At 43.7% G+C, this 143,475-nt stretch overlaps 6 protein-coding genes across 13 annotated transcripts in view; 4 read left to right on the top strand and 2 right to left on the bottom strand.

The window, feature by feature from the left end:
- The window catches only part of vcpkmt (valosin containing protein lysine (K) methyltransferase), a 3,743-nt gene extending 2,800 nt beyond the window's left edge, over positions 1-943 (bottom strand). The window contains exon 1 of the mRNA XM_080480017.1: positions 685-943. Within this exon, the coding sequence (XP_080336143.1) occupies positions 685-941 (257 nt within the window). The 5' untranslated portion in view covers positions 942-943. The remainder of the gene's footprint in view (positions 1-684) is intronic.
- Positions 944-3,361: 2,418 nt separating this feature from the next.
- msh4 (mutS homolog 4) lies at positions 3,362-13,775 on the top strand (the record flags this gene model as incomplete). The annotated part of the gene is made up of 20 exons (XM_080479873.1): positions 3,362-3,647; positions 4,788-4,919; positions 4,998-5,161; positions 5,239-5,349; positions 6,236-6,351; positions 6,439-6,612; positions 6,696-6,868; positions 6,963-7,030; positions 7,767-7,841; positions 8,965-9,029; positions 9,106-9,275; positions 9,351-9,487; positions 9,563-9,666; positions 10,398-10,522; positions 12,204-12,428; positions 12,485-12,603; positions 12,673-12,801; positions 12,977-13,151; positions 13,221-13,309; positions 13,519-13,775. The coding sequence occupies 20 exons, from the start codon at positions 3,362-3,364 to the stop codon at positions 13,711-13,713; spliced, it is 2,832 nt and encodes a 943-aa protein (XP_080335999.1). The 3' UTR covers positions 13,714-13,775.
- Positions 13,776-15,381: 1,606 nt separating this feature from the next.
- Positions 15,382-41,002, top strand: ktn1 (kinectin 1). 6 transcript variants are annotated; one of them, XM_080479903.1, is made up of 36 exons: positions 15,382-15,831; positions 22,055-22,746; positions 24,703-24,861; positions 24,952-25,062; positions 25,360-25,490; positions 25,569-25,673; positions 26,337-26,477; positions 26,676-26,782; positions 26,960-27,104; positions 27,998-28,094; positions 28,185-28,369; positions 28,485-28,553; positions 28,638-28,675; positions 28,764-28,854; positions 29,007-29,075; positions 29,155-29,192; positions 29,279-29,369; positions 29,474-29,542; positions 29,625-29,662; positions 30,017-30,107; positions 30,208-30,320; positions 30,408-30,504; positions 30,695-30,735; positions 31,050-31,140; positions 31,790-31,876; positions 33,269-33,358; positions 33,440-33,526; positions 34,588-34,677; positions 34,760-34,852; positions 34,940-35,008; positions 35,123-35,206; positions 35,833-35,916; positions 37,276-37,359; positions 37,455-37,550; positions 39,690-39,800; positions 39,875-41,002. In XM_080479903.1, the coding sequence occupies exons 2-36, from the start codon at positions 22,056-22,058 to the stop codon at positions 39,902-39,904; spliced, it is 3,813 nt and encodes a 1,270-aa protein (XP_080336029.1). In that variant the 5' UTR covers positions 15,382-15,831; position 22,055; the 3' UTR covers positions 39,905-41,002. The 6 variants fall into 6 exon arrangements, with proteins under 6 accessions (XP_080336029.1, XP_080336030.1, XP_080336031.1 ...); XM_080479904.1 differs by having other exon boundaries at positions 30,698-30,735; XM_080479905.1 differs by lacking the exon at positions 35,833-35,916.
- Positions 41,003-45,834: 4,832 nt separating this feature from the next.
- Positions 45,835-63,957, top strand: peli2 (pellino E3 ubiquitin protein ligase family member 2). 2 transcript variants are annotated; one of them, XM_080480557.1, is made up of 6 exons: positions 45,835-46,141; positions 55,080-55,209; positions 58,846-58,962; positions 61,556-61,753; positions 61,965-62,153; positions 62,244-63,957. In XM_080480557.1, exons 1-6 carry the CDS (start codon positions 46,065-46,067, stop codon positions 62,820-62,822), a joined length of 1,290 nt encoding a protein of 429 aa, XP_080336683.1. In that variant the 5' UTR covers positions 45,835-46,064; the 3' UTR covers positions 62,823-63,957. The 2 variants fall into 2 exon arrangements, with proteins under 2 accessions (XP_080336683.1, XP_080336684.1); XM_080480558.1 differs by having other exon boundaries at positions 45,862-46,141; positions 58,861-58,962.
- A 10,204-nt stretch (positions 63,958-74,161) lies between these two features.
- On the top strand, positions 74,162-104,500 carry tmem260 (transmembrane protein 260). Its single transcript, XM_080479317.1, has 16 exons — positions 74,162-74,504; positions 79,030-79,061; positions 80,319-80,470; positions 92,505-92,682; positions 92,782-92,895; positions 93,785-93,964; positions 94,056-94,096; positions 95,789-95,875; positions 96,848-96,956; positions 98,405-98,577; positions 99,625-99,796; positions 100,582-100,721; positions 101,267-101,443; positions 102,630-102,683; positions 102,931-103,015; positions 103,132-104,500. Exons 1-16 carry the CDS (start codon positions 74,396-74,398, stop codon positions 103,378-103,380), a joined length of 2,052 nt encoding a protein of 683 aa, XP_080335443.1. The 5' UTR covers positions 74,162-74,395; the 3' UTR covers positions 103,381-104,500.
- Positions 104,501-129,075: 24,575 nt separating this feature from the next.
- Positions 129,076-134,393, bottom strand: otx2b (orthodenticle homeobox 2b). Of its 2 annotated transcripts, XM_080480662.1 has the most exons (4): positions 134,063-134,393; positions 131,952-132,164; positions 131,252-131,403; positions 129,076-130,625 (listed from the first exon to the last, which is right to left on the bottom strand). In XM_080480662.1, the coding sequence occupies exons 2-4, from the start codon at positions 132,046-132,048 to the stop codon at positions 130,002-130,004; spliced, it is 873 nt and encodes a 290-aa protein (XP_080336788.1). In that variant the 5' UTR covers positions 132,049-132,164; positions 134,063-134,393; the 3' UTR covers positions 129,076-130,001. The 2 variants fall into 2 exon arrangements, with proteins under 2 accessions (XP_080336788.1, XP_080336787.1); XM_080480661.1 differs by lacking the exon at positions 134,063-134,393 and having other exon boundaries at positions 131,952-132,227.
- Positions 134,394-143,475: the final 9,082 nt, after the last annotated feature.

A 143,475-nucleotide genomic window follows, 5' to 3' on the forward strand; every position in this document is an offset into this window, starting at 1 on the left:
GGTTGCTTGTCTCTCTCGAAATGTGGAAACACCCTGCAACCAGGACAGGGCTCTGCAATCTTTATGACCAAAAGAGCCATTTTCACAATTTTCTACATCTCTCTTTCTCTACTTTTAACCTTTTCTTATTTTTTCTTTTCCATTTTTCCTTTATGATTATTTTTTCTTTCCCTAAGAAAAAACTCTGCTTATTAGCCATTTTAATTTAACTATTTTTAATTATAATTATTTGAGTCATTTTAGCTATTTTCTCTTTTTTCTTTTGTGGGCAATTCCAGCCAATCGGGCTGTTTTACTTTCTTTACATGTTTTAGCCTCGATTACAGCATTTCTGAAGATGCAGTGTGAAATGCAAATATAATAAAAATGCAGGCAAAATGTTTATTTACACACGATTATTGGAAAATGGCAGGGAGCCACTACAGGAGGGCTGAAGGTTGCAGACGTCTGTTCTGAAACAAATCTACAACTCTGAAGAAAACCCCGCTATTTTCTTATTTGCTTTAAATAAATAAACAAACCATAAACTAAAAGTATAAGTAGGCTGGAAATCCTGTTTTTGTGTCGGTTCACTCCTGCTCCAACTGAGCAGCAATGATAATAACTGGGCCCAGAGACATTAAAGAATTGTCATTAGAAGCTTGTTGTTGTTTAAGAGTTGCTATAAACCAGATGATTTCTGACCCCAGCGTAGCCGCCATGATTCCAGCAGCTCCGGTTCCAGCTCCCAGCTCGAGCACAGAGCTCGCGCTCCACACGTTCACTCCTGCGGGAGGCTCGTAAAACTCTTTTGTCTCTAAATACTTGGACAGAACGATGGCAGCGTCCCAAACCACACAGCCGACGTCTCCTATGTAGCACTGCTTCAATTTCAGGACGCTCCCGTCGTTCTTCTCAATTTCTCTCACAAAGTATTTACTCTCGTCCTCATCGGCCGCCATGTTGGCACAAACAGGAAGCGGAAAAAGATAGTATGGCAGTTACTTCCGGGCTATTTTCTTTTTCAAAATGAAAGCATTGCTTCTTGATTTAGTTATATTAAAATAAATCTTTAAATATAATAGTTTACACAGTTTTTGTTCTTATCATTAGATACCTAGATTAGTCCAGCTGATTAGATTAGAAAGCTGAGATGAACAGTGGTTTATGATAAAAAAGCTTTGCTCATTTTTTAAACAGAGATTGTTTTTACATGGGTTTATATCTACTTTAACTAAACTAGGTAACCATACTGCAGCGCTGGCTGTGGGATGCCAGTGGCACTGTCTATGTTGTAAGTTCTGGTACAAAGTTTATTAATCCCCATGGGAAAATTCCTTTTTTTGGATTTACTCGTTTACCCATAACCATTTCCAGGATGCGGTGGGCAGCCACATTATGGCACTCCAGGGAGCTGGTGGGGGTCAAGGGTCATGCTCAGGGAGCCACAGTCGTGACCTGTCATCTGTGGGAACTGAATCAGCAAACATCCAGTTTCTCTAACCTCTCGGCCAGTGGTTCCCAACCTTTTTCTTTAAGGACCCACATTTTTTTTGACGTTTTCACGTAGCGTTCAATATCATAGGTTTAAATATAAAATTTTCAAGTATTTCAGTGAGTGTTTGATAGAGGCTTATGGTTCCCATAGGCTTTACCCTACACATATGGCTCTGGGCTGAAATTGGCCCATTGTAGAATGACCTTTCAAAGTATAAACATTACCAAGAACACGTCTTCTTAACTTAATAGGGGTAAACTGCTATTTATTCACTGAAGGTAGTAAATTCAAGTAGGAGACAAATCATTTACTGTGATTCTGTATTTGTAAGAAACATGCATGCTGAAGACTGCAGAAATAATTCCATCAACATTTATCCAAACATTGTTGCAGAGAGGATGTCAGATCTTTCGGCAGATTTGGACAGCAGAAAGAATATTATTGTAGCAAACAAATCCAAAAGAAAGAACATGCTGCAATTGAACCCTTTCAATAGTTCAGTTTGTATTACACCAGGAAGCAGTTCACAATGGCATCATGTTGACATTGTGCTTACTTTTCTTTGTGAGTTCACAATGGTTTTGGAAAGCGCTATTGAATTAAATTTAGAATGAAATAAAAGTACATAGAAACTTATTAAGATGTGGTTGTTATTATGCTAATATTTCACTGGTTCCCCTGAGATTAACCAGTGAAACCTGAAATTGAAACCCATAATCTTTACTCTCATCTTCTTCATAAAGAAGATGAATGTTAGAAAGTATAGAAGCTGATTTGCATCACACGCAAAACACACAAAAATTATGAATATGACTGGAAATCCTAAAGTTGACTCGCCATGATTTATGCTCCAGTATCCCAAATATGAAGATACCGTCTGATTTCTGATCCCCTGGTTACAACCTCACATCACCCAGCAACCCAGCCTGACCTTAGGCATGTTGATCTCATAACTATGACTCAGCTTCTCACAGACTTTCTCTTACAGGTTTGTGATATACATTTATGACTAAGGGCATGTTGGTTAGTCATTAGTTTACTCCTTTAAATATGGTATGTTGATAATGTCCCATCCACAAGATCACAAAATATTGCATTAGCTTTAGAAAACAAAAATAATTGCCATCTGTTGAAATTGGAATTTGTACATCGAGGGTGTAAAACACACTTTATTTCAGGGCCTATTTTCATCTGAGTGGGTCAGACCAGTAAAGTAGTTCCATAATCCTTTAAATTCAAACTTACCAAACAATTATGATGGAAAATGACAACAGCCTCAACATAACGACAATTTTAATGAAACCTCCTGCAAAATACAATGAAATGTCAGAAAAACATCTATAGCTGTTGTATTATGCATGTTTTTACAAACTCTCCCTGACCGCATGCCTGTGAGGCTATAGAGTGAGGTCAATAGCTTTCATGACAGCATCGCTGATATCTCAACTCAGGTCTCAGTGTTGTGTCTGCTACTTGAGAAATTTGTTTTTGAAAAATCTACATTTTCTTTAAAAATGTTAGCATTTGCTTGGTGGTTTAGCCGATTTGGAGCCTCTTGTGGGCCGGTTTTGGCCCACAGGCCTTATGTTTGACACACCTGATCTACAAGGATGAATAAACTGTTATATACATAATTTAAAAATGGAAAAAAGCTATAACTGTTAAAACATGTAAGATTGACAAGCTAAAACTGAACCGCAGTGCAACAATGATACTACATAGCTACGCTGTCACGTGCAGCTCATTGACAATGTTTATGATTGATATGCACGCGCAGCCGTTTAACCTCCTGTAGATGCGTTAAAAGCGTCAAATAAACGTGATTTTTTAAAGCTTTTTAAGTTAAATCTGTCAGGTTATTGTCAGTTTGTGTCGGAGTCGGTCATGTCGGTGCCTCTGCGGAGTTTGAAGCTGTTCTGCAGCAGCACGGAGGAAGTGACCGGCGGAGAGACCCCGCAGACCAGCCGGAGCTCCGGGGAGACACCGCAGGCCGCTCGGGCCTCCGGGGCCGGGCTGTCCCCTGAGAGGTGCGGGATGAACGAAAGCACCTCCTACGGTCCCGCTTCTGCCTCCTCCGGCTCATCCCATCACTGTCTGACCGAGGCCACGACCACCACCACCAGCCGGGGGACTTCACTGCCCAGAGCGGCCTCAGGTGACCCCCAGCACGGTTAGCTTCAAGCTAACAGCTTCATCCATTTCCTCCAGAGACTCTAAATAATGACAAAATGTTGAAACCGCTTTAGTTGGACTCTTTCTGAATTGACAATGTGTCACGAGTCCCCCTAATGAGACCCTGTACAGACATTTAGTCCTCAGATCATGAATCATCTGTCATATTTATGCAGAAGACACTCAATTCTATATATTCAGTTGGATTGGATATTCTTTATATTGCGCTAAATACAACACAGTCATTTCAAGCACCTTTATAGTGGAAAACCCTACAATCCACACGTGGAAAGGAAAAATTGTGTCAGTGGATGACCCCAGCCTCTTACAGTCTTACACCTCAACCCAGAGGAGAAAAGGTTAGAGGTCAGCTCTCATCTTCACTCAGGACAACAAAGCAAACCAGAAATCTAAATGTAATAACACAAAGTATATTAAGTGAAAATGTTAAAAATCCATTTATGTTCTACTGTGCTGAGGATTTGGGGGAAATATGTATAAAACTAATATAGATTCAATAATCAAACTACAGAAAAGAGCTATGAGACAAATAAATAATGCTGGTTGCATTGAGTCTACGAATCCATTATTCATACAGTCCCAGACTTTAACATTTCCAGACATTGTGTATTTAAAAAACAAATGTGAAACATTATATAGTTTCAGAATAAAACCCATCCTGTTTGTTGTATTCAGGAGTTTTTTTTAGTTGAGACAAGGCAAATATAATTTAAGAAGACTGTTTATGTTTGAGGTACATAAAGTGAGAACTGTGTTTCTGTTCTTCCAGTTAAACTCAGTGATGAACGTGAATGTGGTGGGTCGCTTTCAAACTTTCAGAAATGCTGCAAAATACAGAATAATTCAGGGTTACAGTTCAATTTGAGGATGAGAGAAAAGGAAAAATAAAATGTGTTTGACACTCCTGGCATAGAGTATTATTAAATCTGTAAACATTATGACATTTATTGTATTCACAAAAACAAGTTGTATTGTTTGTATACATATGTAAGAATAAGTTAAAGAATAAAAGTGGATAAAGGGATTAATGTTAATTCAGATTGTGGGTATATGGGTGTATCAGACTACAAATGTGATTAATTGTAATCTTTCCGTGATTTTTGTTGACACGCTGCAGATCCGTTTCCCAGCAGCCTCAGGGTTGGGAGAACGTCCTCTTTGCTTGCGTCGACTTCAGACAGCTCCACCGTCACCAGCCGCATCGGGACGCCCAAACTCAGGAGGACCCCCGGGTCTGCCGGAGCTGCAGGTATTCACTCTGCACAGAAACACATACCGTGTCGCCACACTGCAGGTCTTTCTCATCCAGCTTCCACTCGTCCTTCAGCAACGAGCTGCTCCTCTGCTTCCACCACCTCCGCTGCCTCTGTGATCGTGGCCGTGGTGGAGGGCCGCGGGTTGGCCCGGGGCGAGATCGGCATGGCGAGCGTCAACTTGAAATGTCCAGAGCTGGTTCTCTCTCAGTTTGCAGACACGGGGGCGTACGCCAAGGTAACAGCAATCACTCAGAAGAGACGGAGGAATTCTGGGGATTTATATCGCTGTCATTTTCCTCCACCATTCCAAAGGTCATACGCAAGATTCATATCCTGGTGCCGGTGGAAATACTGATGCCAGACACCGCCAGTGAGAAGGGCAAAGGGACGAAGCTGTTCAAGCTCATCACGGAGAACTTCCCGGTATGAGAAGCATGAAAAGAGTTTGAATCCTTTATGACAAATCCACACATTTAAACCAGGAAGTGCTTCATTCGTGGTCATTTCTTCTGCTCATTAACACTGTGGCCGGTGCTGCTCCGTCTGTCCTGACAGGTTCTGCTTTAGTTCACGGCTTAAGGGGAAGCGTATCTGACTACGATTTCAAAGAATGAGGCAAAACTTTTGTTGTGTTTTTTGTTGTCTGTTTGCACGACAACGGTGCGTGGAGCCACTGAAAATGCAGCTATCTCGCCTCGTTTCCGATGCGCTGAATGTGATGGACTGGGACGGGTTTACCACACTGCAAAAGTTGTGGATGGTACCGAAAGAACGGTACACGAGGGTTACGTTTTTTTTTTTGTCACTATAGAAATGTTCCGATAAGGAGGACTAAAATGCAGTCGTCTGCTTATTGGTCAGTAATTTACGTCAAACCCGCACTATTTGAATATCTCATCGGCCGTATGAATCCTCTGTTGTTGTTTACATACTCCGCTTTGGTCCCTTTGGTACGGAAAAAACACGTCAATAAGTTTGACATCTAAACACTTACTTACTTTACTCAACGACAGATAGTAAAGCTTATTTTCATGTGAAAATATTTGGCAGCTTTTGAGTGGCTTCATCCCAAACATCACAAAGTAAAAGCTATTCTACACCCGACTCTGTACGTAACAGTTACACAGAGGATCGGTCGCACTAATCAGAAACTTCTCAGTTGTGACAAAGAGCCTCTAAACTCTCTGCAGGCACAGGGAGAACATGCAACAACCACACGGAAAGACACCATAATAAAGCAAGTGTACTTCTATGTCGCCCCCGTGAACTCTTGTGTGTAATATCTGCATTTTATGACGCCATTTGCCAGACTGTAGCTTTCACCGCCATCCAAAGGAAGTACTTCAACGAGAAGAAGGGACTGGAGTACATTCAGCAGCTGTGCGCTCCAGAGTTCGGCACCGTCCTCATGGAAGTACAAGCTAAGTATGCGACAGGGGACGTAAGGAACAGAAAGATGTACTGCAGCACGATGCTTTTGTTTTCATTTCTCGGTTTTCATGATTTGTTTAGGTATTATTGCCTGGCAGCTGCAGCCGCTTTGCTGAAATACTTAGAGTTTCTCCAGAACTCCGTTTACGCTCCCAAGTCCCTGAAAGTCGTCTTCAGAGGCAGCGAGCAAACGGCCATGATCGACTCGGCTTCTGCTGCTAACTTGGAGCTGGTGGTCAACAACAGAGACCGCAGGTACGAGGCGAAGGCACAACGCCAAGGTCAACTCTTCAGGTGTGATCGAAGATGCGTTCAGCCTCCCCCTGTGTGCGCTCTAGGAGTGAGCACACTCTTCTCGGTGTGCTCAACCACACTAAAACCCCGGGCGGGGCCCGGAGGCTACGCTCCAACATCCTGGAGCCTCTGGTGGACGTGGACACCATCAACATACGACTGGACACCATCCAGGAGCTGCTGCAGGACGAGGAGCTCTTCTTTGGCTTGAAGAACGGTCCGGAAGCAGCTCTAAATATTTATCGCGTCTGTCGTTCCCGCCGAGCGTGGAAGCTTGGAGTCGTGTCTCACTGTTCCTGTTGCCTGTTCAGCCATAGGTCACTTCCTCGACATCGACCAGCTGCTGTCCGTTCTGGTCCAAATCCCAAAGCAGGAAACGGTGCGTTGCAGCGGCTTCAGTTCTCAGCACTGTACGAGTGAGCCAGTTCATCTGGGTGGGAGTACAGCACTGTATTCAAGTAGTAGTTTATGGTACTTATACTTTATTTCACTCACATTATACCATCGGGAAAAAAAATTTCATTCGGGTCAAAACTAAGATATAAAGATACAGGTGCATACAAAAAAGAAATAAATAAATATACTTATTTGAATTATAGTTGTATAAAAACCCTTTGAAGATTAACCAATCACAAACACTGAAAATACTGGAATTAAACAGTATTTTCATTCAGTTTTAGTCTCCTACAATCTTTCATCTTCCTCAGAAAAGTATGAATACCATAAAAATACTTATACCATAAAAATACTTGACCATATGTATCTTTTTACTTCCACCCCTGGTTTATATCAACTACACCCACATTTTATTGATAATCAAGCCTTTTGATTTGCATTTCATGATTCTAATCTTCACTGAGAAAATTCGTTCTTTATATCAAGTTAAATAGGAAAACCTTCCACTACAACAACCTAGAAGCAGATTTGTACGCACTCCCAACGATAAGAACTAAGAACTAATTGCAAAATCAATGTGGCTTCATTTTGGAACTAATATTTTGACTTGTCACCGTGGTTACACTGCACATTTCTTCAGTTCCTCTTTTCATGTGTAGTGTGTTTCAAAACGTTTTATTTTGTGTCTTTCTGTTCCTGATTGGTGTTTTTCTCTGCAGGTTCAAGTTGCTGAAGCAAAGATTGCACACGTCATCCAGCTGAAACACACTCTGGACCTGGTCCCACAGTTAAGGGTCCGTGTCACGCTGAGAAATCACTGCATTATCACTGAGTAACATTTTTAGGATGTTTTTTGTTGAGTCTTTGTTATTTCTTTTACTCATTATTAATTCCAGTTTATAGCAAGACAACTACTTTCTCACTTTTAAAAAATTTGGAGTCTGATCACAATTTGACTTGTGAATTCAATGCATATCTGGAGCCCAGAGTTCTGCAACCTTTATGACCAGAATGAAGAAAAGACATCTTTAAGAAATTGCTATACAAAGCAAAAATTTAGGTTGCCTTCATAAAGTGTCATGGGTACAATTTAGATATATTTTACTACGTTTTAGGCTCTTGCTGCCATTTTTAGAGATTTTTCCTCTTTGTTTGTGGATTTTCCCACCTTAGCTATTTTATATATCTTGGCTGTTTTAGCCGCTTTAGCTGTTTAACTATTTTAGCCGCCGTGCGTTTCCTCACGGTGAGAGCAGTTTTAGCTATACAAGCTTTTTTTTTTAAAAGAATTTACTTATTTTTTCCTCTTTCTTTTTTGTTTGTCCTTTCTTTTCTTTCTTCCTTTTTCTTTTTCTTTTTTATTCTTTTTTTCCCTTTTCTTCCTTTGTCCTTTCCGTCATTTCTCTTCTTCTTTTTCTTTTCTTCTTCTTTTTCCCCTTTAATTTCTCCATTTTAATTTTTTCGTTTTTCTTTGCCTGAAAAAGAAAAAATAATTCAATTTTAATCATTTTACTTCATTTCTACTTTATTTTTTCAAATGGTTATTATTTGAATAGTTTCGCCTATTATGTCCTCTTTCTTTTGTCAATCCCAGCTATTCCGACTGTTTTAGCTGTTTTACTGTATTTAGCCGTTTCTAGCCTCGATTAAAACATTTCTTAAAACTAGTGTGGTATTGAAATCAAATAATAATGTAAGCAAAATGTTTATTTACCAATAATTTTCTGAAATGTCGGGGAGCCACTACAGGAGGGCTTCAGAGAAGCAGGTTGATGTAGCCAATAAGTGTATTCTTTCCAGCTTCATCATTTGATTGTACATACAGCAGTACTTTTACCAGTACAAATCAAACATGAGTACAAACTGCGACTCGTTCCCCCTGTGAATGTACATAACAATGTGGCTTTGTTGGACCAGACGGCAGTGAAGAAGTGCAACACGGCTCTGCTCAAAGCGTACAGCAGCACACTGGAGGATAACAGGTACTGCGCTCTACACGCCGTTCGCGCACTGCTTCATACTGTGTGTGTCAGCTCACTGCATTTGCCTCCGCCTCAGGTTCGATATGATCCTGGAGCAGATCAAGACGGTCATCAATCCTGACATCACCTACCTGAAAGGGAGCCTGAACATGCGCTCCCAGAAGTGTTACGCCGTGCGCCCCAACATCAACGAGTTCCTCGACATTGCCAGGAGAGCGTACACTGAGATAGTGGATGACATTGCAGGTGTTTATGCCAGATGTGAAGCTTCTGTAATGTATTCATACCCTCAGGGACGCTGCATGTCACTGTGCTGCGCAGGGCTGGTGAACCAGATGGGGGAGAAATACGGCTTCCCGACGCGCACCAGCTTCAGCGCCGCTCGAGGTTTCTTCATTCAGATGAAGCTGGAAGAGGTGGTCCTGCCCGAGGGGAAACTCCCCGCAGAGTTCATCAAGGTAGCGCCCAGAAAATAAACTGTATGTGAAACGAAGCCGTCAGCAGTGAAGCAAAGTCAACCTCTGCCACCGCAGGTGACCAAGCACAAGAACAACTACAGCTTCACCACTGCAGACCTGATGAAGATGAACGGCCGCTGTGAAGAGGCCCTCAGGGAGATCTTCCACATGTCCTATGTGTGAGCAAACACAATCACATACTCACAAACACACACTGCCAGGCACGGGAAGAGTTTCAGATCATTTTCATTATTTGTGTCGTAGTAACTCCTCACACACACACAGAGAGAGAAAAGTGATCAAGCAAAAATCTAAATTCTGGTAGAATGTTTTTATTATTTTTTTTATTTTGCTTAAAACAACTTAAATAACAAATACACATTTCACTGTTACATTATCCGTCCATCTGCTTTGATTCAGACGATATCGCATACAAACACAAATTGAGTTAGTTACTAATAATACTAAGTCAGGAGCAAACAAAAAAAAGAACAAGAAAATATAAAGTAATATTGTTTTAAGTGTGTGGTGTGTGTGTGTGGGGGGGGATTTTTGTCTTCTCATCTCCTGATTGCATTTTAAAAATTCCTCGCTTTGAGTGGTTTTAATGACTTTATTCTCTTCTTTATGCTTCATGAGGAAGGATTGTAATTGTAGGCATCTAAAGAAATCTGTTTTGTGGAGATTAATTTTCTCTGTTTCATAAAGCATATTTGATGATTTTATTGTGATGACTGTTTTTCATCAATATGCTCCGGAACAATTTTAACTCCATGATATAATTTTCCACAGACAAGTGAGCGTACTGCGTGTCCTGTACAATCAACACTCACCTCCACTAGAGGGCACTGCCAGCCATTCTTTGTATTCACTTCCTTTCATCTGCATCGTCTGACCTGTGTCTATTCAGGGTGATATGTCAACTCCTCTCCACTGTCCATGAGCACATCCACTGCCTGTACAAGCTCTCGGATGCCGTGTCCATGCTGGACATGCTGCTGTCACTGGCCAACTCTTGCACCATCTCAGACTATGGTAAGCGTCCCTGTAGATCTGATCTAGTGTCAGTCAGACTCTGAAATGAAGTTTGAGGAGGTGTGATGGGATGTGAGGCGGGGGGTTGACCCGACCCCTGCCAGAAACAACCTGCCGGCCTCACTTCTTCTTCTCCTCCTCCTCCTCCTGTGTGTCGGTGGACTCGTGGGCAGCAGCAGCAGCCCAGCAGCCACGTGGGCGGTGAGCGTTCAGCTGTCTGAAAGTGTCTCTCTGCAGACACGTGCTGACTGCCTGCCCCCTTCCATGCCAGCCAGCTCGCACTCAGATTACCCTCCTTACATAAGTGTGCACTGGTGTGCTGCATTTACCGAGACAAATCTCCCCCAGCAGACGAGCTCACGGCCTGGAACCACACACACACCTCACAAAACACTTCCAGGACTCTTTAACACACCTTTCAACTGAACTGCACCAAACACAAAGTACGCATAATCTCTGAGTTACTAATCACTTTTTCTCTCTTTTTCCTTCTGCGTATCATTTTTTATTAGATACCGACCACGAAAGATGGAAACAATTACGCCAAATTTTGTGGTTTCAACTTTGAGAACAAAATGTTCATTTCCTATGTGGTATAAATACCACCTATCTACCCACCTACCTACCTACCTACCTACCTACCTACCTACCTACCTACCTACCCACCTACCCGCCTACCCACCCACCTACCCGCCTACCCACCTACCCACCCACCTACCCGCCTACCCGCCTACCCACCTACCCACCTACCCGCCTACCTACCTACCCGCCTACCTACCTACCTACCTACCCACCTACCCACCCACCCACCCACCCACCTACCTACCTACCTACCTACCTACCTACCTACCCACCTACCCACCTACCTACCTACCTACCTACCTACCTACCTACCTACCTACCTACCTACCTACCTATCTACCTACCCACCTACCTACCTACCTACCTACCTGTTCACGTGGTTATGATGTTATGGCTGTTTTATGTAGAGTGCACACAGTACTGATCACATAGTTACATGGAACAGTTTATTTATACTTAATTTCTATTGAAATATTTTTCAGAAAGAGCCCAATGACGGTGAAGCACGTGAACATCAAAGCAGACACTTACATTCAGATCAGCAGGGGGTCTACAGTCACATCAGGTTGCAACTAATAAGATAAATTAATACATAAATGAGCATTCATTCATTTAAATTACTGCCATATTTGTCAATATTGTTTCTAAATTATGTTGACGCTCCAGTGTCTGAAAATGTTGCATTTTGTTTATTTGTTTTTCTTGTCAACATTGCCGCCATATTGGAAACTGGCTCGTGCTTATTATGGAAACCAGCCGTTTAATTCAGAAAGCTAAAACATTTTGATTGACAAAACACTCAGTTCACACGATCACATTTTAATAAATAGCATACTGAGGGCTTTCATTTTGTGTATGGTGTTTATTTAAATATTACATACTGCAATATGAATTAGTCTAATTAGCCTAGAATACTATTGCTCAATGTTATTTGGATGAATAAATAAAAGCTGCTTCGTGTTTACCCTTTCATTTTATTCAGTTGTTATATTTACTTTTAATTTAAGTGATTAAATATAAAAATGTATTTCTACTACTTTCCATATTATTCGTGTGCTGTTAGTAATTTGTGTTTTTTTTTTTCCTTGTTTGGTCTCAGTCCGTCCAGAGTTCACGGACACGTTGGCCATCAAACAGGGCCGTCACCCCATCCTGGAGCGCATCGCAGGGCAGCAGCCCGTATCCAACAACAGCTACATTTCAGAGGGAAGCAACTTCGTCATCATCACAGGGCCCAACATGAGCGGCAAGTCCACCTACCTCAAACAGGTGGCGCTGTGTCAGATCATGGCTCAGATAGGTCGGCGGCAGACCGTCTCACACCGTGAATTAGAAACACTGCTCGACATGCTGATCATTGGCGTGATGCTTTTGTGGCAGGCTCCTACGTCCCCGCGGAGTACGCCTCGTTTCGAGTCGCTGACCAGATCTTCACCAGAATCGGCGTGGACGACGACTTTGAAACCAACTCCTCCACCTTCATGTTGGAAATGAAGGAGGTTTGTCGTCTTTCACCCAGGAACTGAGCTGGTCAGTCATGTGTGATTGGCTGCGTTTCTTTTCCGAAGGTTTCTTACATCATCCGCAATGCCAGCGACCGGTCCTTGATCATCATTGACGAGCTGGGGCGAGGCACCAGTGCCGAGGAGGGCATTGGTATCTGCCACTCAGTCTGCGAGTTCCTCCTCAGCCTGAAGGTAAACGGTGCGCCGCTATGCTCCTGCACCGCCGCTCCTCTCTCTGAGCTCAAAACCAGCTCATTCAGATTCCTGCGCACCAAACTGATCACTGAACCTCGCCGGTCGAGCGTGAAGCGTTTCAATACAGGCCTTTTCATTCTCAAGGCGTGTCGCGGTTCTCTGCCCTCCGCAGGCCTTCACTCTGTTCGCCACGCACTATCTGGAACTGTGCCAGCTGGAGGCCCTCTACCCCAACGTGGAGAACCAGCACATGGAGGTCCAGCACACCCGGAGCAGTGACACCGGGGCGGAGAACGTGGTGTACACATACCTGCTGAACCGAGGATGCTCTGAAGAGAGGCACTATGGTACAGATCTGATGAAATACCTGAAACCTGCCCTGCTGGATTTCGTCATGACTGTTGTTCCTCCTTTAGGTCTGAGAGCAGCAGAGATGACGGCGCTTCCATCCAGCATGATCCAAGAGGCAAAGGCAATCGCAGCTAAAGTTAGCCAGCAGCTTTTGGTATGCTCCCCTTAGATTCAAGTTTGACTTTTTGTTACGCTCCGTATCCTTTAGAGTGACGTTTATCAGCTGATTTTACAGCAAACCTTAAATTCCAAGAGACCAACACACGAGCCAACACTGTGCCGGGCCTGTTGAGTAAACAACCTTGGTTTCTGTCAGAACAATCCCCAATAAAGAGGCTATATATGGTGTGATTTATTCTTCAGGCCAAACATCACAGTGATCCAGAGTTCCAGAGGCAGAGAGCCGTGACCCGCTTGGCCAATCGGCTTCTTCAGACAGCCAGATACTCCCGACTGGATCCTGACAGTCTGCGTATGTATCTGAAGGGCCTGAAGAAGCAGTACGAGGCTGAGCTGCAAGCTGCGGGGCCACATGTGGCCGTTCATTCTGAGGAATGAACGATTCAGTGAACTTTGACACATGAAAGACTTGATCACATGTTTACGTTTCTCAAAACCAGTTGGAGCAACATGTTTTACATTCAAAAACAAGAGCACTGCACTTTGTGTTGTTCTGAGATGTTCTTGTAATTTCTATCATAATAAAAAAGAGCACTTGTTCATTCTCAGGCATGGCTGGATGTTGAATATCAAATTGCAATAAAAAGTGCAGGACAAGTTGTGAAAATATGAAATAAACAACTCCACATATACAGATTCAAAAAAATACAATTACTAAATATAAAGTACAGTCGTTACCAGTCATAATGTTTAGTTACAACTTCTTTTCTGAATAAGTTTTACTTTAAAAATACTTCTGTTGTGAACTCAGAATTTACTCTTGGTTGTTGTTTACAGGTTTATTATAATTATTTTACCAATCTGACCCCATTCAGATTATACTGGGTTTCATACTCACCGGCCAGTTTATTAGGTGACCCTATTCAACTACTGCATGACACAAATAACTAATCATCTAATCCCACGACAGCGACTCAAAGTATTTCTGAATGCAGATGCAGTGAAGGGTGTTATAGTGAGTATTTCAAAAACTGCTGATCTCCTGGGATCCTCACACATTTTTAATAGTTTGAAACAGAAACGATCCCCTGAGCAGCAGTGTTCTGGGACAAAACAAGGAAAAAAGATCAAATCATGTCGCTCTGGTTTCTTGGGTTCTCTGGACTCCAATGACCTCCACAATTACAGATCCCAGTCCAACAGAGCTCTTTTGGGACATAGTGGAATGCTAGATTCACATCATGGATGTTCAATCCAGAACTCTGCAAAGACAGTGTGGTGCCCTCACGTCTGTTTTTATCACATCTCAAGCCTTCTGAGTTTAGAAATGTCATAATTATTTCTATATGCAAATGTATTTGGAAAAGAAAAATCATTTTTACACACTCAGATAATTCCATTTTGGTTCAAGATTCATGTCTTGGATAAGGGTTATGTGAGTCCTAACAAATGGCAATCTCTCCGTCACCTCTTCTACTTTCTGTAGAACCACTAGCACTGTGATGTGAGGCTGGTATGACGAGAATCCAAAGACATGGTTTTGAGCATAAAATATCCCTTTATGCAGACGATATGATCTTATAAATATCTAAACCTATTAATCAGTCTACCAAAAACACTCAGTTTACTGGATGATCTTGGCAAAATATCAGGTTATAGAGTTAATCTATGGGAGAGTGAGATCATACCAGTGATCTGCATTTGTAATCATTCTCTCTTTAAGTAATGATACGTTTAATCATCTATCAAGATGGATCACACATCAAAGATGTCTTCAATTCTATGTATGTTTTTGTCAAACTTGCAAGTATTTATAAAGGCGCTACAAATAATGTAAAAGAAAAAAACAACAACTTGACAGTATTGTAGAAGTAAATGTACTTTTCAATACCTTATTCTTGCTGAAGTAATCTGAAGGCTTTTTTGGTTGAGATTCATTTCATTTAATTTCATTTCATTTTTCATTTATACATTTCTTGCCTTTAACAGTTCTTCTATGCTGATTGGTCAGTCCGTCCGTTTCTTCAATTCTGATTGGTTCACACGTGTGTCAATCATTGCGTAAAGTTGCAAGTCGTCATTGTCCCATGAGTATGAAATGAAACTGAAACATAAAAGTCATCGTGTGATACTAGGATAAACTTACTGTGTGCGTTATTTTACTTTTAGGTTTAAAATTAGAAACAAATATGAAAGGGGAAAAAAAGAACATTTCTGAGGAGCCTTGACTGCCTGTTGTCGGATATATGAACCAATGGCGTGTCGAAAGGGCGGGGTCCTGTCTCCTTGCGTTCTGTGCGATGACTTGTGTGTGTGTGTCGGCGTGCCACGACTCATAAAACGAGCGTTCCTTCGCTGCCTCGCTGTGACCCGCCCCCGCGGACCAGAAGCGGCAGACAGTCTGTGACGGACGGCGAAGCGAAAGCCGCGTAGCAGAGACCCAGCCAGGCAGGCAGGCAGGCAGGAGCGGCCCCGGCACGTCAGGAGTCCTCCGGAGTCACCGCATAGCAACGCCATTTCACCACAAGATAAAGGAGCGGCTAACTGAAGCTACAGGTACCCCGCCTCGGAGATATTGTGTTTATTAGCGGTGCGTGCGAGGAGCTGTTCCCGGTCTTAACGCAGCTTAGCTCCGCACGCAGGCCTGGGAACGGCCCTGGACTTTAAACCGGAGCTCGGAGCGGCAGAGCCGGTCGGAGATTTCAGGAGAGAGGGGGGTAGGAGGGGCTGGGACGGCAGCCGGACGAGGCCCTGCGAGGGGCGGATGTCCACGCCTCCACGGAGGCTGTGGAGGAGAAACAAGTGTGTTTCATGTTCGCTGGTTCTAACGTCCAACACTTCCTCTGTAATTGGATTGGTCGGCTAACGTGGGCTAGTTGTGTTAGCTCGCTCATTCATAGCTGCTCACCAACAGAGCCTTTTCCTCCTGCGTGTGTTATAAAGTCCTCTTACAACTTCTAGTGGTTCAGATCACTGATCATTCACGGGAAGTTGCACTGTCCACATGTGTGCCTCTTCTTTCGCTCTTTTGGCTATTAGTTTGCATGTCTGGGTGCAGTTGTCCCACACTGATCTTCTGCTTTCTGTCTGATTCAGTCTGTATTCAGCATCTGTCCTGATGTAAGAGGAGCTGCCATGACGTGTCTTTGCTCCAGACTCAGCCTGCTGGGACATTTAGTACTCAAACCTGTGAACTGCCCTCCTTTAATGGTGGGGGCTTGGACCATTGTGTGAGAGATCTATTTCTGTCACTTTTGCTGGAAACTCCAGATTTTTATCAACAATCAAGTTTGTGGTCCAACATCACGGTGATCTGTACAGCTTGTTGAACTTTAAACGTACTTTGTGAAGTTGTTTTATATTCTTATAGCCCACTATTATGGCATTGTTTGAGTTTTGTCTCTGGTTTATCTGTAGATAAGCTCTTATCGAGGGGTGTTTCAATCCTACATAATTGAGGTTTCTTTGTAATAGATTTTCGAGGAAGCACAGACATCCCAGAGGACCTTTTAGAGTTGTTAATGTGTACCTGCCGTGTACTTTGATGCGTTCTGTTGGTTTTATTAACGGTGTGCCGATAAGGCTGTGTTATGAGTTTGCTATCATCACATTGTTACGATCCAGATGTTGAGTAGACTTATTAAATTATGTAAACCAAAGGTTTGCACAGTGTGGGAGGACAAACTCCTCCACCCTTTAAATGTCTCATATTATGCAAGATTCACTTTATAATGGGTTTTCTAACAGTGATATGGGTCCTCAGTCTGTGTATGAGCCTCCAGAAGTGAAAAAAGTCTGTCATCTCCCTCACTTGCTTGCTCAACTTTATAGCGAACGTGTGCTGTACAATTGATTCAGAGATTTCCCTTCATGATGTCATGCGGGGGAAAAAAAACCCTGGCAGTGGAGCTCTGTCTGATGGATCTACTGAATAGACTCAGTATAATATGACACACCTTAATAGTTACTCTTACAGTTAGCAGCTAGCATTAGCTACTTGGTAGTAACTGTAGTATGATCAAACGAGGTAACTTATTCAGACGCACAATATTTTTAACTCGCTATCTTCAGGAGCCTCTCCTTCTGGGTCGTATTCTAGTTCAAACTGGTTGAACATCGGTGTTTATGCGAGCCATAGTAATAAATTATATGTAAATAGTAGTGCATGGTACCGGTGTTTTGGTTTAACTGGTTTCCTTGTTGAATGGTGACCGACTTCCTTTAGCATTCATCGTTGCTTCTAGTAGCAGGATATATATTAGACTCACAAAAGGTACAACACTTTGAAACTTCATTGTGAATGCTGTGAAATAGAGCTCATCTGGACAGCTACGCATTTCTGTCGGGTGTTTAACATCTGTTATTAGCTGCAGCAAGGGATGCTAAAGGGTCACCAGTTAACAGGGAAACCACCTAATCTGAAACACCGGAAAGCTTTTCTCCCCGAGACAGGCTTGGAGTCAGTGGACAGACACAGAACCAGCCTGTTCTCAGTAGAGGGACTTTTAGGCCCTGTTCACATGAGCGAAACCAAGCTTTTTTTCCTCCCCATCGTTTTCCAAGAAAGTGCATCTTTGCCTGTCCACACCTCAAACCCAAGCCAGCGTTTTAAAATTTCCCCAATCTGGAGCTTGTGTTAAAATAATAATCATAGTAATTTTTAAAAATCCTGTTTTCGGGCTGCTAAAACGCCGTGCTGCATAGATGATCGTCCAAAAACGATCCGTGTGGACGGGCCCTTAGACTGGCTGAAATTCAGGACCAATGCTGGATTTGAGGAAATACACTTTGAATACAATGTGGTTGGACCTATGACAAATGTACCTCTGTGAAATTGTTAAAAAAAATATATAAAATAGGACCTTTAATAAGATTGTATTACTCATCCATTTGTAATAAAGACAAAACCTGTTAACTTTTTCACTTGGTTTTTCACTAAAGTCTCATCCTGTAATTCATCATTCATTATTACAACTTTCGAAATTATAAAATAGAATAAAAAGATTTCTTTTCCTCAAAAGTTATGCGAATCGTAATTCTCCAGACCCACAGGACATTGACTTTGACAAACTAACGTTATGAGTAACCTCCGCCTGATCTCTAGTTACAGATGCTGTGCTCTCATCCAGAGCAGCTCTTAATTTTCTCAGATTCATAAATGTGCTTTCAACTGACCCGTGGGCAGCTTAGAGACTGTTACACTGTCTGTGAAGCTCCCTGGGTCTTCTAGTCATCAGGATCTGCTCCTGCCAACTCGAGTGGCCTGGCCAGCCAAGTGGTGAGATTCCGGGGAGCCAACAGCCCGAGAGGGCTTTGTCCTCCGGGCTCATTCTGATGCTGCGACAAGGCTCGGGCAGCTTCCACTCCGAGGCCTGGAACCCAAAGAATGAAAGCAAGCAGAGCTTCAAACTTTCTACACCAATTACTCCACCCATACTTTACATGCCAGGTTGTAATGTTGCTTGGAGAGTTACGTTACAGCTTAATCAGGTCTGACATGGGCGTTTCCTGGAGTCCACAATGAAGCTTTAAAACATTTCCTGATTGGGTCTACACTGAAAGTTCGCGGTTTGCTGTACATGCTGTACTAGGAGTGTCTCGGTGTTCCTTCTTCATTTTGCATTGTGGCTCAGCAAGGTATTATGAAACTGGAAGATCAAATTCAACAGTGACGTGTACATTTAGTGTTTCTACGCAGGTTTCATGAATGAATGACACTTGGTGTTCTCATTTGAGTCAAACAGGGATTGAAACTAAAGATTTCTCTTTGAATTCATACTTGCATCGTGACCCAGCTGTAACAATACATAAAAATGACTCCCTAAAGAATTGAAAATGACTGATTGAATGTAAGCAAACACGCTCGATGGACTATTAGAATCAGACAATCAGATGTATTTGAGTCGAAGCTCTTGAAAAAAAGTCTTACATAATAAAACGAGGGAAAAAAAATGTTTCACAAATGTTACATAAGAAGGAGCTTTCAGTTTGTACTCGGAGGAAAAATAATGTTTTCTCAAAGGAAAAAAAAGAAAAAAACACAACCTGGAATCTGACAAATCACACATTAAACAATGTGATAATCCTGGCGTGTTTTCTGCATGTTGTGGAAGAGCCAGCGAGAGGCAGGATTAAGCCTGTCAGTCCTCAGGAAGCCCAGCCGTGGAAAGTTATTCTTAAATGTATTATCATGGGTAATCTGCTTAATCCAAATTACTGAAGAGGTCTGCTCTGCGACTCTGACTCCTACACTGTGTCGCTGCCACAGTTCTTGGACATCAGATGGAATTGAGCAGCACTGCAGGTCACCTACTGCCGGAGCCACTCTGTGTTGTTGACATTGTCACTCTGGTAGTCACTCTGGTCTCATTTAATAGTATTCTTTAAATTGAGTTGGAGTACTGTTGCTGTGTGTTTTCACCGGAGTTGTGGTTACTGGTCCTGTCCAGTAGAGATCACCCTGCATGTGTACCCCTGAACTGAAATGAGTCGGACACCCCTGATTTGTCACATTTGCGGGTTTTAATATTAACACTTAAGTAATTGCAGCTCTGCCTCAGTCGCACCTTTTCTGCAAAGATCATCAAACACATCGATTGCGCTGACTGAACAGAAAACACCGTGACGAAGGAAAACTGCCGTCAGGTTTCTTTCAGCTCGACCTCAGTCCTCACTGCCTGGCTGTGAGGAGTCACTTCAACACATCGCTCTCAAGAATGTGTTTGTCAGACACAGGAGTGAAGAAATCTCGGCTCCTCTTGACTGTGTAAACCTGGAGTGGACGGAGGAGCTCCTCTCCCGTGGCTTTATACAGGCAGGGTTCAAGTTGGAGCCTCGGCCACTCTCTCATGTAGGTGTATTTTTGCCTCCTGCAAATCCATCCCGATACGAGTGTAGAATGCCAGCGCGTCGTCCTCGCGGGGGCTGAAGGAGAGAAGCAACCAAACGAGACAGCGAGAGGTCGCCTCCTCAGCCCGCTCGCCTCTCTCGTGTCCCTGACCTATTTTGTCCTCTTTAAGCCATGATCGAAGCGAACAGCTGCTTTTCGCTCCCGCCTGCATATTTCAGTGTAGCTCATGTCGCACATGTTTAAACGCCGTCTCTGAACCTGTGGACGAGGAGAGGGTGTGAAGCGGTGCATCGGGGGTGGTGCTGTCTAATTGGATCATATCACTCACACCCTTTAAGCACTATTGATGCACTGACACCCCCCGCCCCCGCCCCCTCACCCTCACACACACACACACACACACACTCTTACACACCTCGCTCCTAAGCTGGTTCACACGTCGCTGGCTGGCTCTTCTGCTTGGAAGTAGCGGCTGACCTGCAGATGATGAGGAGCTCTGAAGCTCCTTATTGCAGGATGGACGTCTTTTAATTTCACTTGTGGACACTAGATGCTGATTGAGTCATTTCTCAGTCTGAAAGAAGAGCTCACAGATATTTTCAAAGCAGAAGAAAAACACAGTTTGAAATTGAGCTGCGAAAGTTTTACATTTTCACTTGAAAATGTTGTTGGTAACAGGCTTTTAGTACACCTCTTCCTGAGGACCTCAGAGGTCTGGATGTTTTATATTCTACCAGTAAATTTGAGATGTATTTAGCCGCGAGACCATTCAGAGCTTTATAGACCAGAAGTCAGATCTTGAAGTCAATCCTTTCACTCAGGCAGCCAGTGCAGGGATTGAAGCTCAGCTGCAATGTGCCCCACCCTCTTTGTGCTGGTGAGGACTCTGGATGAGCTGCAGCAGTCTGACAGAGTTTATACTGAGACATGTAAACCCACCGTTGAAGTAATCCAACCTGCTGAAAATAAATGCATGAACAAGTTTCTCTCTTGTTTGCTCCGAAATCCTTTAATTTTCAGATAGTAGTAAGTTGATTTTTTTATTGTCTCAATAAAGTTGTTGAATTTTAGGTCTGATCCATAATTATCATTGAATGAATGGTTTATGTCTGGTCATATTTCAACACATAGAAAATACAAACACAGATTTCTGCCTGATTTAATGTCCTGAGTGACATGGAGTCAAGATGAGCACTGGACTTTAACCTTTCTTAAGGTTAAAAGCACATTTCTAATGTGTTTTTGTCGTATTATATTTGTATTTGTGATCTTTACCTGGCTGTTGTGACATTTTAATTTCCCTCCGGGATCAATAAAGTAAATATCTATTTCTTCTTTAGGGCCAAAAACAATTATCTCCATTTTGATTTCTGTTAAATTGTAAAAAGTTCAGACACGTCCACTCATTAATTTAATTTATGTGCTTACTCAGCGGGTATACGGGACTGTGGTCATTCACTGACACTGATATACAGAGTGTGTCATTTGCCTAATTATGAAAGGAGATGTTGTAATTCTCCATGGTCTGAGTCAGAGAGAGCATGTAGATGTTAAATCAAAGCGGTCAAAGGATGGAGCCTTGAGGAACCCCAGAGGTGATTTTCATAAGTACCTATTCAACACGGCATGTATTTAAACCGTTTTAATGCAGTTTCAAGAATCTGTCAAACAGTATGTTGTGGCCAACTTTATGAGGAACACATGAGGTAGAAACAAATGCTGATGATCTGAGTAAGCGGCTGTTATATCTACGAACATGTAGGGGAGAGGTTACTGTTTCCTCTTGAAAATATTTCCATGACATTCGCACGCAAGAAATTACTTGTGATTCATATTAGTTACGTGGCCTTAATTTAAATCGTAAAGACAAGGTCCATAGCACAACATCCTCAAGTAATCCCTGTGTTTCTGTTTCCTGCTCTTCTTCAGAATGGCGGTGGATATCTATGACTCTCAGTACCTGCTCATCCTGGCCCCTTCCCTGGTCATCGCCCTCATGTTCCTCTTCTTCTGGCTCTTCATGAAGGAAACCTCCTACGACGAGGTGCTGGCGAGGCAGAAGCGCGACCTCAAGCTTCCGCCATCCAAGCCAGACCCCCGAAAGAAGAATGAAAAGAAGAAGAGCAAGAAGAAGGAGAGCGCCAGTAGTGGAGGCGGCGGAGGTGGAGGAGAGTCGGAAGAAGAGCTACGGGATTTCGAGTTGGCTGACGGTGCGAACAGCTCCTCTCTGGAGGTGGAAGAAGAACCGGCACCGGTGGTGGTCCCAGATCCCGATCCACCAACAGTTGCTGCTTATGTGCCTATGTCGGTGACACCAGAAGCTCCGACTAGTCTGAGGGAGAGAAAGAAGAAGGAGAAGAAAGCCGCCAAAGCTGCAGCCGCCGCCGCTGCTGCCGCTGCTGCTGCCGCTGCTGCTGCGGCCGCCGCCACCGCTTCCTCCACCGAAGAACCCGAAATGAACGGCTCCAAACCAGTCAGCCGCAAGACAGAGGTACCTCTGACTGCCAGCAAACAGTCCAGTTCACAGCTGGAGGCCCCGGTCCAGGCTCAGGTCCAGGCTCAGACTCCTCCACAGACCTCTGGAAAGAAGAAGGACAAGAAGAAACAAAAAGCAGAATCTGGTTAGTTTTAAAAAATTCAACTCTTTTTCTTTAATTTTTTCACTAAAATGGGATCACTTCAGCAATAACTTATTTTCAAATAATACGTACAAGTTACAAAGTACAAAAATACTCACTGGACCTTAATTGATAGGATGATTTTTATTTGAATTTTTAAAGGTCCAAATTTTATAATGTAATCTGCACTGCTCACCTTTAAAATCATCATTTCATTGTAGTGGTAGTTTGTCTGAGAGGTCTGAAGTAAATTGAATCCAATACCTGCTGTGAACGAAACAAATGAATGACGTTAAAAAGTAACTGAGGCTCCATTTACAGGGCAAAAGATCATTTCGCTCTAAAAGCTGCTGCTGCGCATGCGCACCACGACTGTATTAAATAGTTCTTAAATAGTTCCAAATAGGCGGGTGTTCGCCCAGGGCGTAAAACAAGTCAGGTCAGCAACCGAGTTTAAAAACATATGACTCCACACACCCCAGTTATCCTCCCAGCAGCTACTGAACAGTTCACACACTCCAGATCGCTCAGCATTCAGAGAAATTCCATGGAGTTGATCAGAGAGGAGGATACTGCAGGGAGCGAATGCTGTCACGCTGTAGTACACATCAACACACATCACTACTAATCCACACGCTCAGTGACAAACTTCACCAATACAGGTGATTCTTGATATTCTTGAAGATTCAATTGGAGCCAAAAAAGATGTTCCAGGAATGTCAGGCCCATTTCAGAACTATCTTCAGATGCATTACGTCACATTAAGAATGTCAGGAATGCGGCAGGAATGATGGACAATGATATTGTTAACTGTCAGATGATACTGCGACAAGAAGAGTGGAGGATTTAGCGGAGGAGTGTTCTTCACCTCTGATCACTGACTTAAAGAAACAGAATCCAGAAACAGACTTTCTGATGCAACATACATCAGAGGAATTTCCTCATCCCATCACTTTTCTCACTGATTGGTGAGTGAATTCATTCGTTTTGGTTCATTTGGCATCTAACTGGTGTATTATAACAAAGATTACAACAATAGTAATAATAAGTTCCTTTACATAGCAGTTTTTATACTTCGAATACAACAGATTAAAAACAATAATTGGATGAAATGAGAACAGAAACAAATGCAGCACTGAAACAACAATTATAGAAATTAAAAAGTAACAAACTGTAAATCTCTCCCTGTATCTCCCGTCTCTCTTTGTGTGTAAATAATGAGATAGTTGGTTTTGCGAGTCTTTTTTTGGTTTTACACTTACTTTTTTCAAGAGTGCTTTTTTATGTGACCCTCAACACAAGTTTTGAAAATCTCAGGCTTCAATTATTACTGCAACCACCTTGACTACTATTACTACTATAATAATAATGATAATAATAACAATGATAATAGTAATAATGGTAACCGTAGCTAACATTCGCAATTAAAACAACTTTTACTGATGTCGTGCAAAAAACCCGCGACGGGTCCGGCCCTTGGTTTGGCATGCTGGTCTGATTTTGGCCCTGGGGGGTGGGCGGATAATTGAGGACCCCTGGTTTATAGGGTATTCTTCTCTGTGTGCATGTGTGTGTGTGGTTTCATTACAAAAACAAAGCACAGCACCTACTAGTGGCCCAACATGAAACCACCATTGTTCTCAGTGTTTCCGCCATTGTTTTCAAAATAATCCTGTGTAAATGCAAAACATTTCTGAAACGAATATGCAAAAATGATGCATTAATTTAAACGTCATGTAAATTAGGCCTAATACTCAAAGTCATTTCTGGGGGAAAATAGTTGTGCTTTTACTTGACTGCAGGTGCATCAAAACAAATTGAATATAAACCACACTTCCATGATTCAGTGATATTCTCTTAAGAACATTTTAAGTAACATCACAGTATTTAGCTACAAATCTTCTCTTCTATTTCCTCCTCTGCCTGAGAGTGACACACCTCTCCCCTTCTTGTTTCTAGTGGACGAGCAGCAGTCGGAGGTTAAAGCTGAACAGGCGCCGGCAGCAGTGAAGAAGGAAGCTCCCGCTGTGGCTGAAACCAAAGTTCTGGATGGTGCACCTCCAGTTACCACCGGCGGCAAAAAGAAGAACTCTGCCAAGAAGCAGAAGACTGAGCCTGGTATTGATGACGAACGCGGAAAATGTTTTTTGAAAAGTTTGTCACTCCAGCCTGCACTTCTGATAATCAGTTTTTTTGTCCTCCGCCTAGTTGATGAAGCGCACATTTTGGCCGATTCCTCTTCTGCAAACCACCAAGCAGCTCACAACGATGACGCGTCGTCCAAAGGCTCCAAGAAACAGAAGAATGAAACTGATCGAGGTGAGATAGACGGTAACAAGCAATCAAGTGATCTTATGACCGCTTGGCTTTCACATAATAAACGGCTTATCCTATCTATATTTACTCTATATATATATTTGCAAATTACAATCTTCTATGTATACATTTTGAATCCTTTTTCATGGCTGCCTTGTATTTTGTCGACCTCACTTGTTTTGTTGCTGCTTATTATCGTGTCGTCAATCATATGTGAATCACTCTGGATTACATTACCCTGTTTGCTCTAAGTTTTATTGATCGACTGATGGTTTCCTCTTCCTGTTTGTGGTTGAACAGAGAACACGGAGGTGAAGCTGAAGGAGCTTCTGGCCGGTCTGTCCAGTCTGGCTCTGTCGGAGGCCGAGGCCATCAGTGTGATCGCTCTCCTCCGGGAGAAGAGCCCTCACGCCATGGACGCCTGGCACAAAGTGAGACTTTACGACTGCGAGTGCTCATATCTGTTGTTCGAGCCCCTCAGAGCGCTTTCTGAATGTCTCGTGTCTCAGTCTGCAGCTCGACCCGACCCGGCGGCCCAGGAGCGAGAGAAGCTTCTCACAACTCTGCAGGAGGAGGCCTCCATCGCCAAAGACAAAGTCAAGCAGCTCAGCCAGGTCTACAGGCACATCTTCTCACTAATTTGAATTGAAAAGTATCGATTCAGCATCAACTTGTGCAGCAGCGTTCACACTTGTGGTGCAGTTCTCTGGTCAAAAGGTTTAGAAAAGTCCACACTCTGGGTTGGTTTGCAGTCACTTCGCTTCAGACAAATAACTGAGAAAACATTATTAGAAAAATATTTGCAGACATACACACTTGCTCATATATTTCCAGGAATGGGCATTCATACACCCATGCAAATATCCTCATTTCTACTGCTGTGTTCTGAGCTAGAACAGTTTTATATCAATCACATTGCTCCCTCCTATCAGGAAGAAATCGTCACACAAACACAGTTCATGTGAGATTGTCTTGATTATTTGGGGGGTTTATTTGGTTTTTATAACCAGCTTAAAAAAAATCTATATTCAATTCAAATATATTAAAGTGTCAGTCGCAGCAAAAATGTATGTGTTACACACTTACAATTCGTTGACACGTTATTCTGCCTTTTCATAATGGATCTGTCCTCTGGTTTAGTGCAGACCAGCTTGTGGAGCAGAGCAATCCAACCAGGCTTTCTTTTAACCAGAACCAACTCGACGTTTGGGAACACATCCCGAATGGTTGCAATAGTGAAAGCTTCACGTGCCATTTTCTTCCTTCTGTGTTTTTAGGAGCTCCAGGTTGAGAAGCAGAAAACGGGCCGAGTGGAGGCCGTGATGAGAGAGCAACGCTCGGCCATGGAGAAAGAGCTGGGGGGCATGCAGGTCAAAGCGCAGGGCAGCTACCAGGACCTTCAGACCATGCAGATAAAAGTAAAACATTTGTCTTGTCCAAACAGTCGGTGTGACTCTGAAGTTGTCGTCTAATACAATAAATCTATGATGGAGCTGCTGCTGTGGGGGAGAATGTGCAGCTATTTGAAATATGTGATGAAATGGAGGTTTTGGCATTTTTGCTCAAGGCTACACAGAGAGGGAAGATGAAACCTGAAAGGAATTGTTTGTGTGTAGTTTCAGCAGGTGAGGGAGCAGCTGGAGAGCCAGATCAACCGCCTGCAGCAGGAGAACGGCATCCTGAGGGACGCAGTCAGTTCAGCCACCAACCAGATGGAGAACAAGTCAGTGCTACACATCCGGAGTGACCCAGTTCATAACGGGAGCGCCATTATCTATTTAGCTTTACATTATCCTCCATTACATAATCTGAGCCAAGCAAATTGTTTCTCTCCAACAATATCCCATAGTAATGCCCCGTCAAGCGTTTTCTTTCTGTAACGTACGAGTGTGCCCTGCAGGAATTCAGCCGAGCTCAACAAGCTGCGTTCAGAGTACGCCGGTCTGATGAAAGAGCTGGCAGACAACAACGGCAAGCTGCAGCAGGAGGAGCACCAGAGGAAGTCGCTGGAGGTTAGCTACAAGCAGAACGTGTCCCAGCTGGAGGTACGCTAATCCAGATGCACCGCGTGTTTGTTTAGTTTCCCCCACACCAGACAGAAGGAAAAAAAAAAAGAAGAACAGAGTGGAGTGTGAAACCTGCGCAGCTTCAAATGCAGTCAGCGGGTGTGGCAACATCAGTGGGGAAATGGGAGGAGGTGGTAGTGGAAGTCCTGCTGAGGGTTGTGGGAAACAGAACCTGAGCTGGGGGACTTTTGTTGGCTTTGGAAGCAGGAATGTTTGAGCCTTTTGTATCGTGCATAAACAGCTCTTTTCCTGCTCGACACTCAGAGCAGCCTTTCCTGTGCTTTTCCACGAATATAGGATGGAAATTGAAGTTGATTCTTACGAGCCTCTGAGCAAAAGCAGTCAAAAGTCAAAGAGATAAAAAAAATATATATAGTTATTTCCATAAACAAGGACACTTGAACAAAATCAACGTGAACTGGACAAGACAGACGGGCGCGAACAGGGAGTTACTACCACAAACGAGACACGACAAAGTGAGATATGGGGGTCCTTTACAAGAAAAGGAAATTATGTTCAGAGTGACAGATCTTTCATTTGTTATAATAGAAGCTGTTTAGTCGGGTGAAGCCTACATGTGAACGTTTGTAACATTCTGACCTGAAGCATGACCCACGGCGGAAGAAATTAAGCGCTACTAAAAGGACAAAACTTTACAGAGACAAATTATTCAGACTGACCAAAGAGTTTTATATATGTACTACACCTGTCTATTTATCAGCTTTCACACAACGCAAGTCATTTCTGACAACAGAAATGCATTCGATTTTTTTTTTTCTAATCATTGATCCAGATCTTTCCAGCCTCTGGATTTTTTTTCTCTTTGACAAACATTCACACACTCATTGGTGCGTGTGCCTGTCCACCCGCAGGCTCAGCTCCAGGATGCTAAGAGACGCTGGGAAGACCTGCAGAACTATCTCCACACCGTCAACGCAGAGCGAGAGAATCTTCAAGGCGCCAAGCAAGGTGGCTGAGCATAACTTCCCAACAAAACGAATACCTCTTCAGGATACGTCCAGGAACTAGATGCGTGTGTGTATGTGTGTGTGATGGCAGAGCTGCACGGCCAGCTGCTGGCGGTGGAGACGGAGATGAACAACAAGAACAAGGAGATCCAGACTCTGCACGGCAGCCTGACCGAAGCCATGGTCTCCAAAGAGCGGCTGGAGCAGAGAGTGATGGAGCTCATGGAGATGTCCAAGCACAGCATGCCAGACGACTCCATGCAGGCCCGGGTGCAGGTGATGCAGCACAGCGTCTCTCACACTCACACACACACACACACACACAGGTGGTGCCACATTTATGTGGTTCAAACAAAGAATACTGATGGATCATCTCTTGACTTGGCTGTAGGATCTTGTGAACGAAAACAAAGGTCTTCAGGTGCAGAACGAGAGCCTGCAGGCTCAGATGTCCTCACAGGTAAATAGGCTGAGAATAAGCGCACGGTGCAGGTGGACATGGCTGTGCGTATGTAGGCTAATGAGTTTTCTGTTTCTCACTTAGGCCACACATGTCTCCCACATTGAAGAGCTCCAAAAGCTGTAAGGAAAGACTTCTCCTCTGACTTTACGATTGTGTTGAACAGAAGACCCGTCAGCTCATGTGCACCTCTTTTCTCTGCTCTCACAGTCTGGCTGAGAAGGAACTGCAGCGGAAGAGTCTGGAGGATTCTCTGAATGCCGAGCGGAGCAGTGGGGCCGGCAGGGAAACTAACATGCAGGTATAGTCGGAGGACTGCTTCATCATCATCATCATCATCGTCATCGTCATCGTCATCATCCGCAGCTCTTTATACCAACACGGCATCGGTCCATTAGTCTGTTGGAATGTGTTGCTGTGTGAAGAGGAATCTTCTTTTCTTTTCATCTGCAGGCCTTGCACAATGAGAACATGTCCCTGAAGGCAGAGATGCAGAATCTGCAAGCACAGATTTCTGATCAGGTCAGCTGTTTACCGTGACTCTTCCTCCCCCCAAGTGTCTCTGTGCATTTCCTCCTTGACGCCTCCTCTTTGTGTGCAGACTGCATCCCAGATGGTTTTCGATCAGTTTCAGAAGAGGTGGGTATTAAAAACAAAAAAATGTAATCCATCAAACTGTTCACAACCAGTGACTGAATTATCTGATTGAATGGTTTTCCACCCAGTGTCCGAGAGAAAGAGGAGAACATGAAAACTGTGGAGGGCCTGTTGGAGAAAGGGCTGATTGAGGTGGCAAATAAAGAAGAAGCGCTCAAGGTGAATGTTTGCTGAATCCCTCTCATCGGCATCCTTTAAGTGACTGTACATTTTGAATTTCTGCCTGATCTCTAATGGGGGAAAAAATCTTTTAACTGATGCAGACTGTGAGAGAAGAGAACGCGGCTTTGAAACAGGAGCTGGAGAACGTTAAGAGAAGAACAGCAGAACAGGTGAGAGCCAACATCAACAGTTGAAGGATTTTATAACAGGTTTTTCTCTTTTGTATAAATGTCTTAATCTCTCTCCTTAAAGGCGTCGTCAGAATCAATAGTGGAAGAACTGCAAAGCCGGTGAGATCAGTTTGTGTATTATTAAAAAGCATATTTCAGAATGAAATCTGTAACTCTACATAGTCAGTCCTGCCGGCTTTAAGCGAGAACTCGGATGTGTAGTGCCTGATGTAAGCTATAATTACATGTTAGGAAACGGAGGCTACTACTCGCTGTTCTGTAAGCACACCAGAGTTAATTCCTCCTGGCACTCCTGGACACTCCCGAGACACACCCCTCATAGTCATTCTTTCAACGCCCCTACTCGGCTCCACAGAATGCCGTCTATTGTTTGAATGCCCTTTTGTGGCAGCTAATAATAAACTGTAGACGTGTAATCTGTGTAATCAACCATCATTTCCCTCAACTTCCAAGGATCCAAGAGAAGGATGTGCAGCTGAAGTCGGTGGAGGAGAGTCTGTGGGCGTCACAGGACAGCGGCTCTGCCAAAGATGAGATGGTCAAGGTGCAGATATTTCCGTAGAGATAAAAGATTCACAGAATTTATCTGACGTGTGTTTGGACTCTTGTCTGAATCTGTTTTCTTTTTTAAAATTGTGTCACAGGCTCTGGAGCAGCAGTTGGCTTCCCTGCAGGCAGAAACGGAGCAGCTGAGACAGAAGGAGACGACAGAAGAGGCCGCCAGTTCTGGTCCTCAAGTCCAAGAACTCCAGACTCAGTAAGAGGACCCCACACACCACCGAGCAGTTTTCTAACACACCCTCTCAACTCAGGCTGATAATGTACATGTACTGTATGTCCACAGACTGACGGCGAAGGACCAGCAGATCCAGACGATGCAGGCTGAGCTCGAGGCGATTACCAAGGAGCTGAGTGAGAAGGTGGAGCAGCTAAAACAACAGGTGAGTGAGCGAGACTTCCTGCTCTGAATTGGACTGTTGTGTGCTGCTATAGAAAGACTCTTCAGTAAAAGCAGGAGAACAGATGTGAGGTCAGAGTTTTTGTTGTAATTTTTTCGAGTTGAGATATTTACTTCTCTCTCAACACTGATTATAATTGTCTTATTTTTGTTTCCCCCTCCTGCTAACATAGCAGTCCCACATAGGAGTGCCGAGCCCGGAGCTTCTTACAGCGTGAGTAATGTCGGAAACTATTACACCAATCAGTGAACAACACTGATTATCTGTTCATTAAGGCACAGGTTACTTTTTGGGCTTTAGATGAAGAAAATTAGTTTATAATTACTGTGGCTAAACGGCTGCGTCGGATAGTGAAGGTCTATCAGAAGAAGTGAACCGGAGTTCGGTCTGGTCTGTGACGGATCTGCTGCTCACAACTTGATGAATTCACAATATTCCTTCATAACGTCACGGCCGATTGCTGCATCTTCAAATTAGCACATTGATCAACCTTCCATCGTGCTGAATGCTTCCATGTTGTCGCCCAGGTTGACGGAGAAGGACGCCCAGCTGTCCGGCCTGCAGAGTGAGCTGGCTGAGCTGAGGGACGCTCTGGAGCTTCACAGGAAGAAGAACAACGTAGGTTTGATCCAGCAGAGACTCTGGCACCTTCAGTCCAAAGCAAAGAGACATCTCCTCCTCCTCCTGTGTGTGTGTGTGTGTGTGTGTGTGTGTGTGTGTCTCGCCTCCAAACACTCCCTGCTCGCCGAGCAGCACGCTGCGTACATCCATACACCGTGTCCACTTGTCTGCTGCCTTAGGTTCGCTTCTTTTCTTTTTGTTTTAAAACCCCCAGAAAGCAATCTTTTAGTGTTTTAGTGCAGGCTTTCTCTTCGACAGGACAGTACCCATCTGTTTTGATTTGGATTGCATAAAAGGGCTTCAAGCCGCGAGCCGTGACTGTTCTAGCAAGCTTGTTTGTGCTTGTGGGGGATTCAGAGCATTAGAAACGCCGTTTTTTTGACATTGCTATATTTTCTTAGTTGTTTTTCTATTGTTTGGACTGAAAATACTCAATTAACTATAGACCTTACATGTTTCTAAGACGGGGACACTCCAGGCTGTCTTTTTTTTTTTTTTTTTTTTTTATATATACGTATTCTCAGCATTTGGAGCATGGGTGGAAAGCAGGTATTTAGCTTGTTTTTGTTCCAACTTTGCCGTCACTGAATGCATTTTCCCCGAGGCTGCACTGAACGTAGTATCTCTCTGGAACTGACCAAAACAGGAGCTCCGGGAGAAAAACTGGAGTGCAATGGAAGCTCTGTCAGCCACCGAGTCCATGCTTCAAGGAAAACTCAGCAAAGCCGTCAAGGTTCGACCCCCCCCCCCTCACCTCAGTCTGCTTCACTATAGTTCCAATCTGATGCATCCTCCAAAAAGCTTTTTTTTTTTTTTTTTACTTTTTGCCATAATTGACCCAGCGAGATTTTTCTTTTTTTTCATCTTCATTCATAACTGCGCTGCATACTCATTTACCTCACTTTCGCTCCGCCTCTGTGTTTGACCTTTTTGAATTGGCTATGTGCTGAGCTCTGAAACTGTCCTACTCCCCTGGAGCATCAGACTTATTTGATTAATTTACCAATTACTGGGTTCTTCCGTGTTCATTTATGTATTTCTTCTTCCGGTGGCTCTGAGGCACAAAAGATTTCCCACAACCCCAAAGCTCCGGCTGACGCTTGGAAATGAGTGTGCAGTGACTTAGAAACTCGCTAGATGTCATTAGATTAAGACTCATGGCAATCATTTTTGCAGTTTCCTGTCTTTCTGTTATGTGGCATGGCATGTTACCCCCTCATTATGCTTTCATACTTTCAAGATCACCAGTTAATCAAAGAAAATCTGTTGAATTTTGAAGTGATCAAGGCTGTTATGAATCTGAAAGGAAAAGTGCTTTTGTGTTTCTCAATGCTCTGTGCTCACCTGAACCGACTCTGTTCCCCATCAGGACAAACAAGTGTCTCTCGATGTACATATTGGGCAGTTGCAGCAGGTCGGCTCACAGATACATGCTCTATTAGGTTACAGTGTGTATAAGTGTGTGTGTATCTGTGCCGTCTCCTCTCTCTCTACATTAGGTAAGGCGGGACATGCTGAACCATCAGCGCAGCAGCTGCTCCTCTGTCATTCGAGTACAGTAGGAAGCACCTTATCAGAGCTGAGCAGGGAGTTCCTTGGCAGCTGCTGTGTACTGTCAGTGCATGTTGGTTGGTTGTCTCAGAGCTACCTTCTGACAGCAAGTTCATGTGAGCGCCGGTTCGACTGCCAGCTGGCTAAGTGTTCAGCATCAGTTTGCCCCCCCAGGCCGCAGAATGACACTCCACAATGCTGCTCCATTGTGGGACGACTGATAGCTTCCTCTTTCTTGTTACTTTCTCCAGCTGAATCGGCAGATTGATGTATTTGTAGTTAAATGAAAGCATGAACGATGCTCTGAATCCAAGCTCACTGACACTTGATGCTGAGGTCTTCTCAGAGTAAATGGCAGTGCAACAGGGTTAATCCTGATGGCCTGAAGTTAGAATCCAAGATGACACTGTTTGAATCTTTGCTTTGATCGGAGCCGCCTCCTGAATGATCTGATGACTGCTGGGATGAGACAGCGACAGTGTGGACGAGCACCGACTCTTCTCAGCAAAGTATCTGATCATTTAACCGCCGGCTCTCAATCTCTCCTGTTCTCTTTTTACGCTTCCTGTTGTAGGAGAACCAGGCGGCTCTGGCAACCTCTCAGGCCGAGTGTCGAGATGTTTTACACAGACTGCTTCCCCATGTGCCTCTGCCCTCTGAACAGGTAGGATTCAACTGAGTCTACACCTCACTCTCCTTCATAACGTGTCGTTTCTCTGACGCCCGCCTTCTCTATTTTCATCAGAACTATCAGGAGTGGCTACAAAGATTTGAGAGAGCAGCAGCTGAATCCTCAGCTGCACAATCCAGCCCTGCATCAGGGGACGCCGAGGTAAAAACCCTCACAAACCTTCCAATAAGACTTGTGTATCAGTTGGCTCAGACGTAGCCAGTGTGGTGCCTGCGGGGACTGTGGCACGTTCTCAAAACAGGATTCAAAAATTTCTGTTGTTTCCTAAAAATGTCACCAAACTGACCAGATTTCTTTTTTATTCATTGATTTAAAACTATTAACAAAGATCTTCACAAAACACTTTGACTTCACAGACCTTCTAATGTTGAGAAAAATAGTTTATTGAGATGTGCATTTCTTTAAATAAAAATTTTCAAAATAAAATGTAACTAATTGAGTTGAACAGAAACGTCAGCAACAATAATTATGTATGTGAATAAGTTCAACAATTTAAGGTTTAATGTATAACTTGGTCCAGTGAAGAATTGCTAAATCTCAAAGAGTTTGAATAGTCATAATTATAATGCATGGGTTTTATATAGCACTTTTCAGGACTCAAAGACGCTTTACGTTGCATTATTCATTCACTCCATACTGGATGGTGGTAGACTACGCCCTGAGGCAGACTGGCGGAAGCAATGCTGCCAGTCTTGTGCCAGATAGCACCCATCTATCGCATCAGCATTCACAAACACAGTGAAAGAGCACGAGTTCAACAGAACAAATGGCTTCGCGCTCGATGATTGAAATACAATGTGTTGTTCTAATTCGGTGTGCTGAAGCCTTCCCAAAGTAAACTTATTAAAAATCTAAAACATTGTGTGTTTTGTCATAGATTTTCTGATATGAGGGCAAGACTGACCCCTGAAAACATCCGTCACTCACTGGAAGATTCATTATTTCTGTTGCCTTTGGTCCTCTAGAAAGTTATTATTCATTATTCCAAGATTAAAACTGAAAAACACCTAAAATTACATCAATAATGTTTTTCTAGCTTTGTTTTTAAATCTTTCTGCACACTGTAACTGCTTCATGTTATAAACTGTCATGTTTTATTCGTCCTATGTTTTTGTTGTTATTGTAAAGAATCTTAATGATGATCTATGGAGGGAAGCAAGTTTTAAGTCGGGTGCTCACAATACAAACTGCCCTTCATGCAGGGATTGGCCGATAAGGTGAAAGAAGCTGAAGAAGCCCAAAGGATTTTACAGAAAGACTGTGAGACGTACAAGAAGGTGTTGGCAGAGACGGTGAGTCCTGCGCGGCGTTCTCATCGTGGATGTTGTTGGTTACTGTGAGCGAATGCTCAGCTTGTTCCTGTTGGGTCGACAGGAGGGAATCCTGCAGCGCCTCCAGAGCAGCGTGGAGCAGGAGGAGTCCCGCTGGAGGGTGAAGCTCGAGCTGTCGCAGGGGGAACTGAAAGAGGTAGTTATTCCGGTCTAATGGGAAATCCCACCTGGGAAACTGAATTGTTATTATTGTTTCACTGACTTCTTCTTTGTCGTACTTCAGATGAGCCAGAAAGTCACAAGTCTGGAGCAGGAGATCGAGAGAATAACTGAGGGCGCTGAGCTGGAAAATGTCAGTTCACAACACACACACACACACACACACACACACACACACACACACACACATCCCTCCATACCATCACGTGTATCCTGTCCAACCTGTTGTCTCTTTTGTGTTGTACAGCTGAGAAGAGAAAAGCAGCACTTGGAGGCTGAGCTGGAGCGGGCAGAGCGAGAGAGCGCCACGTATGTGACGGAAGTCCGAGAGGTGAGCAGACGTCGGTGCTTCTTGTGAGCCTCAGGCGCCGTTTAAACGACACGGTTTTCAAGTGAAAACAAAACTTTAGTTTCATCTTGGGCGTTTGTTTACACGACAACGTTTCTCGGAGCAACTGAAACCGCAACTTTTTGACAACTCCAGCTCTGTGTAGATGGGGAATCGCTGCTACTGGTCATGCACACCACAGCTGTAGGAAATAGTTCTTCTGCACATGCTCAGTAGGTGGACAACAACTTCCACGGATGCGCACACGGTTCCATTCATACTACATTCCAGGGTTCACATTGATAGCTGCTCATGTGGACACACCACCCGCTTTATATAACTCGGCACAACACATCTTTGTATTTGCGATGGCCTGATCAGCGTGTACCACTGCGTAGACCAGGGGTGTCAAACACATTTGAGTTCGGTAAGTAAGTCAGTAATTTGGTAAAAAAAAAAAAGTCAATATTTTCATTGACATTTTTACCATTTTCGTAGTACTTTGGCCCGATTGGAGCCTCAGTTTTGTCCCACCCGAGTTTTGCTTGACACCCCCGGCGTTAGACTGTGTCTGCTGTCCTGGACCGACCCCCACACACCCCCATTAAACATGTCGAACTTAATTTCAGCTGAAAGATCTGTTGACTGAATTGCAGACCAGGCTTGATGGCTCATATACAGAGGCTATCAGACAGAATGAGGAGCTGACTTTGGTAAGCGGTGCTCTCCCTCTAGCTTAGCGCTCCTTCTCAAAGCCTTTCCTTTATCACTGTCGGCGGTGGCGGCGGCTCTGCTGCGACTGCCACGGGGGGGGGGGGGGGGGGGGGGGGGGGAGTCTCCTTCCTCTGCACAACCGTGGGTCATCATTTGTAACCTCTGAAATCGTGGGAGTCGCCATGAATTTGGATCTGTAGAGTCCCAACCGTTACAGACTGAATGATGACTCACCTTCACGCTCGCAGTACTAACGCTGCCTCCTCTACCTCTGCACTCTTATATCACTCTGCTGTTTTTCACACGTTTAACAAACGGCTCACTGGTCATCTTTGGCTCTCTGCAGAAATCTGTAAAGCAACTCACTTTTCAGCCCTCAAACAAACCGTTTTGTCTCATAGTCTTTGAATCAGAGTGCTGGATATTCTTGATCATAAGATACTTCCTCCCTTCCGCTTCAGTGTCGCCGTTTCTGATCAGTCTTCACCATAAAAGGCACTCAGGATTGTTAAACATCTGTTGCAACACTTTGCTGCAATCTGTGCCAACCCTGCATCGGCCCCGTTGTGAACAGGTTTTCGAAAGAAGTGCTTTATCGAGCCTGCAAAATGACATGCGTGTGTGTAAAGCGAGCTGTGTGTCGAGGCTTGACGCACACACAGATTTGTAGCTTAACAAAATTTGTGCATGTGCAGTATGTTTGATATGAGACGCCAAGCTCTGGTAAATGTCTAAATTCCCCTCCAACTCAGGTGAGACTCCATGTTGGGGTTTTTTTCAAAGTGGATTTTGTACCAACAAAAGGTTTTATTGCACATGCAGTGGATTAAATTAGATATAAAGCCATTAAAGCAAGATCAGGATCCAGGAAGGAGATGGCTTTAAAAAAAAGACTCTGCTTGTTAAAATCCAACCGATTGAGGAACTCACCTGAGATGACGGTTAAAAACAGACATCTGCACATCCTTGTCTCTACAAACTTATGACACATACATTTTGTTACATGTATGTCCGTGCACATGCAGTCTAATCTGTTCTCACTGTAGACACCAAGCCGTCTGCATGCATGCACAAGTTGTTTCTCCACGATATCAGCCTCGTGGTGATAGCAGCAGCGATATCCTTCCAGACTTGTAAAGTCCTGTTCCAGAGCAGCATAAACCACATAAAGCACACGAGACTTCACCTTCTCACCGACACCAGCAGCAACATGCCCACACACATGAAGTCTCTTTTGAACTGAGAATGAGGATGGTGATTCCGATAGATAATCTTGTTGGTTCATAAAGAGAGTTCATGGCTTGAGAAGCAGTGGTGAGCTCTATGTGCGTGTTCTTGAACGTCTCTCTCCATTGCAGCTGAAAACGCAGCTCACTGAAACGCTGTCGAAGCTGGAAGCCGAGGAGAACGAGAGACAAACCGTAGCCGGTGACTTGTACAAGGTAAAGAGAAGAACAATGTTTTGTCACGCCGATGAAGAAGCTTTAACTGCAGTCCACGTGATTAACAACGGGAATTTTCATGTTCCTTCCTGCAGGCTCAGCAGTCTCTGGATCTGATCCAAGGGGAGCTTTCCAAAGTGACGGACAACGCCGACGACCTGATCGAGAACAGCACGCTGTCCTCACAGACTGTAAGAGGCTGGGCCACTTCGTGTGGTCATGGTTTTTTGAGTTGTTTTTTTTAAGCATTTCACACGATAACTTTTAGTTTTGTTACATTTATAGTCTTTCTAAGGCCGTTTACACGACAACAGATACGAGTTTATCCACAAAACTTTCTTCACTTTTGGGGGGTCCGTTTACACGGCACCAGTTTGGGGATGCACTGTATCCACAAAGTTTTTAATCCGGCTCCCACGGTGGAAAGATTCTTTCACGGGCGCTAATCCCTCCTGCAGAGACTGCCGGAGGCTACAGAGCCTGTTACTGCGCATGCGCATCTCTTCCCCTCCTTCCTGCTCATCCAGTTGTAAACAAACATGGCGACCTGTAGTGGTACGACTCGCGGTTCATATTCTAGTTTTATCGTCCATATCAGTAGTTTTATAGTTGAGACTCTCCCCTGATAGCATCCGATGCGTCATCAGTCCATGCGGATGTCGGGTGCTCTCCATTTTCTTCATGTTTATAGTGTATTATTCTCTGCACACGTCTGTGTAGTTTCATTACAAAATCAAGCAACAGTGCCCTCCTGTGGCCCGGCATACTAACTACATCGTTGTCAGTGTGTCCGCTGCTGCAGTGTAAACGCACTCCTTTCTTTTAACGGATTAGATGTTGTCACGTGAAACAAAATGAAACAAAGTCTGAGGTCGTGTAAACAGGACCTCAGACTCATCAGGCAGTCAGATATTTTAAACTCACCACTTGCTCATGCTTAAATATTTTAAAATAATATTTCATTTAGATTTATGTGAATAAACGGTTAAACATACGAAAGGAAGTCCACCAGCCAGTCTTGAGAATGAAAGATAATGGTGTAAAAAAGAACAGCATTGCGTACACCCTCTTTCAAAAGCCCCATGATGCATCACTCCGCAGTATGAATCCATGACCCGCCCTACTCGGCCTCTAATTGGCTCGTTCTCAGCAGCTTGATGACTGACAAGCCAATCAGGTAGAGCAGGGTGGGTCATGATAAAGCTAATGTTGCTAACCGAGAAATTATACTGAAATTATGTCACAACGAGGAAAGACTATGGGTGGATTTTCACTGAATAGAGTCGTCATGCGTGCCACTGTTTCTTTAAAAAAAAGTGCCCCCACCAGCTCCGGAATGTGGGCGCCCACCGACGGGTCAATGCGGGGGGAAAAGAAATTCCCCCGAGGGGATTAATGAAGTTTGATTAGTTTAGATCTGGCTTATTTAAAAGATGACATCACTGGCTAGAACGCCCTGGAATTAAAATGTCCTTCCCTCAGTGAATCGACTGGAAAGTTTTCTTTCTTCGCCTGAAACTGTCCGTTGGAACGGCGTGCTATTAAGTGAATTGAATTTGAATTGTAATTCTTTATTTCATTCAAAGGTAAAATAAATAAAAATAAACAGTCTTGGCAACAAAACTTCAAAATCAACACATTTTGAATGAAAAGGAGCAGAAGAGAAGATCGCTCCTACGATGTCTGCACCTTAAGTTGCCTTTCAATACCTTTACATCAGTCTTACACGAGTCACAAGTGACGGAGTGCTGTCACACACACACACACTGAGACAATCACACTAACTCATCATTTCTTTAACTCATTGAAGTTTTTGTGAGGTTACTTTAGGCCCTGTTTACACAACAACGTCTTCAAGTGAAAACGCAAAACTTCCGTAATGCTTTGGGAGTCTGTTTCCATGACAACGGTGCTCGGAGTCACTCAAAGGGAAACTTTTTGAAAACGGCTCCCAAGGAGGACCTTTTCCTCTTTTAAACGGGAAAAAAAAATGCAACTTTTCCAAAAAAAAAAAAAAACAAACACTCGAACTAGATGCTTGAGTGGCTTCTGCAGTGGTGGGCATCACCACTGCAGTCGCTGGAGAGTTTTCAAATAGTTACACTTTCAATGACTGAGCCACCATTGTCGTGTGAATGTCGTTTTGATGCTGCCTCTTCTAAAATCATCCCTGAAGAGACCAAGTGAACCACGGATTAAATATCACAGTAACTTGTTAGTATTTGAATTTAAAGAAGAGGTCATTTTCAGTAAGTGACACGACAGGGGTTTGAGTTCAGTGAATAGTTTGTTTGTTTTGAGGTTTGAATCAGTCTCTGTGTCCCCGACAGGAGGACATTGACCGAAAGGAGAAAATGACTGCAGGACTGAACCAGACGGTCAGAGAGCTGCAGCAGCTGCTACAAGCCGTCAGCCGGCAACTGGCTAAAAGACAGGAGGGGGTAAGGCCTCCGCCCCACCGAGGAAACTCTCCATCACTGTCAAACAGAGTCTGAACCTTTGTGCTTCTCAACAGGAGGCTGACAAAGACCTGCCCGAGGTATAGTGAGAGGCGGGGCGACCTCCACCCAGCCACGCCGACTGCACTGCGGAGACACACACACACACACACACTCACACACACGAGTTTGAGCTTCGGTCCGATCACTACCACACCACACCATAACGTCACACCCAGCCACCTCTCCCCTCCTGACCTGTGACCTCCGTCACCTCTCCTGTACTGTAGGCAACCGTAAAACACTCCGACTCACAGGCAGACGTTACTGTTAATTCCACACACAGACACACACACACACACGCACACACGCTACTCCTCTCCCACCGCACATTCCTTTTCTTCAGCAGCGTCGCCAGTTGATTTTTCATCCAGCGTCATTTGTATCCATGTGTGGAAACCATTCCTCTGTTCTTCAGTGAGATCCTGTTGAGTGCCGCAGTAGTTTTGTTGTTGTTCGTCTCCAGAGGGCAGTGATGCAAATTTCTGCCTCGACTAAACAAACTTTGGGTTTTTCAGTGCTTTTTTTCTTCTTAACTTAAAGATGCGTATCGTTTAAATGTACCAGTGAGCGTCTGCTGAAACACACATTATGTTGTTGAGCCGTTTGCCTCCATGGCCGCGCGTTCATAGATCCGTGGCTCAGTACCGGGTGGGAGAGGGGGAGATCAGACCAGGTCACTACGTGACTGGGACTACGGAGACGCGTGGACACGTTGTAGCTCAGTCTGTACTGCAGCTCCGATGAGCCCGTGTCGGCAGTGTAGAGAGTTTCAATCCTCCTGCAACTACTCTAGGAATAAGCGTCCCATATCATCTGTAATCAGCACTCGCGATTCTGTTGCTAAATTCATTAACACTGAAGATTTTGTTCTTTTTGTAATGGGTGATGTTAATAAAAGGGATGCTTGATTAAAAAAAAAAAAAAAGTCTTTTTTTTTTTTTTTTTTTGCTGCACTTCTGTCTTCTGGCCACAGTGGGGCAGCACACAACCTGCAATGAAATCCTAAGTGACTTTGATTCGTCGCCTTGGAAAAGCCTGAACACGCGCATGGGAAGTGACACAGCTGTGCCTAATGTGGCTTTTACCAGCAGGTGAATTCAGCTTGAAGATGCACAATAAACATGTTTGTCACGCGGCGGTGGAAATTCGGGTAAGTGTTTTGTTGGAGAAGCTGGATTATGAACGTGAGGTGGGAGCAGTTACTTTACTGCGTAATCCCTCAGAACGGGACGCTCATTTTGTTTCAGCTGCTGACTGAGAAATAATGAAATATTTCTCATCAACTCCGATGTGACAGAAGTGAGAATCCAAATCTTCCACAAACTATTGGAATTATATTTTGATATGGTAGTAACAGAATGAAAATACACTTAATAGTTTATTTTAATCATGCTTGGGTACAATTTACACCGTGTAATCTGTAAATCACTACACAGTTAAATAGGACTGTACATAGGTGTATGGTTGTACATTTAGTTCGTGGGTGCATGGTGATTGAATATGTATGTTTTGATAGATACTTTATTTACCCCTGTAGAGAAATTCACATTTTAAGTAACATCAGCACACAACATGCATTACAACTGGGTTAAAGAATACAAGAGGAAGAGATTATTTTGAATGCAAAACTTAAATACATTGTGAAATGTGTTACATGACATTCTTCATTACTACATATACATATATGTAAAGGTTTAAATACATAGAATTAAGAAAGCAGGATAATTATTGTAGTGATTGTTGACTAATGGAGAAGTAGAAATAAATAAGTTTGACTTCTTCCTTTTCAGACATGTTGAATTAGATATATATACCTATAATACTTAAGTACACAACCAGTCAAAAGTTGGATCACACCTTCTCATTCAATGATTTTCCTTCATTTTCTTGACTATTTACATTGTAGATTCTCCCTGAAGGCATCAAAACTGAATGAACATATGGAACTATGTAGTAAAACAAAAAAGTAAATAACATGTTTAATATTTCAGATTGCTTAAAGTAGCCCCTCTTCTTGCCTTGTCAATGGGGTCTTAACCATCCCTTGTGTTGTACGGAAGTCAGGTTGGTACACAGCTGACAGCCCTGTTTGACCCCTGTTAGAATTCATATTATGGCAACAACCAAACAGCTAAATAAAGAGAAACAAGAGTCCATCATTACTTTAAGAACTGAACATCAGTCAGTCTGGAAAATTGGAAAAACTTTGCGTGTGTCCCCAAGGTGTCATCGCACGAAACCATCAAGCACTACGACAAAACTGTCTCACGTGAAGATCGGCCCAGGAAAGGAAGACAAACGTGTCGCCTAACAGCAGCTCAGATTGGAGGCCAGATGACAGAGTTCTAGTAGCAGACACGGGTCTACATCAACTGGTCAGAGGCGGCTGAATGAATCGGGCCTTAATGGTCAAAGAGCTACTCAAGGAATTAACGTTAGACCAAAGGAAACCTGTTCTTTGGTCTGAAGAGTCCAAATTTGAGGTGTTTGATTCCACCAGCTGTGTCTTTGTGCGGCACAGAAAAAGGTGACCTTATGGTTCCTACGTGCAGGGTTCCCACCTGAAGCCGCTCTGGAACTCCTTCGAGACTGTTGGAGAAACAATTCATGTGACGAACTCATGAAGCTCATCCATAGAAGGTCAACAGTGTGCAAGGCAGTAATCAAATCAAAAGAGGGCGTTTTAGAAGAATCTAAAATATAAAAGAGGTTTTGAGTTATTTCACACTTTTTTGTTCACGACATAATTCCAGACGTGTTCATTCATAGGTAGGATGCTTTCAGTGAGAATCTACAATTTAAATAGTCATGAAAATGTGCGTATGTCTAGATAGATGGGTGTATACTTGGATATAGATTATTTTGTGCATGCATTTTTGTCAAATATAGATTTATTTACAAGGGGTTATATGTTTGTGTGTGTGCATAGACAGTATATAAAGAGAGATTTGTATATCTTTGATATGTTTTGACATGAACAAATTATTATTTAAAAAAGAATTTTGATCTTCATTATTGTAGACAATACTGTGGTATTTCAACATTTCTTTACCATTGTGTATTTTTTTTTATCAAATTAATGGTTTGAGAGCTTATGTGATTTAAACATAGATATTATATATGAACTGTAAGAGTGCCAATGGAATTAAAAACATGTAAACAGCAGTTAAAAAAAAAAAAAAGAAAAAACAAAGTCGTACGACAGTAATTTTACTTGTAATTTGAACAGTAGTTAAATTCTTCAGCTCTCCTTCCACATGCAGGTAAAATACTGCTTTGGTGAGTAAAGCACATCCCTTCAGTGCTTGTGCAGAATGCAGAAATGGATAAATCTGCCATTTCTTTCACTATTCCACATTATTTCCCCTGTTTCCTGCCGTCACTCAGCGTTTTAAGGTGGAGTTCTGTTTCCTCTCTGCACTGAAAGCTCCTGCTCTCATCCGCTGCATGTTAAGAGGCCTTTTTAAAACAACGGGACTGTTGTGCTGGCTGTGGGGTCACGTCAGGAGCGCCACCAACATGGGCTCAGCACATTCCTCACATTCTCCCACTCTGTCATGCTGCAGTCAGCTGATTGGGCTTCTAGCTTTTACCTTCATGGAAACCTCGCGGCGACACATCGGCCACTGTGTCCACAATGCACAGAGAGCACTTTTCACAGCTTGAGCCAAGCTATATTTACACCATTCACTGTAAAGCAGGCGCATGATCCAGTTCTTTGTTTAGATCCTGTGGTTCCTCTGTGCATCTCGGTGAAAAATGTAAAGTTTGTCACAAACATTGTGACCGATCCTGCCTTCGTTTGGACTCTGTGTTCTAGTTCTTGGAGAAACTTTTTGTGTTGAAATGGTGATGAAATGCGGGAGAATCCAGTGATAAATGTGCCTGAGGTTACACACAGTCTGAGGTCTAAAGCCTTCCAAAGAGCAGTGGGGAACTTTAATGGGTAGGGGGGGGCTTTGTCTTTCCTTTGTCATCGTTGCTCACACTCTTACTCTCTTGTGAGTAATTCCTCCTGCACTGGGAGTCTGCTCTGCATGCTTCTTGCCTGGTAACATTTGACTCCTCCTCCTAAACATAGACTCTACGCCAGCACAACTTCAGCAAAGCAGCCCGCTCCCTGCATCTGCTCCCCATCAGTGTGGTATGTGCTAGAGAGCCTTTGATCCCCCCCCACCCCAACCCAACTGTGTGTGTGTAGGTGTGTGTGTGTATGTATGTATGTGTGTGTGTGTGTGTGTGTGTATAGAAGGGTGAGTCAGACAGATGTAGAAAAGACTGCTTCTACACACAGACAATGGCCAGTGGATGAAAGCAGAGCGGAAGGAGACAGTGACACAAAAGAGCAGTAAACATTCATTATAGGCGAGCCTGCAGCCCTGTAGTTATAGGCCTAATGCAGCTTGATCCTTGTGCACAACTGCTGAAGAAGCTGAGTTCACTCATCTGTGCTATTAATGGACAAGTATGTGCAGCTATGAACGGACCCAACAAATGCCAAGTACTTGACTTGTGTCGCTTGCAAATGAAAAGTAAATAGGAGTCTTATCTTATTGCACTTGCAGCCTTAAGCTGTGGAGACAAATATGTCCATGGACCCCGGTGACCCCGAATACCTTTTGTTTTTGTGTCAAGTGTTATTGCGCTTTGAAACCGAACACCAGTTCAAACAGGGGGCCATAATTGCAGAAGCAACGGGGCCACCGAAGGGGCCCGAAGCCACACAGGTTCTTGTGAAAACAAGGCAGGAGCAGTAAAGTGTTGATGAGACTGCCAGACAAAAAAGAAGTGGCACATTCATCGGAAAGGCATGAGAACAACTGGACGATACTGTGGGAAGGTGGAAGGGGTGACATTGAAGGCTGAGACATACTTGACATCTGCGTGTAAAGGCACAGACACAAAGTCAGTGAGTCAGTCTCGGAAGAAGCAATTAAACAAATGACTGGTGTTATTATTAGACTGCTCTGATTTGCACAGCTAAGTGACTGCAGCATCGTTTCAGACGGGCCACACTGTGCTGTGGTGTTTAACATGCTGACCATACGGCGAGAACTACCCAGTTGAAATCTGTTATTGAGCACTACCTTGTCTTAATGTAGGTTTTCTTCCACCAAACACTCCAAAAAAAATGTGTTGAATGGTAACTAGTGACACCAAATTGCCTGTAGGTGTGAATGTGAGTGTGTGTGTCTGTGTCTGTGTGTGTTTGTTTGTCAGTAAGCTGTTCAAGATGTACCCTGCCTTCACTGGGATGAGCTGCCATGCCCTGCAGTCCTATGCAACATAATATGCAGATTATTTTGTGCATATAAAGTTTTGAAAACCGGAATACGGACAGGAATAGCAACAAAAAAAAAGCCCAGTCATGCAAATAGGTAGTGATGTCATAAGGTTGTGTAATCAATCACATGCACTAACCAGCTGCAATAAAGTGATAATGAAATAATAAATATTTTTGGGACACCAACACAATCAGCGAATCTGGTTTCACAATCTCTCTCTGCCAGGATACACTCACCAGAGGGATTATTTATTTTCAACACAACTTTATATGTTAAGATTACTGAAATCTCCCATCATCCAGAAAACATTTTTAATCTTTTTTCCATGTGAGTGCTTAAAGTATAAACCCTTATTCTGGTCAAAATTAAATGAAAATGTAAACTTTGCAAACATATCAGAAAAGTCTGATCCCTTTAAGAATTCCCAGATTGTACTCTTTGTTTACATAACAGAAGGTGCGATCCACTGTCATTAAACGGTGGTACGTTACTTTTTCTAATTGTTTCATTAAATTTTGAATTAATGTCATCACTAATTAATTATACAGTGTCTTTTTTAACCCATGTTAAATGACTTTAGATAACTTTGTATGAGAAAAACGTGTGAGAAAGAGAGAATTAAAAGCAGAGTTTGTGACCGGCCCCCCCTGTAGAAAGTGCAGAAGTGGTGAATGGTACGCTCCGGCCCTGCTGCTCGCTGTTTTCGTATCTGCGTTAGAGCGGACTCAACCGCCAACTAAGTTACGATCTGCGATGTCACGCTGAGGAAGTTTCTCGCCACTTCATTTACAGGAAGCTGGATCCGCGCCTCGACACGTCCGGGCGCCTGTCGGGGTGGAACAGCCTGAAATGAGAGCCCGCCGCGGCTTCTGACGGGAATTCCGCTTGTTTTTCCGAGCCGTTAAGCTAACGTCGCCTCATGTTTTCGTCGAGCCAGGAGGAGCACTGCGCCCCGTCCAAAGACCCGGTGAAGTACGGGGAGCTGGTGGTGCTCGGGTAAGAACCGGGTTCACACACATACACACACACACACACACACACACATTCACGGTGATGGTGGTGGTGGGGGGGGGGGACACCGGGGAGCAGTTTTGGTGAACTTGTCACAGAACGTGAACGTCTCGAGAGGACGTCGGAGGACGTTAACGTGCACTCGGATCAGGAGCTCACGTTACTCCACACATTTGGACACGTGCGCGTCTAGAAATATGTACGTTAGAGTCAGCCGACTCGGTACACCAAGTACCGGCCATATTTAAAGAAATGTCACAGTTTAACGAGACGAAAGTCAACTTGGCAACTCCTCACCGGGACGCTTCTTCCTCCCTAAACTCGGATTCACGGGGTTTTCAGGAAGTCGATGTTCCCTTCCCCCAGACCCTAGGATTCTTCCCCTTTTCGCAGTCCTCTCTTTATTTCCAGTAACACTCCTGTATAAGTGTTACTGGAAGTGTTGCTCCCTTTACTCCCATGTTACTCGATGTCCTCTAAAGGACTGGGTGTGATAGGATATCCCCGGGCTCTTCAGCTCCTCTACTGGCTCCCTGAGGCTTCACAAAGTTGCCTGCATAGAATCACGTATATTATCAACACATTATTGTCTCAAGTGCCTAACAGACTAATCGTAAAAAGGTTGGAAAGAAAACAAAAGGACTAAACATTGCTTTTAACGACTATCAAAGGTGAAAATACAAGCAATGTGGTTAAAGGTGGAAAAAAGCAAAAATGTCTAAAGTTTTAAGACCTCATTTACACGGCAACGTTTCGAAAACGACATCCGTGTACACAGAAATGCTTAGTGAGTGGGTACCATTGGTTGTTTTTTTATAATGAGAATAATACTCTAAACATTGATTGCAAATAAACAGACATTCACATTGACAGATGATGAAGTCGGGTTATTACTACGGCGACTGTCAACTACTAAACTACCAAGTCCCAGGAGAATATGGACTGGGGGGTCATGACAGTCTGGAGGCAACCATTGTCCTTGTTGTCCATCTACAGAGCATGTGCAGAAGAGTTATTTACTATGGCCGTGGCGTGCATAGGCAGTGGTGGCCTTTTCGCCATCGACACGGAGATGGAGCCTGAGCTTTCTCTAAAAGTTGTGTTTTCAGTGGCTCAAGCACCATTGTTATTAAAACATAAAAGTTTTTTAGGGGAGGAGGAAGAGAAGAGAGGGTCCCTTTTTTGTTCATGTTGTCATTTTGTTTTTTGTTTTAATGAGTGGGAGAGAAAAAAAAGCACAAGTGTTTAAAATTCAAAACAGCTAAAATTATAACTCTGGAACTTAGCTTAGCAGAACTATTTATAATGTGACAAGCTGTGTCATCCTCTGTTAAACAGGCCAAGATATATTTTAGTTATTGTAAAGTAGCAAAAAGGGTTCTTTTGGTCATAAAGGTAGCAGCCCCCTGACATCAGGTTATCAACAACAAACCCATCCCACAGGACGGCCTTCCTTACAAAGTGTAAAACTTAGAAATGAGACACTTTAAGTGCAAATGTTTTTCAGTGAAAATGATAAACTAGTTATTGCACGTCTGTACTACGGGTGCAGTCAATAGTTTTTAAGTTGAGCAACAACAACAGTGGAGGTTTGAGTGTTTGTGCTGCTCGCTCTCAGAGCAGCACTTCTCCAACGATGTATATTTACTTACATTTATGACGCCATCATCTGTATATGTATTCAACAAAGTTGGCCAATCAGATTTCATACAGCACATATCTTTAATTCGCAAGATTGCATTGTTTTGTCAGAAGGCTGTTCTTGACTCCAGCCATGTTATGAAAGTTACCGAATGACTTCGCTTCAGATTTGAAGAGGAAAATCTTGAGTTTCCACTGGTTTAATATCCTAATGATATTACAATAAATATAAACGCATGTGTAGACGACCTTCATGTTTCTGTGCTTTAAAACTTCAAATAACAGTGCTCCTTCTCTTGCCCCAATTCATACCAGCTGTGACCAGTGTTTTTTCTTCTCATTCATTTGTTTTTATAGTTTTCGCCCTAATTGAAAGCAACACGTGCTGTATGTGTTTTCTGAGCTTGTATATTAGTGTAATTCTTCAAATGAGGGGCGTTTAACACGGTTTATTTAAGCAAACATTGTTAAACTGCATCCAATGAAGGAAAGATTGAGTGTAACAGATCCAAAGGCAGTGTGACTTTCTATAAAGACATATTCAACTCTTCTTTGAAAAAGCCTGTGGCAGCTTTCCTTCTTTAGGTTTGATTTTAAACAGACCAACAAGTCCAACAAACTACTGTGTAAACATGAGGGAAAATTCGTTTTTGAGTTTTGTGTGTTTTGTATGAGTTTTATTATCAGCGTTTTGACAGCTGACAGCTCTTCCTGCTTAGATTTTAAAAACACACATTCATTTTCAGTCTTTCCGTCGAGTGTTAACTGCTATGACGGGATTCCATTTTATAATCTGAGAGGAGATATGTAGACCAGAACCAAGTTATATGAACATCCCGCTACGTATTTGTAATTTTATAGTGTGCTGACCATTTGATCCTGAGGCTGTTTGTGGATACAGAGACCAAACAGGATCTGTTTGTCAAAATAAGTTCTCCATATGCATACAGGGGGGCGTAAAAGATGACATTGCAAACTTTCATACAACCCCGTGATACGGTCCATAAATATATAATGACTGGATGAATTAGTCAGTGTTCTATAAATGCACGGAAAGATTAATTGTTAGGTTGAGCTCACTTCTCTTCTCTTCTGGAGGCTTGGGGGCAGAAGCTCCGTTTAGACGGCCATATTTTCAAGTGAAAACGAAAAACTTTTTGTTGCGTTTTGAGAATCAGTTTACACGACTACGGTGTTCGGAGCCACTGGAAAAGCAACTTTTCCACAACGTTGCCACTGCGCGTGCGTACCACAATTGTTGTAAAATAGTTTTTTCTGCACATGCTCAGTAGATAGACGATAACGACAACGTTTCCTCCAGAGTGTCATGACTCCCAGTCCATATTCTCCTGGTAGTTTAATAGTTGACAGTCACCGTAGTAACAATCCAACTGGGTCGTCTGTCCGTACAAATGTCCGTGCGCTCACGTTAACATTTATAGCATATTGTTCTCAGCATGCGTGTGTGTGTGTGTGGTTTCATTACAAAAACAAACATTGTTTTCAGTGTTTCTGCCATTCCTGTATAAATGGATATTGCTTTCAAAATGTTGCTGTGTAAATGTGAAACTTTTGTAAAACGAATCGCAAAACCAATTCGTTTTCACATCAAACATTGCCGTGGAAAGATTACGACCAGAACGTTACTTACTCTTTGTTCCTGTATTGTCGTTTTACCATCTTGCAACTGGTGGGGCAATTTTCTTTATCAGCTTTTGATGTTCTACATGACTTTAATAGCGTCTCTGTTACTCTGTAAAGGTTCCATGTGTTGTGCTTTGGCCTTGAAAGGATTCAGTGTTGGCAAATGACCTGATTTTCTTATTTTCTTCCATAAATGGTATTCAAATCATTGCTAATATGCTAATAAATGTTGTCAGCGTTACTGTATAGCACAAACGGTTAAAATTGAATAAACAACCGGGTCCTGTTTAGCAAACTTTGTTTATGTTGTTTATACAGCACTTAAGAGTCTACAAGAGTTGTTGTGCTTTAAGATTTGTGCAGTCTTTGTAGCAATAAAGTAATGTACTGTCTTTAGAGACTTTTTTTTTCTATATTATGTTATGAAAAGTTCAAGCAGGGCAGCTCGAAATGCTGCTTCCCAGCCGCCTCGGAAAATGGATTTCCGTGGAGTTTTCAGAGGGGAAGTAGTGAAGAAAGTCCTGTCCCCTTTTTAGGTAACCTGAGGGTAAAGTCAGGCCAGTGGCTGTGCTTCACAAGAGCATAAACACTGTTCTCAGGACGTTTTTACACGTAGAGGTTATCTGGGACTTGATCATATAGCTGTTCTTGTGAATGAAATGTGTTTTCTCAGAATTAGTTTGCACAACAGCAGCTTTACTGGACTCATCGTTCCAGTTGACTTGCGTGAAATGTTGTGAACTCCGAAGCTGTGTTCTTTAAAGGAAATGAAATCATTGTGAGTTGACTTTTTTATCATTTCTTAATGTTTTCTTCAGACCCAAACATGATAAAAGAAAGAAAAAATAAATATTATTATGGCAAAAACATCAGTATTTGGGTCTTCTGCTTTACCAAAGCATCTCCTATTCCTAGTTAACGGAGCTCATTTTTGTTAGAAACTGCTTGAACACTAACATTTCTTTTCAACATACACCTGAAGAGTCTTTTGTTTAGAAATAACTTGTGTTGTTGGATAGTAGTACTCTAATGTGGAGGCGGCCTTTAAGCCATTTAAAAGATTATTTTTAAACCAGAAATGGTGAAACGTGTGAGTTTGGTCAGTTTTTGCAAGAGATTTACCATTGCGTAATGGGAAATCTTCATACTTGAAGTGTAGTAATCTGAGGATTAAAAAACTGAATGTACACATATGTCAGACTATCCTATGAGGCCCCGGAACGCCACAACGTTTTCAAGTGAAGGGTTAAATATTCCAAAGTCCGAGATGACTGCGAGGCTGTATTATTCTGTTAAAGCTCAACAAAGACAACAATGGAATTAGCATTCATGTTTCATCTCGTCTGACTAAAAACAGACCCGTTTTTGTTTTGTTGTTGATGCCAAGACGTGTTGAAACGACCACTGTGTTTTTCTTGAGGACTTGTTGAAGGGAAGCCGCAGCCACTTATCGTGACATCCATGTGTGTATTGAACTGTCATTGGTAGCAGCTGCCACAGACGATGGAAAACACCTGCTGCATCATTAAGGATCGGACTTTGGCCCCCCTGGCATTAACGCGTTCACTCCACAGTTATGTTTTCACTTCGCGGGTTTCATTCACACACCTTGAGTCTGAAGTGTCTGAACCGATCTGCCTGTATAGATTCACATGACGAGAGTACAGCGTGGTTTTCCTCCCTGCCCTCCGCCCATACACTCTCGGTCGCACTGCTTATTGTAGGGGACAAAAAATGCTGACTGCTTATTACCCGAGGCTGAGCATGTGGCGTGTTTGAAGCCTGTACTTTTGTTCCCCGCGCCGACATAAAGACACATATGTGAATCAGAAGTGACGGGTGTATAATCACTGCCATGACATCACATCCCATTGATAACGCTGATGGTAGACAAGATAGCTGACAGCATGGAACAAAGCCTGTTTGAGCAGCAGTTCCCTCAGTGGTTTGTTGCCATGACCGTGGTGGCTCTTATTACTTGCATGGCTGCTTCTCCCATCTCTGCCGGGGCGGATTGGCTTGGTGCTGGTCAGTGAGAGGAGGAGGAGGGGGGGGTATCCTGGAAATGAAAGGATGGATTGATCAGGGCTCAGCCTTTGCCTCTCCTCAGCTTCCTCTGTCCTTTGTGGTGGATAGACTGGGCCTATTGATCCAACCTTCCACATTTCAGCTTAAATACATTCAGTAGAAGATGTGTACAAATCAGGTTCTTTGGTACGGACTGCCACGCGTTGCTGAGATGTGATAACACATTTTTGAATTCCCGTTCATCCTAGAAGAACAGCAGTTCTGTTGTTTCTTTTCGCCAAATGAAAAGACAAGTATAGAGTTCGTATGTATAGCTGACTTAGGCTTTGTTTTCACAACTTTTCTCCCCTGACTTGGTGGGTATATAGTTGACAATCCCTGTAATAACTATTGAATGTCTGTGCTCGTGTGTGTGGTTTCATTACAAAAACAAACAGCACAGCACCCACTAGTGGTCCAACATGAAACCTACATCGTTTTCAGCGTTTTGGCAATTTGTGTGTTAACGGACATCAAAATGTTGCCGTGTAAATGCAATGTCTTTACACTTGAAACGTTGAGTAACTCCTGATGTTACCATGGGAGTTTTACTCTATTGCGAATATTCTGCATCATTTTCATCTCTGACAATTACATTTAATTATTTTGTGTGCTTGGTTTATAATGTAAATTGGACTCTAACATAACATTAAGAATGCTGTTTGAATTACAATTCAAATTATTGTTTAAATGTTTGATCCACATTTTTGGAGCCAGTAAGTTTATTTGGACTATTCCTGCTTTAAATCTACACCCATTTACAAACAACATAGGTAAACTGCAACTCTTTTATATTTTTTATTAAAATTGTTGATCTTTTATTCATCTAAATTGAATCAGATCCCTGTGGAATCCAAGAGGAGCTGCATACAATCTTTAAATATGTTTCAACGACGGTACATTTAGCATGCGATTGCGTACATTTTAAGTCTCGTACTGTTGTGCTTTAGTCCAAATGTTGATGATTTAGTCTCCCGTTACCAATGCTTGCTGTAGGTAGCTCGGGTAGAGTGCTTTCCAGGGCCATCTGACCTGTGTGCCATCCTCTGTGACCCTCTGAGAGCAGACTCGCCTCCCTGTCATGCTAATGAGTGTTACAGCTCCTCAGCACGTCTCCTCCTTATCCTGTGAACACTAGCCTTTCATGTTAGCATACGAGGTGGGAGGTGCTCTTGGCTCCTTACCGCAACCCTGGAGGATAGGTGATACGCCAGCCTTCTAATCCCCGCTCCTAAGTGTTGGAAGGTAAATCCGCTGTCTGTCTGGCACAGGTCAAAAGGGAAAGCCATCACAATTAGTTGGAGCGCAGCTTTAAAGAGCCTGTCCCTGCTAATGTGACGGCGGCAGTTCCCGAATGACAGAACATTGTTTCTCTATGTAATGATGAATAATTCAAAGCGTGTGAGGCTTTTCTTACTGGGCGAGAGTTATATTCTGCCGTCAGGATCCGGCACAGAGGAAAGTCTGAGCTGCAGATCATCTGATTGTGTTTCTATACGAGACATTTAGGAACAGGTAAGCAGCTGTTGGGCCTCAGCTGAGCACACATGTCAATAATCTAGAGGAACCAGCTGGTCTTTATTTAGTAGAAAGGTTTCTAGGCTAATGAAACTGGAGTATGCATTACGCTCAGTGGTAAATGAGTTTGAAAGGTCTTTTTCTTCAGAGTTTGAACCACATTCTCACTTGGGTCAAATAGTTTTTGGTAATTTTAAAACTCTGCACCTGGTGAACTGCTCCACTTAAGTTTTCGGGTTGAAGCTTATGTTCGCTTTGTTTCCATAGCACAACGAAATAGAGACCTACATATAGAAAAGTCATATTTTACATTTTCTATCATTGATTTGTCCCCTTGACTCCTAGATTTCCCTGCTGCTGCAGCACTTACCTATTTCCACAATGTTTTCAAGTGAAAACGAAAAACTTTAGTTGCATTTCAGGGGTCCGCTTACAGAATGGGGCTCCGAGCCACAAAAAAAAAAAAAAAACACTTTTTGAAAACGAATGCACAGGTGGAACTTTTTCCGACTCTGTCATCGTGTAAATGGCCGAAAACTTCTGGAAATGCTGCTACCATGCATGAGCACCACGGCTACAGTAAATAGTTCTTCTGCACATGAGTGAGTAGACAGACAATAACAACAATGTTTTCTTCATGACTCCCAGTCCATGTTCTCCTGGGACTTGGTTTTTTAATAGTTGACAGTCACTGTAAAAACAATCCAACTTGGTCGTCCATCCACTGGAATGTCCGCGTACTCGCCATTGTTGATGTTTATAGCGTGTTCTCTGTGCTGATGTGTGGTGGTGTTACAAAAACAACCAACCACACGCACTCGTGGCCCAACATGAAAACTACATTGTTTTCAGCGTTACGGTCATTGCCGTGTAAATGGACATTGTTTTCAAAATGCTGCCGTGTAAACGCAAGACTTTTCTAAAACAAAACCACAAAAACGATGGGTTTTCACTTAAAACGTTGTGTAAACGGGACCCAACACATGTACAAATAGTTGTTGGTTACCGCAATCCTCCAGGTCCTCTCCTGCTCTCTGTGGGTGGTTGGTCCTCCAGGCCAGCTCTGAGCACTGTCCTGACCGGGACCATGTGTTTCCGTGCCCGGCCGGCCAGGCAGAGACGAGGGACAGGTGGACCAGCTTGGGAGGGAGCTATCAGAGAGCAGAAGGGGACTCTGTTGCTTTTTGTGTCGAAACAAAGAGGAGAAATGTCAGATTATGCGGTGGTTGGTCGACTCAGTTTCCTGGAATGCATCGGTATGCAAGCAAAAGGCCTCGCACGTAAATATCGCCCTTGTAGGAAGAGTGTTTTTTCTGCATGCACTGGTTGCTCGTGAGCATGTGACAGAAGGTCTGTGTGTTGGATGGGAGTCGAGCATGGGGCGTCCCAGCTGTATGAACCAGCTGGTGGGGAGAGAGAAGACCAGTCCCCCCGGAAGGAGCCTCTTCATTCGCAGGCCTGAGCGAGGCGCCTCACAGCAGACTGAAGGGCAAAACTCAAATCTGGTATTAAGTGATTTGGAAACAAAGTGCCAATCGCTCTTGGATGCGGTTCAGTTTGAAATCGAGATCCCACAGCTTTCCGAGTCCCCGTATAAACTTTCTGTGATGAGACAAAGTGTTTGAGTCATGTGAGTCAGTTCTCCTCCCAGACAGCGTGTTCCCAAAGCGGCAAAACCTGACGTGCATCTTAAAATGTGCTCCTGCCTGGGACACGGAGCAAAAGAACAGCTGCAGTTTACACAGCGCTCGCTCTCCCAAACCTCCAGCCCCAAAGTGCATTATGTAATGAGAGACATTATTCAAGGTAACGCTTGGATTACTAATAGGGTGTTTTAGATTGCCAGTGATGTAATGCGTGGCAAAGCTCCTTTTCATCAAAACGCATTGAATTTTTGCAATTCTCCATGTTTGCTTCTGATATGATTACAAGAATTTTGCAGGTAAATCTCATTAGACACATCTTTTCTCAGCGACAAAAACTGCTTTGCTTTCTCACACTGAACAACATTAACTGTGAATTTACTGTCCTCTTTCTCCCCCGTCTGTCGCAGGTACAATGGCTCCCTGCCCAACGGAGATCGCGGTAGACGGAAAAGCAGATTTGCTCTATACAGGAGGACCAAAGCCAACGGTGTTAAGCCGAGCACTGTGCACATCCTCAACACACCGCAGGCCAGCAAGGTACGAGACAAAGGAGGAATTAGTGGCTTAATGAACCGCCCCGATCTGATCCCATCTCATATTTGTGATTGACAGGATGAGCAGCCTTTGTTTTGTGTTGACGGCAGATCGTGTTTCACTTACGACCGTACCATGCAGGATTACTTTTGCAACAACACATCATCAGTAGGGTAAAACTAACCTGTCACAATCCAACGCTTGGTGAATTCTGATTCACAATGATAGGAAGAGCCCACATCAAAGAATCAAAAAGCAACGTCGCTTTGAACGCTTGGCCGCCACCTGCCAGTTCTCCCTGTGGTGACTTTTCTGACACCTCCTGCTTAGAATCCAAAAAGTCAGGAAGATCACGAGGCCTTGCTTTCACGGTCTGTATTCATACTGAAAATCAAGATCAAGCGAACTTTTGCCCTGCCATTCAGGTTTTATGACAGAGGCTCAAAAATCAAGTCTTCTGGAAGTGAGAGTGAATAAAGATGGACAATACAAAAAGCAAAAAGCCCCCAACTTCAACCCATTTACCCGCCCCCGCAGGGCGTACAGCCGATTTGAACTGACTCTGGTCTGCGTATGGCAAATCTAAAAAGAATAAAAACTGAAGAAACAAAGTGACTATTTTCAGAGTGGTAGAATGGCCTTTTGTGGTTTCAGTAGCTCGAGCTACGTTCAGTAAAATACTTTGCATTATTGTTGGCAGACCTCAGTGTTGACATTTCCAGCACAATACCTCTTGTTACTGGACGGGCTCACGGCTCCTCTCCACACTGGAGGGCCGGCCGGAAAAGGCCATATCCAGTCCGACATGTTTGTCTTCCTGCATTCCTGCCTCTGGTTCCCAAGCAGAACTGCTCAACAGGACAGAAGAAGTGCTTACCTCTGCAGCTCTCTGAGGCCGGCTTTTCAGACATTTGTTGTGAGTTTAGCTCACTGGTTCAGGTTACTATCACCTTGTGGAACCTGACTCCTGATATCTGCTCAGAGGCCATTTCCTTTTTCTGTTGGCCTGCAGAGGTTTTGGAGATAAGTTCCAGAATACAATCCGACTGTTGGTTTGCTCAAAGGAAGAGGAAAAAAAAAAAAAGGTTTTATGACGTGGCAGTTCAGCCCTGCACAATGAAGCAGGGAGTGCCATTTCAACAATTAGTCACAGGCTGTTTCAGCAGCAACTGCTGTGACCTTCTTCCCCTTCCTCCTCTGCTTCTCTCTGTTACCAGGCCTCAGATTAGGAGGGTAAACTGCGGGTGAAGTTGTTGCACTAAGCCAACCCTTTACTCCCAGAGCTACAAATAGTTTTATGTGAATCATGTAACCTCAAATAATGAGCAGAATCAGACGAAACTTCTTTCTTTGTTGTGGCGCAGGGTATCTGTGATTGAAAATGTAGATATTTTCATAAAGCCAAACAATTGCTATGGAAAATGACTACAATCTCAACATAAAGCTAATTTTAATGAAAGCTTCTGGTGCAAAATACAGTGAAATATCCAAAATAAAACATCTATAGCTGTTGCGTTCTGCATGTTTTTACAAACTCACCCTAACAGCATGGCTTGGAGGCTAGTTTGATAGCAACCAGATAGCTATATTTCATGATAGCATCAGCAATATCATTGTTGTGTTGTGTTCACTGCACTTGTATTAGTTTTATTTCGTGGGAATTTTTACCATTTACTTGGCAGTTTGGCCGGATTGGAGCCTCTTGCAGGCTGATTTTGGCTCAGGGGCTTTAGGTTTGACATGCCTGTCTGAAAGAGAAAAAAAAATAGGTGAAAAGTTCCTGGTATATTTTCCAGAGTCCAAGTTTTTCAACTTGACCCAGCCTGTTTAAGCCTTGCACTTCAAATGTGCACCAGAAGATGGTGTATTGAGTCAATAAAGCAGCTGGAGGATTCGTAACACGGGGATGTTGGTGGTAGACACCACTATACAGTGTGTACTGTCGACTTATACACAATTTAAACACCAGATTGAATCTAGACTAATCTGCCAACCTCAGAAAAAAAATCAAGTGAAGGACAGACTGGTGCTGAACTGACTCAGCAACGCCACCCAGTGTACAACAAAAGCAACAATGTTGGCTTGCGTGGAGCCATCTGCTTTCTCGATTGTCACATAACCAATAAAATGACAGTCTCACTGATGAGGCTGTGACTTGCTGGTTAATGCAAATAGATTTCTCTGCTTCATCCTCATGGTTATTTTTAGTTTAGTTTTTTTTTTAAACTTCTAGATGAAGAATACTGCATACGGTACCATTTCAGCATTAAGCAGGGTGCTGATCTTAATTTAAAAAGACAAAGACATGAAACCTCTTAATCGCTGGAGGAGTTAAATGAAATAACTTTTTTTTTTTTTTTTCCTTCCTCCATCTAACCCTGCTGCTGCTCCCACACTGAACCGAGGAAGCTGTGTGTCTGCGAGGCAAGGCTCACGTGTCTGTGCACACTCTGGTGTTCATGACAGATAACGAGGCGCTCCCATGATCCCACCGGCAGCCTCCTATTCAAAACATGTTCACTTTGACTCCTTCAACTCGGGCGCGCAGGGGCAGGATTCTCCCCGCTGGTGTTTATGAAAATCTATCTTTGTGTTTCGAGCGTGCGCGGACTCGGTTGAGCCGCCGAACAGGTGGAGCGCCATTTGTTTGTAGCCGTGTGGCGGAGACAAGACTGCATGTGATGATGACATTTGTCCCCCGTCTGCCTGTGATGTTACAGCAGAGCGCGGCAGCACCGATGACCCACTTTCCGTCTCCCTCTCTCCCCGGCGCACGTGACAAAGAGGAGGGGGATGTTTTGGAAATGGAATTTGCAGATTAGAGCGGGACGATGGCGGCATGTGGTGAAGTGTTGATGAGAGCCGGGCTCGGGTTTTAAACCCACCCTTCCTCCCCGCGCAGAGCGGGCCAGTTCAGCTGGTAGGCAAGCGTGTGCTAACTGAGGCCAGCAGGCAGTTTATGGTCACTGTCATGTGAGTGTGACTTTACACGCGCCTCACTGTGCCTCAGTCAGGAATTCCTGCCACAGATATTTGCTTTTTGATGTTGGAATAAAAAAAATAAAAAAAAACAGATAAAAGATCCGTAGAAAATACAGCTTTAGGCAATGTTCTGAATGTTTTGTTATAAATGAAGGCAAATACATGTTTTCTGCCATTCAGCATATGAAACGTGGCTGAAACTTTATGTATGAGTCATCAGGGTGTTTTAATGGCGGGGCCGGCTTTGCTGCAGTCTGTAATTTCGCCTCCCACAGATGCAATCACTGCACAAGGTATCTTCCTGTTTGTGAACCTGTGTCACTCTCAGATCCGGCGGTAAAGCCACAAAAGCAATCATCAATGGTTTTCGCCTCACTTCACTGCAGCGGTGCTGCTGTTGAGTGTGTGTTCTTCAACCAGTGTTTTGGTGTGTGTGTGTGTGTGTGTGTGTGTGTGTGTGTGTGTGTGTGTGTGTGTGTGTGTGTGTGTGTGTGTGTGTGTGTGTGTGTGTGTGTGTGTGTGTGTGTGTGTGTGTGTGTGTGTGTGTGTGTGTGTGTGTGTGTGTGTGTGTGTGTGTGTGTGTGTGTGTGTGTGTGTGTGTGTGTGTGTGTGTGTGTGTGTGTGTGTGTGTGTGTGTGTGTGTGTGTGTGTAAAAAGTTTGTTGTATTCCAGGCGGTGAACTGCAAAGGCCAACACAGCATCTCCTACACACTGTCCAGGAACCAGACGGTGGTGGTGGAGTACAGCCATGACAAAGACACAGACATGTTCCAGGTAAAAGGCAGCAGAGCTCATCTCGGCGTGTTAAATATTCTGGTACTGTGTTCCAGCTCAGGAGTCGGCAGCCTTTTTAGTTATGAGACTTAATTAGCTTTCCTCACACCGAATAAAATTCATCTGGATGTTCATGTAGTCCACTAGAGGGCGTACAAACAGGGACGCTAATAACTGTTTTAACAGGTGAAGCATATTTTCAGCTATTGATTCAGAAATCTTTGGTGTCCGGTTCTTTCGGTGATGTGTGGAAACACCAGAGCGACTCAGAATGTATTTACAGTACGAGGCTTCAAATGAAAACGTATCGCATTTAGGTTTTCGTGCCAAACAATGTTTTGCGTTAACATGGAAACGGGCGAAACGGCGAAAACGATGTAGTTAGCATGTAGGGCCACGAGTGGCTGTCATTGGTTGTAAATGAGAACAATATGCTATAAACAGTAACAATGGGAGTACACGGACACAGAAGAACTATTTTCTTGCGCTGTAGAGGCGTTTCAGAAAAGTTGTGTTTTCCTCTGTTCTGTATTTAGAATTTTTCTGTATTGATGGAAAGTTTTTATTGTTCCCTTAAATTTTCGGGTGCAGAGAATTCTCCTTCCGACATGTCATGTGACAATAATACTTACAGGCCGACGGAGGAGCTGGAGCTCCTTTGACACATAAATCTTTTGTACCGTCTGCGGCCTTTTCAAGTGGAAAAGGAAAACCTTGGTTGCATTTTGGGTTTGAGTTTATACGACGACGGCGCTCGGAGCCACTGAAGTTTTTTTTTTTGAAACTTCTCCTCAGATGGAACTTTTAGAAAACATGGAAATGAGGAAAACTTTGCTACTGCACATTACGGCTGTAGTAAACGGTTCTTTTGCACATGTGCGAGTCGATGGACAATGACAACAATACCACCGTTTCTGCTGTGAAACGTCTCTGAAACGAAAAAGCAAAAATGATACGTTGTCGTTTAGTAAGGGGTCTTAATTTCAGCATAGTGTTCATCCGTTTTATTTTTTAAAATCTTCCCCTTGAAAGTGACTTAATTTGCACAATCTGTTGAGAGGTTGTTGAAACTTGTCTAAATTTTGAGCCATTGAGCTCTAATTTATCACAACAGCCAATCTTAGATTGAACCAAACTGTCCACGTGTGAAGCTGCATGCAGCTCATACACTAAATTTAACCTGTTTACCCTCTGGTGTGTCTGCAAAGTGCTCTCAGCATTTCATCGTGTGTGTTTTTAAACAAAACTGGAAACACCACCACAGCAGAGAACGGAAACCACTAAAATAGTAGGACTTTAGGACAATTTGGGTTTAGAAAAAAAAAGGGGGGGGGGGACTGAAAGAGGAAATGCTTATTTTCCCCTGTTTGTTCAGCTTGAGCACTGTTTTCAGTGTTGTTTCGCCGTTTGTCCGCTTAAAAACAAACGTCTGCATGTATCAAAGGTGGATGAAGTGGACTGGATTGTGTTGCGGCCGGCGTTTGTTCCCACCAGGTTTTTGGTTTAGTGCACAGACGGGCTCAAACTGGCCAAAGCTCCAGTTCCAGGACGCAGAGCAGTTCAGAGTTCAGAGAGCGTTAAACCACACGCTCAAACCGGTCCCACCTTTAGTTGTAGTTAATCAACTGAGGACAAAAGCATGGCCGACGCGCGTGCAAACACGAGCATTCGAATGAGGCTCTGCGTGTGTCACTGCTTGTGTTCACAATGAACGATGACATAGGGAGCTGAATGCCTGCAGCAGGGGGCGGAGCTTGAAGGGGAGGCGCTCGAGGGGCCGCCGTCACCCGGTCTTGGGTCTGCTGGATCTCTTGGGGTCTTTATGTTTTTATAGCTTGTTTACGCTTACAGTCAATTAAGTTACAGAATGTTCATTTGGCATCGTCTCCAAATGCATCGTGGGTAAAACTCCAGAATAGAAGACAAGATGTTCAGAACTGAGAACAAAGGAGAGCGTGTCTCATAATGAACCTGTTGTAGCAGCAGCTCTCTGGACCGGTTTATCTGCTTCTTTTCAGGTTAACGATTAGTTTTAAGGTTTTATTGATCACTTTTAAAGCCTTCTAGTTTTTGGCCCCATGTTACGCAGTGGAAATGCCCGATCCTCGAGTGAGACCTTCTTGGTTTCTCCCAAGAGGTGGACTGCACTCTCATGACATGTTTAACCATGTTTAACTGAAGATAATACAGCTTGTAAAGTTGTGGGTCTAGTTTTCATATACTACGTTTCAGAAATATAATTCAGGCCCACTTGAAACGTGTCTGCTTAGTCAGGCAATATAACGTGTTATCACTATAATCCAATTGTTTTTAGTTGTTTTAAATGACTTTGTGTGCTAAATAGCTGTAGTAGAACTTTCTCCTTCTGTCATTTAGCACCTTCTGGTACAAACACTCCATATTCATGAAGCCGGACACGATTACTTGAACTATGTGTTATTTAACTGTCAGATGTGAGATCAAGTTTTTACACGTAAATGAGACTTTAAGTGAGCGGAGGATCGAGAAGAACGTCTCTTCATCAAAGCCGGTCTGTCTCCACGTGGGGACAGTGGAGTGTCTGTTAGTGACTGTATTGTTTACTGTTCTGCAGATTGGCCGTTCCACTGAGAGTCCCATTGACTTTGTGGTCACCGACACAATAGCTGGGGGCCAGGAGGGTGAAGAGACTCCCATCACCCAGAGCACCATCTCCCGCTTCGCCTGCCGAGTCGTCTGTGAACGCAACCCGCCCTTCACCGCTCGCATCTACGCAGCCGGCTTCGACTCCTCCAAAAACATCTTCCTCGGGGTAATTACACGTTGGGCAACCATGGAGGTTGTACAGTATCTCTGTTTTCGCAAATGTAAGATTATATGCTTGGTCGTTTCGTCCTCTCAGATCCCGAAATCGTAACCAGATAACAAAGTTCAGTTTATTTCAGTCGGTGTTGCGTAAAAAGCGGAATGCCACAGAACACGAATCGGCTTGCGTCATATTTGATGAGCCGTCTCGCCTCCAGGAAAAAGCTGCGAAGTGGAAAAACCCGGATGGTCACATGGACGGCCTGACGACAAATGGCGTGCTGGTGATGCACCCCAAGGGCGGCTTCACGGAGGAGTCCAAGCCGGGCGTGTGGCGGGAGATCTCGGTGTGCGGCGACGTCTACACGCTGAGGGAGACCCGGTCGGCACAGACCCCGGGCAAGCTGGTCAGTGGCGTGTGAATGACTCCCTGCAGAGGCTCCGCGACGCTCTGAAGCCTTTCTGACGCCGTGTGTCTGCTCTCGCCCCCGTCACAGGTGGAGAACGAGAGTAACATCCTGCAGGACGGCTCCCTGGTGGATCTCTGCGGCGCCACGCTGCTGTGGCGCACCGCAGAAGGCCTTTTTCACACTCCCACGCAGAAGCACCTGGAGGCGCTGAGGCAGGAGATCAACGCGGCGCGGCCCCAGTGCCCCGTCGGCCTCAACACGCTGGCCTTTCCCAGCATGCAGCGCAGCCGCGCCCTCTCCTCTCTGGAGGACAAGCAGCCCTGGGTGTACTTGGCGTGCGGCCACGTGCACGGCTACCACAACTGGGGCCACCGCTCGGAGCAGGAGCCCAACACGCAGCGGGAGTGTCCCATGTGCAGGGTGGTGGGGCCCTACGTGCCCCTGTGGCTGGGCTGCGAGCCCGCCTTCTACGTGGACACCGGCGCGCCCACGCACGCCTTCGTACCATGCGGACACGTGTGCTCGGAGAAGTCGGTCAAGTACTGGGCGGAGATCCCGCTGCCCCACGGCACCCACGCCTTCCACGCCGCCTGTCCGTTCTGTGCCACGCAGCTCGGCCTCGCTCAGGGCTGCGCCAAGCTCATCTTCCAGGGTCCCGTGGACTGAGCTGCTCCGCTCCGCTCCGCCGCGCAGATTCAACAGGGATGCCAACATGCTGTGAAACTGTTCAGATTATTTTGTGCTTTCTTTTGTTCTTGTCGACCAGCTGCGGAAAGGAGGAAGTCTGTTCGCCTTGTGGTCAGATACTGTGGATTCTGCACAACAGAGAGCCATTACACATTGTTTTCAAGGCCTTTCCAGGCCATGTGGACGTCCACTGTGACATTCAGAGGTGTGGAGCGCTCTACTCTTCCGGCTCCTCCAGAATGAAATACTGTTTCGGCTCTCCTGCCAACTGACCGCTTTAAATGAAGCTCCGAACTGCAGCGCCCGCTGGCTTCCCATCAGACGGCCGTAAAACTGAGGCTGTTGTAGGAATGAGCCGACTCAGACTGAACCAAATAACGGAGAGCAGGTGTGGAGAGCGGGGGAGGGGATACAGCTGAGACAAAGTTTTTACAGAGCCAGACAGCTGGACTGTTGGCTGAGCGACGAGCCGGGAGAGACTGGGTTTAATGGCTAACTGGTTAAACGCTCCCTGTCGGCCAGTCCGCCCCCGGTGGCATCCAAATCACGTAGCTTTCTTGAGGTCGCTTCCATTTGAACAAACTTTGAGGGGGTAGGAGGAGGTGGGGGGCTTTTTCTTTTTTCTTTTTCTTTGTGTACAGAGATGTAATCCAGTGCCTCAAATCCCATTCATGGGTGTATTTTTCATAGAAGAGAAAAGATATTTTGTTGAAGGCATACAGAGAGATAGTTTTGCATCCAGACGACGTCAGGACACGACAACCCACAAGAGGTATTTTACTACACTGAGGCCCTTGTACTGTTTTGTAATGCAAATGTTAATATATTTTTCTCCTGCATATATAATGACGTACGTGTGAGAGAGAGAATGTACTTGTGTTTGTGAGTGTGTGTGTGTGTGTGTGTGTGTGTGTGGGTTGGACTGTGTGGGTGCCCTCAGGCTCTTTAAATCGACCCGCATCATCCCCCCCCCCTTCATGGTCCCGCCCACCCCGAAACGCTACCAGAGAGAACACAAGACATGAAACAAGGTGGGAGGGTTTGATGACGGACCGAGCGGCTCCGGTTCAACTCCTCACAGGTACAGGTGGCCAGCGAGACCCCCCCCCCCCCCAAAAAAAACAAACAAACACACACACACACACACACACGTACTGTATTCAATCTGCACTGTTGCTAGCTTTATCCCTCGCTGGGTGTGAGCCAATGATTTGTACGCTGTCAAACCTGGGCACAGTCTCAGCAGCATCCAGAGATTATACCAAATATAAGGAGGAGCCGTTTTCTCTCCACATGTGAGATGTGAACGGTCTCTCTCGCTCTCCTTTCTCTCTTTCTCTTTCTCTTGCTCTCTCACTCGCTCTCTCTCCGATCCAAAGTGTTTCTGTAAACAATCCTGAACCCAAACTGCTGCTATGGTGGAATGGTGACAGCTCTGGATTACAGTCGAGGCTGTTCAGTCGCTCGGTGGGAACAATGATATTATCACGGCCTGTGCCAAATTTTGGAAGTTCTATTGTGTGTGGATGAGTCAAGTTGTAGACGACAAAGTAGCCGATGAATTGAAACTAAAGAATCTGGGACGAATCTGTTTTCTTCTGTGATGTTCGCTTACCAGACTGTGCCCATATGTAGAGTTTAGTTCGAGGCATCAATTCTGCCACGAGCCCATCTAATACAATAGTGAGCATTAAAATCTGGAGATGTGGGGTTCCTATTATAGATTTTCCGATTTTCCTGGCTGAATTAACCGGAGAGGCAGAATCCACCTTTGATGTGAGTTCAGCAGCGCTGCTGTTGGACCGCCTCGGTGTTTTCCATCCTGGTGACTTCCTAAGAGAAACATACTTAACATTCTTAAAAACGCCGGCAGCATTTCGCTTCACTCCTCTTTTTTTTCTTTCTTTTTCTTCCCCCCTTTCTTTTTTTTTTTTTTTTTTTTTTTTGTGTGAGTCGCTTGACGAGTTTATGTAAGAGCCACGCGGGGTCGAGCACCAAGCCACATACTGTACAGTAGCATTCCCTCCTCACACGTTCAGCTCAAACACCGTGTTCACCAGCAGCTGCAGAGGAGCTGCCTCAAACATTCCTCCTGGGTAAACATGGGTGGGGCCCGCCGTTCACACAAGGGCTTGTTCTATGATTTTTGTCTCGGGACAGGAACTCTGTACACAAGCCATAGAACGCACTGATGCTCCCGATGCCTCCTTTACAAAGAATAAAATATTTTTTAAAGATACGCCGCCCCGAGTTGGATTTGTGGGGGGTGTTGGCCATTTACCGATGAGTGTGGGAAGTGTTTTCTTTACTTTTTCAATTTTTTTTATTTATTTCTGATTAGCCTTTGAACTGTCTCAGCTGTGTTCACGCACTGTTTAATCACAGTTACATGTGTGTTTCATCATTCTTCTGTGTGAGCATTTCTCTACTATCTTAGTTGCCAAAATTGATCCATCATTTCTTTTTTCTTTTTTTCTTTTTTTTTTAGATAAGGGAAATAATTTTCTTGAAGTCTGTTTCATTCACATTCTGTTTCTATCTTATCAGTGCCATCTTAATATTTCCCATGGAGAGTCTGCCTGGGTGCCATCTCTTGTTTGAGTCTGGGTGTAGTTCCTCTCTGAAGCCACACGGGGGCACTACTTCCTCAACAATAGAGCAGTTGGCTGGAAGCCCACTAAAAGCCTCTGAGCTAAAAACAACCGACTGGAAGTTTGATGTTTATTATGAAAATCACTCAAATGCATGTATATGTGTAGAATACGAGAAACTAAATCCTCCATCAGAGGCGATACATGTAAAGATTTCCCTGATTAATCATTCCCGGTCCATATGGTTTTTGCTTATAAAGACTAATTAATTAAAAAGTCCTTTTATTTCCTATTTAAATGTTGGCAGTGATGCATGAGCAACGTCTGCCTGTGCGTACACATTTTTAGCTTTTATATTTATGCACATGCAGAAATTGTTGTGTGATGATGATGATGATGATGTTGGTGATGACATTTTCCATCATCGGCATGTGACTTCGTCTGCTCTATAATAAGGGCACATGAAAGGGATTTAAATACATAACATGTCAGTTAGGCGTGGGGAGAGGAGCAGAGCTGTGGGACGCCGCGCTTCCTAATTAACATTTCTGCAGCGGATGTGAAACGGGTTCATGTGTCTGCACACTTGCCTGTTTTTCTGAATGACAGAAGAGACACTGAAGGTGACAGCATGCTAATTTTGAGATCACTCGGTGGCTCCCCTGCCTTAAGCAGGGCAGGGTTATGCAAATAAAGTAGAATGATGCTCTTTTTTTTTTTTCTTCTTCTTCTTCTTCTGGTGTGTACCAGTTTCCTGGATGTGGAGGTTCACGTGCTGCTTCATAACACATCTACAGAAACCATGCTTCTATCATCACTACCTTCATGATCCTAATTAACTCGCATCATTTCAGGTTATGGGATCATATTCCAGCAGCTTTATGGAAGAAGTTTAAAAATAATAACTAAAAATCACTTTGGATAAACAGCATAAACATTAGTTGCTGTTGCAGTTTGTTGGTCTTAGGTCTGGTCGCAGCAGAGATATTCGGAGTTTGCATGTTCTTGTGTGCCTCATCAAATCTGCTAGTCATTTCTACATGTTGTGCACTCGCATGCAGGTTGGATCCTCCAGTGAGCCGTAGTGGGACCCGAAGTTTGATAATGCAGTATGGAAAAAGGATGGATGGATGGATGAATTGTACACACACACACACACACACACACACTGGCAGCCTTTTCCTGCCTGCTGTTGGCTGGGAAACACTCAAATCCCTCATGACTCAAGTCTGGATAACATGAGTGGAGCAGATGGATGCATGAATGTGCAGCAAACTGGTGGTGGTTTGTTGGTTTACCTTTATTTCCCCTCTTACTAACCTCAACTATCTCAAACGGAGCTCCTCCGCCTCCCGAGTCGGGATCAGAGGGAAGATTCTTCCTGGAAAAGAAGAGTTTTGGCTTTCCAACCGTCTCCTGCTGGGAACGTGGGATTGTTTGGTTTTTCTTAATAGAGTCATTGTGGTTAAAACTATATAACTTCTCACAAAGCAGAGGATGTATTTAAACGGTTCCTGCCTCAGCTTCACGCGTTTCCTTGCAGACGTGAAGCGGTTGTAACGAGCAGCAGGACACCTGAGCAGGTGATGTTTACCCTCAATTACCCAGCATGCAGCTGAGACAAACTACACACAGATCATCTGTAAATCAGAGATAATGTTTGAATGAAGAAATGACAAACACATTTATCTCCTGCTTCTTTTTTTTTTTTTTTTAAATCGAGTGTACATGTTCTCCCTGAGCGTATTGTGATTTCCTCCAGGGAACTCTGTCCTAAAACATGCATATTAGTTGAACTGGTGTTTTTAAATTGCCCGAAGGTGTAATTGTGTTGGCTTGTCACTCTTTCAGGTGCGTTACACATGCAGCCCCGCGGGACAATAAAGGACAGACGAGAAGGGGAGAAAAAAAAAAACGTTATTGTGAAGCGACAAAGTGTTTTGTTTTAATAAGGAGCATGAACAAGAATGACAATAAAAACAAGCAGGCGTCCATTTTCAAAATGGATTAACAACTGAAATCGGAGGATTCAATTCAACCTGCTAGATAACTTTGTTAATGGTTAAAAGAACAGTAGAGTTTGTCGAACAACAGATGGCAAAATCTGTTATAAAAAAATCAGTGCTGAAGCAGTGAACATTTCTACGTTATTGTCATTAGCAGCACATCTATACTGTGTTTAAGAAAATGTGGAAGTCCTGCAGAAATCCTTTGTTCTGAGTGTTGACCCCAGTTTTCCTCCAGTTTAAAGAGAATCGCAGTGGCAGATTGAATAAATAGAAAGTTCACTAAATGGGAACCTACTTATAAATAAACTAAAGTTTGTTGAAATGACTCCAGCCAACCAAAACACATTATTTCACTTTGAATGAATGATCGTTATGCAACGCCGACATAGATAGTTATCCCTTTATTTGTTCCCTCATGGGGGAAATTTTAATTGTTATAAATAGAAGAGAAGTAAAAGAATGTGAGCAATAATGTAAAACAATAATAGTAAAAATATATAATCAGAGTTTGACGGTGACATTATTTCCATTCTTACAATAGTGAAAGGTACAGTGTGTGAATTATACATGTTTTGGGATTCGTCGGGGCCCAGAATGGAATTCTAATCACATATCTAACTCAAACACATATATTCAGTTCAACATGTCGGAAGAAGTAAAACTTATTTACTCCTCCTGCTTCCCCAATATTCAGTCATCACATTTCATGATTATCCCGACTATTACCTACAAAAATATAATTGTTCAGCACTTTATTGTCTCATCTTTTCATTTAATTGCAGATTATTTTCCATTTTGGCCATTATTACTTTGTTATATAGTTTAATAATTAATTTGATCATCAGCTGTTTTCTAAACAAATAAAATGACGTTTTTGGGAATGACCAATCTGGGCTTTGACACGTATATGAACTGACTAACTTTCCATCAACGTTTCTGCAAACACAATGTTTTTGAAACACTTTTGGTTGGAGCTTGACTCCAGCCTCAAGGTGTCGAGGTCCTCCTGGTTGCACATGCTATGAATAGGCGGAGGTGGTGAATGGAGACGCTCTGCAAGTGAAGCTCCACTCTGGATTTCTCACCACAAGGTCGAACACCTCACACTGGACTCACACTCGCTCTCCGAATCGTCAAACAAAGTCATCACACTTTCTTTCTTTTTTTCTTATCCCCCCCCCCTCTCCTCCTGCTTTAGCTTGCAGCCAGCTCTGTAGCACTACACAATTCAGCGCCGTATGCAGTGCAGTTTGAAGAGGATTATGATTATATCAGGCCTATTTACTATTTCATGTGGCTCTTGATGATACTTTGTGCTCAGCCTACTCAGCTTATTACTTTCTCAATGAATAACAAATGAGTTGTCAAATAAAAGGCAAATAAACACGGGCTAAAGAGGAGCCGATACAAATATTTTATTAGAACATGTGCGGGGGGGGGAGGGGGAGTAGGTTTGAGAAAATTGAGCATTAAATTCCAAAGTGGGGCAGAGTTTGGCTCTTTGAAGGCCTCGTGGCCCCTCGCTGAGACACATGTGGCGTCCTGCCTACTCAAGCAAACAGGAGCACAAATTACTTTAATTACGAAGTAATTGCAGAGTCTCGTGTTAATTAAATCTTTATCAGTTCAAGAGAGTGGGGCTGCCTTCCCACGCGGAGGCCGCCGACGTTCCCCGTCTCACCCGGCTGGCCGTCTCTCACCCCCGGGTCTCACGCCGACTTCCGCCGAGTCTGTCAGTCGCCAGCTGTTTCCCAAAAACACCATAACAAACATGATAGCGCCGGCGCGAGGGAGTGTCCTCCGCTGGAAAATGAGATACAAGATTTATCAGAGGTTCCTGGTGTTTGACAAAATTGAATCCTCTCATTTTAATTGCTCTCGACGAGGTGTGCTGCTCCAGGCCACGGAAACTGCAGCTCTGTATGTCGTCCCCTTGTTCTCCACACACCATTATGTTCCATTGTGCAAAATGCCGATTATGACCGGCTTTATCCTTGTCATCTATCTTATTTAGGATCATTTAGGTAGCCACATGTTACAAAGGAACAGCAGTCTGCCCTGTTATTATGTGTGTTTGAGTCCCCTGCTTCCTGTAATGAGAACACGATCACAGAGGAGAATTAATCTCTCTGAAGACTGATTCTCTGGTTCAAGGCCTCGCTACATGTGCAGTTTAGAGGAAATTGGTGTTGTTTTGTTCCTTTCCATCAGCACGGCATTCCAGGTTTAGAATATTAATGTCAACACTCGTCGCTCCACGCTGTGCATTCGCGCCATAATTTCTTTACTGCACATTTGTCGGTAGGGAAGAAGAGAACGGAATGACTATTTTTATGACCCGACTGGCTGATATGAACACTGTCTGGATGAGTTTAGGAGCCACATGCCGTCTAATTTGATCTTAAGTGGGACGTGCCAGTCAAACGAACAGAATGAAAAGCCGACATTTTATTAAATAACTTCTTACAAATCCAGAACCAGTTGAAATCTATAAAGAAAAATAAGTGGTCTTTTTTTTTTTCCACAGTTATATTTAATAATGCTTCTTGTGCGACATGCAACAAAATCCTTGCATTGTGAAAGGATAAAGCCGCCTACATTTCCAAGCTACTTCACCGAAGTGAAAAGTATTGGTTTTTAATTAGTGGAGCATAAAGTGAATATTCCTCCTCTCTACCTCATTTGTTACACACAGAGCGGGAAACAATCCATTATAAACATTGACAATGGGAGTCCACGGACATTCGTGTGGACAGACGATGACGTTAGATCGTTATCACGGTGACTGTCGACTATAAAACTACCAAGTCCCAGGAGGATCTGGACCGGGGGTGATGATTCTCTGGAGGAAAACATTGTGGTTATTGTCTATCTACTGTTTACCACGGCCATGCTGCTTCTGCGCAGTAGAATGCTTTTCCCCCCAAAAATTGCGTTTTACCCCATTTACATGGAGACGGAGTCAGAGTGTTTGCAAAAATGGAAGCCGTTCCTAAAAACTTGTGTTTTCGGCGGCTCCAAGCACCTTTGTTGTATCAATGGACACCTAAAACACAACAAAATCTTTGGGTTTTCACTTGAAAACGTTGTATAAAAGGGTCCTGGGTTCGTCAACATTAAAAATGGCAAAGAAAAAGACAATAAGACACGTCTGTTTATGTTTTCACCGATCAAAGTCTTCATGTGAGGGAATCAGGGAGAAGACATTTTTGTCAACTGTCTGGTGTAAAGCATCAAAACATTTGATTTTCTTAGTCAATCATATGAAAGACGATTTGTTTTATGGATAAAAACTGAGTCTGTTCAAAAATCAGTGTCCACCTGGTTCAGCGCTCTCTTGCATTCTCATTTCTTCACACAGATTTGAGAAACATCGTCGCTGTGCAGCAAAAAGCTCCAATCTTTTTTTTTTATCAGTCACAAGTGTGTTGTGCTGTAATGGACGTTAACTGTTTATAACCCAGGGAGCATCAGCTCCTCTGTCAGTGCAAATACAGGCCAGTTTTAATCTTTCGGTGTCGACAGTATGTACATTTTGGCTTGTGGACACAGTCAGTGTGCAACTGTTTAGCACTGAGAATGTTTATGGGCCGATGAATGGGTGTAATGTGGCTGTGAAGCAGATTCAAAGGGGCTTAACTGGATTACACCTCATTTCAAGGATGCTTAAGGTAAGATTAAAACAGATATGTGGTAAGTGAGGAAAAATACAAAATCAAATAGATGGAATTCCTCTCAGTGGTCTCGTAAGCTACTTGCTCATGCATGGCTGTCCTGTTTCTGTTTGTGGGCTGAGAATCAGAAATAATGGAAGACAATATGTAGATTTTTGCTGTAATAGAAAAAAAACAAAACACAGATTTCAAACAGTTTTGCTCCACTGGACCGTCACAATTCAGCATTAATGCCCTTTCTTATCTTACGCTACAAATCCCCAGAGCTGGAACATTAGAACTCTCTAATCACACACACTGGCACACACCCTGTGTGTGTGTGTGTGTGTGTGTGTGTGTGTGTGTGTGTGTGTGTGTGTGTGTGTGTGTGTGTGTGTGTGTGTGTGTGTGTGTGTGTGTGTGTGTGTGTGTGTGTGTGTGTGTGTGTGTGTGTGTGTGTGTGTGTGTGTGTGTGTGTGTGTGTGTGTGTGCACATACACTCATAGAAAACACACCTCACATACAATCTGAAAAGATAATGGGTTTAATACCACTGCTATTACAGTCAACTAATGTTTTCTAATAGTCCGGTGCCACAAGGAACCAGGGCCTCCGCCACGTGGGTAATTCCTCTCTTTGGACGAGCTGTCAATGAAGAAGCATGGGACGCTTGGAGGATGAGTCTAATCCAGTAGACTCTCTAATGATTCCTCTGTGCCTGAAGCAGCAGCAGCAGCAGCAGCAGCAGCAGCAGCAGCAGAAGCAGCAGCAGCAGCAGCAGAAGCAAAAGCAGCGCCGGGCCTCTGAATATGCTCACGGCTGTGTTTTATCTTCTCCATCAGCTCTGCAGCGTTGGCGCTCCACTGAGCGTTTGTCCAGGTTTTTCTACATGTCAGGGCCTAATGGAAGTGGTGGTTTTAGCGAGGGAGGTTTATGACGTGCCTGATTACCCTCGTCCCCTCCATCCCTCCCTCCATCCCTCCCTCCATCCATCCATCCATCCACCTCCCCAAATTCACTCCATCTCCTCCCCACATCCCTCTGCCAGCGCTGCAGCCCGGCGGATAACCGAGCGTGGATTAGCAGTGACATCACGCTGAAGAGATGGCTGAGCTCCCCCCCCCGCGTGAAGAAGGGTGAGCGCTTCGGCTTGTGTGTGTCAGATGGGTGTGAGTGTTGTGTGTGTGTTGGAGACTGATTAGACGGTGAGGGTGGTGGCGAGAAGGGGAGGGAGGATTAGAGAGCCATCTGAGAGTTGGTTAGGTGCTGACACCACTCCACCTCACCAAGGGCTCAATTTACTGAGGGATCAGACTCATTTATGGTGGGCTGGGATTATTATCAGTTCAATAGGGCAATTTCTTTATTACAGTCACCTCTCAACCTGAGAAATATCAACACTTGTGAGACGCTTGCAGCCTTGGGGCGCTTGTTTGGGCTACAAGAGTTTGTCCATCAGCAGTGGGATCATGTTCAAGAAGAGGAAATTAGAGGAACTAATGTCATTTTTTTAAAGGCTCCTAATTGGACAGGCTTTGTTTGAATTTGGGTTCACCTTGCATGGCAACACTCAGCTGTCCCTGAATATTAAACCCGACAACTCAGTCCACCGAGGAAACATCTGCAGAAGCAGAGCAATAGGGAGGGATGAGGTACTAAGAGGAAGAGTTGGTGGGGCCACCCAGGAGGAAACAAGACATAGGCGAGGGTTGTTGTGTGATATTTAGGCTACAAAGTGGACTTTTTTTTTTTTTTTTTAACTTGTTTAGTTAATGATTCTTTGTTGGATAAATTAACTCAATTAAACTGCATGAAACTTCTCCATTTTCCACGGGCAGCATTGACATTTGGTAGCCACATTAGAGCATCCGAGTCAAGGGTCGGGCTCAGGGAGCGACCTGTGGGGTTTGAACCTGCAAACTCTTGATGTGGATATGGATGTCAGACACTCTATCCATTCAATGGGAGCTGCTTGATTTAGTCTGTTTTAATATTGACAGCTGTCACAGCTGTAACATTCATTCAAATCTTTTTTTACAGTGAAAAACAAACAGAAATCAAAAGGACACAGTAGGTCAATATGCTATTTCTTTATTTATACCAAATGGCATTTTTACACAACTGAAACGCTTGAATCAGCTCTTATGAATGTTTTTAGATTTTAGCTACACGTACTTGACTTTAGAGGTCATATTTTGTTTTGTGCTTTTTGGATTTGGGAATAACTGCAGGGATATTATCTGACTTGACCTGTGTTCATCAGCCGGGATCGCCTCGTGCTCCGTTCCACCCAAAGATAGAATAAATAGATAAATCTTTGTCCGTATGAATCCCATCTACCTTTTAGCTAAAATGAGGTGGGTGTAAAAAAATCTGGAAAATAAATATAACGCCCAGAAAATAATACACATTTTTATGTCTCGGTCTTTGTTCATATAGTATTTTTCATTTAAACGTCTTGTATCTTCAATTAATCTGTGTAACTGAAAAGTAACATCACTCCAACATTATTAAACATGTCTTCATTTTATATATTCATCACTTCTTTTCATCTGCTTATTCTATTCAGACGAAAACACCCCGAATAATAGAGATTTTTTTGGAGACTTTAAAAAAAAATTTTTTGTTACAGGAAACCACTTCCACAAAAGCGAGTAGATTTAATTAAATAATGACTAAAAAAACACAACACAAAACACCTCAGCTTCTGCAGGTGAAAAAAATAAACCCACTGCTCCACTGTGTGGCCCATATTCCCCTATTAATCTGTCCGATAGAACTTCAAAAGAAACCTATTATTTTGTTGTAGGATTTTGTCTGACCAAGAGACATCGTTTCTATCAATATTTCAATCGAGAGATTTTTTTGTCATTCAAAAGAAAGTTTTTTTTTAATTGAAGATATATTTTCAATATTTGGTCATGGATAAATATAATATTATTTTGCTATATTATTTGTTATTGTTTTATTTCCCTACAGAAGGGACAAACTCACTGCTGATGTCTCAGCTGTGGTCCATAGCTCGTTGTCATATTCATAAAGTATCGCGAGATTTGCGCGTCAGCGCGCTGCCGGTTGTTACTTCCGGGTTAACAAACGCCTCCTCTCTCAAAGCTTGCAGGAATAAAACCGGAGTCTTTTACTTTAATGTCGCGTTAACGTGTCTTCTCCTCTGTGGAAAGTCTGTTTATTAGGTCGTCGGTTCCTCACGGGGTTGTATTCTGCAGCTTGCGGGGATGCTAAGCTGCTAACGTTAGCTCTCCTGGACGCACCAGATTGAACTAAAGAAGAAAACTGAAATGTCCTCGGAGCGCAGAACGAGCTGGATCCTGAGCGGAGCCACCGTGGCTTGTGTCGCGGCTCTGTACGTGCCCTGCGTGCAGAGGACTGTCCCCGGTGGAGACTCAGGTGGGTGCTAACGCTGCTGTGGCCATGTGGGTTTGTTGTGTTTCCGGCAGCCAATCCGAGAGGCGGCTGCACGAGCTGGAGCTATCCGAGGTGCTGCTTCATCACTGTAATCAAACCCTGAACCGGCAACGATCTGTCAGCATCCAGTGTCTCCTCCAAACCAGCTACAGTCTATACATTCAGCATGTAGTGTCTCCTCCACAATCTGTCAACATTAGGCATGCAGTGTCTCCTACAACCCGGAAAAATGGGAGAATTTACAGTAAACACACACACAATGGAATTTTATAAGTTGGCCTTCATACCAACTGTAGTCACACTGACTCCTAATATACAATCCTGTCAACTTTTTTGTACTTTACACCCTGCAGCTTCAATAAACTCAACACAATTTTGTCTCATTACCAAAGTAATTTGTTTCGTCTCTTTGCAGAACATTTCTCATACCCTCCCAAAGGTTTTAGAAATGCGGTATTTTCCTTGAGGTAACAGTATGTGGAGACAAGCAAAGTCCACCTGCCAATCTCACAATCCTGTAAGAAACACTTAGTAATGACATTAGGACGCTTTTTTACATCCATGGTCTTCTTGATTTTGCAGAAATACCAGCTTCCTTTCTCCTGTGACAGTCGGGCTTGCTCTGTATTTCCATCCAATTTGACCTAATTTCAAGTTGTTTTGAGGAGACAACAATTAAACAAGCAATATGTAACTTAAGCCAGGGGTGACAATTATAAGGCCTTTGGGCCAAAACCAGCCAGTAAAAGGCTCCAATCCAGTCCGCCAAACCACCAAGCAAATTGTAAAACTTTGCATGGTGGTTTTCATTTATTCGTTTTTTTTTAAACACATTTCTTAAAAGTTTTGGACACAACACTGAGACCTGAGCTGAGATATCGGTGATGCTGCCATCATTACTATCAAACAAGCCTCAGGCTCATGCTGTCAGGCTGAGTTTGTATTAACATACGTAATGCAACAGCTATTGGATGCATTTTTTTTTTTTTTTTGACATTTCACTGTATTTTGCACCAGAAGGTTTCATTAAATTTGGCTTTCTGTTGAGATTGTGGTCATTTTCCGTAGTAATTATTTGGTTTTGCCACGATATCTCAATTTTCATCACATATGCTCTGTTCCTCAGTAAAGAAAGACTTTAAAGTTTGAATTAAAAGGTTTTCATGGCCCACTCAAGATGAAAATAGGCTGTATGTGACCCGTGAACTAAAACCCTTGCTCCAAAGCCACACAAAATATGGTAGCTTGCTCTGGAATGACTCGGTAAAATCGTAGAATTGAGTCTAAAATGCACATGGAGTTAATGAAAGGAGGCGAAAAGTGGCACAATGTGTGTCTGAGCTGCTGTGTTCTTTGATTTGACCCACGTTTTACACCAAATACATTATTGGGCATCATTCAGGAAACAAACTCTGTGGTGAAATTAGTTTATTGCTGTTGGTTTGATCCTGGTGGTGCTTTAAGTCTTAACTTCCGGTGTCGGGTGTCCCGGTTTGAATCCCAGTTGTGGCAAAGTCTACAGCAAAGGCAGAGAATTACCGTCCATATATCAGTGGAACTTACTACTTTAAACTGCTTGGAAAATTTAACTTTTTGATCTTTTCACACACGTTATTTTAAACCTCTTCAGCTCTGCTCAAAACTATCAAACATCAATCAAAGGATTTCAACCCTTCAAATGTTTCGCTTGTTGAGTGGCTGTGTTGTCTTTATTAAATGGATCTTTGATATAGTGAAACTTTGGCCCAAATATTGACTTTGATGCATTATTAGTTTTTGTGCATCATCAGATTAAAGAATTACTTCCTTTTTAGTCATTTGAGTACATAAATGTGACATTGAAATCAGATTTTTAATCTAGTAACCATTACAAAACGTTATCATGGTGTTAAGTTACTTTCCCAAAGAGACAAAAATGTCCATAATGAAGTTTAAGATTATTATTAGGATGATTCAACAGTTACGTTAACACTATTTTTTTATTGACAATAAAGATAATTGACTATTTCTTTAATCTCTGAACAGGGTGGCCTTCAAACCACAAAGTGATTGTATTTTGTGTTCTTGTCGGTTCCACTTCTTTGAGGGAAAAACCCTCTTGTTGATGTTGGTGGTGGAGATTCAGCCGTTATTGGTGTTCCCATGTCATATCAGCACTCAGACTCTCGTCCATGCAGATTCTCCTATTGGAACTAACTATGTCCATGCAACTGGGAACTGAGATACTTACCAGTTGTGAATATTCTAGCTCTATTTAAAAAAAGCAATAACTTTTAAACCTGTTGTCATGTTGAGTGACAAAATATCTCCCACTTTTAAGTTAAGTTATTACCTTAATATTAAACTTTATAGTGAACGTTTTGCTCAAACTGCAGAACGTGAAGTGCATGTTTGTTCTTCAGTGCTCTCATGGCGTTGAACATCAGAGTCGAAATGTTTGGTCAGCATTGTTGTAATGCAGTTTTCTGAAGGTACGCTCCGCACAATTACAAACCGCGTTTGGAGGCCACAGCGAGGTGGCAAACTTGTGAATGTAGCCCGGGATGCGTGAAGGCTCTGCTTGTTAGGTGTGCACCGCTCTGGCACACAAGCTGCGGAGGGGAAACGCATTTTTAGCTGAATGGGGAGCTTCAGTAAAGCCGGGCCAGATACGGGCCAGCGGAGATGAGGAGCGAGCAGGCAGCCGCAGAGCCGGGCAGCCCTGCTGGTTGTGCTGCTGTCTGGCGAGCCGGGGCCTTTGAAAAAACGGCCAGCCCCTTCTCCACAGCGTTTAGGGACGGTGCAGGATGCCCGCTCTGATAGTGCCAGCTGAACACCCTTTCCGAATTCTCCAGGTCTCCGTCTCTGTGTCCTAATCTCTTTAGGTGTGATGTGCCCTGGAGAGGCTTGAGCGCAGCCCCGCGGGTACGCTGTTGTCTAGGAATGTGGAGTGTGGAAATGATGGGGATTATGGGAAGACTGGTGTGGGTGCCCATGCTCCACCATCACAAAGACTCTTGGCACCCGTGTTGCTTCCCCGTTGAGTCAATATTTTCCCTTTTTAGTATTGGGGCTGCAGAGCTGCATCTCTGTGCCACTGAGATGGATGTTTTTTTCCTGGCTCGGCATTAGTTTGAGTTTCCGCGTTGAATGGTGGAGAAAGTGTGGCACTACTGAGGGAAAACCAGTGAAATTGAGCAGCCGATGGAGGATGAGAGGGGCGCGATGCTAGACGATGGCAGGTAGCTGGCGGCTCATGCCAGGTGAAATGGAGCTGTGAAAACATTTAAGCTGTGCAGGTGGAGGAGTTCTGACTTCATGCTCCATTAGGCTGATAAGAGTTGGGGCTCCTCGTGTGGCAGACGTTTAGGCGTCTTAATTCACTTTGTCGGCAAGGTTGCAAAACGCGCGAGGCAGCCGGCGCCATCCGAAATGCAGCCGCTCGGTTCTATAATGGTTTGTGCTGCATCCATGTTTATTTTTGATGCATGGAGACACTTTGAAAGAAGCAGTCGTGTCCCGGCGGTGTGTTTTACTCGTTGCCCTGTTGGGATTCGCTGTAATAATGTACATTGAGGGGAAAATAATTAATTCACCTTTTTGATTGATTCTCCTTTCATCACAGCCTGTGTCTCGCTTCGCTGGGGACGCTGCACAGCGTGGAGAGTAATAGAGTCATTATCCTGTCAGCGCTGAGGAGGTTTACCCATCATGCACCAGGAGAGGGAGCTGTGCTGAACCCAGACGTTTATCAATGTCATTTAATCTGAACCAAATTTCAATTTTCATGAGTGGGAGATGCAAACATTGGGTGAGAAATCAGTCTAATTTGAAATGCTTTGGGTGTATTCTGGCACAAATGGGTTTGTGCCCAGATACATTAAAAGCTTCCTCCAAGAGCTTTTAGGGGTTTTCTTTTCACTTTGTGCTGCGCCTCACACTGAGCTCGTCAAAAAATTGCGCAGCCGCTTCTTCTTCTTCTGCTTCTTTTTTTTTTACCCTGCTTACCTCATTCTGTGACTGTCACAAACGTAGCCCTGTGTTTGTGCCCAGTGGACCGAGCCAGACATTAAGACACTGAGAATGTGGGAGCAGGAGGGAGGCACGTACACCAGCACAAGAAAGAGGACGGGGAAGGACCTCGATGCACGGGGAGGATGGGACTGGAAGCATTATTCTCAGATCAGCATATGTGTGTCATTGTGTGACAGAGCATTGCAGAGGCAGTCTGATGGTGTGTGTGTGTGTGTGTGTGTGTGTGTGTGTGTGTGTGTGTGTGTGTGTGTGCCGGGGAGGGGAGGGGAGGGGAGGGGAGGGAGGGAAGCATCAGGGGAGAAGCAAAAGATGAAGAGAATGAGCGTGCCGCTTAGGAAATGTCACACTGGGAAGATTTGCAGGTTTTGATCCTGGCAAATTAATGCAAAACCCCAGTGCAAGTATTTGATTTGGGAAAACTTTGGGAGCAGACTTGTCTCTTAATAATAATTATTGGGTTTACATTAATTTCCTCCCCTATTCTCTTCCACAGGAGAGCTGATCACCACTGCTTGTGAGCTGGGGGTAAGTATTAGCTGTATTGTTTAATCAATTCACTCATTAACTCTTATAAGCATTAAGGAAGTTTAATTAAGCATGGGCAGAAAGCAGATTAATTTACTTTCAGTCCACAGGTTTTTTCCCCTTCTTTTCTATACACTTATTTTACTAAGTTGCAAGTAGAGAATGCTATAATTTGCAACCCGTTTTTCAAATCCAATTAAAGTCAATGGTAAGGCGATGGCTTTTGTAGGCTTTGCCTTATGTACGGTATAAGGCTTATTATATCCACCCCTCTTTTTTGTGTGTGTGTGTAAGCCGCGAAGAATGAACTAAATCGGGTTAACAGTTATAATAAGTTTTATTATTTAATAAAGTTTATTACGCCGCTGTGATCCTTTTAGGGAGGCTGTGTCGGTGTCACTATGCCAGTAATCCTGCCGTTAGTGCTGCAGTCCGTGTGGCCTGCCTGTCTGCCGTTCAGGCCTCCCCAGGGCCTCGCAGGCCGTCCCCGGACCCCCCCCCCCCCCCCCCCCCCCCCCTCCCACCCTGATTCTGGCCCCCCCCGTCCAGATCCCCAGAGCTGCACTGTGTCGGATCCCGTCGCTCCGCTCCTGTTGGGAGCGTTGTTCCTAACCACTGCTCATTCCGGTGCAGTTACCTACCTGTTAGCCACTCGGATGCCTCAACTTTTTCCCCGATCAACTTCCCGTTGTGGTTTCGTCCCTCCCAGCCGGGAGCAGCTCGTCTGCCTCGGTGTCACAACGAGGCCTCGCTGTGTTTGAGGCTTGCCCGGTCGCACGCTCACCTTTCAGCTCCTCGTTCATTTGAAGAGCTGCCCCTTCCCCTCACCCGCTCGGCTGGTGTTATCAGTGCCGGCGAATGAGGCTGCGTTTAATGACGGAGCCCTTATCTGGGTGGAGGAGACTTAGCGGCTAATTGCCGTGATTGCCAAGATCCCCCAGGCGAGGATGACTGCGGCTCCGAGGTGGTTTGGGGGCTGAGGCTGGCGAGCACCACGTGCATCGCCGGGGGCTCGGGGGAGCTGCACTGTCCTTGGGAAGAGGCCAGAGGAAAAAAGTGAGAAGAATAGGAGGGGGGGGGGGGGGGTGTGAGCGAAAGGGTCTCTGGCATCACAGCAGTGTCGGAAGAGGCACCATGACTTTTCCATTTTTTTGTGGCGATGTAGAATGTTCGCGTTGGTAATTTACTGATTACAGAAGAGCCACCACGTGGATCTGAGGGCCCACAGTCATTTTCTTCATGCTCTTGTCTTTTCAGGTGGCCCATCCTCCAGGTTACCCTCTCTTCACCCTGCTGGCCCGCCTGTTCATCTTCCTGCTGCCCTCGCTTTCTCCAGCCCACAGCGTCAACCTGATGAGCGCTCTCCTGGGGGCCGCAGCCTGTGGGTGTCTCTGCCTCACCGTCTGCAGGTCAGCCCATGAAAAGACACATTCTTCATCAGAACCAGACCACATTTCTGCAGCAGTCTGAACTGAATTGGCTCGGTCAGACGTCAAATGTGCTTTTATTGTCCCCTCTTCTTTGGACCAGGTTTGATAGATACTGACCATTCTAGTCGGGGAACATCCTGCCATTCTGAAGATGTTCTCACCCAATTGTGTCGTCAGAACTCCCTGAAACCCCCACTCTTCATTCTTCTGCTTCAAACATCGACTCGCAGGGTTAAATGTTCACTTGCTGCCAAATAGTGTAGTAACTGGTTATAATGTTCTGGCTGATCAGTGTATTCACCCTCTACCTTTTAATGAGCTCAACTTGTTCCACCTGATGTGATCCTACATGAGGAGTTTGTAATCACTGTGCTCCTCTTGTGTATGGTAATGAGGCAGCAAAAACATCATCTCGTTATAAAGTCCAGCACGACCCTGCAAAATTCTAAACGAAGAAAAGTCAAATTGTTTTGATTAATATTAATGAGGGATTCCTGTAACATCAGATTGTTCAGGTTTGCTTAAGCACCGTTGATACAGCATCGTTTCAAGTGAAAACTAGTGCTGTAAAAAATAACGTGTTCATTTAATTAATTGATTTGAAATGTTTAGTTCGTTTAAAAGATTTAACTTGATTAACGTAGTTTTATTTACTTCTGTTTTTATTTTATTTTTTAACTCCCTTACCGGCGCAGAAGCACGTGCAGCACCGTGACTCCAGAGCAGCACGATACTTGAGTGGAATAATATTAAGGCAGAAAGTTTCACTTTAAAAAGTTACCTGACGGCTGATTGAGAAAGTGAAAGTCATTAGTTTTACTTTGAAAAATTAAAGACCATAGAAGTAATTCTGCAGCAAAACAGCAGGTTGCCATGTTGGCTGACCAGCAGCCACCAAACTACTAAAACTGGAGGAAATACTGCAGGTAGAATATTAATTTCTGTTCTTTCTCTCTTTCCTTGCCTCTTCTGTATAATGTGTGTGTGAACGTGCCGTCTCTCTCTCTCTCTCTCTCTCTCTCCCTCTCTCTCTCTCTCTCTCTCTCTCTCTCTCTCTCTCTCTCTCTCTCTCTCTGTCTCTCTCTCTCCCTGTCTCTCGTGTGTGTGGAATTACAGTATATTATTGCCACTTTGTTCATGTAATAAATTCACAACTTTGTTTTGAGAAATATTTAAATTCTCAAAGTGGTGGACCTGCACTCCAACAAAACTCAGACTTATGTTCGATGTTTCTTAATTAATTTATTTATGCTTTTATTATTTTGCTAATCTTGGAGAGAAACTGTTTCACGCAAAGCTAAAAGGACGTTATAAAACTAGTCTGTGAATGTAAATATAGTCTCTGTGTTGAGGTTTTCCCTGAATAAATATCCATTACAAGCTTCAGTCTTCAGTAGAAAAACAATGCGATTAATCGCAATTAATTACTTAATTTTTTTTAATCGATTGACAGCAGTAGTGAAAACGCATCATCATTGTGGGGTTTTTTCGGGAAAGTTTCACGCTTACACAGCAGCGTTGTGAAAACGATGTCAGTCTACACGGCAACGACAGAAACGGTGAAAATGGAGTAGTTTCCATGTTGGTTAGTGGGCGATGCTGTTTGTTTTTGTAATCAAATCACACGCGCATGCACGCAGAGAAGAATGCAATATTACTACATTATAGAACATTAACAATGGGAGTAGGCAGACAATCGTATGGACAGACGATGAAGTTGGATTGTTACTTCGGTGACTCTCGACTATAAATCTACCAAGTCCCAGACTGGGAGTCACGACACTCTGGAGGCAAATTGTTGTCGCTGTCCGTCTACTTGAACACGTGCAGAAGAACTATTTACTACGGGCGTGGTGCTCATGCACAGTCGCAGCGTTTCCGATATCATCAAGGAGGCTCGCCTTGAGCGTTTTCGAAAAGTTCCACCTGACTGTTGTGAAGCTGTCTGTTTTGCTGGTGCTGTTGTGTATTCATACACTTTCCATCCGAACTCGCTTCATCGTTTGCAGTCTGAGCTCCTCAAAGGCGTCATGAAGAAAATAATCCGTCTGATTCACTTGTCACTGGTCATTTTGCAATAGCAGATTTTTTTTTTTCAGTATATCCATGTCCTTTGTTTTGCCTACTGTTGTTTAACGAGTGAAAAAATCTTCCATCTGAGCAGATTCATCACCCATGGGTGAGTTCTCCAGTAGATATCACAAAGTCGAGTCACTAAAGTGTTTTTTTGTTTGTTTTTTTCTTCTGGGATTTATTTGGAGCACAGAGACGCTCGTCTCCTTCACTAACAATAAGAGGAACATATTTGAGTGGGGGGGGCTTTTCTTTTTTCTTTTTTGTCTTCTCTTGCATGTTGATGCTGTCTGGAGCAGAGTGATATTTTTGGGTCCTGACTGACTGACGGGCAGCGGTGGTCCTGATCCTCTGTTCAGTATTCAGCAGCAGAGCCCCCCTCCGCCGCCCTCCACCGCCCTGCCCTGCCTGTTTACCCATCAGCCACCCGTTGTGAGCGTGCGTGTATGTGTATGTATATCACAATTATGGTGCCCTCCAGCCCCTCCTATACCGGAGTCCCTTTTTCTTCCCCCACTGCCCAGCATGCTCCCAATCCTGACATGGCACGATTTCTAATCTCCCCCTTCTTGCCTCCCGGGTCTGAGAGGAACAGGATCACTACCGCTGCCCCTCTTCTGTTCAGCCACTTCTCCCTGCACTCCGTCATGAGCACCGTTCACTTCTCTGCACCTCTGTCTCCCACCCTGCAGTTTCTCCTGCTGCTGACCCCGTCTCGTACGCAGTCTTCTACCCCGACCCGCTTTGTTTGGTCGTTTTTATCCCGCCCGCTTGGCCCGACTGCCTTACATCACCTTTTAACTGATTCCGGTAATTTTCCCACATTGCATTGTTGGCGGCGGCTTAGTGTCAACATTTCACCTTTTTGTCACAGTTTATGCACACAGGGGGCATTTCCAGGCATGTGGTGTATTTCTAACTTACTGTTTCCAGAAAAGGAATTGTTGAATGTGATGTCATTTCTTGCTGCTGTACAAACTGGCAGGCTGTGAGGACAAAACGATGGCTGGAGACATAGTGAAGGAGCCGTCTGTGTGTCCTCAGGTGCCTCGCGGTCTGGAAAAGGTCTGAGAACAGGGTCAGTGGCTGGCAGGGGGGACTCGGCAGTCAGTCTTCAGAACAAAAGCAGACAAAATATTTATTTTCTCCTTTATTTTACCAGGTTGATCAATTGAGAACCCGTTTTAATTTACAGTGACGACCTTGCCAAGAGGCACAAAGGAAAACATAGACACACATATGTGCATACATACAATAGAACGGTGTATTTACAGTGATGTGGTTTAAGAAACAAATCGATAAAAGCTAAAAGCACCTGCAGTGATCCTTCATTATTGGCTGTTTGGTATTTGTGGAGTAAATGTCGTTTTTTAGAAACTTTGAAGGTCTGTTGCAGATTCCATTCATTTACAGCAGAAAACTGAAAAATAAAGAGAATATAGCCGAAGTGCATCACCGTCTCTATGCTGAGCGTGTTTGAGCTACCAGCCCATTGCAGGATTGCTTTCAGCCCTTGGCCAGACTTTTCCACGCAGTCTGGATGATATTTTGGCTCCCACTGTGCATGTTAACTGTAGCTCTGTTTGTAATCTCTGAGGATTTAGATCCAGTTGTGGATTATGGTCAAGTAAAAAGTCATTACGAGGCACTCCAGCCAGGGTTGATGGGTGGTGAGGACTTCAGCCAGAGCACACAATCACACCATATAAGCTCTTAAGTGTGAACGTATAATCTATGCTTTCAATTTGGAAAAATAAGCATAAAAGGTTTTAGTCATTATCTGTTCAGAGCCTAGTTAGGGATGAGCTGCGAGGCCCGTGGATCAGCTGGCACACTCCCACTACTGCGGGGTTACTGGGGAGGGCAGACGATGAAGATGGGAGTGGGTTTCTGGCTGGTCGTGACCTCGCTCTGGGTTCCAGCACAGAGGGTATGGGGGTGCTTTGACCATATTGAGAATATTGGCACGGCTGCCATGCCATGGCCCTGCAGGGACGCTGTGGTCCGGCCTTTCCCTCAGATGAAATGCCAAATCTGACCTGGTCATTCCTGCTCCGAGCATTCAACACTGTCTGTTCCCCACAAGATCAACTACAAGTGTTTGTTTTGTTCCTTTGTGGCGTCGATAAACTTTCGTATTGCTTCTTAGTTTTTGGTTTGCAACAGTTCAGAAGCCCCCCCCCCCCCCACCTTCCCCTATTGCTTTGCATGATTATGTTCACATGGCAAAATACATTGAAGTTAACACGGGTACTTGAAGGCAGTTCCTCTCAAATAAAAAATTGTAAGACCTTGAAATTCATCTGGAATTTACCCAACATGGCAAGCCTTTGATGTATCAATTTAAATTAGCCGGCCAGATTGCCGTGTTTAATGTGGGGGAATGTAAGTTGATAGGCTTGGAAGCCACTTCTCTCTCTTGCATAAGTTTAAATGTAGCACTTTAGCCTCCCTTTGATTTGTCAATTACACTTCTTTTGGCTTGATCATAGGGTTTGATGGCCAAATTGCATGTCTTGTTATGTTTTCACACCATGGCCTGACAAGCCTTTGAGGATGGTGGACGTAATGGTAATTACTATCGATTGCACTGGGAGGTTCACGGAACGAGATGTTTTGGTTGGTGAAACGCTAAAAGGCCTTAGCCACGAGTCTGTGGAGGAATGCACCCTTCGCAGCGGGATAATCCAGACAGCTCGGTATTCTGTGCTCTCTCGTCTCGCAGTTTATCTGCTAAAGCTGCTCGGAATCTCTTCTACCTGAGAGGAATCTCTCTCCATTCCCGGGCTTATCCCGACAAACCGGGAGCAGACACGTCGGTGTGCTGACGGCGGAAAAACAACACCGGAAACACTCGGTCATCAGCACTTTTAGGTTTGATCACGTGATTACGTAAGAGGCCCGGTGGAACTCTTCAAGGGGAAACCGGCGGTGTGTGAGAAAAGAAAGCGTCTCCCGCCAGGAGCTGGCCCATGTGGCACAGCTGACACCTCGGTGGACAGGAGGGTGGGCGTGGTGCCGCCCCCCGCCCGGTGCTTCATGTCCAGCTCCTTATAAGGCCCTCCACCATATGGTCCCCGCGGCTCCGTCCCTCCTGGCTCAGGTGGGTTGTTTTTCCATGGGGAGGGTTGGATCTTGTCGAGGTCATGTTGGGGGCAGCGTGCTTTGCCTTGAGAAAGCGTCTATATGAAGTTGTTTAGTTGAATGTTCCTTCCTCGCTGTGGGTGGCAGTCCGGCCCCTCCTTCTCACATCTGCTATGCTTTTACAAAATCTTCTATTTAAGGTCTTCTTGTGTTTCCAGTACCTGAGACCGACGTCACCGAGACGGAGGCTGTGTGGCTTTCGTTGTCGCCTTTTAACGTTTTCAAAATCGAAGACAAATTTCCACGTTGGGAACTTTTTTGTGCTTGTATCCTGAGTGGCTACAGAGAAAAATCCCCCCCCAGATTCCTTCTGAGAAAGCAGAGGACAATTTTAAGTTAGTCTGTATAAAAGAGCCCAATCTCTGGACCTTTTGTTCCTATTCTCCATGATTTCATCCCTCACATTGTAGTTCGACAGACCTCCTTTATTCCCCCCATCCTCAGCATGACCAATGGTTCCCCCAGGACCCATCCTTTAATACAGTTAAACAGATGTCTAATGAAGATGTTATTTCCTCATTACTGGCTACGGGATGGGGATAGTGCGGAGGAGGGAGGAGGGCGAGATAGACAGCAGAATACACTACCAGTTTAATATTCCTTTCGCCCGTGGGCCCAAGATTGTGTCTGCCTCGGACGTCAATATTCCATTCCTCACCCACCACAGGCAGTCTTAATAAGGCAGCGAGCACAGAGACGGATCAGACTCGGCAATTACAATTCACCCAGAATTAGTTAATGGAATCTATACAGCAACATTTATGTATCACTGGTGTGTGCCTAATGACTTTGTTGGGGGAAAAAGCAGCAATAAAAATGGCATTCAGTGAATTGCATAAACACAGGATTTTTGCAAATTGTTTTTTTTTTCCCTTCCCCTCTCTTCCTGCGTTTTTTTTTTTTTTTTTGTGTGTTGGGTGGAGATTAAGATGGCATTCTGGGAGAAATTGTCATGTCAGTGGCTGCATTGTTTGAGCAGAATTGTGGTGATTAATTTGACTCGCACTTGTAGCGCTCTCCTGGAGGAGGGGGGAGCCAAGACCCCGGTCAAACCCCCCCCCCCCCCCCCCCCATCCTTGCAAAGACACAACATCATCTCCGCGCACGGGACGAGGCGGGAAACAGCCCCGACCGCTGATTGGACGAAAATCTGCCTGTGGCATCGAAAAGGAAATATTGAATACAATTGTGAAAGTCACTTAGAAAAAGGGATTTGGACGAAGGAAAGAAAAATATTGCTATTTTGATGAATTTAGTTTTCACTTCTTTTGTTATTCATTTGAATGTGTTTAACTGGATGTTTCGGTCTAGTGGAACTTTATGCATCAATATTATCATTACTTGGCTTTTTGATCTTTTGACCTCCATTCTCCTGTTGATTTATACTGCATGTTTCTGTGCTATTTGGTTAAATTCATGGTTTATACTTTTAACTTTCTAGTTCTTGAATACTTTAAACCTCCGCTTGTGGGAAATATTACAAAGTACTCGTAGTTTTCATATACATGTCGCCAGAAAAAGCAGTTTAAAAGCAAAAAGCACTTATGTGAACTAACTGCCATCTGGAAAGGTTTGCATATCTCTATATTGGATTTTAATTTAATTGGTGCCTTGAAATTGTCCCATTTCATCCCATTACGATCACATTTAATCTCATAATGTGCATCAGTTTTAAGTTTCCATGTTTTCTAAATCTTAGAAGTAATTTCATGTCCTAAATATTGTTTATGTGGGACTTGTATTTTGTTTATTGTAAAGATGTTTTATTTTTTTTTTATAACTTTTTTTTATTGCAAGTAGTTTCACAGACTTTTTGTTCTGTTTTTTTACCCCAAATTTAAGGATGTAATTTTACTTACCATATTGTAATTGTAATTTTCACCAACTTTAAGAATTGTGGTTTGAATGTGGCCTTATTAAGCTTGTAAAATAAATCACTCTGCTTGATACAGAAAAGTTATTAAGTAGTTTTTGAGAAAAGTATTATTAGGAAGAGCTCTTGTACTTGTAATCAAGTACATTTTGAGCAATGTGTCATTAAATCTTGAGTACTTTTTCCTCGAAAAGAAAGTCGCAGTAGCAGGAGTTACTTCTTCAAACCAACATTTATGTTCCCTGATTTTATTTGTAACAAAATATAAGAATTTCAGACACTAAGTCAATTTTAATGGATTTAAAAAATATATATCTTTTTCAAATTGACGGCTATTCAAAGTCTCAAAATATTTTATTATTCCATTTACTGTTGTGTGGGAAGCAGGGGTGGCTCTAGAGTATTATTGGGGGGGTCACACGGGGTACAAAAAGTTAAACTTGGTGCTCTTTAACACTGAAACTACTGAAATAAACTTGATAATTAACTTAGAAGAAGGGGTGGGCAAACGCTCAAGGTTTTCAATATTAAAGTCTCGTATTAAAAAGTCCCAATCTGCTGTTCTTGCTCTGCATCAATCAAATTTTTGTATTTATTTTTGTTTATTAAGGCAATAGTGATTAAGATTTGACCCATTTTAGTCCTTAAATGCAGTGAAGCATGGTCATGCCCACAAGCAGACGCTACATATATTATTATAAGGCTGCTACATTCAAGATATAAGCAAAGTAGTTGCATGAACATTCGTATTGTTTGAGTCGAATGAAGTAACAATTCTGTTTTTCACTGACGAATGGCCAGAAATATAATGAAAGTGAATTCGGGGAAATCTATTCTGACACGACACTTTCAGTTTTCAATTTTCTTTTCTTTTTATGATATAATGAAATATGTCGCTTAAAACCAATGAATCATGTGACCACACTTGGTCACAGGAAAGGGTGCCTCCCATTGAAGCTCCGCCCATATTAACTAAATCACATTAAATTTGATTTCTATACACTGTCGCTTCAAAGAACTTGCACAGAGAAAAAACCAACAATTCCACATGATCAAGCCGAAGAGACGCTGGAAAGGAAAAACTCCCTTCATCTGGTTTCAAACCCTGGTTTGAGTATCGCATCGAAACCAAACAATTTTGAGGAAATCATCAAGATGCAGTTGAACTAAAAGTCATTTACTTGTGTCGAACAGTTCAGTGGAGTCATTTGTTTCCCTTTTATGTACCTTGTCATGAACATTTGTTCAGAATTGCTGCTTGGCATTGCAGCTTCCAAGCGACACATCAGACTCGTCCCTCTGTCATATAATAGCTCCTAAGTACCCGCCTGATGTCCTGGCCAGAGGAGAGCCCCCGGGTCTGAGCGCGGGCCAGCTGGAAGCCCGGGCCGCGGCCCCCTCTCCCGGGCTCTCTACCCTCTTCAGGAATGTGTGATTCATTTCCAGCGCTGCTCCCCTAAACCGCCGCTCGGTGAGAGGACGGCACGGAGCCCATCCGCAACGGCACAGCTGTGGTATTGTCTGCTCCCCGGGGTGGCGTGCGACAGCGGCTCCCTCGGCCAGCTCCATTGTGAAGCCCCATTCAGCGCGGAGTGCTGGTGTAGGCTTTCTGTGTGCTGTTATTTAGCACACAGCGCTGGTGCTGGCACGTCTCCGGCCCGTACTGTAGAACTGAGGGGGTAAATGAAGCAGGTCTCATTTAAACACTTCAGAGTGATTATACACAGCTTTTGTTGTGTCTTTGAAGGGGACATTGCTTTCCAGAGTGGCTTGTTTGAACCGGGCCTGAAGGTAAACGCAATACGAAACGTTTTCAAGTGAAAACGTGAAACTTTGGTTGCGTTTTGAGGGTTTGTTTACGGGACAGCGGTGCGCCGAGCCACTGAAGACGTGACTTTTTGCTCCTGCGACTGGTGAAAATGACACATTTCCATATGCTGTTACTGCACATCTGCAATGGTAGTGAATAGTTCTCCTGCAGAGGCGAATGAAGATGGACATTTAACAACGTTTGCTTCCAGAGGCTCGTGACTTCCTGTCCATATTCTCCTGGGACTGGCTAGTTTTCTAGTTGACAGTCACCCGGACGAGTAATCCAACTCCATCACTTCATACGTATGTTGGTGTCCTCCCTTTGTTAATGTTTATAGTGTATTGTTCTCGACACACATGTGGTTTCATTATAAAAATGACCAGCAGCACCAACTAGTGGCCCAACATGAAAATGTAATCGTAATCGGACATCTCAAAATGTCGCCGTGTAAACGTGACACTTTTCTGAAACGAAAAAAATCCAAAACGATGCGTTTTTCAAATATTATCATGTAACAGCAGTGGTAATCATTCCCTTTGAACCTTTGTACACAATAGTTCAGTGTTTCTCATTAATTGGAATCAAGGGGAATTATTTCCTCTAACCACTGACGAGTTTCTGCATTCAGTTAATTATCCCGGTGATGACGCGGACCGCTGGTCGCTGGTGGATCGGTTCGAGGCAGAACGGTTGTCGTTCTCCGCCAGGCCCCCGTCACTGCGGCGCAGCAGCAGCCTCCTGCACGGCATTGAGTGGCGATAACGGGGAACACGGCCACACTGGTGTCAGAATGTGTCCTGCTTTATCCGCTCGCCCTGGGAGCAGCCAGCCTGAAGAATGAGCTGTGGAGAGGCTGACTGGGACCCAGGTGGTCCCGCGCAGACAGACAGGTCATTTACAGCCCGCACTGTACACACATCGCTGGGCTCTCACGGACTGACAGGCTCTAACAGAGAGATTTGTCAGGCACTCGGGGGGGAATAAAGAAATTGGGGAACAGGAGTGTGTGTGTGAGTGTGAGTGTGTGTGTGTGTGTGTGTGTGTGTGTGTGTGTGTGTGTGTGTGTGTGTGTGTGTGTGTGTGTGTGTGTGTGTGTGTGTGTGTGTGTGTGTGTGTGTGTGTGTGTGTGTGTGTGTGTGTGTGTGTGTGTGTGTGTGTGTGTGTGTGTGTACGCGCGCGCCTGAATATGTGACGAGTGCTGGCTATCAGACAAGCTTTAGAAGCTGGAACAGACTCGGTGTAATAACCCCCGTCCGTAGGAACCCCCCCTCCCGCCCCCCCCCCGACTGCTCTGCACCCTGTGCCACCCTCAAACCAGCCCCCCTGCTACGTGCATGAGCCACGGGTTAATTGTCATGCAGGGAGGTAAAAGCATGGTTATGGGAGGTCTCTGCACCTCAACAAAAGTCCCCGTCTGCCCCCCGCCCCCACCTCCCACCTCCCACCTCCCACCGCCCCCACCCGCTCCTCTACCACCCTTCTTCATCCTTCCTTCAACTTACAACTAATTCCTAGAGCGGTGCAGCGAGAAAGACGCTGCTATCTCTTATTAAGACCCACTCCTAAATGCCCCACCCCCCCCCCCCCCCCCACACATTAAGTGCATACACACACACACACACACACACACACACACACACACACACACACACACACACACACACACACACACACACACCTCCATATACACACACATCCATATACATACTCATTCAGCGAGCTTGCCTTACAGTGAACACAGAGGGAAAATAGTGGAGAGTGGAAGAGAGAAAACCCAAGAAAAAAAAGAGGAAGTAGTCAGCATGCAAGAGTTTCTTTTTTCCACCCTTCTCTCGCTCTCCCTCTCCTTTTTTCCTGATTTACCGCGCTTTCCTCAGAAAGCTCCATTGTTCCCCTCGCCTAAGTCTCATCAGGCCTTTTGTGGCTGACTATCACAGCGGCAGGCAGAGAGCTGGAAATGTATAAATGGTATCATGCCTTGTGATTAATGGCGGTGCTTATGAGTCAGGTCTGATAACGGGCCTGCTCTCTACTCAATTTCAGATACCGTTAATGGAATCTGTCTTCTGCGATTGTAATGTGAGAGCGCCTAATTTGCTATGGAGCTTGAAGCTGTCACCGGCAAGGGATTGTGGGGTCATAAGGGACCTGGCAGCCGTTTGGCCTGCAGCTTGTATCTGCGGTGCTGAATAGAGCAGCTCTCTGCCTGTCAGTTAGCTGATAGGCTGATGAGGACTCTAAGCCACTCTACACAATGGTGGAAAGGGCCATACTGCCTGACTTCCCTAATTGTCGAGGCTGCTCATATTTCAGAGCCAGCATGCTGGGGACTGGGCTGCTGCTTTTTTTTTTTCTCCCCTTTTCTCTTCTTTCCCCTCTCTCTTCTTGAACTTTTTTCTTCTTTTTCTCTATTTCATCCTACATCCCGTACACTGTCTCACCCCTTTAACACACACTTCTCGGCACTATTTTCTCCTTTCTTTTCCGTTTCCCCCATCATTTGTCGCCTCTCTCGCTCTCTCGTTTTAGTAAGTGGTGGGTCTTAGCGTATGACAGATTATCCCAAGTTTGCTTCAATTACCGCAAAGGAGATGGAGACAGTACAGGAGAGAAGAGGAACGGGGGGACGGGGGGGGGGGGGGGGGGGACTTTTGTGCACACATTATATTTAAGAAGCCGGGGATAAAGTGCTATCTCCAGCACGGTGGTTTCTGTGCCGGTCGGCTCCAGATCAACCGGCTGCCGCAGAGAGGGAGTCCTCACGATATGTGAATTACCCCAAATCACTCGGAGTGTTTTTTAATTTTTTTTCAAGGTCTTGTCCGAGAAGCAAACTTGAGCAGAGGGAAGATTAGAAAGACTCCCCAAATTAGTCTGAAGAAAGTTGGTGTTTATATACTGCAAAGTGTTATTTGTAGTGTGAATCCGCTGACTTTTTTTCTTTTTCTTAAATTTGCTCTTTCGCGTCATAACTTTTTCTGAAGTGGGCCACACTCTGTTGAAGTGGCCCGCGATCCCAAATGGCAGCAGGAATCTTCCCTTTCTCTGGAGTTTGCATGTTCCACCTGTGCGTTTCGTGTTAACAATCCCTTCTCCTCTCGCCCCGTCAGGCTGGCAGGTCCCGGTCCCGGGGCCGTCCTGGCTGGGGGGCTGTTTGCAGTGTCCAGACTTGGCTGGCAGTGGGCCATGGTGGCAGAGGTCTTCACCCTCAACAACCTTTTTGTGGGCCTCATCTTCTTCCTGACGGCCAGTTTCCACAGAGCTGAGAACGGCACGCAGAGGAGGAAGGTGAGCCGGTAAAACACGTCCACACTTTCAGCGGGAAGCTTTTCTTTATTATTCCTTAAAATCAACGTTATCTCGCATTGTTTTTCTCGTCCCTCTCAGATTGCTCGCTGGGGGGCGTTTTGCTGTGGCTTGGGGCTTTGTAACCAGCACACCCTGGTGCTGTATGTGGTGGTCCTCATTCCCTGGGTGCTGTGCAGACTCTACTCCCACAAGGTGAGTGCTGGACCTGCATGAAAAGAAGCAGATCGGAATGACTCGGCGGCTGTGTTATGCGACTCATGATGTTTTAATAAAGCAGTAACAAAACCGATGAAATGAACCGCCGACATGCAGACAGCGCTTACAAATAGGAACTTATGTTCATTTAGAGCCACAAATATATTATAGATCCAGGCTGTGAAACACATTTCAGTTCAGGGGCGACAAACGGTCTAATTTTATCTTGAGTGGACCGGTAAAATAGTACCTTAATAACCTTTGAATTTAAACTTGAAAGTTTTTCTTTGTTGTAGCGCAGAGTATACGTGATGAGGACGTCGATATTTTCACAACATTAAAACAAAACTACTGATAATCTCAACATTAAGCCAATTTTAATGAAACATTCTGGTAAAAAATACAGTGAAGTCTCCAAAAAAAACTTCTCTTATTGTTACATTAGGCATGTTTTTACAAACTCACCATGACTTTGAGGCGAGTTTGATAGAGACGAGGTAGCTCGCTTTCATAACAGCCTCGCCGATATCTCAGCTCAGGTCTCAGATTTTTTTAACAACACGCTTTTTTAAGTGGAGCAGACACAACATGACACTGTTTTCTTTGACATTCCTACAATTGTCTTGGTGGTTTGGCCCAATTGGCGCCTCCTAGGGGCCGGTTTTGGCCCACGAGCCTTATGGCAGCCTTGTAGTAGAGTGATGATACAGGTTAATGTTACTTACGCTTATACTTACTTTTCATGAGGTGACTGAGTTGTGTCAGTACTATCATTTACATATATAGAAAGCTGTGGTCACATGTAAAATAACGTTTTGGATGAGGAAGTTTATGCATTTTAAACATAACAACCCATTAAATGTTTTCTAATATGCTCTTTCAACAGGAGCTGTCTTTTCTTGGCCTTGTATCTCTGGGATTTTGTTTCCTCGCCGGCTTCCTGCCCTACGTCTACCTCCCCATCTCGTCTTACGTCAACAGCGCCCGCTGGAGCTGGGGAGACCAGACCACGCTGTCCGGCCTGCTCATGCACCTGCTCAGGGCCGAATACGGCACCTTCAGTCTGGTATCGACTTCCATTTATCATCGTGCGTTATTATCAGCCGCCACATTCAACTCTGCTGGCTTCAAGTGTTTTTAACTGTAGTGTTTTGCAGGCCAAGTCGGGAAACTCAGTGAACATGACCACAATACTACAGTAAGTTTGATATGAAAACCTTTTCTCACTTCTGAGATACAAAACACAATTGATTTTTTCATCTGTGATAGAATAGGTTCCTGGTTTTAATAAAGTATGTTGCATTTTAATTAAGTGTAGAATTTAGTACAAGTATAATCCAAATATTGTAATATGATACAATAATCTTGAAATTCAGTCGTCATCAAGTCACCAGTTTTTTCTTGATCTCATGTAAAGAAGAGAAACGATGTAAGACTTCATTGAATTTGAGTTCAGTGCCGGTCATGTTTGATTTATCGCTGCTTTTTTTTTTTTTTTAATTTTCTTTTTTATATGAAGTCAGTGTGCAGTAACTGATTGTTGTTGGCCATGCAAGGTAACACCTTCATTTCCTTTGGTACAATTGAAGGGGTTCTTCTACGGTACCATATAGCAAAAAGTGGAAAAATTAAAAAGTTGGACGCCGTTGATAATTTGTCTAGTAAGATTTTATATGTAGTCTGCTGCTATTGTAAAAGTTACACCTATGGAATTTGCATCAATGTTTATTTGTGATTTGTTTCCATCACACTTGAATAAATCCAGTTATGAAATAACTAAAGATAGAAGGCCCGGCCAGCCTGTGCAGTGGTTGTGGTGGTTTACACAGATTTAACTCCTGACACGCCGATGTGTGTGTGTGTGTGGGGGGGGGGGGGGGGTAGTTCTGCAGCCCATCTCTCTCCTCTCGTCTCCTCTCCCCAGCAGCTTTTGTTCTTGCCGTTCCCCTCTCTCCCATCAAAGCAGAACTGAACCTGCTTAGAGGGCCAAATCGCTGTGTTCTGTTTCTCCAGCAGTTTGAAATGATCACTCAGCTCTGGTGTTTAAGCGTGACAAGCTGTGATGACAGACACTGCAATAGAGCTGGAGAAATTGTATTTTTCCACTCTAGCACCCCCCCTCCACACTCCACCCCCCTCCACCCAATTCCCTCCCATGCTCCCCGTTACCACCATCAGCACCACAGTCATCCCGCTCCTGGTATCTTTCTCCAGCTGACGGGAGTGTGTGTGTGTGTGTGTGTGTGTGTGTGTGTGTGTGTGTGTGTGTGTGTGTGTGTGTGTGTGTGTGTGTGTGTGTGTGTGTGTGTGTGTGTGTGTGTGTGTGTGTATGGGGGGGGAGGGGGGTGGGCGGTGCACGCGTCTTAAGACCCCCCACTACCAGCCCCCCTCCTGCCAGGCACCCACCCCTTCCCCATCACCCCTGCTGCTTGATGGACAAGCACACCTTCAAGATGGGGAAGAGAGGCGAACATGACAGGCATGTCGCACTGGAGACGTAAACCCGCTGGAGAAGCTGACACACACACTCACAAACACACGCTGGCGAACACATTCACACATAGTGTACATTGGGAGATATAGAGACTCAATAAGCTGTCAAATAGAGATGGGTATTAAGGAAGAGGCAGGAAACTATCTCTCTGCTCTGAGCAAGCGCTCTATGACTGACAGGCGCTGTGAGGAGAGGACGGGGCTGCGGGGGGTGGATGACACAGTCATTCGAATCTGTCAATCCGATTGAAAGGAGGCGAGCAGAGTCCAGGGAGTTTGTTTTGATAGGGGATGGAGGGCACTTAATAATTGGTGTCCTTGAGTTCAGTAGCAAGGAGGGTGAAGGAGCTCGTCTTTGGCGTCCGTCATTCATCTGTGTGTGTGTTCTTGTGTGCAGAGCCCAGCTGAACCACTGCCTGGCAGACCTTTCACCTCCGGTTCTGATCCTGGCAGGAGCAGGCCTCCTCCTCTCCTCGTGGGACAGGTAGGATCAGCGAGAGACCAGCAAGCGCACCAAAACTCACGCACGTCTCGGCAGCCACTTCAACCAAAAATCTAATCCCCCGGAGTAAAAGACAGGGAACAAAACCACTGACAAACTGCTGATCTGAGCAAAGAGGAAGACAAAACAACACTGAGGCACGTAACTGTCAAGCTGTCAGGACGCTGCACATTCACATCAGGAGGTGCTTGATGTGTATTTTGGATTTTCAAAAACACATTTTGTGTGGGCAACTAAATCGCTGCTTGTTTGTATGTTGTGATCCAGTAGTTCATTACAGGAGTGCCTTTGCTGGGGTCTGTGGGGTGGAGCTGATAAAGCCGAGTGATGCCCTGGAGCAAACCCCCCCCCCCCGCCTGAGGTGCCCTTTAATAAACTTGGCCTCTTACACACACAGAGATGAGAGGAAGCAAGGTCAATTCATGGAATGACACAAGGGAGCTTTGCAAATGTTAATTCTCCTCTATGTAAAATGTAATTCTTTGAATAGTTCCTTCCTAAAGAATCTTTTCAGTGGTGGCACACACACGCAGGAAAGCGTCAATCTGTTAGTGTCCAGCTGATGGAAACCATGGTATCTATCTGCTGGCAAACGAATGCGTTCAGGCTTGAAAGTGTCTCTTCAGGTTCAGATGATGATTTGTTATTGCCATAAGGATAACGTGTTTTCTTTTTAGTGTATAAGTACATTTTACAGCTGTACTGTAATGAGTTTGTGATTCAGCGGTTGGCACCAGCTCATTATGACTCAGTCTGCATTAGAAAATCAATCATGCACCTCTTAGCTGGCTGGCAATTACATTTCCTCTCAGGCTTGTGATCTCCATCCCTGCATTAATATTTTTATGGACTTACTCAAGACGAGTATATTTTTAAAGAGTAAATAGACAAAGAAATGCATTGGGCTGAATATATAGAAGTTAAAGTGAAAATGAGTGTTTGCGTCCTTGTCAGGGTGAGCCGCCCGGTGTCCTGGCTGCTGACCGTCATGCTGGTCGTCTACTCGCTGTTCTTTTCTTGGAGAGCCAACCTGGACATCGGCCGATCCTTGATGCTGGGAGTGGTGAGCTGCACGACGCGTTTTCAGGGTTTTGAAATCCTTCAAAGGTCACAGTTGAAGGTCTTCAGTCTTAACTATGTGTGGGTTTGTTCTACGTTTCCATGACGACCAATTTCCCAACGTAACTATTTACATGAGAAGATTCCTGACTGGCGTACATTCTGGAAGGAGAAACGACATGTGTGATTGATTTCTAGCTGTATTGGCGATGGTCAGTGAATCAGTGATTCTCAACCTTTTTCTTGAAGGACCCAAATTTTTCTATCCTTGTAAACCTGAACCACGCCACCACAGCCTGTACAATCACAAAAAAAGTTAAAGGAGCCTCAAACGCTAAATGTGAAATCCAGTTTCTTTGTCATATTCTGTAATATACCATGGGTTCCTTTTTTCCTTTGGTTTACACTCTCGGGGTGTTAGGTGGTCTGGTGCCGCTCCAGCTTGAACCGTTAAAAAGTTTGAACAGTTTCATTTGTCAGTTTTTCACCACAAAAGGTGAATTCAGCTTTAATTTAGTCCATTGCTTCAGTGAAGTCTTATTCTGTTTAACTTTCTTGGTATATTTTGTTTCTTTTTGACTGATTATTCTTTCTCTTTAGCCTGATGTGCCGCCATTTTTTTCTCCCGCTGCTTAATGTGTTTTACCTTTGTGTATATTGCAGACCCTTATATATATATATATATATATATATATATATATTGTAAATGAATGACACCTTTCTATTAAATGTTAACCCCCAATTAAATGTTAACCCCCCCCCCCCCCACCCCCCCCGAGGGGGTTGGCCTTAAATGACGTGTTCATGCCAGTAGTGAAAATCAATGGATCATTCAGGCCAGTGGTCCTTCGTACTTGATGCAACCCCTTTCGTCAACATGACAATCCCTCTCATGCTCCTTCATGGCGACTCTGTATCTAGGTCAGCTTGTCGAAACCTGCTCCACAACCTTGATGCTCTTCATCACTCTATCCAGAACAAACCATTGCACACTGCATTCCTCAGTCAACTGCCTCGTGCTCGATCCTCAGTGTGTCGCCCTCTTAGCTGTCTAGCTCCTTACAAGGGACCTCTGAAAAACTAGTTCTATAGTTTCCTTCCATTATTGAACATTACTTTCTCCCATTTAAGCTTGTGTGACACTGTTTTCTTGTATGAATGTATTTGATTTTCTGTTTTTCTTTGTGCCTCTTCGCTGCCTCTTGGCCAGGTCCAACTGCTTCTCAATTGACCAACCTGGTATAATAAAGGTGAAATAAATAAAGCAGCTTCTATGGCAGTAAATAGCCCTGATGTGGAATCTCACTAAATTAACTAAAGTGTAAATCTCCTTCAAAATTGACCAACCCTACTTTACCGCATACAGTGCTGCTCGTCATTTCTAGCTACACCAGTGAATCCAGTGTGGAAAGAGAACTTGAAGTGCTGTCCTGTCCGTTCCGCATCCCACAGGTTGAGCGTTTCTGGCTCCAGAGCGACGCGGCGGTGTGTGTGCTGGCAGGCCTCGGCTTGAGCCGGACACACGGGGAGCTGGAGAGAAGGCTGAGCCACGGGGGGCTGTGGAAGACCACCGGCTGGCTGCTCACCGCGGCTCTGCTGGCACACGTCGGGCGCGGGAATCTCAGGCGAGCGCTTTGTTTTTAGCTCGCCGTTGCTCGAGCGTCAGTTTGAAAACTAACCGGAGACTTTAAGGTTTTAGATTTGTTATTGTGGGACGCGGTGTTTTGTTTGCCCTTGGCTGAATGAAGACACCCTGAAAGTGACGCTCAGTCAGCACTACAAACTTCTTCTCATTGTCTCATCTCGGAGTATGAAGGAAAAAGCCTTACAGCTCCATTTCTGCTCTTGCCGATTTGTGGTTTCATGCCCCTGTTTTGTTTGGGCTGAAATGTAAACTCAGCTCTGTAATGTCCAAATTTGCAGACAATTATAAAACTAATTGTACAACAGCACAGATTTTGATCACAGTGGACATAATTATTGTAGCTGCATTGTTTTGCACTTCTACAGGCTATTACGATTGCCGGCTCTAATAGTGTTTTTTTTTTTTTGTGTCGGGCTGCTCTTGTTTTAGTTTCTTTCCAGATTCTACACAATGTGCGTGCATTTATCTCCCAATAAATATCTCCCAACTATAAAGTGAAGTACTTCTGCTTTGTGAAGTTGAAGTGAAATAAAACCTCCCTTCCAAAATCCCCCGTGTGCAAGTTTTCCCTGACTCAACCTAATTTGTTTCTCCCGTGCACTTCGTATGCTGGCGGTCGGAACTCGGCGTGTCAGGCTTTTCTCCGCTCTCCCCGTGGTACGGGCTGAAGAGAGGCACGGTTAGCACATAGATTCCCCTCGCGGAGCTCAGTCTGAGATGTTAGCTGTCCGAGGAGGCAGATTACACCGGCGTAGCGCCGGGGAGTGCCAGACAGCCATCACTGAGCGGCTTTGATCAGGGGGAGAGCATGGCCTGTGCTGTCAGACCCATCACACCTGTCTTCCCATGATTAGATAGGCAGGCAGAGCGCTGTGCAGAGGGGAAGGGGCGGGGGCACTGACAACTTACCCTGCGAGCACCTCCAAAGCATACCTGCAGACACACACCGCCGTGCAGGAGGAAGAGTGCGGCACTCTTATTCTAACGACAAGTAAACGCATCATGTGACGTGTGTGGCTGTTTTCAGGGAGTGCGACCTGAGCGGCAACAGTGTGGTGGAGAAGTTCGGCAGGGAGATTCTGGCCTCCGTCCCAACAGACTCCATCGTCCTGACCAGAGGAGACCTTCCTGGAAACTCCATGCGTTACTTGTACTACTGCCAGGGCGTGCGGCCCGACGTGCGGCTGGTCGACCAGGAGGTCAGAGCCATTTCCTCTCCGTCTCACAGAAACGTTTCATTCTTCTCCTTGAAATTTAGACTTTTGAGTTTCTTTTCCCCTCAACACTCACTGCAATGGCTTGATGAACAATCCTAGAAAACATGAAAATAAGTTGCAACACATTGATGACAAAGCATCCTATTTCCATTTTCACATTCATATAAACATTGATGTATTTTGCCCCTTTGAAAATAAGTTTTTCACTCCATTAGTTAAAAATTTCAAATATGTAGAAGTGTGACACTGTTTGATTACAGCAGCAATAAATTAATCGTAGACTTTGTTTCACTGTATAATGGCATTTGTTGTAAATAAGTCATCATTTTGTTGGACAGAATAACTTCCTGTAGATAAACAGTGAGAAATACTTTCCATTTAGACACATCTGTAAGCTATAAATTGTTAAATGGCACCAAACTCTGGTAAGAAAAACCCTTCAAGAAGTAATAAACTGCCCTATGATGTGTTAACAACTTCCTAACGAGGTTAAAATAGAGTTGAAATATTTTGTTAATTTCATGTGAGCACAAATTTTTCTTTTTCTTTTTTTTCCCCCTCCAAACTTTCTGGGTTTTCTGAACACAGTGACATAAATGTAAAGAAGAATAAGAACTCATCTTCAAAATGTAAAAAGTTGTCTCGATAACTTCACACAGAGAATAAATACTTCAGGAAGAACAGATTCTTCACTTTAAGTGAGTAATTTGACTGGTAATCCACATGACATGAAGACTTAAAGCGATTCTGTCTCTCTCCTCTGCTAGATGATGACATACTCTTGGTACGTGGCCAAACTGTCCCGGCACCACCCCGGGGTCCGTTTCCCCGGCCGCTGGTGGGACCCGGCCCACCCCGAGAAGAAAGACACCTTCAGTCTGGAGCAGTTTCTGTCCCACAACAGCCAGTGAGTCTCCCGCACACCCACAGCGAGCGAGCGGGGAATAAAGGGACGGAGGATGTTGAATGAGAGAGAAGAGAGTGAATTGGGAGGCCGACAATGGTCCAAATGGAGAAGTGGGTGATCTAATGAGGCAGAGATCAGTGGGATGGTGGACGCAGCGGTGAGTGCAGGGAGGAGATAAGCCCACAGAACTGTTGAGGCCATAAAAGGAGTTTGATGAACTCCAGACGTCGACTAATCTACTTGATTTGGTTAAACGGTCTCTGGCGGACTTTCCGCGGTTCCAGCTCACATGTTTCACTCCTCCAGGAGGAACGCACACCCAGAGTGGAGGGTGCCTTGTTAATACCAAGCCCACCAGGGGGCAGTGTTTGCCAGGCCAATATGTCCGTCTCTCCGTGGGGCAACACCGACCTGTGGGATTAACCCTCAGGGCCTGTGACTGCAGGTCTGAAGAGGAGGGGAAATCATGTTTGTTTGCATGTTGTTTCCCTGTGATTCTTCATCACTGAGATGTGATCAAGCCTCTGATTGTCTCCGTGTTTCAGGAGGGACGTGTTGGCCTGCATCGGGCTGCCCGAGGGAGATCCCAGCTGGGAGCGCAGCTTCTCTCGCTGGCCTCTGGGTGTGTGCGACTACCTGGTACCTGTCGAGAGACGGTTTGAACCTGAAGAGTGGAGCCGCCGCACCCGCAACCTCTACAACTGGAGCGAGCCTCACAACAGGTAAGAACAAAAGTGTGGTTTCATCTTTTGATTCAGGCCCATTCTCCTCATGTCGAGCCTTGTATACAGTATTACTGCACAAAAGGTTTCAATATGATGCGACTATTCCATCATGGAGGGATCTGATTGGCACTGAACTTATTCTGCAGCAGAGAGAATCAACCACAAACATACAGTGTTTATTAGGAACTACAGAATATCGGTTTTCAAAACCGCCTCTATGCGAATGATGATTCCTTTCCTGATGACTCACTATATTCAATGGTAAAAAATAATGTATATATCGTTCTTAAATCACTCATTTGCATTTTTACAACTATCCCTGTCTAAAACTTGAATACCCACCATATATTCTTTAAAAAAAAAAGTGTTTGAAAAGCTGTTTAATCAGCTGCACAATGAGGGTTTGCAATAACTGCTTCCCTCCACAGCCGGTGAGGTTTAGGAAGTTAGAAATGAGCGAGATGCATTGTCAGGAGGATGCTGTTGGTCGAGGAAAAAAAAAAAAAAGAACAAATCCTTTGGAAATAAATCCCCTCGCTGCATTTTCTCTCTGTGGTCTTCAGTCCTCCCACCGCAGAACTTCCCGCACCGAAGTCGTCCCGTGTCCGCCGCGCTGCGATCCCGCTCCCTGCCTGATTCAACCAGAGCAAGACATTAGGCCCTCGGCCACTCGAAATGAGACTGAAGATGAAAAATAATGAGTTTCTTATTGCGTTTTTGTCAATAACTGTGTCAAAAGTGGAATTAGTCAAAGCTGCATATTCTGTAGCTGTTGCCAGCAGCCCTTCATTCACTCAGATATCCACGGCTGAATACTGTGACATTATTTCCCGCACCCCCACGACAAGCGTGTCCGCCGATGCCCAGAAGCCAAATATTAGCTCGGAAACCCAGCTAAAATATTCTTTTGAAGAAGAGGTCAAGTGTTTACAGTCAACAAAGTGAAAACAGGCAGATGTGGTTTCACTCCATGTCTAATGTGCTGGCTGGTATTGTTGCTCAGTCTGTTAATGTTTATGCGGCAAACATTGAATTTCAGTGTATGAAAACCTGCACAGTCCAGTGGAACAATATATTCACATAAATAATCATTTATAGTTAGTGGAACTGTGCATAAGCCAATGCCTGGAGGTGCTTTAGATAAAGAAGTGTTTTTTTTTGTTTTGTTTTGTTCTTGAAACAGTTCCCACCCTTCCTCCTGGGAGCGCGTCGCTAATGAGGAGATGTGGCAGGCCAGGTACGTTGAAGTGTTCGTGCAGGACGCGCCGCTGTGGCTTTCAAATAAAAAGCTGCGTCACGATGCATACCGGCCCCACCAGAACATCTCCATAAACCAGTCTTGTGTGGTAGAGCATCTACATGTACATTGTATTTGGTGGCAGCATCTACATAAATCACTCCATCGGAGTGCTGCGTCTGGGAGTGTGGATCTGCATGGCTCATCCATCCAGCACTTAGCCCCCAGTCTGCGTGCTTTGTTTCAGGATGAAGACGGCTTTCTTTCTGTTTGACCTGGCAGAGAGGATGCAGGGAGAGGGGAAAGCTCGCCTCTTTGAGCTGTCTTACACTGTGAGTCTGACCGGGGCTCGCATGCCACAATGCTGTCATTAACCAGATGGGAAAGAGTAAACGTATGTAGAGGCCGTTCTCATAATATGTTTTCATACGTTTTGCGTCTCTCCCAGCTCTATAAGGAGATTGTAGAGTCCCACTCGGACTACCCTCCCAACTGGGACAAGAACCTGGCACTGGCGTGCGAGAGGCTGCTCCGCTCCGGCCACCGAGGCTACAGCCCCGACGGCCTGCTGACCTGCAGCATCCAGCACTTCACTCTCTACCTGCAGAAGGACGCCACTGATCCCCAGACTCCCGCCATACAGTCGGCCGTCACCCGCCTGCAGCAGGAGAGGGACCGGCTCCGCCAGACTCCGTAATGGCGTCCAACAGACACCGATCTGCACTCAGTACGTCACATGTCCTGCCAAAGTCCGAGACTCTGAGTGTGCCTCGTGTTTGTACGTTACAATGATGCTAAATCATTAAAGGGAAATCAGCACTTTAGTTCAATCCTCTGGTTTATCATCCATTATTCTCAGTAAAGACAGACTTCCCCGCCGCCGTGTCTCACTTCCAGTGGACCGGGTACAGAATCTGACTTCAGGAAGCCTCGACTGACCTCAATCAAGCTCTGCATGCGCCCTTAAAACTCAACCATTCAATTGCTTTATCGTTACATCTTCTTTCTTTTTTTTTCTTTTTTTTTTTTTCGTGCTCTCGGAGCTTTTAACGTGCTGATTATTTTGCCTCTGCTCCACTTCTCTTTTTCTCACATTTGGATGGCGAGACCGAGATTGAGGGAAACCCAATTTTGGGGCAGAAATGGGGGATTAGAGCGGCTGTTTAATCTGGGACAGACTTGCTCTGTGCCACGCAGTCCTCACTTCACATCCGCTGCTACACCCCCCCCCCCCCCCCCCACCCCCGCGTCTTTCCATCGGTCTATCTTCGATGGTCCTTTAAATGTTTCGAACTAATGGATTCCGTGAGTGTTTTTCTCTCTTCCTTCCTGACAGGAGGCCTGTAATCCCTCGTGGATTTATATGAAATGTCACAATGCCAGAGACCCTTTTAGAGGTGCGTCTGTGTGTGAACATGCTTAAATCTGCACTCGAGCCCGTTTTCCCTGCCAGAGCCGCACATAAACATATTCGATAAGCAGATCGAAGAGAAAAGTGAGGCACGCATCAGAAAACAGTGGACGGGGTTTCATTGACCGTCCGTCTTTGAGAGTCTTTCTCAGGATCTGACACGTTAGTCTTCATGCTAATGAGCTGAAATTTGTTTTGCAAAGGTCAACATGAGCTTTGTGAGGCAGTGCTGAAGGAGTCTGCTTCAGGAGATACTGTGAAGGACAGGAAGTGCATGTGCAGTTTCCTCTGGGTGTAATCTGTCCTCCGTGCCGGCCTGGAGGATGAAGTCCGACCTGCTGCAGCACAAAACTGTTACTTTGCTTTACAGGGGAACTTGTTTCAATAAAGAAACAGATATTTTCAGAAGCAGCTGTGTTTGCATCAGTTATTTGCCACCTCTTGTCTTTACTTTCTTCCTCTCCTACCTCCTGTCGCCTCTCTCTCTCTCTCTCTCTCTCTCGCTCTCGCTCTCGCTCTCTCTCTCTCTCTCCCCATAACCCCTCTGTTCCTCTCCTCTTCCCCGTTTCCGAGAGTCAGTTGCCCACCCTAAATCAGCAAGCTGCCGAGGATTGTGGGAACCCATGGAATCGCCGTGACCAGGGATGCAGGCAGGGAGCCACAGCCACGCTGGAATGTGGGGCGTCTGAGGAGATAAGAGCTGTGAGCCCAGCCAGGGAGAGAGAGGAGGGGGAAGTGGAGGAAGAGGAGGGCAAGGCAGAATGAGGAGGGTGAGACGGAAACGGCGAGAGCAGCAAGTCTGTGAATGGAGAGACAGAAACACAACACCACAAACAGCCAGAGAGCAAGACGGAGTGAGACGGAGAAAGAGGGGTGGGAGACTTATGTGGGGGGGGGGGGGGGGGGGGGGGGGGCACACTGGAGATGGGAAGCCAGCCTTATTCCTCTTTGCATTTCATTTACATCCCTGGCCGTATCGACCAATCGGATTGGGAGCAAAGCCCAGGGCTTAGGAGGGGAATAAAAAGACAAAATGCCTTTGCTGCTCTCATCCCTCCCTGATAATACCCCTTCTGTTTTTCTTTTCTCCTTTTCTCTCGTCTATAAGTAGATACTGTCCGAAATGCCAGCGGAAAAGCGACACCTCCGCTTGCTGTGTATCTCAGATAGACCGTGCGGGAGCAGGGGCTGAAAAGACAGCTTTAGCTACTGGGCCTATCTCCACTCCTCTCTCTGGCTGGATGGAGGCTCGGAGTGGAGGGGGGCGGAGGGCCGGGGTGTGTTGGTTAGTGTTTGGGAAGAGAATAGAGGGTGTGAGAGGCATGATATACTGAGCTGGCCACAGATTTTGCAGAATCTTCCACTCTGAAAAACTTTGCCCGCAGATCCGTTTCCCAAGCATGCGAAACCTGTTTCAAGGGTGTTTACCAGGTGCCACCCCATTTCTGTGAAGGCTTTCTACCAAACAACACATATTTTTAGCTTTCTCCTGCTGAAGCTGTGAAAGGTTTGGGAGTGACGACCACTCCCGTCACACTTCAGCCACTCTCTCACCCCTCAATCAACGTCAGCGAAGCTTTTGTTATTCCGGCTAATTGAAGTGTTTTCCTTCACTTATCTATGTGTATTGGAGCAGAATTGGGCCCATTACCTGCAGTCTGTGTTGACATGACGTCGTGATTGACTCGTCTCGGGTTTTTGTTTGCCGTCACTCTTGATGTGTGTGTGTGTTCCTCGGTGTGTGTTTGGATGTCAGGTACAGTCTGTTTGCAGGTCTGTTGAGTCTATTTGTACAGGTGTCTCTAGTTCCCTCCATTGTGCTGCTGTTTGTGTTACTTTCTGCCTGTTTGCAAGGAGTAACATCTTGTGTCATTGTGCGAATGCACCGTCTTTGGACGTAACACAGAGAAGGTTGTCCTCGAAAGGAAACCATAGTTGGAGCGTGTCACCAAGTGTTTACACGAACGTACCAGACTTGGGACAATCCAGGCGCCTGAGTGTTCTCCGTCCACCAGAATATCGTCGTCCTCCTCAGCACACACAACCTCTCCTCTGAGGTAAATCAAACCAAACATTTCAGTCAGATATTGGAGGGGTTAGAGGTGAAAGACTCTGGGAATACGGCCCCTCTATTCCTAATCTGACTGGTAGATGGGAGATGATGGCAGTGCCAGGCTGGGTGAGCCCGGATGCCGGTGGGCGTCTCATCGGGTAATTACCTGGACATGAAATGACGTGGATCAGGGATGAGCAGCTTCCACCATTAGTAGGGCTGCAAATCTTTGTCTCCACAACTCGAGGGTCAAACACGCTGATAGTGCACCTCCACAACAGGAATTAGAATTAGAGGAACAAATTTATAGACTATAGGTCTGTTATGAACTCCCCAAGAGCCGTTTGGTTCAATGTAAAATCCCAGTATTAGTCCTACTATATACTGTTATGAGTAAGAAATCAATCAGGATAAGTTGGGTTGAAGAAGCTTCAACAGCAAAAGATCGAAGAAGAAACCTTAACCTCACCCTCAAAGCAACATACAAAATTCTTCAATTTTGTATGTTGCTTTGCAGGCTGCTCAGAATGGGGCCACATAATAAAATACTATGCATTTTCATTGCACTTTGTGAAAACAGTGGTTACAATGTGCTTTAAGATTTAAATATGACAAACCATCGATGAGTAAAAGCAACGTGTTTTCATGCCAAAGCCTAAAATGTTCAGATCAATTCTCTAAGTCATACAGGCAGCAGACAGCTGTGATGTGTTCAGTTCTAGCAATGGCCACCTAATATATGAATACCATAGTTTACCAAAGCACAATTTTAACTGATACCAGAGTGAAAGAATGTTTCAATAATCAAATCTGGAAAATATAAATGTGTGAAGGAGCTTTTCCAAATGAGCTGAGCTAAGAAATGATCTGATTCATATTGTTTGGGTGAATGTGGTTGATGCAAGACAGGATAGAGGTCAGAGGTCATTGCTCGGGCCACACACTGGTGCAGTGGAAAGCGCCTTCGCCTTAACAGTGATAATGTCCGTGTTCGAGTTCAGCGTTTGTTTTTTTCTGTGTGTAGTGAGCATGTTGTCCCTGTGCATGTGTGGCTTCTCTTCTCCAGCTTCCTCACACAGTCCAAAAACATCCACCTCAGATTAACTTGTGACTTTAAATCAGGGGTGTCAAACATAAGGCCCGCGGGCCAGAACAGAACTGTCCGGTCCGGCCGGCAGGATGGCGTTTGCATTAACTGCAATATGTTGATTTGACCACCAGGGGCGCACTTTAGAGTGTATTGTATGTTGATTTAGTTCAGATGATCAGGATTACGACACAGATGTAGAAATGTGTAACACAACATTAAAGATAATTTCTAGAATTAAAAAATTATTCTGATCATGACATGAACAAGTTCCCTATATTTTGGAGTTTGACGCTCCTGATATAAAAGAATGTGAGTATGTTTCTGTCTTTGCTGTGTGACAGGCAGCCCGTCCACCGAGTCTCCTGCTGCGGCGGATGGATGGATGTTATTGGAGACATGCGGAGGCCCTTGCTCTCTTTCCAAACCTCACTTTAATCCTCGCTGATAGATGTGCAAATCCACGTGTGAGTTATCGTACACGTGTGACAGTTTGGGCACACGGAAACTCCTCCGTGCGACTGCCCATGAAGTTTGTTTTAATCTGTAAATGTGAAATAACTTTGAGTTCTTCAGAGCACGCTGAATATTATCCCCAAGTTCCCCCGTTGTTATCTTGTGTACACACATTTGTTTATTTGATACAGCCCCTCTCCACTACAGCACTTGTGTATATCAAAGACGGCAGCGCAGAGCGTAATTGAAAATGGCTAGCGTGGAGAAAGGTCTCTCTCTGCTTTGACTGGGAAGAGACTGAAAAAGGCCCCATTCTCCGCTCCCGTCTTAGATCTATTTAAATAATTGAGGAGTAAACTGACAAATTAGGCACCTTTATGGACGCCCCTGGGCTCTCTCTGGGGTCCTCGACTCTCCCCAACAGAAGAGAGCGCCACCAGGCTCAGGATAATATCTCAGTGTGCTTTGAGAGGGAGGGGGGGCGGCGGGCCAGGAGGGGTTTCGCCAATCAAGCGGGCCACACTTCCTCCCCCAGGTTCTAATTTTGTGCCACATTAAAGAGCTCGGCCTCCATTTAGGACACAGAGAAGCATTTTCATAATTTGCCGGGTCTCTGCACTAGCTCGGGGTGCCTTTCCTCTCTCTCTCTCTCTCTCTCTCTCTCTCTCTCTCTCTCTCTCTCTCTCTCTCTCTCTCTCTCTCTCTCTCTCTCTCTCTCTCTCTCTCTCTCTCTCTCTTTGTATCTGAATGGAGGGCCTGGGGAGGAAGAGGGGTAATTCATTCGTCTCCTTTCAACCAACCAGCTCCACTTCTGCATAATGTTGCTGCTAGGTGTGTGTATAGCAGCTCCTATTTATCTTTTAATAATTCTCCATTAGACCTGAATATTATTTGTTGTGTGAAACCGCTCCATTTAAAAAAATACTGTAATTCACGTGTTACTGACACAAGAGAGTCGATTCAAAAGCCTAAATATTAATATTTGACTCATCATGTGGTCTAATGTCTGACCATGCAGCGATAACCGATATAATCTGAGATGTAGTAAACACACAATCTTTAATCTAGGTTAAAGTTGCTCGGTCTCTTCTTGCTGACACCATCCATTCATGCGCTGCAGCGTGCGTAAGCATCGATTCATATGTGATTGGTCACATAATTCACAGTCTCAGGGGGCATTTCATCGCTGACAGACAAGCTAATCTAAAATCCCCCAATTTACAAATGAAAATCCCACCATCCAATTGAGCTAATAGAGGGACTTGAATGGGATAATAAGATGTGGTGTAATACTGTGTAAAAAGCCTGTAATGTTGTGTTGGTGTAAGAGCCTGTGTGACTGGATGTTTGACTGTTTGCAGTGATTACCGGGGCCTGCGGGCCTGGCGGCGGCTCCGCGGCTGGGACAGGGAGCTTCTCCCTGGGCAAGGAGATACGCCTGTCTGCCCCTTCTGCTGGAGCTACGGGGAGCAGGATGTCAGGAGGGAGAGCGCTCCCTGTGAGCTCTCCCTCTCTGTCTCTCTCTCCTTCCTGGTCTTGCCGGGTTTGTACTATTGCAGCGCTTGCAGATGTGCACAAACAAGGGAGGATTAAAGCAAAACGAATCTAAACAGACAAATGGAATTAGAGTGATGGGTGTCGGTGGGCTGGTTCACAGTGATAAACATAATGATGCTCTGTATGTGTGTGTGAGCGTGTGTTTGTGTGTGTGTGTGTGTTCCTGTGTCTAGGGGATTATCAGTGGTTAGGTGTGTGGTGTGTATGGCTGGGTGACTGCTTCTGGGTGTCTTTGTGTGTTTGCCTATCTGTCTATGTTTTTGTAATTATGTGTGTGTATATTTACTCTGTCTCTAGTTGTGTGTTTGATAAATGAGTTATTCCATATTGCCTCACAAAAACAAGTCTCGGCGCCCTCTACATGTGTGTGGATATGCGTCTCTGTGTTTTCCTTTTGTCCGGGTCGCGTTTCTTTCCCGTCTTTGTTTGTATTTGCTGCTTTCACCTGTCTGCTGACACCAAAACGCTTCACACATTATTGATTTCTTTTTTTTTTTTTCTTTAGATTGAAATACTTCAGGATGTGTGGAGAAATACAACAGCTGGTGTTGTTTATGTGCAGATGTGCTGTTTACTGGTGTGCTGAGGAGGTCAGGGGTGTGGAGGAGCCAGCAGGAGGCCGGTGATCAACAGTCTGGGGCTCCCCTGTGGAGGAGAGGGGCTCTGGGATTAGGGCTAAACCCGGCCCTGCCAGATGGGCACAACACATCCCCAACACCACACAGCGGCACCTTCAGGACTGACGTCAGAAACAACTCAATTCCAATGAACACAGCAACTCCACTGAGTTCTATTTTAAAGGTGCAGCATGTCAAATGATGCAATACCAGTACTGTGCATGAGGTGGCAGGAGAGAGTCGGTGGAGTTACCAGTTTGTCTTCAGCTTTTCAGGAACTCAGATAGTTTTTTTAGTCTGAAATGATCAAAAGCTCCATTCTTTGTGTTGACTATCGAATCTGTCATAATCTAGCTGTTGACCACAGAACATAAAGACATCGTACCTGTTATTCGGTGTGCCTGTCTCTTTAAGAGGTGCCGCACAAAGGTTAACAACCTAGGATCCCATTTCATTTTCTCATGTCTGATTTCCTGTGCAGGACTGGGAGCACGTCAACAAAAAGCACATCAAAATGTGCAGAATATTTGTGAATAGTGTGCTATGACTTGTGTTAACGAATCAGCAAATTGTTTCTGCAAAAATGTCAATAAAACTGCAAAAAAGATTGCATAAAATTTGCGCAAAATTAGCTAGTTAAAACGGATGGAGGCGATACACACACAAAATTTCATCCGAAATTTTTCAGTTCTGTTTTATTATCCCTCTTTTCTTTTTTTTTTTAATTAAAAAGAGTACACACTGGACCTTAAAGACAAACAACTCAGTCCTTCCTCGATATACCAGTTCCTTCATTTGCACTGGTATTTGTAAGATGAATGTCACAGCGGTGATGGATCATCCATCACGTCTTCTCAGGACTTTAAATGTGGACTGAGATGAGGAACTCTTCAAAGTGCCAGCTAGTGGACATTCTGGCCAGTCAGCAGGTTCAAGGCTATCAGAAATGAAACTTACAGGTTGTTTTGATGTGCTATATTCCAGAGCCACAGGCAACACTGGAATGATGTGTGTGTGTGTGTGTGTGTGTGTGTGTGTACACACGTTTAGATTGGTGGCACGGGCATCAGCAGTCGGGTGATTGCTTGCTGCTCGACTTGTATCACACTCAACTTGCAGTTAAATGTTGTCATGCTTCGTGACCCTTGAATGAAATGTATCTTGTTCAGTTGGACTTTACTTGATGCTGCCGGAGCCTAAACTGGGGTTTTCTTTAGAAAACACTGCTGCTGTTTTATCAGGTGTGTGATTTGTGTCATAATGTGGGTTAAAAACATTTGCCTGGAGGCAACTTTAGTCTGTGTGAGGGCATTTAAAAGTTTATCTCCTCAATCCAATGTCTAAATCATAATTGTGGCCAATTTAAATGGAATAAAGCCAATAGGATATTAACATATCAATAACTGTACTTAAAAGAACGTGCTGCCTACTATGTTTTTTCAATGAATAGATACAAAGAAACCTGCAATTTTAAAAAAATATTTCCAAGACATACAGTCCTTTTTATGTATTGTTACATAATTGGATGCAATTATATGTTTTCTAAAGACTTTTTGAATGCTACATCAATAATGTAATACCTTATTGACCCAAATGTTTAATTACACGATTGGCACATCATAATTATATATAAAACGTATCAATTTATTGTTATTCCGTCTATTTTACAGAAAGGCTCAAATATTTCACTGACTTCTCTGAAACAACTTTTAAAAATGTTAATGAACGATTAATTTCCCCCTGGGATTATTTAAGTGTTCTTCTGAAGACTGACCAATAGAAACAGATAAGTGCTTGAAGTGAATTCAAAGACGTGGCTATCGGTGATATTCAGCCAGTCAGCTTCTGTTTTCTAGATTTCCGTGATATCAGATCTTTTTCGTTCAGCACAGCTGCAGTTGATTGTTCTTCTAAACTTAAAATGGAATTATTGAAATGTACACATCAGTGGTATCACATTCAAATGTGGTAGAACTTTAATTTTCGCTCCTTTTTTTTTTTTTTACCAGTAGAACCAATAGTTTTCTCTCCGATCACTTAACCAGTCAGAATGCCAGAATATCTCCACCTCTGACTCTGGTTCTGCAGGTTTCTTCCTTTCCACTGTCCCGTTTTTGCCCATGTGGAACTGTTGGTTTTTCTCTGTCAAAGTGTTTTAAATGACTGTGTTGTATTTGGCACAACGCAAATATATTGAATTGAATTATTGTATGGCAGAGAGGCTTCAGTTTAATGAGTTGAAATCACCAATCAAGCATCAAAAGAACATGAGTACGCTTCGAGAGCCACAGTCTTCCTCTTATCCCCCCCCATAAACCCATTTGACACAGTGTGTCCATGTTAAACAGTTAAAACATGCAGCATCAACCTGCTGTAAGTCTGCGGGACCGGCCCACCTGGATCAATTATCCACCGGCTTCACAGCAGGACCAAGGAAACCGTCTCTGTGTTACGAGAAAGCAGATTACATGAGACAAGTGCACAAACAAATAAAAGATTACAGGCTGTGAACATGCTTCAGTCTAATGCCCTTTCAACAGGCAGTGCTCAGCACAATGCTCCTCTCTCCCCGAGCTAAATTTGGATTCCCCCTGCGATGGGAAGGCCTGCTGGCCAGCCATGTCTTCCACCAAGAGCACAACCTCTGTAATGACAGTGTTCCACACGGCTGGCCCGTCTCCTCTGCTGGTATTAGTTTGGCTTTGGAGTTCGAGTGACTACGGGGTTTAAACATGGATTTTTAAGAAGAAAAAAAAAGAAAAGAAAAGGAGGGGAAGAAAGACTCGCTGTTGTTCTTGAAAAGCTGTGTTTATCCAGGATTAGAGACACCAACATGTTAATAATTGTTTCTCACAGAACTGCAAAGAAGCACTTTCCTGTAATCCCCTAATCAGGCATTACACCTCTGAGCGAAGCCACAACGCAGGCGCGTGGCGTGTGTGACGCAGCACGCCCACACTGTGTACTACACCCACATCTCCTCTAACACCACACCCACTGCCTGCAACGGCACCTGCTCCTTTCTTCTCCGCTCAGATCCCAGATCATCCATCCACGTTGTCTCTGCATTCAGGATGCGTCACAACTTCCACACAGATAATAAATGCACCCGGGCTGTGAGGAGTCTGTTGTTTCAGCGACGCTGCTGTAAATTGGATTTCCTCACACAGTTTTTTTGAGGATTTGTTTAAATCAAGTCTACTTGAGAGTTTCCGCCTCTTTTTCTTCGGCTAATGATCCTTTTTACTTCTGTATGGAGAAGTTGACACGTACTTTTTAGAATTGCGTCTAGACAAACCTTCAGTATAGTAAATCGGGTCAAACGCTTAAAAGCCACAGTTCTTACATACTGTGTTGATTAAGTGTGTGATTCATCTTTATTTATGGCAAATGTTTCTCTGTTTTGGGATCTATGAGATCTGATCGCAGCTATAAAAACACGTGTTGTCATCATACACATATAACACATTAGATACATGTGTTATATGTGTATTACTAAGAGTATGTCTATAAGTATGTCTAGATGGATGTGTGTACAACAGATCTAGATGGGGCTGCATGGCTTGGTTGGTAGAGCGGCCGTCTACCAATCGGAAGGTTGTAGGTTTGATTCCCATCTCCACCTGTCCACATGCAAAAGTGTCTTTGAGCAAGACACTGAACCCCAAATTGCTCCCAATGGATTAGCAGCACCTTGCATGGCAGCATTGGTGTCACCCATTCACACTCCATTGGTGTGTGAATGGATGAATGTTGTGGGATTAATGATGTAAAGTACTTTGGGACGACTCACGCAGTCGACAGGCTCGATATGAGGGAAGTCCATACGCATATATATGCATATATTTGTGTGTCTATATATATATATATATATATGCAAGTGTGGATCTTTTTTTTTTTGTTTGTATGTATCCGTATTTTAAGTATGTTTCCACATATCTGGAATGAATTAATAATAATATAAAACACATTTGTGTGGTTCAGGTGTAGAATCTAATCGATTCAGTGGTGAAATTCACTAAAGGGGTTAAATTGGGTTCGGTCTTCTCCTGGAGTGTGGTTGATCCCTGGTTCCAACGCCATGAAAGCTAACGACCTTGTTGCTATCAAACTAGCCTTCGAGTCATTAACAGCTTTAGAAAGATCTCAGTGAAGCGTCTCAGTGAGCCACGTCCTTTCCTGGGAGCAGGTTGTGCTGCAGTTCCATTGATCGCTGCTCCTCCAGCTGCAGAGGTCACATAGTTTGGTGTTGGCGGGTCCACGCTGGTCCTCTGCTGTACAGTGGCTCAGGTCAGGTATGAGAGGAGAACCTGCCGGGATGCTGACGGTGTCTTAGGTCGATGTTGGAAAAAGCTTTAATATGTGTGTGAGATCCAGCCTTGAAAACATCTCGGTGATATCTATCATATCTGTGCACATGAATTCATCTACACGTTATTTAAACTACCTCCTTCATTCTCTCATTTCAGTGCTGAATGTTTGTTTGTTGCCCCCCCCCCCCCCCCCCCCCCCCCCCCCGTCTCCTTGCAGGGCCTGGTTGGAGAGTGTGATGAGGGGACGGGCAGGGATTAACCTGGGGGGGGGGGGGGATTTAATTAGTGGAGCTGTCGTTCCTGCCCACAACATTTCAATCTCCGTGGTCTGGCTGGTGGTGCCGGAGCTCGACCTGAGACGGCCAGCAGCTGAGGACGGAGGCGAGGAAAGATCTGGAGACACGTTTTCAACAAACAGCCTCCTGTTGGAGGGAGGTGGAGGGAGACGGAGGGAATCTGAAACAATAAACACAAAGACCTATAACTTATTATTACTGGTAATGAACGTTATCTTTTGAAATAGAAATGGCTGAAAGGTAGAGCTGCGGAGAATATTAAAACACTGTGATCATTTATTGTAAGAAAGGCTTAATTGAAGGATGGGTGGCAATAAATAACAAACTACTATCAATACAGAAAGAGAGACAATTTCATCCCATCATTCTTGCGAGAAGAGACAAAGTCACAGTACAGCCTTTGCATGATTGTCCAGGAGTTTGTCGAACTATGAAGTCGATGAATGTCTTCTTAAAGGCTGTGTTGTTGTGCTTCATGCACTGTGGACTCTGAAGGTTACAAAAAGTAGCACAGAGGTTCCAAAAGTGCTGACACAGGTCATCCTTGAAACAAAATTACACATCATATCTTTATGAGAATAAAGCCCTGGCAGACACACATGTTTGAAAGCATAACCGTGATGTTTTAATTAATAATCTAACAACCTGATTTGCACCTTGCTGGTGTGGGAGCATCACACTGGAGTTTCTATAGTACTGTTTAGTGTTTCCTGGTGCTTTAGTTCTGATCGCCACAGCAGACGTTCTCAGTTTATGCAGGATGAGCTTCCTGTGCAGTAAAGATTATATCAAGTTATAGCAAAACTGTAATTAGATAATTAGGTTATAGTTTAATAAATATTGATGTGATTAGTTTAATCATTTAATGATAATGACACCATGTAAACCTTCTTTCCACTTTTCAAATAAAAACTTTTGACTTTCCACAGTTTAGATAATATTCAAAGACAAAGACATACCTCTTTTTTTTTAATCTACATTTGTTTACTAAAGTTCTGTTTTTCTTAAGTTTATTCTTTTTGTGAGAAATGTGTATTGAATGTAGATATTTTACTGTCACAAGTGAATCAAATTGAGAATACTTGGAACTGAGAACAATTTGATCAGTAACTTGAGTACGGCACTTCCTCGGTGTGTGTGGTAATCATCCCAGAGTACTCTGTCAGTGTAATCGTGATGCTAAAACCCCTATTACCCCATCTGGGACTAAACAACAACCCCCCATCCACCCCCACCCCCGACCTATCCACCCACCCCTACAAACACACACGGGAAGTGTCGTCTGTCCCGTTAGGGACTGCTCGGAGGGGGTAGGGGTGTGTGTGTGTGTGTGTGTGTGTGTGTGTGTGTGTGTGTGTGCGAGGGGGTGTGTGGGTCGGGGGTCGTGGGTGGGGGTGGGGGGGTGTCATGTCCAACAAATTAAAAAAGCTGCTGCAGGAATTTGGCCAAGTCTCCCAGGACCGGCCGTCCCCGTCCCAGGCCTGACCCGCTGGTCACTGGTGAATCCCTTGTTTGTATTCCACGCACACGCCCGGCTCCGGGGAGCGGGTCCATCGGCCTCCTGTGGGACTGCTGATAATTTAAGTCAAACATCATGTCCCCCGCTTGTTTGACACCCATTTAAAGCTTTTCAATCACACGTGTTTGCTACAGTGGGCCGCCTGGCCTCGGACCACCAGCCTCTCAGAGACCTAATCAATCCTGTTTGATCGGGTTCGGCATGTCAAAACAATTGATTTTCTTCAGAGGACTCAGAAAAGGTTAGACGGCCCAGATTGTTATGACAGTAGGTTAATGGACTTGACTCCCCCTCCCCTTCCCCCTCCCTCTCCCCCTCCCCCAGCGGCCGCGCCCCCTCCCTCTCTCCCAGCAGGCCCCTCGTCGTTCACGGCAGACTGGTGTCACTGTGCCACTAATTAAGGACTCTTTAAGAGAGCGATGGAGCACACTCATTAATGAACTGTAGCATCCTCACTGCCCACCCAGGGAGGGAGGGGTCGGAGCAGTTTGGGGATCCAGTAACTTAAAATCAATGGAAATCTGTGAGGAGTTTCCCAAAATTCTTATTATCGTCCCTCTGAATCACATATTGATTGGGAGTTATTCTCGGCCCCATACAACAAACACAGTAACAAGAAAAAGGCCCTTCCTATCGGCCCCTCCTCCCTCCGCAGACATCCACTTATTGTTTATTCCATTTTCATGGAAATGCACAACACAACGTGTTTGTCTTTATGAAAGTAGGCCAAACAACCGCGGACAAACAAGAGGGGGAGTTGTAGGTCAGAGCGCCACAAGCCATGTGTAGCCTGACATGCTGCCGTAACCCTCAATGGACGCGCACACACACACACACACACACACACACACACACACACACACACACACACACACACACACACACACACACACACACACACACACACACACACACACACCGCTGCCAAGATGATGTAACGTTGTCTAGACTACTCACTCAAGTTCATAAAAAAAACAGTTTATAAATCAGGTTAAATGAATCATGTGTTCATTATGTATTTTTTTTACGATAGAAATGATTTCATATCTTGTTTGAATCCACCTGAAACGTCGATCCGCGATCTGTCAGAAAGTGTCAGAGAAATGATCCTGTAAAAAGAAATGAAATATCACAAAAGTTCAGATAAACACCAGAATTCAAGTATCATTGTTATTTATCATGACATATCATTTAAAAGTTTCCTGGATTTTAACATTTAAATTGTGATCATTATGAGCTCTTGTTAAAGAAAGAAAAAAATGAATATGATATGAAATATTTGGATATGCTGAGATGATTTTCAGAACTTCTAAACTAAACATTATAAAGAAAAAATCCCAAAAGGGTTTTGTAATATTTCAGTTTCTGTGTAATAGAAATGTAGTTGTTCATTAACTTTTCTGTTGTAGTCACATTTCTTGAGATGTGTTTAAAAGTACAATTGACTTGGCTTATAGGCTTTTAGAAATACTTTATTAATCCCAGAGATTATAATGATAACAACAACAACAACAACAACAACAACAACAACAACAACAACAACAACAACAACAATAACAACAATAACAATAATAATAATAATAATAATAATAATAATAATAATCTTTGAACAGCATGAATAATCCAACAAGGATCAGTCAGTAAAATGAGTGTTTGTCAGTTGTAGCAATAAGAATTGCAGTTATTTCTATCGCATTTCAATCAAAAGGTTGCAGGTTCGATTCCGAATCTTGCCAGGCCTATATGTTGTAGTGTCCTTGAGCAAGACACTGAACTGCTCCTAATGGATGGACTGAGCACCTTGCATGGCAGCCGCCTTCACTGGTGAGTAACTGCGCGTGTACATGTGTGAATGTTATTAACAGTGAAAAGTGTTAGAAGTGAAATCCATTTACACTTTACAGACTCCAAACTTAACACACACAAGTAAAAACGGTTCTTCTATCTTCTATCTTCTGCTTCATCCTGCTGATTCTGGAGGACAAACAGAAACAAACACACACGCAGACGTTCAATACTTCATGAGCCGAAACGTGAACTTGGATTTTTAAATAAATCTTTCCATGACATCAAATTAATTTATTTTAGCTGAATTAGTTTTATGTGTAGTTGTTGTAAAGAAGCTGCTGTTGTTCAGAATGTGTCTCCAGTGTTGGACGTCTCCGACAGACACCGACAGTCTGCGCGCCGACGATTGTCGGTTCAGGACCACCGGCCGCCATCTTTGTCCTCCGTCACAGTTTGATCTGTGTGTTGTGTTACTTCATTTTCCTCCGCTGACCCGCAGGTCAAGATCCTCACAGCCAGGACAGGCTCCACTTGACCTGACCTCCGTGACCTCCGTGACCTCCGTGACCTGACCTCGATTCCCCTGCGGAGTCAATGCAACACAGTAAATTATCTGCTGCACAGAAACCTGCAGAAAGTAAACAGACTTGAGCGTTTTCTACACTTGTACTTGTATGATCATTGTTACAAAGTGCATGAAGGGTGTTTTTATTTTTATTAATTGGATGGCTGTTTGTCAAGAAACGGCACTTTAATGTTGAAGTTTGTGTGAAATGAGAAAAGTTGAGGTATTTCACGATGAATTTCATTAGCAGCAGAAGGTAACCACAATGTATTCAAGAGTAGACCTCATTAATTATAATAGACGCAATTGTTTTAAATGGTCCTCCTTCCACCTCACATACACTCACACTCTTTGTCTCCAGCACCCTAATACCTCAGGTTACACACACACACACACACACACACACACACACACACACACACACACACACACACACACACACACACACACACACACACACACACACACACACACACACACACACACACACACACACACCAGATGCCCCCTGACGCTCATTCACATGAAGCGGGCACGTGATCGGCGGCGGTCCGGGGTCCGCAGGCCTGCCAGCCTCATGGCATTGTGTTCCCCTTGGGCAGGCAGCCGGCCTCCTAAATACCCCTTTGTCTCGGAGTCGGGTAACAAAGCGGCGGCCAAGCCGCCGGTGTGGCACGCGCACCGCCACTCGTTCCCCATGGTCTGTGACCCAAACAGGTGGATAGGAGGGAAGGGCTGGTCCGGGGAGGGGTGGGGGTGGTGGGGTGGGGTGGGGGGGGGGGCTGCATCTGTCCCCCCCAACACTCAACGACTCCCCGGGTCAGCCTCCGCTCCATATGCTCCCAGGAGAGCAGGAGGCACGCACACACCCAGACTAACAGGTGGAGGGGGGGCACAGGGAGGAGGGGTGGGTGGGGGGGAGGGGGGGGAGGCTTACAGGAGGTAGATATGATTTGGAAACTGTCAAATTAGCTGTATGAGGAGAAACACACGCAGAGATTTGAGGAAGATTTCATCAAGATGTTTAACCCTCGAGCCATGTTAAGGGTGATGCACTATGGGAAGCGGCTCCGCCCGGCGGTCGGACCGGATTGGCCGTCGGACCCTCGGGCGTCGCTTCTTCAACAGGCAACTGTTGCTGTGTTTGTGCAGCCGACTGAAATGCTTGGCTGACTCATGTTGGACTGGAACAAAGAGTGGACTGGAGACAAAAACACACTTTGAACACAGAGCTGATCTCCTGCTTCATGGAGTCTTTCTCTCTGCAGCGGGTGATTCATAAACTGTTATTCCACTCATTTGTAGAAGTAAACAGCTGTGACCTGGTTTTCATCTCTTTAAAGACACTCGGCTGCATTTTCAACAGTTTTCATGCTTTTTTCAAACCACACAATGTTTATTGGTAGTGTAACATTAAAATGTGTGCGTTACCTCATCCAACAATATAGATATATTCCTCTACTGATATATATTAATATCAAATTGTAGATAAAGTATCAAACATCAAAAAGATCCAAAAAGAGTTAATAAAATAATACCAACATGTTAAATGGTGTCTTGTTATTTGGAGCAGCTTCACCAAGCAACAGATATAATCTTATATCTTTTAGCTTCTACACTTTAACTGGAAGGAAAAACTCCCTCCAACGTTTAAACAATGGACGAAAGACCTGATGTGATGTGACACTGGAGGAAACTCACTTCACTACAACTTAGAATTTGTAACGTTACATGGCAAAGTTTTTGAACTTATATAGAAAAACTGATTGAGGCTTTCTGTGGTAATGACTCCATATTACCGCCTTTTCTGGTTTTTCTTCTCTCTTGTGCAAATATATTGAGTTTCAAACCAAATCGTGCTTATTTATTTGTACATCTGATCCTTGTAAAATATCAGCTCACTGACTGTTACAGTAACACTGTTTCAGGGATGATGGAGCTCAACATGCGGGGTAACATGTTTTTTTTTTTTTTAATTAAATATGTTTTAAAGTTTGGGATTTTTTTTGTATGTTTAAAAAAAATCAATACAAACCTTGTTAAACATGTTAAATGGCTCATTCTTCATTTACATGGTTATTATTAAAATGATTAATAAAACCTGGACACCAGCTGGATCCCGTCACTGTTCGATGCTGGTCTGTGTTTGATGTGATCTGTGCTGGTCGAATGTCCGTCTGATTCTTGTCTTATCAGACCAACAACACATATTTTAAGCAAACGTGTTTTGTTCCTGAAAGGCAATCGGTTTGTTGCAGGTTTGAATCCCAAGTGACGTTGTGTTATTTATGCTCTCACACTCATGTTACTGTTGATGGAAATTGTGGCTTTGTCCAGTATTGTCTTCAATCAGTTGTCTCCGTGAGCCGTGACACCAGAAGTCTCTTAGTTTTCTGTCATTATTCAAATTTTATTTGCTGTGAAATGTCAATAATATCTGAAGAAACAGGCTGGAGGAAGCTCTTCACAAAGTAGTGGCGTTACTCACAAGTCCATCCATCTTCTGCACTGCGTTACCGGGTTCAGGGCTGCTGAATGTCGCCAGTCCATCACGGGGAAAACACAGCGACAGACAGTTACACACTCAGACGGGGTCAATCTTTGGACGTCACACAGGAACGCCTGGTCCTTAATAACAGTATTTTCCACTCCGAGTGCTCCCTGGCAATTCTCAGCAGTGATACAGGATTGTGCACATCACCTGTTCTTAATGAAATATTGACCAGATATTAACCAGCAGCAGCAACAGAACAGCTAAACACCATTCTCAGAGATGTGTTAGGTTAATAAATACATCACAGTGACTAGAGGTACTGACTAATGTTCACATTAAATACTTCATTAACCCCAGAGGGGAATTCTTTAGTTTGCCATACCCTAGAGACTCGGAGCATTGGGTTGCTGTTATCAGCACCCTGGTGAGCAGGTGAGAGGAGGGACGGTGCTCAGGGGCACAAACCGATGACCTGGAGTTGAACCAGAGAACATTTCGGTCCCAAGTTTGCTCCTCTAACCTCTAGTGCTCACTAGTCAATGGACGTAGCTCAGTCCTGTGCTCGATCCATCCAATGGGAGCAGTTTGGGGTTCAGTGTCTTGCTCAAGGACGCTTCGGCATGTGGACAATGGGAGATGGGGAGTCGACCCTGCAACCCTCTAACTCATGGATGACCACGCTGGGTACTTTACTTACTGCGATGAGCTTTGGGAATCGAACCGTATTAAGTTCCTAATAGTAATCAGTTAGTGGTGGAGTAATGTGTCACTTTATAAAATGCAGGGATTAACACAGTAAACTAAATCCCTGCTAATCCAGAACATCTGTGATCCAGATGAAGTTTGTATCCATGAATAACCTTTGTTATAGGAATGTGCACAGATGAATTACAGCATTACCACATTATAAATGCAGCTTGAAGCCATTATCATGTTTTATACATCCCAGGTCAATGCTTGCAATGAGAGAAAGATTCAGTTCAGCTGTTGTCCATGGACTCTGAGCTGGATTACACTCTACAATCTGAAACAGTGATGACTTGTGAAAGTTTGCTTGTGTTGCACTTGTGCAGTACGAGTACTAAGATTTGAGTCAGGAAGGTCCTGGGTTGAAGTCTGAGTCGGCCTTTCTGTTCTGCATGTTCCTCCTGTACATGTGTCCTGTTTCCTTAAACAGTCTAATAACATGAAGTTACTTGGTGGCTATAAATCGTTTGTAGGTGTAAATATGAGTGTGTGGAGCTTGAGTCTCATGTTTTTATTTTTTTAATCTGTATCATGAAGTCTGGTAGAGCAACGTTTGTGTGTGTGTGTGTGTGTGTGTGTGTGTGTGTGTGTGTGTGTGTGTGTGTGTGTGTGTGTGTGTGTGTGTGTGTGTGTGTGTGTGTGTGTGTGTGTGTGTGTGTGTGTGTGTGTGTGTGTGTGTGTGTGTGTGTGTGTGTGTGTGTGTGTGTGTGTGTGTGTGTGAGATGGAGACGGCTGCCTTCATGTATTCCAGGCACGCTGGATGAAGGCATCCACTCTCCGGCTGTGAATTCAGAAGGCTTAGCTTTTGAGCGGCGACACCCTGAAACAGTTCATTGATGTATAACACTCAATGAAATATTGAAAGAGGCAAAAAGAAGAGATTGTGCCTGCGGAGCCGATTCTCCTCTCCTGTCGGAGTGCTGTCCGTCTGACGGGGCGCCGGGCCCGTCTCCGAGCTCTAATCTGCTGGATGCAGATAATTAATAGTTGGGTTGTACCTGAAGGCCTCCTGATGTTTGCGGGGGATTAAACAGCAGAGTGTTGGTTGGAATGGGGAGGGGGGGGGTTATCGGCGAGGCCTCATCACACACACCCGAGTTAGTGGTTGTAATGAGGAGTCTCAGCGGCCCGCCGAGGAGGAGGGAAGTGGGCGTTTCACAGGTAACTGGTGGATCCTGAGTGGAAGCAGGGGAACAAAACACACCGGGTCTGGATACGTGAAGGAGGAGAAGAAACGGCTGGTCGTCCTGTGAATCATCGCTTCTCCGCTGCGGAAATGAACCAAATCATTTGACACTTTACAGGCAGGAAGATTCTCATACTCAGCAGCAGCTTGAGTATCTTTCAAGTATGTAACTTTACTCACTGTCTGAGTCTTACTGGCGTAATGGCCAGTAACCCAATAACGACCAACACTGTGATCGTTCTGACCTTTTTTAACATAATAAAACCAATGATCTAACAACTTTCTTGGCAGGGAAAAAAGTTTCAAGCTCCTTGACTATTTTTTTAGATTATTTGCGAGTTATTGTGTTATCGGCTTTATTACATTCAGAGTGGAGTAATTATTGCTTTTTACAAAGTTATTTATTGTTGTTAACAGATCCATATATACAGTTCATTTCCACCGTCTCCTTGTAGCTCATGTGTTGGTTTTTCTCTGTAAAAGTGCCTTAAAATTGACTGTTGTATTCGGTGCTATTGACATAAAATAAAATTGAAATGAATTACATGTTTACCGCTACTATAAGTGTGATGTAAAGCTTCTCTCAGCCGCTGCTGGTTCTTCAGACTCGGCAGCCTTTCTCAACAGGTTTGTGTCAGAATGGCCAAAACAGATGAGAGGAAGATGCTCCACAGAGTCGATGGCAGGGATGCACGTTGGTCATTCACATATGTACAGACTGTATATTATACGTGGGAATTCAACTGAATGCTTCATAATGCTGTTGTAGTATAATAACCAACAATGACTGAATCCTTTAGCACTGGCCGAGTCCAGCATAGTCACTGGAACTCCACTTTCCCCGTTGTGGAGTCTCTCTGTTGTGGATGTTTGTTGTTTTTTTTTTTTGCAGCCTGTGGAGAGAATCCTGCCAGAATGGAAAGAAATTGGCTCCGTTCACCATGAAGTCATTAAATTTGTAAGCTGTTTGTGATCAAAAGGTGTGTTTGAGGCCATTTTCTGCTGGGTTTGATCATGCCTCACATGTGATGTTAAATGTCACTCGCTGCTGCTTTTCCCTCTTGTTTTCTACTGAAATGAAGGCGATCGCTGAGCTCTTACCAGTAAAATGTAAAGAAACTAATTTAATGAAGTTTATTATGTTCTGGATTAGATTGTTTCAATTAAAATGCACAATAATCTGAAATCCTCGTGACAAAGCCACCGAGTGAAACTCACATACAGGATCTGATCTTTGTAGAAGACGTTGATGGTTATTTTTCTGCATCGTTTGCAAAAATCATAATGATCACATGAAGTGGCCGGTGGCATGTGGCTGTAATGTTTTTGCAAATGAAACATCTGATGCTGAGCAGGGTTTACTTCATTATGTTGGGTGTGACTTCTGGGAGTGCAGCTGTATTAATGACCATCAAGGGTGATTACATGTGAGCCATGCTGCAGCACGTAGAGCATCGCCATCAGGATGAGTCATAATCCACCAGAAAAAGAAAAAAAGGCCATTTGTCTCATGCTGAGATTTTTTTTATATATATATATATAAATGGCTTGAAAATATTTAAATCCCCAAAGTTAAGAAAATTCCTCAATCAAGGTCAATTTTAACAAAATAAAAATGTTTCCTTTTGTTTTTAAAGTTAATGCAGCTAGTTCGGCCTAATGGAAAACATAGTTTGGACTGAACATCCTCTGTCCAGTCTTAACTAACTAACTAGGTATTAACTTGACCCATAAGCATAGTAATAAAGTGGGTTCTTTTTTCAAACATATGCTGAGGTCGGGTAATCTTCTTATGTTATTTTTTTATTTTTATTTTTTTTTTAAATTTCCTCTCCATCTCTGAATAGCTTAACAAAATATGCCTCGGTAATGGAAGGTTCTATCCTCATCCATCGCCCTCCTCCCACCTGCTAGAACTTGAAATAGGCCATCAAGTGGCTAATGAACTGATAAGCCCTCTGTGTCCTGTGGGGCTTACGAACATCATAAGCCAAATGTTTGGGCATATTTGGTGAGACAGTTTTTAAAGAGCACTTATGTGGGCAAAGGGGGGAAATAAAAAGTCTCTGCTCTTCATGTCTTCAGGCGCTTCCCCCCACGGTGTGTTAAACCGCTGCAGGAGAAGAAGGAATAGAGGTGTTTCAGGTGTTTTTAAGGGTGATTGTAGTTGCTAAAAAGGATGCGCGGCCCTCCACAGACCTCCGGCTCTGCTGGTGTCATTATCAGTGCTGGATCTGTGTAAATCCACGGATTTGTGTGAGCAATCTGAGAAATTAAAATAACATGCTTTTTACTGCGCTTTACTTCAAATCTCTTTAGACTTCATTTTTTAAAACATCTAAATCTGTTATTACGGTGGCTATACAAAACCCCCTTTTAATTCTAATCTTTGACAAGATTATCAAATTCATTGATGATGTCACAAACTTAAATAATTTCAGGAAATGTCGACTAAGCCTGGATAAGCATTTTCAAGGGGATACTGCTGGATTAGCTTAAAAATGTTATTTATTTCCCTTTTTTTATTAGTTGTTGATACATTTTTCTCATTATGTTATTGATTTGCTTTTTTTTTGTTTTTTTGTTGCCATAAACATGCCTATAGTAAAATTCAACAAACTAACATGGAGACAAGATTGAAAATCTGAGTATTAATTTAAATCTAAATGACTATTTTCTTTTTTTAATTTACAGCCTTGTTTTATTTTGACAACGTTAACCCTTTATAGGGAAATGATGGAAGTACTTTTCAGTGTTGTGTCATATTTTAGAACTTAAGCACTTCAAAGTTACTGTAAAAGAATCCTATTCTATTCTATTCTATTCTAAAAAAGAATTGATTAAATGAAAAAAACTAAATCATACATGTTGTATTTTTTTAAATCTTCAATGGTCAGGATAATCTGTCACGGCATGTGTGTAATAGTCACTATAAGGTATAAATACGATGTATTTTTGTAGGAAAGCGAGGCTATTTGATCATGTTTTAGAAGTTTCATACGTTATAGAAATCCTATTCTATATAGTTCTCATGTATTAACATTTTGCGCAACTATTGAATAATTTAATCTGGCTGACTGTCATCAATTTGCAATGATTCACTTGTAATTTTGTTTGTGTATGCTTTAAAAGCGGTGTAAAACAAACGTACAAAAGCTGCTTTTATCTCAGCGTTGTGCAGAACTCTATGAAACCATGTACTGTGTGACTCATCAATTTGAAATCATTCCTTTTTGGAGGAAATTAAGAAATGTGTCCACTGAGTTACCAAACAGCCCCGCTGGCACTTTTTCTCCTCCATAATCCCTCCTTGTCTGTCTTTCTGAGTCATACACTACATTTCTTGGCCTTTTTCTTCTACAAAGTCCTGTGAAGGTTGAGGGAGTTCAACAGAAAGAGATTTACAGTTGCTCTGGGATTATAGGAGTTTTCAGGGAAAATCACCTGAAGACTTGTTTTTTTTACAGGGAAAACCTGGAGTCTCATGATCACCTCCCCTGACTTCACTGTTATAATGATAATGATTGTTTTTTGTTTGTGTTGTTATTGGTGAGTGAAGCCGGGAGCACAGACAGGCCGATCAGTCCGTGTCTCCTGCAGGCGGAGCGGCCTCGGTGCTGCAGAGGCCGGTGGAGGACCAAGGGAGGACCGGGGGAGGACGGCCGGGCAGCAGCAGCCTTTGCAGGGGGAAAAGGGGCGCAGCGGCCCGCTGTTAGACAGAAAAAAAACAAGAGGGATTAATGCGGCGTCTGTTGGTCCCATATGTTGCTCAGCGCTGCTTTGGTCTTGATTAAAACTCATTGTGTATATGAAGTATTGTGCGGGCTCGTGCGTAATCCTCCTCATGACTTGTGCACTTTGGAAGACACGAGGCTGCGAGGTTACAATAACAGGCCATTGTGTTTGGGTTGATATTGGAAGCATCAGTGGGCATTGATTATGTGCTTTGTTCAAACTAGGAACTTGTTAATTTCGATGGCTGTTCTAAACTTCTGCATTTTTCTGTGCGTGATTTGTGTTCAGCTGCCTGTTTCAGAATGACTTCAATCAGAATATAGATGGAGATGAAAAATGATAAAAGTCTTGAAGAGCCTCAGACTTTTGTCGTGCTTTTCCAGTGACCGAGTTTCTCAACAGGACTTTCTCCCTCAGCTGCTTTTTGAAAGTGACCCTGCAGTCTGTCACATTTTCCCTCCCAAACTCAAGCAGTCTATATAAAGGAGTTGTTGACGCCGGGAAGAGACGCATCTCATGAATATTCAGGCTCCTTTCCCAGCTTCAGCCATTGTTTCCAAGTTCAATTGTTTCATTGTTTATGTCCATAACCATGTATGTTGTTCAACTTGGCGCTACTGCGATCAAATCAGCGCGCCGAATAAATGAATGACCAACAGTCAGAAATACAGATGAAGTGCTGTTTCTACCCTTGGAGGGGCTGTTTTATAATTAAACTACAGTCTAAATTCCTAAAACACACACACACACACACACACACACACACACACACACACACACACACACACACACACACACACACACACACACACACACACACACACACACACACACACACACACACACACACACACACACACACACACACACACACACACACACACACCTATTCTGTGACCGCGCAGGAGTGGAATCAAAGTCGCTCTTCTCTTTAACGCTTCGATTATTTCAAGCAACGCTTTTAATTAGTGCGCTCCTTTAGCGGAGACTCCAATGAAAGAGAGATTATTGGCAATGTCAAGGATGCTAATTGAATGTTGGACTTCTAACAATTAGCCCACTGCAGAGCCATGTCGACTCATTACAGATCCCATACCCGCTCTGACTTTATTGTCCCTCCTCGTCAACTTGAGACCAACGTCGGATTCGAGAGTTGGAGGACAAAAGTAAACAGAAATAAACCTTCTTTTAAAACGCAGCTTTAACCTTTTGACTCCCCCAGGCGTATCCATAAAGGCCAGCATATCTTCTTATGCGCCACCCAAGTGTGTCTAACTCAGTCAAGCAAATACTATTTTTAATGGAGATTGAAAAAAATAAAAATAAAAAATCTAAACAAACTAACAAAAAAAATGCTATATGGCCTGTTTGGAACATCTATGAAAAACAACAAATTATATTCTTATTGACACATTATAAGGAGAGTTTTCTCTAAAGATGGTTAAAAAAAACTATTTTGTAGCCTCTGTCGCAATTTACTTTAAAAAAGAACCAACTCCACATATTAAATAACTACAATAAAGCAAAAATACATTCAACTTTCATTTGAAATGTGGCTTCTTCGTTCATTTGTGTGTGTTTCCCACAGATTAAAAGCTTTGTTGCACAGCATATCCTCCCAAACTGATTTTAAACCCGTGTAATTATAGCAAATTAGTCCAGTTTCTTGATATATTAACGCAATATCACTACGTGTTTGCATTTTTCTCGTTACATGAAGTATTAGGCTTCATATTACAGCTCTCATTTGAGGATCAGGCATGTAAACCCATGCCGCGGGGCTTTGAATGGGACCACTGCTGCCCTGCGTCCCAGAGAAACCCCTGCCGGTAAAATATTGGGATTAACATCTCTTTGAGTCCGGGATTAAACACTGCTTTTTCCTAAACGTACTCTCTTTCTGCATCTGAATTGCACGTCCGGAGACTAATGAACAGGAAATCATATATGAAGCATTTATTTGTTCTTTTTTTTTCTTTTTCCTGGTTGACTTGAGTTGAATATTTAGTTTATGTGCCCTTGCGCGTTCTTAGCGTGGCCCTGACCACACCACAGCACAAAGAATTAGATCCATGTTAATGTGTTTGAGTTTCTTTTCTGTAAGAATTATTAATCATGCGTAAAAATGATGGGTCACCCCAGAAAAGTTGTCATTATACCTCACTTAGACAGCAATTAATCTGTTATTCCTCGGAAATACGCGAAACTGTGGATTTCTTCACAACCCCAACACCCTCCCACGTCACCACCAACGCAGTAGAGAAAATCTGACCTATTTATTTTATGCCAGACGTAAATTAAGTGATGTCACTTTGTTTGTTCGCGACATGAAATTTGCTGTATCTCAAATAACCCCATTTCCAAAAATATTCACATTTGTACGCGTTCTTTACGCACGTTTTACGCACGTTACCAGACTGCCATTTTAATTTCCAGCACACACACACACACACACACACACACACACACACACACACACACACACACACACACACACACACACACACACACACACACACACACACACACACACACACACACACACACACACAGAGATTGTTTCGTGATGAAAGAGTAAGCTCAGAGGACCTTTATTCATGTCTTTTCAGCGGTGAGGTCACACCATCTTTGGAGCCAGTAAAGGATCCACAATCACCGTGTGTTGAGATCAATGGAGGGGAGCAAGTAGAGCTCTCAGCGGCCGAGAGTCTTTTCCAGAATTACTAACCCTTGATTATTACTACCATGTGCTCGGAAAGTCTCGTCTCTCTTTGTGACGTGGTGATTTAACCATTAGCATCTTCCGTTGTTCCAAAAAAAGTTAGAAATCTATTAAAATCACAGCAGAGAGTCTGATGCGAGGGGGCTCACAAATTGCATACAATACAACAGATCACAGTTTCGAAGGCTAGCACAGATAAAAAAAAAAAAACACATATGTACCATTTATATAAGACGCACACTGATTGTCTCTTAGAAACTACATATTGATTCCTTATAAACACTTTTTTTTTCTTAAATAAAGTAGTGCATCCATGTCCACACACCATCCTCACGTTGTGTAAGAAGCTTTGGGGAGGTCTGTCCATCCCGAGCACTTCACCAGGAGAATGAACTTGAGTTTTGTTCTTCGGTTTTTACTTCCGTGGCTGAGGAGTAGTTTCTTTCAGAGTCCACTCTGTGTTGTCCTCAACAGGTGATTTTTACGCAAAGAGGCACACATTGACAGACATGGATGAGGGGCTACAACCTGTCAATAAACGGGGAAAAAAATCTCTTTGCCGGTGCTAAAATAAATTAAACATCTCCTCTATGAGGACCAAACACCATCATGCCAAATACCAGAGGCCCCTGAGAGCCGCGCGGCGCGTCGCATCGCCGGGCTCCCGTTTTCCTTTTTTTAACCAGTCTGACGTGTTTTGTTTAGGGATGGCAGCGCTGTGTCTCGTGTGATCGTCACTGTTTGTGCACGTTTTGACAGCTGATTGCTTTGCTCACAGGACCTGGAATTTCCACGAGGATGTCTGATCCTTATAATCCAAGCAATCGGCATTGAAGTTCAGCTTCCACGACGCCGCTTGGTCCTTATAATCCAGGCAGTCTGCTGTGGAGTTGAAGCCCAGGCCGGACGTCCCGTAGCCCTGGGTGGACAGGGACGCCGGGGACTGGTTCAGATGGCTTGTAACCGCGTTTGTGCTCATCGGACTGAGCGTCGATCCGGGGCCTGACAGTTGGTGGTGCATTGGAGTGAGGTAAGAGCCGCAGTCCATGCCCCCGAAGTAGGACGTCGACCCGGCGTAGCCCTGGCTGTAGCCTGAGGCCTGGGTGTAGGTCATCGGGTAGGACCTCTGCATGCAGGAGGAGGAGGTAGATAGGGGGTCTGACAGTGGAGAGATGGACGCGGGACTCCAGATGGACACTGGAGCGGTGCTGGTGGAAATGGCGGGGACGGTGGTGGTGCTGGTCGGAGGCGTGAACTGGCCGCTGGCCCCGCTCTCCGAGCTCACCTCTCTGGTTGGGGAACTTTTCTTTTTGGCAGGTCGCACCTTGTTCTGGCCTCCGTTCTGTTGTTGCTGCTGCTGCTGGCGACACTTTGCCCTCCTGTTCTTGAACCACACCTAAAATACCAATACATCATTGACAAATTTAATTTAATGTAACCAAATTATCCTCATAAAATATACATCACAACATGCGCAATATTCTCCCACTGCTATTAAAAAAGCCTCTGGAAATTACTTTTGAATTGCACCAGACAATTAGACTAATTTATTTCGTCTTAAGTCTAAATTGAGTTTTTTTTTTTTTCCTTTTCTTTATTTTTTTCCCCATCATGCTTTCCCGTACCACTGGACTTATCCGTCTCTTTTTTCATTGCTCAAATTATATTACCAGAAATCTAATCGTTAAGCAGAATTATCTCAGCCCACTGGCAAAAGTTTTCCAGCTGATTTGAGAAAAGCAAATGCTCGCTTCAGATGTGCTGTCAGTCACGCAAACTGTATTCTTTGTGCAGTCGAGACGATTTATTCGAACTTTTTGCGCAATCAGTTCCCATAAATCATCCAAATCAAAGTGTTTATTTGCCATTATAATACGTCTACAAAGTACTGATTTATTTTAAGTTAATCTGTTAAAGGATATATGAGATGTCACTTTGCCTTTTAATAGCATAATTCAATTAAAATGTACTAGTTATAAGGATCTCAAACATTTATTTTCAAAATTCTTATGCTTGACTCACCTGTACTCTGGATTCAGGTAGATTGATTTTCAGCGCCACCTCTTCGCGCATAAATATGTCCGGATAGCGAGTTTTGGCGAACAACGCCTCCAAAACGTCGAGCTGAGCGCGGGTAAAAGTAGTCCTTTCCCTTCTCTGCTTCCGCGGCGTGGCTGCAAATACACAAGAAATTATAATGAAACAATACCCAATGTTACATAAGTGAACATTAACGAAGATAATTATTACAAGTCAGCAAGGGCCAAAGTCTGTGGGTTTTTGTTGTTTGCGTAATTACGCACGGGTCCTGTGGGACTTAAACGCTGGTGGTGAATTTTTACCACTTGATGTAAACGAGCATAACGTGCCAGAAATATGATGAACGTAGGAAAAAAAAAAAAAAAAGAGCAATTTGTCTGTAATAATGTTTCTGGAGCTACATCAAAAATAAAAACATCAGAAAGAAACTTTATATTGGTTTTCACGTTGAGCTGTGTGCAGCGCTATATATAATTTAATTTGTTGGAATTGAAATGATACGCCACTTTTCGCTATTTTCACCAAAATGTGGCAGTTATTTTTGGCTTCAAAAGTTTTTTTTTATGAGATGGTGATTACCTTGTGTTACAAATAAAACCGAAGTAAGATTCACCCAAAACCACTCTGACACTCCGATGACGCTTTTTTCTTTCTTTTTTTTTTTTTTTTAAATTGCACCCACCTGGATAGCCCACTGATGGATGTAAAAGGTCCATTCCAGAAGTAGTTAGGCTGAGGCCATTCACTGTGTAAGGTGGTTGCTTTAAATACGACATCATGCTAATGTTTGTCTGAGGGCTGAAGTTGGAGAAAATCTTGAAAACTGACGGAGCTCCCGAGGTGTGCTGGGTTGTCCTCTGCTGGCTGCGCGCTCCGTGTCTCACCGGGAGGGAACCTGTGCCAAACCACACGGAGAAGACGATGAAGATGTTGGGGGAAGATGAATTGCGCAGCTCTATTTATACTGTCGGGTGAAAAAAAAAAGAAGAATAAAGCCTGTTCAAAACGCACGGCGCTCCTCAGAAAGCAGCAGCCCGCACACTCACGCCTCCACACACAAAAAAGAAAAACACAAAAGACACACTAGAACTGCAACAAGTACCTCAAAAATTAAATATGAGCCACTCTTTTGTTAATATAGTACAATTAAACACTTTAACAGAAAAGTCGAGCTAAAAATAGAAATAATAACTACAATTAATAATTGGAGCATTTATCCACTACAAAGCAAAAACACAAATTTTATATAATTGCTTCTCAAATTCCTCACAAAATGAGCTTAATGTAAAAATAAGTGAGCTGAAGTGATTTTACAGAAACTGTCAGTCTAGAATATTCCCAGACTAAATACATACAGCTATAATAAAGATTTTTCAATATTTATATTTTACAATTTCAAATTAATCTTTTTTTTTTATTTTTTTATTTGAATTCGTTATAAATTATTGTATTTTTTTTTTAAAGAGTAATTAAATATTTCTGGGTCAGTCATTCACTGGGTGAAAAACACACGACATCTGCCTGTTGGTTTAAAACGTGATTGTCAGTAAAGAGAAATAAAATCAGTTGACTGTTACATGTGATTGCTGTCACTTCAAGTCCACTGAACCTCACCCGGTCCTTCTCCCCACTGTGCCTCTTGATTAGTTGCATTTTTTTTTCCTCCAATATCCAACGGTTTTAACCCCCTCATCCCAATCTGTCACACTCCAAACACACCCGTACACCAGTTGCACACACACCCGCTCAATAATAATTACCCCCTCCAACAATTAATTATGATGAATGTGTGTGTGTGTGTTTGTTTTTCTCTGTGTGTGTGTGTCTTCCTGTTGATGAATTAAGGAGATAATCCAAGTGGCAACTATAGCTGCGCTTTTAGTGACAATGTCCCAAAAAAAAAAAAAAAAAAAAAAAGTGCTCCAGGCTCCATTCGCCACCAGGCTCCTTTCATTTCATGAATTATTCTGCATGCTTGCTCAGAATTGTAATTATCACATCAAAACACTTTAAAGTAGTAAACATATAACTTTAAATACAGATAAAATACAAAGTATAAACATGTGATTCAACATGACAGGCGCTTTTATTGCTTTCTGAATTATTGATATGGGGACAGAAAAGGCCTCAGCACGTTATTCGACGCCATTCCCAATTAATCTGTCTTTATTTTAAGGGCAACGACAGAAACACGTCACATTTCATCGCCTCATTGTAAATAAAAATGTGTTTCTTTCTATTTCTAAGTTGCCTGAATTAAATTGGAGTGCGCGCCGTCATTTGGCTTCACTGAGCGACAGTGTGAAATTGGTAAAATGTGACCTCCAGGAACAATTTGATTCTATTAAAGAAAAAAAGAAAGAGAGAGAGAGAGAGAGAGAGAGAGAGAGAGAGAGAGAGAGAGTGAGGAAAAAAAGAAGGCAATTATAGTATCAGAAAATCTTTAATTTAGCCCTGGCTCCGTTTCTGTTTCTGTCATTTCATCGATGTGATCTGTAATTATCGGATATGTGCACAGTGTGAAATTACATCGTTTATGTCCTTTGAGATTTGTTTTAAACAGGTTCAGACACATTAAGGGTTGTGAATAAATCGAACAGACCCGGTTTGAGCCAGTCAGTTGTCTTGGTTGGTTTTTATTTCAGCAACTGGTGAAACACAAAGCTTATTTTAAATGAATACCATGTCGGGATGGAATTGAAGTTGATTGTGTAAAATAAAGATGATAATATTGATAATGGTGGCATTGATCACACAATTGATAGCACTGATGGTGATTAATGTGGATCTTACCTGCTGCCGAGGAGCAGAAAGTTCTTTGTCTGTTTGGTTTCCTCCTGGAGAAAAATATCAAACTCAAGCCGAAACGAGCGGAGTCCCTGCGGGTGAGAAAAAGCCACCGAAGCGAGCAGCAGCAGCAGCAGCAGCTTTCTTCAGCTCGCAGATCGCAGTGAGAAGAGCGCCTGCATCAGTCTGAGGAGCGGAGTGATGGAGCAGGCTGCACGGACGCCGTTACGATTTGTTGGTGTGTTGTGAGTGAAGTGGTTTGAGTTAGATTTTGTACAAAGTGCCAGCCAATGGGAGCCGCAGGACCGAGCTGAGGTCTGTGCCTGTCTCACACACTGGTGGGGAGGGCTTTTTTTTTTTTTTTTCTCCTTCTCTCCCTCCTCCTCCTCCTCCCAGGGAAACAAATGTCTCCTGCTACTTTTTTTTTTTTTTTTTGACGCACAGTCCTCAGCCAATGGCAGCGAGAGGCGACTGACACCGTCCCCATCCCACCGCAGGGAGGGCGCACCGGCAGGAAGCACTGCGCGCCGGTGGACGGTGAGAAGTGGAGTTTACATTAAGAAAAAGTCGGATTTTTTATCGTGTTTATTACGTTTTAATTGTGTATCACCTATCAAGGAATTTCACATGAAAATAGATGTAAAGACTCGTGCCTAAAGAGACAGAATATATGTGTAAATAAAGAGTTTTTGCAATATTAAATCTATGTGAAACAGTTTTTTGCCTGGAGAAATGTCGTGTAGCATGTCCTAACAAAGCAAGCAAGTTTATTTTATTTAGAATTAAGATTAAATAAAGACACAAAATTAAAAGTTGTATGTATAATTAAGAGCAAATATATATTAGTTAAAAATGTATATAGTCTGTGAATAAAAGCGGGAATTACGCTTTTTATTATCCCGAAGCACCAAATGTGGGAGAAAAACAACAACTGTGCATGTGAAGGCTGCACCGTCTCACATTCCAGCGCGTCGCTAAAAAAAAAAAAAAAAAGAAAAAAAAAAAAGCGGATTTACAGCGACTTATTCCCTTAAAACTATCCTCCCATCCACACAGACAGCCAGTCTGCTGCCACCAGCCCCGTGCAGGCCTGCATGCGTCCACATGGACCCTGTTTTCACAGGTGGGATCCCACCGAGAGGACCTGGACCTGCAGGGGAAACCTGCACACTCATCCTGCAGCACAAACCAGAGTTTCCTTCAGGGCGACGCACAAAAACTCTTTTGCCACTTCAGTCGATTTCTGCAAGAAGGGAAATGATGTCGATAAATAAAGGTAGGCTTCTTTTATTACATGAAAACATAGATTGGTGATTCCACTCACTTAATAATAATAATAATAATAATAATAATAATAATAATAATAATAATAATAATAATAATAATAATAATAATAATAATAATAATAATAATAATTGTATCCATTTTGCAGGACTGATGGTTTTCATATTTCCTGGAGGACCAACAAGCAGAAAGGGACAAATAATCCTCCTCTACGTCACTTGAGTTTTGAACCTGCGTGCCCATCGCAAAATAATGTGCGGAGGGTTTTTGTCACGGCTTGGTAAATGTATCATCTTAAGAGGCTTTGTGGAACACCTACACACACACACACACACACACACACACACACACACACACACACACACACACACACACACACACACACACACACACACACACGCGCGCGCGCGCGCGCTCGGCGCGCTTGCACGGACACACCCGCTCACTTCAAACAGATTTGAATATTGATTTAGATTTATAAACACAGACAGAGAGTGGGGGCTTTAGGAATCGTCGCCTGCCTCTCTGTGTGGCTCGTTGGAGGAGGAAGAAGGCCAGAAGAGTCAAAAGGTGCAGCGGCTTTTCACGCAGACTGACTCACAGAGCAGCAACACACACTGTGGCAACTTTTAAAACTCGTATTTGTTTGTTTGGTTTTTTTTTACATCTTTTTTTGCTTGTTTGTTTTTGTGGCAGATTTCGAAGGAGCTGCTGCATGGATCTTACAGCTGGATTTGTTTTTGAGCTGAGATGTCAGCAGAGGGAAACTTTGCCTGGAAGTCGCAGCAGCGCGTGCAGGTATCAGTGTGTTTATTTTTTTTGCGTTATTCGTCTGTTATTTATTTGACATTCATTTTTGCTAGGCTCATATGCAATGAGTTCCTATTAAAACTTTATGCAGACTTTAAAGAACGTGTCATGCATCACCTCATGATTTTTTTTTTCAAGTGTTAAAATTTAATTTGTTTCTTGTGTTTTCTTTTCCACAATTGAACTTGCCGTGTTACATTTTACTGCATCATATCCGGGCGCACAGCTGCCTAACGAAGTGTGTTGTGTTATTTTGTGTCAGCATCTCATGATATGTGTTTTTCTTTAAAACAGCAACAACACGGCAACCTTTAATTTAAAAGTATTTGTTGTATATTTAACGCAAAACTGCTGCGCGTAAAATGAGGTGTGAAGCTCTCCTATCTGCCGGATCTCAGCGTTTAAATGGCTAAATAATTTATTAAAGTGTAAAGCCAGGCCCTCCGTGGGGACTTTGTATCTTAAAAGGACGTTTAAAGGGAGAAGGAGTTAAACGCCTCTGGCGAGCTGCGCTCCCACTGACTCCCGGCTAATTGACGACGACGGCTTTTATCTCCGCCTCTGCTCCACTCAACCTGAGGGTGCGGATTTCAGCAGGCCTGCTCCAACCTGTGATTCCTCACTTAATGCGGAGCCATACATCCTTTCAAATGCAGTGCACAGGCCGGCCTGGCTGACCCCTGTTTGATAGTGCTGAAAGAAAAAATTGTATTTTAAGATTGGATAATTAGTATGAGAAAGTCCCCCCCCCCCCCCCCCCCCCCTTCTCTCTGTGCGCTCTGCGCCTTATCCAGGCGTGAAGGGAAATAATCAACACACCACTGAATGCATAACTTTAAAATTATATTGATCAAATGATAAAAAAGTAGCATAATTACAATTACAAACTTTACCAAATATGTTTTATTTTATTCCAGGAATTTAATTTACCACACATACACATGTATAAGCAATATATTTAATCTAGGCAACGCTTCTCTTTGCCTCTTTTGCCCTTGTTGGATGTTCGCGTGGCTGCAGATGAGGAATGTGTTGGTGGAATTCATTCTCAGCCTTAAAACAGACAGAAAAAAAGGGAACAAAATCCAATAAAGCAGTCATATAGAAAGGGTGATAATCTGTAATGTCAGAAAAAAAAAACCTTTCCATCTGCACTTGGTCTTTAAATGTACCCCAGTCAGTGGTGATTAGACTTTTGACAGCCTTAAACATTCAATACTTTGATTAACTGTGCTTATTTTTAATCTTCTGTCCTTTTTCTCTATTTAACACACAAAGTTAATATTTATATCTCTACTTTAAGGTCAAATATAACTTCTTTTCTGTACATATTCCCAACAGATTCACCACCATGCACCTAGATATTGCTAACACTGATCAAAATGTGGCAATAATGCCATTAAAATCAATTTTTTTATGCAGCTGAGAGTCAAGCTGGGCTTGCAATCCATTCTGTTCAGACAGTAATAGATGGCGTGTGTTTCCTTGTGAGTGTGTGGGTGACAGAGAGAGGAAGAAAGAGAGGGAGATGAGCTGAAGTAGGATAATCACAAGCTGTATTTTAATTAGCCTGGCAGGTTTGATGGATATGTTGCAACTGCTGCTGCTGCTCCGCAAAAGAAATAAAAAGAAATATTTTTTTTAAGTGCATTGCATGGAGAGAGATGTCTGAACAGAGGGCTTTGCCTGCACCGTTCCCTTATCACAAAGAAGTTAAACCTTTGAGTAATGTAACATGTAGCTGACCCCAGAGGTCATCAAAACACATTCAGCCCCTTCCCCGGGGATTAAAGGGGCACAAACCCCATTCAGTGTGTGTTTGTGAGAGTTTACTGAGGGAGAGGCGCGCAGGCATTTTAAACAGGCCGCATTTTGCATCACTCATTCACTACGTTAAAATGTTGATTCCACATGTGCTCGCTGCCGCTGAAGGAGTCTGCACTTTAGTTTTCAGGCGTCTGCAGTCAAACAGTTCACTGGCTGTGAGAGCGAGGGTTTATCTCCCTCACATTTCTTTATAAATTGAAATGTGGATGCCTCCACGATGGCACTGCCGCGCATGTTTGCCAAGTTTGTTCTTTCCATTAATATGACATGCCTTTTAATTAGTGCCATACTTGTTTGTGTTGTGTTCATTGCAGGAGTTTGCCAACAAACAACACGGATGCAATTAAAACACACTCGCCTTCAGATCATCTATAAGGAGACAAAGTCAAGACTGGTGGGGAAGCCCACAAGGACAAAGAAGGAGAGAGAAGACTCTGATGCCTCAAGGTTAACGCTGACTGACTGAACTGGATCATTTTACCCACATAGAAACATCACTCACTGCTATTTATACCATTATTGCGTGTGCTTCTTCAAGATGCAAATTGTAATTAAAAAATATTTTTCCATCAAGTTTTGAACTGTCAGATTTATGTTTTTATAATTTGATTCGTATTGAATTCGCAATTAATATCGAAATAAAGAGAGAGTAAGAGCTCCACCCTGCTCTTCATGCTCTCCCTCCACCCTGCCAGCAGCCGTCTCCTGAGTGTGCTGAGGTGTGTGCACGGTGTGCTAAAACCTGCCCTGCAGACCGGACCGCTCAAGTCTTCAAAGGAGGGAGAACTCAATGTGGGGGATTTGTTCAGGCTTATTTGGTAACCTAGGATTTGAATTGGATTCTGGGAGGCATTCATAACACATTTGAAAATGTTACATTGTGTGATTTTGTGTGTAATCCCCATAATAAATTTTAGAAATGGTCACAGCACTCGCACAACTGTGACTATTCATGATTTATCAAGTGGTTTTCTTGTCTTGCCTCTCGGGGGTGAGGTGTGTGTCGCCTGCGGGGGGAACGGGGGGCCGGTCCCTCATAGCGGGGCTGATGAGGAGTAGTTTTTTACCGGTTTAACCTTCCTCTCCGCGTTGTTTTGTTTATTTGACCTGAATATGTGATAGGGTCAGCTACTGTGCTTCCAGAGGGATTCTCTCAGACACCCCCCCCCCAACAGCAACGCACGCAGCAACTCAACCTCCACTGGATTACACACACACACACACACACACACACACACACACACACACACACACACACACACACACACACACACACACACACACACACACACACACACACACTTTTTCAACAATATATTCCTGAAGTCGGCTGCAACTACTAATACCAGTACTGTCCTCCTAATCTATACCTCTTACAAACTCTACCTTGACCCCAACTGCATCGCTTCATCTAAAAATAAATTATTCCCAACTATTATTGTCTCCACAGTGATGTAAGTCCCCCGGGGCTGGTGTGGAATCAAGGTTCGGTCCTCACTCGTACGACTAAACAAGACCACACACACACACACACACACACACACACACACACACACACACACACACACACACACACACACACACACACACACACACACACACACACACACACACACACACACACACACACACACACACACACACACACACACACACACACACACACACACACAACCTTGATACAGTTTAACTAGATCAGTGTACTTTGTTTAAATCAAAGCCTCAGCCCCAGATTAATTATCATTCCTTTTCATTTCCAAATTACTAAACTTTACTACAGTTAAATGGAAAACTTTTTTAACATTAATAACTTTATTGACAGTTTTCGGAAATGCGATACAACACGTGAGCCTTATGTGCAACTTTAACGATCTCTTACACACGCTTCGAAGCATACTTCAATTTTATATCTGTAAAATTAACTTCTATATATTCTCCACAGATAAATCAAACATTTGAGTCAAAGATGAGTAAACTTGTTTAATTATTATTTCATGAAATTAATAATCAAACTTTATGATCTGCGGTTTATCAGCCGATAAGTATTTTCTCTTCACAGAAAAAAAATCCTGCTTAATGTCTACATTTGTTTAGCAAAATGTCATTTTAATATTCTGTATTGTTCATGTGAGAAATGACGCTTGACTATAGATATATTACCTGGTTACATGGAATCTAATGCTGCTATGTACAGTTAAATATAGTTGAAAAATAAATAATCCTGACTAGTTTGTCAGAAATATACTTATTATTATTTGAGGCTTCTCTAAAACAGTATTTTTTATTTATAACTGCGTACAAATTCAAATTAAAGATCAAATTTATCATCATCCACACAGGACAAACACAAAGAAACAAATTTTTTATCCTGCTTCAAGCAATATAGCAATTTTTCATACCTATAAAATTATAATAGATACGTGTGTATAGCAATAAAACATCTTAAAATAAGAACTTAACTTGTATAAAAAAAAATGGGAACACACCTAACACCAGCAACACGTTCAAATGCTTGAACTAACTGAACATTTAAATATACTTGAGTACAGATCTTCAATATTCTTCGAACTGCCGTTTGTGGACATGCGAAGACAGACATTTTTTTCCCCCAGAAGATAGGTGTGACAAGTCCACATGAAGAAGCTAAATGACAAAACAATAAGACAGACTCATGAATAATAAATGTATTCAGAGGAACAATAATTATTGATCAGTTGTTTAAGAGAGTCTTCCTACGGCTTGTGGCTCCACTGCTTGGATTTATTGTCTGATACATGTAAGTCTCCCGCCTGAGCTTGATAAGGAGGAGAGCAATGCTGTGTGTGTGTGTGTGTGTGTGTGTGTGTGTGTGTGTGTGTGTGTGTGTGTGTGTGTGTGTGTGTGTGTGTGTGTGTGTGTGTGTGTGTGTGTGTGTGTGTGTGTGTGTAAAAATCTGTATTTGTGCCCTGTCCAAACCCCACTTTGCTTTGAATGACACTTTGGCGATGCCCCCAGCTCCCCACTTCGACTTCTCAAGCGAACCCCCTGTCAGTGCCAACTCTGCCAATTCCTCTCATGTCTGTAATATCTCTCTTTGGGCCCTCGAGTTTTGCCAGTGAAGACTCCCCCTTGACAGTTGGACATTGCCGTCACATTCGGGAGACAGCGGCGGGTGTTTGTAGCGTTCCCAGCCCCGGGCCTGTGGGGAATCTGTGATGGCTCGCCTGTCAGCCGGCCCCTCCCCTGTAATTAGGAGAGTAAACACAGCGTCTGGCTCAGCTTGAGGGAGAAGTAGGAGGGAGCGGAGGAGGGGAGACCGTCCGGCTTCTGTCCTACCGCTACTTGAGCTGTCCAGGAGCAGCTTTGGATTGACAGACAGCGATATGCACCCTGATCACATGGGAGGAGAGGGAGTCTGTTCGCATGCTGGGAAAAATCAGTTCTCCATGTGTACCTGTAGCATCAGCTGTCTGCAGCATCAATGAACCAAACCTTTGCTGAGAAACAGAAAGGAAGAAGATCTGAAAGCTGCTCACAGTGATGACGGTGCATGCAGTGGAGATCAATGATGATGAGTAACGTCTACCCTATAAGGTATATTCACTTATGTAAAATGTAAGAAACCTGCATACAATAATTGTAATACTTTAAAATTATACAACTCACAACATACATACATCCATCCATCCATAGGGACAATTTAGGCTCACTAGATAAACCTCACATGCATGTTTTTAGACTGTATGAGGAAGCCAGAGCACAGGAGACCCCCCCCCCCCCCCCTTCACACACACACACACACACACACACACACACACACACACACACACACACACACACACACACACACACACACACACACACACACACACACACACACACACACACACACACACACACACACACACACACACACACACACACACACACACACAGGGAGAACAAGCAAACTCCACACAGAAAGGCCCAGCGGGTATTTTAACCCATGACCTTCCCACTGGTACGCGACAGCACCTTCCTCCACCACGTTCCGTCGTGCAGCTTCATATCAAAATATTTCATAAAATTTTGAAACTGAAACCGTTTCTGCATTTTGTTAAATTATTTCATCATTTTGAATTCAATGGCAGCAAATCATCATAAAAAGGATCTGAAAGGGGAAACAACAAGCTGTTACAGTACGCGCCTGTAGCTACAGCCACTACAGACTTACTTCACCACCAATTATACAAATCAGCGGCAGGTCACTAGTATGTATGGTTTTTATGAAAATCGCAGGAGTAAAAATGTGCATTTGTTTGACAATCTGCAGAAAAATATTTCCTAGAACTGCACAACTAACCTTCAGTGTGAAACTGCAAAGGCAATCAATTTGTCGAAGAAAATACAAACATCCCTGCACAAGAGGTATAGTGAAGTTCAGTGCTGGATACTATTGATCTTCAGGTCCTCAAGTGGTGTTTCATTGAGAACTGGATACCACTGCATCAGCTCAGGAGCACTTCCAGAAACCATTGTCTGTGAACAGTTTGTTGTTTGATCCCAAAAATGTAAGTTAAAACTTATGAGGAAAAAAATGAAACTATGTGTATATAAACACTGCAAATTATTTGGCTCTTTGCAAGATTTACAATCTTTTTTTTTTCTTCTTTTGGCATGATAGATAACTCTGCTTGTTTTAAAAGTTATTTAGTTACTTTCAATCCTTGATTTTAGAGGATCATCTTGCATTTAGATTTAAACCTCTTATTTCAAGATTTCTTAGGTAAAATCTACTTGCTGCATGGACAGATAATTTCAATAGTTTTAAGCAATTTTCTTCTCAAATATAGTGTTTATATCTTGTATTTGAGCTTCATATGTTTGCAGTGAAACTCAGCTAAATTGCTTTTAAAATGGTTGTTTTGTGGTCTGATTAATGATGATTCACACTCCTCAGATGTTTACAAAGTGTTCTTAAAAGAACCACCCACCAGCCAGCTAGACAACCAACCAACCAACCAACCAACCAACCAACCAACCAACCAACCAACCAACCAGCCAACTAACCAACCAACCTTTGGTCAATGAGGACACAAAAAAATCTTTACTTTCATGTCTTTCAGAATTATAGGAGGCCGTGGTTCATTTGTCTTTTGGATGTTCAATCCGTTTCTTGTCAAAATGTGTTTGGGCAAGACAATAAAGTCCAAGTTGGTCCCAGTGGTGTGCAGCCACCTTGCATGGCAGCCGTCTCTGAGTGTGCTTGAATGGATGAATGTGAAAAATCATGCCACTTAAATAGAGACTACTCAATTGGGTAAATTCTGATAGTTTCACATCTTTTTGCCCTTCATTCCAAATTGAGGGGGACAGAGAATTCAAAAGCCTTTTTCAGATCTAACTCTTTGGAATTTAATCTGAACAAGAGCAGAGGTCACGATGGCAGAACATTTCTGCACTTGTAAAACAGATATGTAGGAAGAGCCCTGAATACCTTTAAAGACTGCAAACATTAAAATCTGCAATTATATGCAGCA

Source organism: Lipophrys pholis (genome assembly GCF_963383615.2).
Source record: "Lipophrys pholis genome assembly, chromosome: 14".
NCBI classification, from domain to species: domain Eukaryota; kingdom Metazoa; phylum Chordata; class Actinopteri; order Blenniiformes; family Blenniidae; genus Lipophrys; species Lipophrys pholis.

Coding starts and splice junctions, on each gene's coding strand:
- ktn1 (XM_080479903.1), top strand. CDS start 22,056: ATGGCGGTGGATATCTATGACTCTCAGTACCTGCTCATCCTGGCCCCT. Junction 30,321..30,407: donor GTCCAAGAACTCCAGACTCA/GTAAGAGGACCC, acceptor GTATGTCCACAG/ACTGACGGCGAAGGACCAGC. Junction 37,360..37,454: donor TAGCCGGTGACTTGTACAAG/GTAAAGAGAAGA, acceptor TCCTTCCTGCAG/GCTCAGCAGTCTCTGGATCT.
- peli2 (XM_080480557.1), top strand. CDS start 46,065: ATGTTTTCGTCGAGCCAGGAGGAGCACTGCGCCCCGTCCAAAGACCCG. Junction 46,142..55,079: donor GGGGAGCTGGTGGTGCTCGG/GTAAGAACCGGG, acceptor CGTCTGTCGCAG/GTACAATGGCTCCCTGCCCA. Junction 55,210..58,845: donor ACACACCGCAGGCCAGCAAG/GTACGAGACAAA, acceptor GTGTGTAAAAAG/TTTGTTGTATTCCAGGCGGT.
- tmem260 (XM_080479317.1), top strand. CDS start 74,396: ATGTCCTCGGAGCGCAGAACGAGCTGGATCCTGAGCGGAGCCACCGTG. Junction 95,876..96,847: donor CTCCTCTCCTCGTGGGACAG/GTAGGATCAGCG, acceptor CGTCCTTGTCAG/GGTGAGCCGCCCGGTGTCCT. Junction 98,578..99,624: donor GTCGGGCGCGGGAATCTCAG/GCGAGCGCTTTG, acceptor GGCTGTTTTCAG/GGAGTGCGACCTGAGCGGCA.
- otx2b (XM_080480662.1), bottom strand. CDS start 132,048: ATGATGTCGTATTTAAAGCAACCACCTTACACAGTGAATGGCCTCAGC. Junction 131,404..131,951: donor TCCATCAGTGGGCTATCCAG/GTGGGTGCAATT, acceptor GTGTATTTGCAG/CCACGCCGCGGAAGCAGAGA. Junction 130,626..131,251: donor TACCTGAATCCAGAGTACAG/GTGAGTCAAGCA, acceptor TTGGTATTTTAG/GTGTGGTTCAAGAACAGGAG.